This window comes from Mytilus californianus, unplaced genomic scaffold, assembly GCF_021869535.1.
Source record: "Mytilus californianus isolate M0D057914Y unplaced genomic scaffold, xbMytCali1.0.p SCAF_9, whole genome shotgun sequence".
In the NCBI taxonomy this organism is placed as follows: Eukaryota; Metazoa; Mollusca; class Bivalvia; order Mytilida; family Mytilidae; genus Mytilus; species Mytilus californianus.
Genome location: NW_026262745.1, coordinates 63,542,069 through 63,655,652, shown reverse-complemented (window position 1 = coordinate 63,655,652; position 113,584 = coordinate 63,542,069). Strand labels below are relative to the sequence as shown.

Here is a 113,584-nt window from a genome sequence, read left to right as displayed (position 1 = left end):
TATTAACGCATTTTTCACTGAAATCCAAATTTGCCATTTTAGCATATCTTTACTAGCTGGTAGCAAAATAACTGATAATGGTTAAAGTAAAACATATGTGAATTTCAAACAGCTTAAAGGTCAGTTATATTATATTATTCAGAAAAAAAGGATATGTTACACATAAATCAAGTACTAAACAGTGCAAAATGTCGTTTTTTCACTTTTTCAAGAGTTAAAATATGACCTTTTATTGCTAAAATCAACCTATGTGGTTTCCATGGCAACCGGAATATTCCGGAACAATTTGTTGCCTGTTATTGCCTTTAGGTATGGTACTGGCTATTATTTAAAAGTTTCATCAAAATCTGAGACCATGTGTGCCAGACCCTATTAGAATTTCTTTGGTGGTTACAGAGAATTGCTCTTAACTTCTCTAGAATTGAAGACACAGTGTTTTCACAAAGACAGTAAACTTTCCCTCTTCACAAATAACCCGTAAAATATGCACGATTGCAAATCGTTATCATTATAAAAAAAATTTGTTAACGAAAAGAAATATATTTATTCAAGTATTTTCTGATGTAAAAATTACATACTAGTAAGTAGCATAAGAAGAATACAAAGGAACCTTAGTATTTTTTATCAACTTCATTGGTAATTAATTTATATTATAATATGCCGATAAAAAGTTGCTTATGAAATAACACATGCATATAAAAATCACACTTCCTCAATTTAAACATGTACCTATAATTATGTGTGATACATTAGGTAAAAAGTGTAGACCAATTTATTATTCATATATATGTTTGCTCGTTGTGAAGTATTTTACAATGAAAAGTTTTACATCACTGAAAGCACGCAGATATCGAGTTCAACGAGAGATAAGAGGCGGAAGATACCGAAGGGACAATCAGAACTCATAAGTCGCAGAGAGACCGACATCATGGACAAAACCATAGCAAAAAAACAAAAACAACAAAAAGATAAACAACAATCTGCAAAACAGCAACACAAACCCAACAAAAAACGGGGTAATCCCCTGCATCAGTCGTGTTGCTCATGGTAAGCGCTGTACAAATTCGGTGTTAAGTCTAATTATGTGACGTCACAATCGAAAAAAAAGGGAAAGGGGGTGTGACTCAGACGATCGGAATTGAACATCGGTCACCTGTGACAAAGGTATTCCACAACAATCAACCAGCTCAAAATGGCGTCTGTAAAATGTAAATGTAAATGTGTTCATACCATTAGAAGAAGGGAGGAAACGGAACAATTCCTTCAAATAAGAAAACCAACAATAAGTCGACCCGATAATATAAAAATTTGGTTTGAATATTACAGTTATAAATAATAACAATTAGGCTTGAGAATGTAGTTAGGTGAAATTAAACAAAATATAGAATTTAAAATTGATACTATATATCAGAAGAGCATTAGATAAGAAACAAAATAAGCTATAAATATTGATAGGTTATGGAACTCCTTGATTTTTACAATATGGCGGGAAAAGGCTGACTCTGACTTTTACCTTATATTCAGCATTGGCATTATTTGGGTCTCAAATCATAAGAAAAAAAATCTAGAATCTGCTTAAATTTTAGTAATGACATTTTTATGCGCTATTGAAGTCTTCTATGAAGAGAAAGGTGGGTGATATGGGGCAGGAAAAAACCCAAGGAGTCCGAACATCTGACAAAAATTTCTAAACCTGACCTGAGTACATCCTTAAAGATGGACAATGATTACTATGTCTGACGAAGCTACAATTTAGTGTCCTCGCCGTTCGTTCGTGCATTTTTCTGTTCGTCTGTGCCCCCATATCTTTTTGTAGTTTGAACTTTTCGATTCTTAAAGACTACATTCTGGATATATATACCAATTACTTGATTAATTATAAAAAGAAAATGTGGTATAACTATGATTGCCAATGAGACAACTCTCCACAAGAGACCAAATGACACAGAAATTAACAACTATAGGCAACCGTACGGCCTTCAACAATGAGCAAAGCCCATACAGCATAGTCAGCTATAAAAGGCCCCAAATTGACAAATGTAAAACAATTGAAACGAGAAAACTAACGGCCTAATTTATAACAAAATAATTAACGGAAAACAAATGTGTTACACAGCAACAAACAACAACCACTGAATTACAGGCTCATAACTTGGGATAGGCACATACAGAATGTGGCGGGGTTAAACTAGTTTGAAGGCGCCAACCCTCCCCCTTACCTGGGACAGTGGTGTAACAGTACAACATAAGAACAACCTATCAAAAATCAGTTGAAATGGCTTAACTCACCAGATGGATACAAATAGAAATACATCTAACAAAAACACGGAGAGGACGTGGATTGGTACTTATACATTCCCACAACAAAAAGACACTAATTACAGATCTGAGAGTACTCGCAGTTACTGACAGCTAGTTCAAAGCCAATAACAACTTATAAAAAATTCATGCATCTAAGACTAAAATATCAATCAAAACACACCCAACAACCAATGGATTTAATGTAAAGACGTCATAAACAGCCAGAGAAAAACATGATCTTGTGCAATGCCAAAATACAGGTATCGACAGATTGTATAGCCATGAAAGTGCATATGTATATAAAAATAATATTTAGTTTGATTTTAATTTACTGATAGCAAATTAAAATCAGTATTAATACCAATAAAAACAATATTCAAAGATCTAATTACAGTATTGAATTGGTAACCTTTTAAAATAAGTTTATTCAAAGGATCGATAAGTTTACCCGGATCGCTTCTAAATTTCCGGGCTCGGTAAACAACATCTCCGTAAAAATGAGGATGTGCTATCCCGTTTGAAATAAGTTTTCTACAGGTACAACCAAACTTGCTAATAAGCTGTAAATCCTTTTATAGATCAGATATTTTAAAACTTTAAACCAAGTTATAAAGCAGTAAACGGCTTCAAAAAACTATTATTTGGTTGAAATTGGGCTTTGGCCTAGCATCAATAACTTCGATTACTTTAAGATCGCTACTTTTGTGTGCCCTCTCCCCGACTTGTGAAGATAAGCCCTAATTATGAGCGTATTTTTTTTATATGGAAAACCAAAAATATCTGTATGATCGAAGAATAGTGTAAAGAATGCCATAAGATACTTAAAATATCTTAATCTTTCACAAAAATCCAGGCAGTGTCTACCTATTTTTTTTTTTTTTTTGACATATTTCAAAGTCCATTGGTTACTATTAGAATACGATTTGGACAAAAAATGAAGTAATGTCTGAAATCATTAAAGATGAAAAAATGTAATTAATGCTATGATAAACTTTTGAAACTTACATCCGTCATAATCCAAAAGGAGGTCTGGGTACTAAATGAAGACGGACCGAACAAACAAAAAGATACATTATATAAAATAAGGAGATGTGGTATGATTGTCGATGTGACAATTATCCACCAGAGACCAAATGACTTAGATGTTAGCAACATTATGTCTCCGTACGGCCTTCAACAATGAGCAAAACCCAAACCGTAATCTTAGCTATTAAAGGCTCTGACATAACAAAATGTACAACAATTCAAACGAGAAAACCAACAGCTTGGTGTATGTACAAAATAAAAAATAAACAATATATAAATAACATATAGCTGAGAGGGTGATAGAGCAGATTGTTACCCCGAGAAAACATTGTCAACTGAGGCAAAGCCAAGGTTGACAATGTCTTTTCGAGGGGTAACAATCTGCTCTATCACCCTCTCAGATGTGAGTTATTTAATTTATTATACTGAATGTTCTGTTATTACTGTCTATTAAATTTCAACTTCAAGGTAATAAACTATGTCGTCTTGTAGATAACAATCATCCGTATTTATTAAAGCGCACACTTGAGCAAGCGTCTCCGTGAAGGTTAATAGAGTATTTTCCATGGGATATAGTAAATTGTCTCCCTCGAATTAACCAATCAAAATCTGGCATTTTGACATGAAGTATGATAAACAATTATATACAGCAACAAACGACAACCCGACTTTATCGTTGTGCCTTACGTTAAAATCCAATGGGAAATTATTTTTTTACATCATCTACGTTGACAAAACATAATACTTTCCTTTTATTTATCATTTCAATGAATAATGCCAAATCGTTCCTCATCATAACTCAAGTGATCGTCATTGTTTAATTATATAATGCTAAATATACAATTGTCCTGGTGTATTGTTTTTTGAGGAAGGCGATGTTATTTAAATAAAATTTCGATCGAAAATCACAAGATGATCGGCAAAAATAATAGACCATACCAATTATACCAATTTCCACCTCCTCTATAAATCAGACGCACAAACAAGATTACAACAACGAACAGCACAGGGTAAAAAAAAACCGGACTTGGTATATGTACATAACGTTCGGCTGACAAAGCTTTTTTTACTATTTAATCTACACCTATCTAGAGTAAAATTGGTGCGCATAATGTTATCTAAAACCCGTGTATAGTCTAGCTTTTAACAGGATGTCCGGAAACTTGATAAAAAAATAAAAAAAACAAGAAAGCCAAAGTTGTGTAAATAAAGTCAAACAGTGCTCAGTACTATTTGAATCTAGCTAATGTAGCCACTCAAGAAAACAAAACAATCAAGTACGATACGAGAACAGGATCCAAGTCTTTTCAGACAAAACTAACATTAATTTTTATGAATATTTTAATAAAATCGCAAGATATCAAGTCCAGTGACAGATATTTCATTATATTCAAGATATCGTGATAATCAAGATTTCATCATATTCAAGATTTAGTTATATTCATGATTTCAATCTAGAACCAGACACATTGATTGATTGATTGATTGATTGGTTAGTTGATTGATTGATTGATTGATTGATTGATTGATTGATTGATTGATTGATTGATTGATTGATTGATACTTAACGTTAGCTTGAAATACCGGAAAATTATTTTATGTAAATAAAATCTAATCCTAGCAAATGTCTTTAGTTGGTTTGAAATAGGAATAAACAGCAACACTAGTGGACAATTGTCAGTCTGATTAAAATCAAACCTCTCACTTGCTATCGTTTATCTATATAACGGGAGCGCTGAGAGGTTTGATCTTAATCAGACTGGACAATTGTGTATTATGGATGCCTTTGCCGGGGATATTGGTCGAGTTGAAAAGGTTATAAGCGAATTTTCAGACTTTGCTGATAAAGGGTTTTCACTTTGACATTGTTAGTTATGATACCGTATGCATGATGTAAACGACTTGCATGCACTGAATTTAAAACAGTAACTTTGCACTGATCATAAAAAAAACTAATTATTTTTCGTTAAATATTTGAAAGCTGTTTTCACTCTTCATTTTCTTGTGTCTTATAAATTTTTCAATGAATAAAAAAAGTAATGAAACATGCCATAATCATATATATTTTCCAGTACAATAAAATTTGTCAAAGTCCGTGATGCAATTGGGACCATAACTTTTAAATTTGTGCATAGTTTTTTCGTACATTGACTTACATTATACTATTACATATTATTTATTTGCGATATTTCTTTTATCAGTTCCATGAGACAAAAGCAGGCCTTGTCTTGAATTAGACATATTAATTTGCCAATTAATTTTGGTAAAAAAAAAGGATAGGTCACGGAAATTTGTTTCGGATGAAGAACGAATACTATGTGGAAACTACTACCATGAAAAAGGGATACACACATGTTTTCCATGCAAGTCATTGTGATGTCATTTGAGTTCAGTAATATTTTACATCTGGAATAAAACATCGGGGTCATAAGTAGAGCAAGAACAGCACATGTTCTTAATCAGTTCGTTACACATCAGAGTCATTAGTAGAACAAGAACAGCACCTGTTCAGGTCGTGACAAATTGGAGTCATTAGTAGAGGAAGAACAGCACCTGTTCAGATCGTAACACATCGGAGTCATTGGTAGAGCAAGAACAGCACTCGTTCAGATCGTAACACATCGGAATTATTAGTAGATCAAGAACAGCACCTGTTCAGATCGTAACACATCGGAGTCATTAGTAAATCAAGAACAGCACCTGTTCAGATCGTAACACATCGGAGTCATTGGTAGAGCAAGAACAGCACTCGTTCAGATCGTAACACATCGGAATCATTAGTAGAGCAAAAACAGCACCTGTTCATATAGTAACACATCGGAGTCATCAGTAGAGCAAGAACAGCACTCGTTCAGATCGTAACACATCGGAGTCATCAGTAGAGCAAGAACAGCACACGTTCAGATCGTAACACATTGGAATCATTAGTAGAGCAAAAACAGCACCTCTTCAGATCGTAACACATCGGAGTCATCAGTAGAGCAAGAACAGCACTCGTTCAGATCGTATCACATCGGAGTCATTAGTAGAGCAAGAAAAACACCTGATCAGATCGCCACGGATTTTTGTTTTATTCGTGTTGCATAATCCATATTGTGTCTGTGCAGTGTATATCATTTGATGTCATATTTATTTGTAGCTGACCACATGTTTATTTTGTCATGCTTAATGTATATATGTTATCACTTATGATCTCACTCTTGTTATAACAAGTTTTCTCACTTTCAATAAATGTTCAGGAAATACTGAGAATTCTTTAACATATAATTTTAAATCTTACACAGTTACCCCATAACTGTCTGTTTTTTGTTTTTTTTTTTCCCATTGTTCTCTGATATTTTTATTCAAAGTATACAAATCGTAGAAGTTTGTAGAACCCTTTCGATAGTATTGTATGACATAAAACATTTATTAAACTTAATCGATAATCCTAGAAGCTAAATGTTTAAACAAAATATAATTGCATATCTTATCGTAAAGCTTTTTTTTTTCGGTATAAACCTGAAATGTCTGCAAGAAAAACTGACAGGCCCAACGGTTCAAACAGAAAAATCTTAAGCGAAGAATGACACATTTTAGATAAATAAAAAATATAAAACACGAACCACAAAATATTACTCAGAAAAATCAGGAAACCAGACCCACAATTAACCAGAGATAATATCAGTACATGATTAAAAATAATAAAAAAAAAAAAAAAAACAACATTCTGTTTAATAATCAAAAGCGGTTAAAAGTCACGAAAATATATTTTAATTATGCTCTTCTCGGCAAGGTTTTAAATGTTTTCGGAAAACATATTTAACACAGCAGTTTTACTTGAGAATATAATGTACTACATGCGAAGTTACTGTTCTACGTTGAAACCTTTTAACATATCAATACGACATTTGATCTAAATGACCCCTATAGATCATTTGTATTGAACATAGCACGGCAAATGATTTAAACATGCTAAACACCCTAAAGCGTTCAATTTAATATTTTTCTCCTCATTTATGGCGATTTAATCCGCCAGTGTTGCCATTGATCACGGAAGCTGGCAGGTATACGATGTTCCATTAACTCGCAAAAGTATATACGTTACCGATGTCCTCACAAATACATGTAAAAATTCTCACTGAGAGGCGTCAACAATTAAATATATAAATTTTAACAAGTATATAACTTTGCACTTCCTTTTAAAAATATAGAAAATAAAACTGAGTATCTGTCCAACACACTTACGGATATAGTCGCTTTGTTCGTTTTACGTAATGTTATGCAGAAAACAAAATATTATAGATAGATCATTATAGAATATTTAATATTTTGCCTGTAGACGTTGTTTAAAGTGATGCATAAATTTATTTTATTTTCAATAATTGGGATAACAATTTTACACAAAGCAATCGGTAAGTCATTTAAATATCTTTCATTTACGTCTTTTCTTTAAACAGGAAAAAGACACTGAAAAGTACTGAGACGTGTAACCATCCTTAAATACACATTTTCTATAATTATATTTCAAGGTTGTCTCGATAAATAGTACTCAATATGCGTTGAAGTACTCAACGAAAAAGCATTACCCTTAATAGCTTTAGTCTTTTGATTTTAATTCACTTCAAAATAATTTTAAATTATCAAGTTTTCCAATAGGCATATTTTCAGTCATTTTGATCTTAAAGTTTTTATCCACTTTCCATACTTCGGGAATAAAGTCTTTAGTAAATGCTACATGTATATAAATACAAAATGTAGTATGTCGCCTCTGAATGATTGTATAGCAGATTAAATAGTACTTAACATGTGGATAGATAATATAGTATGTAGCCGCTGAACATGTGGATATCATAGATAATGTAGTATATCTCCGCTGAACATCAATATTCTTATACGAGGCACCGAGTTTAACGCCCCCATTCCGATCGGACGTGGCAGTGTATTTATAAATCCCACACAACCAAGCGACGCCCCGTGTAATCAAGGGTTTTACTGCCGGACCGAGGAAGTCTAGGGGTGACCATATTTCTATACCTTAGTCAACCCTTGGGGTCGTAAGACATTCTGTAACTTTGTGATTTCGTGCTGATCTCTATGACAAAATGTATTCTTTATGCTTAAACCGACAACAGGAAGTAAAAGCTTCTATTTTAAGAGTAACGATGTGTGCATGCTTCCTCTGACAAAATATTGAAGACATCTATCTTGAAAAATATTGAACGACGCTTTTTTTGGTTGTTTGTTTGGTTGTTTGTTTGGTTGTTTATTTTATTTATGTGTTACTCATGTTCCTTCTTCCAACCTTAATGATTTTTAGAATAACATAAAATGTAAACAACAAAGCACTACACATACATATATGATAAATGTAGCCATACACCACACATATCAACTACTAGACGTATACCAAACATTATTACATGCAGACAAATATCAATTTGCCATTTAACCATTAAATTTTACTAAAAAGAAACACCTATATAAAATAGAAAATGGAAACGGGGAATGTGTCAACGAGACAACAACCCGACCTAAGAGCAGAAAACAGCACAAGGCCACCAATGGGTCATCAACGCAGCGAGAAAAATCCCGCACCCGGAGGCGGGCTTCAGCTTATTCATAGAAAATTATAGTGTAAATATTATAATAAACATTTGTTTATTGTAACAAATCACACGTTTTTAAAAAGGAAAATTTATGAAAATTAAAAACCAATTGTTCAGAGAACAATTGAAGGTCTTTCCACAGCAATTTTTTAAATTTATTGAAAAGAAGCGCTAGTTCGTGTTTACTCAAAGTTAAAATTGGCATCTTATCATCAGTTTCTTCGTACTGATGCGATAAATAAGTGGTTTCTATATACTTCTGAGTGAAATAAGGGAGATAATTAGCTACTTCCGGTGAAGCAAATGTCACTTCCGGTCTCATATAATAGTTTCTTTCACACTGATTCCAAAAATATATAGTTACTATATACTTTTGCTTGTAAACCAGGGGATAATTGGACACTTCCGGTTTATCGAAAGTCATTTCTAGTCTTCAGTGATAAGTTAATGTATTTAAATTACAAAATATATGGATTCCGAGTACTTTTCCATGAAGAAAGTGCAAAAATGGCTACTTCCGGTTTTCTCAAGGTCACTTTCGTTGTCATTTTTCAAGGTCATATGTCATCCAACCTTTTGTAAATGATCATATGACTTTTTAATGAACCAAGTTGAAGTAATAATCAATTAACCTTATAATTGGACATTTCAGGGGCACTAACTCCTATAAGATGCTATTAGATTGTTTCAGACCAAATGTAACATATCTTCATTACAATAAAGCAAACATTTTGCACTTGTTGTTTCATATATATATCTTTAAAAATGTTTGAGAAAATGCAAAAACAAGGAAAAGTCAAAATTGAGAACTTGACCTTGACCTTTTACCTTGACCTCATTTTCTAAGTTAGGGCCTAGGGACCTCAAATAAAAAGATTCCAGGGTTATACGGTTAACGGTTTATGAGTTAAAAAACCTACCGACAAATTTATTTGGTAAAGGTAGATAACTCCTTTAAAATTTCATCGAATCGCTTCGATCTTAATGAGCCAAAAATTTCTGATGATGTAACGAACAATTTAGAAAAAGAATTTTGTCGATATCTTTTTTTGTTACGAAGAAGATGCACACACATGATGAACAGTGAATAGGGAGATAATTCTTACAAAGAAAATTGTTCGGCTTAGAATAGGTGAAAATAAAAAGCGCATAAACTGTATGCTACTATATAAGAAATATCTTAGCGACATATTGCGAAACAAAAATTTTACGCGATAACAAAATTTGGCGGAAGAAAAAAATAATAATCAGAACAAATACAATAGGTCTTTCCACAGAAAAGTTGAAAGACCTAACTATTGATGGTCTTATTTTTCTATAAGTTCTAATAACTGTTCGATAAAAGACATTGAATATGGCACGCCGTCCTCGTATTTATTCAGCGAAGGTAACTCCTTTATTTTATAAGATATCTTTATTTTATGAATTTTACCAAGCGTTCCAAATCTTCCAAATCATCTTTTCGAAAGTTCTACGTACGCCATCATTATTTGGTTTGCAGTTTTCATAGATATAGGATATTTGTCACAGAAAACTTTGTATATGTTCGACTTGAAGACACAGGCCATGATCAACACGACGGACGCTGGAAGAGTAACTACTAAACATATACCCTACCAGGGCAATTGAGTTCATTCACCTCCGGTTTTGGTAGGGTTTCATTTTGCCATATTGCCCAATTTGTTTCTTTTCTGTCTAGTATTTTGTGGACTGGTGTTAGTCTTGTCGTAGTTCTTCTTTTGGCTATGGTCACTTGTCGGATTTTTTTTCTTCAAATTATCGTCTTTGGTTGCCCATTTTTGTATCCATCTCATTTATTATTATAGATTATATATAAGATATCTCATAAAGCAATAAAGACATCTTATAAAGGACAAAATATATCTTACATAATTTACAAGATATTTCATAAAAAATAAGACATATCTTCTTAAAGACATCGTATACAATTTATAAGACATCTTTAGATTTAATTTATAAGATATGGTTTTAAGTTTATGACATATTCAATAAATTTTATTTATAAGTTATTATTAACGTATATAATTTGGGACTATATCATTCAGTTAATTTTGTCTGTCTTTTATATCATATTTAAATGTCCTAAACTTGTCTTTCATTATGTTTTTCTGAATGTTTCCTTCTTGAAGATGTGAGATTTTTTGTTCGTAAATTAGTCTATTTTGATGTAGTATGTGTATATCTTTTTGAGTGGTTTTAATGTTTGCGTTCTTTAAAACCCCGCTAAAAATACAGCAAGGATGGATGCATTTTAATATAGTTTGTATTGAAATTCAACTCGTAAATATTTTCTATTGTAGTAAAAAGCTATTAATCAAGAATACATTAGTTTGGCCATTGTTATAAGATAGTTTTTATATCATATATCTATATTTAAAAGAGGGACGAAAGATACCAGAGGAACAGTCAAACTCATAGATCGAAAACAAACTATCATGACAACGCCATGACCAAAAATAAAAAGACAAACAGACAAATAGTTTACATTCGTGAAAGGAAAGGGTATTGTAGTTACGACATAAGGAACATATCCGATATCATGTGTCAAACGGTTATTCCATAACGGTCAAACAACTCGTGATTGCGTTCGTAAAATGTACGAAGGGATGATTTCAACTTCACCATTTTGAACTCTTGGTTTAATAGCTTCCTTGTGAGCAGCAATCATCAAACAAGGAAATCATGATAGGAAATACAAGCCCGGAATTCGTATCAATTGGGAGATATGTACTCTGTATGCAGGCACTGCTGGAATGTTGCTACATAGAAATGGAAAGTTCACAATTGGGAAGCTGAAATAATCTCTTTCGTCGTAAAGTTTTGTTTTCAATATATTTAAAGTACACCACAAAATATTAAACAAACGTATGTTCGAACATCGACAATGACATTTTCGTCCAATCATAGAACAGATCAGCAACAACACCCACAATGTACGTTACCACAGTTTAGCACCACGAATAAATATAGATAGCTGCAAATTACAGATCTGTACTTAGTATCTTTTTGTTGTGGGGATGAATAAGTACCCTGCCCCGTCCACTCTGTTTTTTCAGCTGATTTTTATAGTTTGTTCTTATGTTGTACTGTTACGCCACTATCCCAGGTTAGGAGGAGGGTTGGCGCCGTCAAACTAGTTTAACCCAGCCACATTCTGTATGTGCCTGTCCCAAGTCAGGAGCCTTTAATGCAGTGGTTGTCGTTTGTTACTGTGTATCATATTTGTTTTTCGTTTATTATTTTGTACATAAATTAAGCCGTTAGTTTTCTCGTTTGAATTGTTTTACATTTGTCATTTCGAGGCCTTTTATAGCTGACTATGCGGTATGGGTTTTGCTCATTGTTGAAGGCCTTACGGTGGCCTATAGCTGTTAATTTCTGTGTTATTTGGTCTCTTGTGGAGAGTTTTCTCATTGGCAATCATACCACATTCTTATGTTTATATTTACCCTTCACATTTTGTATCTGTCTGTCATTCAGTAGTTGTCGTTGGTTGCTGGTTTTTTCGCTTGTTGTTTTGTACATAAATAAATCAGTTGGCCGTACGATGACCTATAGTTGCTTACACCTACGTCATTTTGTTCTCTTATTGATACATGTAGTTGTCTTATTTACAATCATACCAAATCTGCTTTATTTATAACTTGTTACTTCGGTATTAAAAAATGAAAACAACACGTTGTATATTTCATGCGTCCGAAGCGCTTTTCTGGATTAAATTTCACCAGGAACGCTCGAAGCAAATTATATGAAAGCCAAGGATGTATAAGGACCGAAGCAGTTGAAGGGCTATATTACCAAAAAGGACCTAAAAAAATAGCCAAATCCATTTAAGGTCAACTTTGCCTGAGGCAGTTGAAACCTTAGTTTCTATAATTTCAAAAATTATTAACGGATGCCTTTTCAGAACGGTTTGTTATAAATCATGTCAGTACCGAAGAACCGACTACTGGGATGATGATACTCTCGGGGACTGATAGTCCACCAACAGAGGTATCAACCCAGTGCTGTAAAAAAAAAAAAAAAAAAAAAAAACACGTTATAAATTTTATGCGTCCGAAGCGCTTTGGGAATTTCGGCACCTACGTCTATATATGTCTATTTTTTTCACACAGATATGTTCCAATTATCGTTGGCAAAATTCTGTCACTTTTTCCTCGTTTATGGCGTATAACTGATCTTTCCTAGTCTTGGGCATTACAATGGTTCCACTATTGTAGTACTCAGTTAACATTTTACCCTTCCCGAACATAGGAGTCGTTTGTGCTAAATATTTATTTTTGTTTTTGTTATTTTGTGTACCAATAATTGACGTTTTGCATTTTTCTATTTGTCAGTGACATATACTGGTATAACAGATGATGTAACTTTGAAAGGGCAATTAACCGTACAATTTTCGGACTTTGAATAAACAAAAGTAAAAAAATCTTATTTTCAGGTACAGGATGTTTGCAGTGTGTAAATGGTAGTATAAGCCCGCCAGGAGTAATCTTTGTTATACCTGATATTGTGGAAAAATTGAAAAACCCACAATGTGCCAACGCAACGTCGGAAACTAATGCAACAAATGTAATATTTGGCCCATGTCCAAACGATCCAACTGACAACCGGATAAACAGATGTGGTACTCTCCGTGGAAGTGTTAAGTTGTCAGTGTCTCCTATGGGTAAATAAATGTCTGGCAGGTTCATTATCTAAGCAACTGAAAATTTAGTTTAAGTATTTCATAAGGTTGCTTATTGTATCATAAGTATCTGAAACTACTGCATAGGATTTACCAGTCCTAAATACATCAGACATTTGTCAAATCTATTTTAACTCTCCATGAAATAAAATAATACTGCTATAGGTCTATTTTGTGATAACCAAAAAAATAAAGTGTGTATTTTTAATGATCCCAAATATAGCAAAAGGTGGGTACTAGATGTCTCAGCTGCTCATCTCTACCTTAAAACTGGACATTCTGGCTTGATCAGAACACTAAGCTTTTATCAGAGTAGGACTACTTTAAAGGCTGAATGGGTGGCGTGAAACCAGTATCTTGATAAGGAAAGAAATTGTTTTCAAGTAATAATGGAAAATGTAAATAAATATAGAGTATAAACCTATTTTCAGCTACTTCCTACCAAGTTATATAGAATAATGGCATTTTTGTTTTTGATAGCGGGCTCGCTTGATATTCTTGCTGATAAAGTCAGTATCAAAAAATAAAATGCCATTATTTTTTTTTATCGGCAATTTGTCTAAAATGTATGTTTTTTTGAGAATTATGTTGAGAATATGAAGTAAAATGAAATAGTTGGTCAAAATACTTTCGCGTGCATGTCATTGATAAATTGACGCGGATGGACTTTAACACGTGGCGTTGTTGCACTGATAGATGATGTAATTGACTAATATTTACGAGTATCAAATGCAAGTCCTGTCCATGATCTTAAAAAAATATTAGGCAGTAAGATCAAAGGGAAAATGTACAAATTGCCGATAAATACCAATATTAGTATCAGTAGTAGCGTGCAGTAGTTGTTAGAATGTATTAATGACTACAAATTTCGTCATTTGTTCCCCGAACGTTACTCTACTTATAAATAGAGTAAAATGCATTGTTAAACGAATTCAAAATTGAATAATGTATATTGTAACTCGATTCAACTCGAATTTAGATTATCTTATGATTGAATTTGAACTTGAGGTGGAACTCAAAGTGCAACTCAAACTCTAACTAAGAACAAAAACAAGAAGTTTAACTCAATCTTTGACTTGATCTCTAATTATATCTCAACGGTTAGCAACACAAAAGATCCTATATTAATTTTTTACCGCATGAAGATCTTATTTTAAGCTTATGATCAGAGACATATAATAAGTCTCTGTTATGATATACACATTATTAAATGACTATAAAAATTCTCTTTATTCATTGGCTAAAAACATATTGAATCTTCTTTGATAAAACACTGTTTATACATATTGATAGTTTAATCAATATTTGATTGGTTGAGATTATCCCACGTGTCATTGAACAAATCTTCATATTCCCTTCTGAGGATCATATTCCCCTCTGAAATGTCGGGATTACATCGTTACGCGCGGTTAATGAACATAACGTTTTGAACTTCTTATTCTTCTTAAAATGGTGATAGCAAAAATCATTATCATGTTCAAATTTATTCCAGACGATAAAACAAAAAGACTAATAATGAACTTTTGATCCGTACTGTTTATCAATGTGTATGTCATGTTTAGTTTAACTTATAAAAACAAGCGGACAAGAAAAAAAAATGTATGCAAAATAATAATTAATGTACGTATTGATAGTAAACAAAGCATAGGCAGTGGAATAAAACATTCATTTCCCTTTGCCTCGGGAGATATGAAGATTTGCTCACCCTCGAAAAATCATATTTCCCTCGGGCAGAGCCCTCGTGAAATTTGAATATTCTTGGGTGAACAAATCTTCATATCTCCCTCAGGCATGGGAAATAAATGTATAATATTCACCGCGAGAAAAATCATGAGATTTGGAACAGCTAACGTGTACCTATAAATAGTTTGGCCTCGGTGAATATCATATCTCTTGGGTTGATAAATCATCAATAGTCAATAATTGTATATTATTTTCTTTTACAGTCATCTCATAATGAAAAAAAAGATCTTTTATTAACCTTTCTTTATATGATAACACATACAGTATACGAGATATCATAAAAATGAAATAAAATATAAGAAAAGTTTATAAGATACATGTATCTCATCAGTATATTTTATGAAATATCGTATACAGGAAAGTTTATAAGATACTCCGTTTTTTATGAGATATCTTATAAAATATCTTAGATACCTAATAAAGTCTACGAAAATTACAAAAAATATGAGATATCATGAACGCTTTATGAGTATAAATACTGTGTGAGATATTAAACTTCTCCAATGTAACATATCTGAGTAAATCAGTAAAAACGAGTTTGTCTTAACATTACAAGTGTGGGCACAGATCAGTGTGGATATCAATTGTTAAATTTGTGTTAGTATGTTTGACAGCGTTATCATCATTGATTTTATGTATTCGTTGTGACCCCACCAGATCTTTTTGAGCTATTTCTTTGTCTTCCGCATAGGGTTCTATGTTAAACTGTTCCACCGTGACGGTCATCTTGCATTTTTAGATAAGAAGCAAAAGCTCAAAATTGGCATTGTGCAGGATAGAAATTAGTTTTTTTTTAAACAACTTGACCTATGAGGAAGTGACCATCATTTTTTACTTTTCTGAAAGAGACAACAACTTGCCGACATTTTGAACTTGTTTAAGAAATTTCTATACTGCCATTTACAGATATAAAATGATGTAAAATTAACTCCTTGTTTTTCTGCCGAAACACTTCCCTATAGTCAGCAGCCATCCCATCTTATAACAGAGCAGCTAAGGATTGTTATTTAGGAACATTAAATGCTCTCTATCCAATGAAAACGCTGGGAATAATACTATATCCAAAGGCCCATGTGCTTTATCCGGGATTTATACTGATGTGGCTCTTTTATATTTTCTCCCACAGAAACCCTTTCCTTCCAAAAAGTAATGTTGAACTTTGAGAAAGCTCATAAAAATTATCAGGTTACATATATATTTTCTTATTTTCATTCATTTCACTTTTGTTCTAGGTTGATGAAAATCAACAATATTAAGGTTATATCCAATTTATTCTACTGTGTATCTGATAGTTTTCCTTAATTGATCAGTTCCAATCTGAATGGTTCGTCATAGAATGCAACCACAACTGATTCTTACTCTAATGAGCCGTTATTATTTTTAAATACTAAAAATATGCAAGTTTGTCAATATTGTCAGGGATTATTAATATAATGATTTATTTGTTAAAAAGAGAATTAATGAAGAACAGATTTTGTTTTTTTATTTGCTTGTCCAGTGCAGAGCAGCTGTTAATGGCATACCATGATAGTGTCATTTATTCAATATTTGTTTATAATGTTCGAGATTTGGAGAAGCTACATTTTCTGTTTGTATTTGTATCGATTTCCAAAATGATTGCATTGTAAAAAAAAATCACCAAAGGCACCAAGCTTATACGACTCTATCAGTGACACTCATACCAAAAAGGTCAAATGGTCAAATAAAGTACAAAGCTGTAGAGCATTGAGGACCAAAAATTAGGAAAGGTTTTGCCAAATACAGCTTAGGTAAATTCCACTCTAGCGGATTGGCAACAAAAACTCAAAATGGGTTTAAGGCTATCTATGGATAATTTTTACAATATTTAAAATGAATATGAAAGAAATTCCTAATACGTTTGCAATTTCGGGTAATCCGAGTACATTTTTGACCCTTGCAACCATTATAAATTTTAGATCCAAATGGTTCAGCACAAACTTTATTTTATATATAGAAGGTAAGGATTGTATAAAGATTAAAATTGCCATGAGCAAACACAACTGAAAACCGAGCTATTTTCAGTGCAAGCTTTTGAGCATGCATTGAGTTATTTATTCTACCAAATAAAAGGTAAAATTTCAGCGTATCAACATGGTAAAGTGGAAGTCTAAACCTGTGATTGAAACCCAAATTTTTTATTTTTTTTTTTACTTTCAGAAGCTACAGTGACGTTTTATTTAAGAGATTGTTTTGCGGTGAATAAAAACTCAGAGTCTGGATGTTACACAGACCAGAATATCTTAAATGACCAGAAAGCTATCTTTGAAAAGAAATTTGAAGATGTTCTTAAAAAATATGGTGTACGAGTTGGAGATATACAAAATGGACAGTTCTGTATCACTCACAGTGGTACCAATAAGTCGTGCACATTAATGTATTCATCAGTATGGTTGCTAATCATTTTAATGCTGTCACACCTTATCAGCCAATTTCATAACACATGCAGCTTATGAGTAATAATTTTTTTTCTCCAGTTCTCTTTTTTTTGTGCAATTTAGTTAATACACACATTGTACTCAATAGTTCAAGTGCAATGAGTTGCCTAATTTGAATTTGAATTGGAAGGTATTAAATACATAAAGCATTGTATATCTATCTGCATTTGTGTTCTAGTCATTGATTTTTGCCCATTTTGGTCATATAGCTCCAAATATATATATATATATATATATATATATTATATATATATATATATATATATATATATATATATATATATTATATATATATATATATATATATATATATATATATAAGTACGTCTAAACAAGAGACAACTCAACGACATATCCATTGATTGGATCATAAGTGAAGGTGATACACGGCTGAATCACCTTCACTGGTGATCCAATGGATGGATCTGTCGTAGAGTTGTCACTTGTTTAGACGTACTTATAAAATATTTATTTCAGTGACTACATCTTACGATCCTTTACGACGGATAATTTAGCTAATCTACAGTCTATTACATCTTCATGTCTAACATATCATGTACTGTGTTACAATTCTAGATTCTACTGACGAGGAAAGGTAACACTAGGCCACCGAAAGCTGAATTTTTAGTTCAGTCTAGGTGGCCGTGTGGTCTAGAGCGCTGGACACAGTGCAGGCGGTGTGGTCACGATATCCAAATAGCATGAGTTCGAATCCCGGCGAGGGAGGAACAAAAAATTGCTTCCGCAAATTTGCAGATTTAACATTGTTATGCTGATATTTAGAGTATACTCTAATATACTTGTTGTCCAAGCTTTTGTCTCAATCTGATGACAGTAAACTTTATTTTCAGATATTCAGAACTTGTGGTTCGTAATTTCCTCAATAGAGCCTTTCTGCTCAATAGGAAGCCACAAATATTTTAGAACTTGTGGTTCCAAGTATCACGATTTCCTTGATAGAGCCTTGCTGCTTCATAGGAAGCTTATGATATTTCAAAACTTGTGGTTCATGATTTCCTTGATAGAGTCTTGCTGCTTTAAGGACGGTACTGATATTTTAAAGCTTGTGGTTCATGATAACTGTAATAGAGCTGTGCTGTCCAATAAAAAAAAATTTCGTTTAATTAGAATATTTATTGAATCCAAATAAAGGGTCCGTTTCAGAGCATATACATATATATTTGGTATTAATTGTACACTATTTTTAAGATATATTACATTAAAAATAAATTATTAAATAACTGAACTCCATACCAGATTGTGTTTGAAAATAAATAAAATAGAATATTAACCCTCTCTAATACATAAAAAATAAACTACATCATTACTACATGTATATTTAGTTTCTGGAATGCAAATTTTCTCTTATTTCAAAACAATTACTAATAAATCTTGAAATTGACATATTAACATTTTCAGACTCACAGGACATCAACCAAATAAACTGTTCATACTTTGAAATGTAAGGGAAGTTTTTACATTGAATTCATGCTTCATTAAAAATAAGATTCCTTTCCTTTTCGTATGCAGTGCATTCCATTAAAAAATAAAACTCGTCTTCAACCTGCACATTTTACACTGCCCACAAAATCTTTTATCTGTATCGATTTTTTGTTTATATCGACCTTTCTTAATAGCTGACTGATGAGCACTGATTCTAAATTGTGTTAAGCTTTTTCGATACTGAAATTTATGTATCCCGTCATACTTTGAACGACAAAATTATTTTATTTATTAATATTGCTTTTACTGTTAAGTCTGTTTTTTGTGTTATCCATTTTACGTGACTCTGTACTTATGTATCCCGTCATATTTTGAACGACAAAATTATTCTATGTCTACCTGTGCGAATTTCAAACGCGCGTTTTTACGCCAGTACTTAAACCCTTCCATTCTTTATGGGTGGATTTTACATAGATAAACAAAATCGTATAATAAAAAAGCAAAATGAGGTTGTTAAATTTGATGTATGCCTTTTTGTGCTTCTTCGTTACATTTGTTTGTTTTTATAGTGATTAAGATGATAACACAATGTTGACTGCTGTACCCCTATTTTTGACATTTTTACCTATTGTGTCTGTTTGTTTTGTTCACGCATCGTTGTCAATATAATGGAATTTGATGCGACTGTCATACAAGTAAGAGGTTTAGCTAGCTATAAAACCAGGTTCAATCCACCGTTATCTACATAAGAAAATGCCTGTACCAAGTCAGGAATATGACAGTTGTTATCCATTCGTTTGATGTGTTTGAGCTTTTGATTTTGCCATTTGATTATGACTTATATCTAGAAATTGACTATGATGGTCGGTTGAAAACAAAACTTTACGACAAAGGAGATGATTTCAGTTTCCCAATTGTGAATTTTCATTTTTAAACTAAGAGTTCCAAATGGTGAAGTTGGAATCATCACTTCGTAAATTTTACGGACGCCATCACTAATTGGTTGACCGTTATGGAATATCCGTTTAACAGATGATATCGGATATGTTCCTTATGTCGTAACTACAATCGCGTTCTCTTTTCACGAATGTGACCTACCGAATTAGACTATTTACCCCTATTTGTGACATTTTCAACCTATTGTTTTAGTTTGTTTTGTTCACACATCGTTGTCAATATAATGGAATTTGATGCGACTGTCATACAAGTGAGAGGTTTAGCTAGCTTTAAAACCAGGTTCAATCCACCATTTTCTACATAAGAAAATGCCTGTACCAAGTCAAGATATGACAGTTGTTATCCAATCGTTTGATGTGTTTGAGCTTTTGATTTTGCCATTCGATTAGAGACTTTCCTTTTTGAATTTTCCTCGGAGTTCAGTATTTTTGTGATTTTACTTTTTATTAACTTGACATAAATATGCTTCCCTTTTGAAGATGAAGATATGTAGCCACTGAACTAAGATTCTTTAAAGGAAAAGTAAAATCATCTCAAAGTGTTAACAAGACTTGGTTGATTGTTTCAGAATATAAGTGATGTGATCCATTTAATTGACAAAGCTAAAATCTTGTATATTCCTTTGAGTCTTTTAGCTAGCTAGCTATAAAACCAGGTTTAATCCACCATTTTCTACACAAGGAAATGCCTGTACCAAGTCAGGAATATGACAGTTGTTTTCCATTCGTCTGATGTGTTTGAGTTTTTAATTTTGCCATTTGATAAGGACCTTCCGTTTTGAATTTTCCTTGGATTTTTTTTGTTATTTTACTTTTTCTTTGTTTTTGACATATCAGTCTAGGACTAGTCATGGCCAACACAAGGGTGCCACTTTATAAAGCAAGAACCACTTGCACTTCTGAAACACATCGAAAGTTCAAAGTTGATGGTTGAGTTACATATTGTTCATTCTATTGCTGACTATGTATGTTTTTAAATCGTTTTTTTTTGTCTCATTTCCATTTCGTTATTGACCATGTTGCTGCCTCACTTTCTTCAATTAAAGATTTTAATATACCCCAAATGGTTTTTTTTTTAATTCATTCTAATCTAGAGATGCCAATAAAAAACAGCAATCGGTCTGAATATGCATTAAATATTTGCCACTGGACATTAAGAGAACAACAAACAATCAACAAAACAGAACAAAATTAGTTTTATTTTCTTCATTGTACTACCGCTGGGTTGATACCAATCCTGTGTGTCCCTGATTGATTGACAGTTTTTATTAGTGGAGGAAGCTGGAGTGTCCGCAGAGAATCATTAACCTTCGGCAGGAAAACTGGCAATCCTAGTCAATTAAGATGGAAGTCGAACATACCTGCAATGATCAGGGCTTGAACTCACAACCGCTGCATGTGTTGACAGGCTAATGGTACAGCAGTAGAACTGCTTTGACCACAGTTGGACACCAAAGCACACTTGTCCATATTACCTGATTATTAGTCAATAGTGCATCATAGGTCTTGGTTCATTACTTTTTAAATTCTAAGCTTTTATTTTCTGTAAAATGTTCAAAACTTTCATGCATCACCAACTTTAACTTAGATGACCTTGATTATCTTTCAGATCCATTGTAAAGCAATGTAAAGCATTTATCAATTAAAAAATCGATTGATCCAATGTGACTGATTATTGAGGTAAATTATATGGCCTTCCAAATACCGTTTCGATTCCTAACATCACTGAAGAGACATTAGTTGTCGAAATCCGGATATGGTGTACAAATTTTTGCACCTCATGTTTGCAGTATACCATCTTTTCCGAAAGTTTAATGTTTTCTGTTTGGTAATAAATTAATAAAAAGATATATTTTGTTACATCTTGTGATCCGTTTATTTGGCAATCGCCAATGGCAGTCAGCAGGGTTTAAGAACATCAGTTGTTCGACCTGCTAGTCAAATACGTTTTGTTAAAATATACTTTTACTCTCATTTGGTCTTTTGGAAAATGTTGTTTGTGCTGTATTTAGAACCCTCTACCAAGAAATTTGTTTTGCATGCACACGTATACAAATTGCGGTTTTTATCCAACGCAATCGTAGGTTTGAACGTTGTTTTCAATGTATACTTGTTTATATTTTTTCGTTTGGGCTTGTATTATATTTGCCTTCGGGTTTATATGATCCGTTCATCCTATTTTGACTCTTTCAAAATTCAAGTGTCTATCCTAAATTGAGGTAAATTATATGGCCTTCCAAATACCGTTTCGATTCCTAACATCACTGAAGAGACATTAATTGTCGAAATCCGGATATGGTGTACAAATTTTTGCACCTCATGTTTGCGGTATACCATCTTTTCCGAAAGTTTATTGTTTCTGTTTGGTAATAAATTAATAATAAGATCTATTTTGTTACATCTTGTGATCCGTTTATTTGGCAATCGCCAATGGCAGTCAGCAGGGTTTAAGAACATCAGTTGTTCGACCTGCTAGTCAAATGCGTTTTGTTAAGATATACTTTTTCAATCATTTGGTCTTTTGGAAAATGTTGTTTGTGCTGTATTTAGACACCTCTACCAAGAAATTTGTTTTGCATGCACACGTATAAAAATGACCCTTATCATACATTAATTGTCCTTTGTCCATGTTTCGCGATCTTACGTATATATGATGCTGCCATTTTCATGACTTCTCCTTCTTCTGCTCCGTCGTTCGAAATCCTTCGTGGGTTGTTTAAAAGGTATAATGATTAGTTCCTATGACTTTCTAATAATGTGATAATTACTGGCCCTTGCATTGATTCTTGGGTATGGCTTTTTTCAACAAAGCGTTTAGCATTGCAGTGTACGTATGTAGTGTTTAGTAGGTACATGTATATATGTATGATATAAAGGTTTCATTTTGGTTGACTAATATTTTCAACTTATTACAGGTTAATTTGGATAAATAGAGCCCCTGTCCCTTTTTAAGAAAAGGGATTTATACTGAACACTGTATTTTTTTTTTCATCATTTTAAGGGACACCCCTCCCTTAATACATTTTTGTTCTGAATAGAGACATACCATATCATATATAATATGTGTGACAAGAGGTTTAAATGATCGGAGAAAACACATTTTAACACAGCAGTTTACTTGGGAACAGAATGGACATCATGTGAAGTAACTATTTTACGTTGAAAATTTTTAACGTATTAAAACTAAATTTGACCTAAATGACCCCTATAGATCACACACCCTAAAGCATTCAATTTAATATTTTTCTCCTCAAGAATGGCGATTTAATCCCTCAGTGTCACCACGATCACGGAAGCTGGCAGATATACGATGTGCCATAAACTCACACAAAGTATACGAATGATCACGAATATAACTGAACTTAAAATTGCAAATATAAAGATAAATTATTCATTATATTAAATGAAGTTAAAAGCGTTTTTTATATTTCTATAATTGCGTTGTGATTGTTACCGATGTTCTCTTAAATACATGTAAAAACTATTAATAGCGTCAACAAGAAATTATAAACGGAAAACTTGAATTCCTGTCCAAAACACTTGCGGATATAGACATTTTGTTCGTTTTACGTAATGTGACGCTGAAAAATATAAATGTATCATTATTGAATATTTTTCCTGTAGACATTGTTTGAAATGATGTATCAGTTTATGTTCTCTTCAATAATTTGGATAACGATTTTACACAAAGCAATCGGTTAGTCATTTATCTTTCATTCAAGTGTTTTCATTAAACAGGGAAAAGACGCGGAACAGTACTGAGACGTGAAACCATCCTTAAATAAACATTTTCTTTAATCATATATCAAGGTTGTCTTAATTTTGATAAGTAGTTCTCAATATGCATTGAAGTACTTAAATCTACATTGCCCTCAATATCTTTCGTCTTTTGGCTTTAATTCAATTTGAAATAATTAATCAAGTTTCCAAAACTTGAAGGCATTTTTTCGGTCAGTTTGATATTAAATTTTGTATCCACTTTCCATATGTTTAATTTCTGTTGATTCACTGTTCGGGGATAATTTGTAAACACATATTGCAAATTCTTACGTCTTTATATTAATTAGTTAAATGCTACATGTATGTAACTACAAAATGTAGTATGGCGCCTTTCATTGTTTGTAGCAGACTACATGCCTAACATGTGGATACCATGTCCCCGCTGAAAATGTGGATACCATAGATAATGTTGTATGTCGCCGCTGAACATCAATATCCCTACACGAGGCATCGAGTTAAACCCCCCTTTTTCTACCTGATGTGGCAGTGTATTCAAACACTGTCCCACACAACCAAGCAACAACCCACGTAAGCCAGGGTTTTACTGTCCAGGGCTGATCATATTTCTATACCTTATTTAACCCTCAGGGTTGCAAGACATTCTGTAACTTTATAATATTGTATTGACCCCCATGACAAAATGTATTCCTTATTTTAACAAAAAGTCAGTAAAATCCCACAACTCACCGCGTGCACGTAAAACACCGATAATAAGAAGAAAAAGCTTATAATTCAAGAGTAATGATGTGTGCATGCTTCCTGTTACAAAATATCTAAGACTTTATCTTGAACGCCATAGCTATGTCTTCGCTTTGTTTAGTTGTTGTTTTTATTATGTGTTATCGTGTATTTTTCCAAATCGTAATGATTATAAGAATAACATAAAATGTCAATAACAGAGCACTACACATACATCTATACTACTAAACTCCTCTGAAACCATACAAAGTCGGAAATATTTGTGATATGACGTATAAATGTAGTGTTTTGTACTTCCTAAATTTGTCTTTGGAACAATCTTTTTTTCCACAGAAAACGCCAATTTTTGAGAAAATATCTAAATTCGGAGACCGTTATCGATCCGTGTCTTATACGCTTTCGCTAATGCTCACTCGACGTACTACCCGACAACTCGGCCAACGGCAACTCGCACCACTCAAACACTCTCACTAATTATTACAACTTGCATCACTTTATCAAACTCGCACCACTAAAAAAAAAAGAAATATAACATACTCGAATAAATGTGTTTAATCATTAGATTGTTTTCTTCTTCTCTTAGTAAATTCCTCCTTTCTCGGAGCACCAGTGTCACACAGAGACAGAACTCGCATCACTCGAAAAAAAAAATACTACAAACTCGCACTGCGGAAGAAATGTTTTAAATCATCAGAGAGTTCTAGATTGTCTTCTTCTACTCTGAGTTATTTCCTCCGTTCTTGGAGCACTCGTATTACACAGAGACAGAACTTGACTCGCACCTTTCGAAAAAAAAAAAGAAATACTACAAACCAGGGACTTTCTATACTAGTATATTAGTAAAGAAAGTCCCTGTTAGTATAGAAAGTCCCTGTACAAACTAGCACCACTTACAAATGTTTTAATCATCAGTTATCTAGGCTGTCTTCTTCTTCTCTGAGTTATTTCCTCCGTTCTAGGAGCACCTGTGTAATACCGAGACAGAAGCTACTAATTGGACATTCAAACTCTTATGGAAGAGGAACTGACAAACTTATAAAAACTATTATCATAATGCATCAGTGCATAAAAACAGTTTGAGAAACACGAACCCAAGCTTTGTATCACCATAAACATTTCAAGTAGTCTTCTTCTTCTATGAGTTATTTCCTACGTTCTAGGAGCACATGTGTAATACCGAGACAGAAGCTACTAATTGGACATTCAAACTCCTATGGAAGAGGAACTGACAAACTAATAAAAACTATCATCATAATGCATCAGTGGCCACATTCTGTATGTATGTGCCTGTCCCAAGTCAGGAGCCTGTAATTCAGTGGTTGTCGTTTGTTTATGTGTTACATATTTGTTTTTCGTTCATTTTTTGTACATAAATTAGGCCTTTAGTTTTCTCGTTTGAATCGTTTTACATTGTCATTTCGGGGCCTTTTATAGCTGACTGTGCGGTATGAGCTTTGCTCATTGTTGAAGGCCGTACGGTGACCTATAGTTGTTAATTTATGTGTCATTTGGTCTCTTGCTGAGAGTTGTCTCATTGGCAATCATATATACCACATCTTCTTTTTTATATTCAAGCCGCGGGGAATGTGACAAAGAGACAACAATACGACCAAAGAACAGAAAACAGCCTAAGGCCACCAATGGTCATCAACTTCGCGAGATAAATCCCACAACCGGAGTCGGACTTCAGCTTATTTATAGAAAATTACAGTATAAATATAATAAAAAACAATAACAAATCACACATTTAAAAAAAAGAAAATTTATGAACTATATCAATGGTTTCCTTGTTAGGCTCCTTTTTCTCAGTCAGTCTAATAAGGGACGACATCAAAAGTTCAACGTAGGATAAAAAAACTTAATTCACATAGTTTTTACGCCATAATTATTATTTGGTTTGCCGTTATCGTGGATATTGGATATCTGTGTCACAGATAACCATATGAATAATGATAATAATAGATTCTTCATCTAAGGAGGGTAACTCAATTAAAACTAATCTAATTTTATATGAGGCCTTTAAACAAAATACATGTATACAGTTTACATCCATACATCAAAATACAACATATATTTATAAAAATCATTCATTCATACATCTAAATGGCAACAATTGAATAAAGTTTTCATATTCTAACCATAAAAGAAAAAATATTGAACTTGCATAGAATTTTCAAGGAAATGATTTCTTGAATAATTCCACATTACGACAATTTTTCATTGTGAAAAATCGTTCCATGCCTTGGTGTACTATGGATATGTTCCACTTGAAGCCAAAGGCCATTGTCAACACGACGGTCGACAGTAGCGGAACAATAACTGACCATAACTACTAAACATATAATCTTCCGGAGCACTTGGGTTCATTCATCCCCTGTTTTTGATAGGGTTGTACTATCTTGACTGTATTATTTTATCTTTTGTGGACTGAAGTTTGTCTTGTCGTAGTTTTTCGTTTTGTCTATGATATTGTCTGATTTTCTTCGAATTATCGCCTCTGGTTGCCCATTTTGTATTTCTCCATATTTATCACAAATCATATAAGATATTTCATAAAGCATTAAAAAAAAATAAAGCAAAGAAACTGCAGAGACATCGTTTTGTCTGTTCTTCTTGTAATGGTATAACAGAGGATATCACACAGAAAAATGGCCCAAGGAGCTGCACCCCTCTATTTTGAACTAGCTAAGAAACTGCGATGTCATTGTTTTATAAAAATAAGAAGATGTGGTATGATTGCCAATAAGACAACTCTCCATCTGAGACCAAATGACGTAGAAGTTAACAAATATAGGTCATCGTACGGCCTTGAACAATGAGCAAAACCCATACCGCATAGCAAGCTATACCAAGCCCCAAAATGGCAAATGTAAAACAGTTCAAACGAGAAAACTTACGGCTTGATTTGTGTACAAAACAATAAACAAAAAACAAATATGATATACAGCAACAAACGACAACCACTGAATAATAAGCTCCCTACAGAATGTGATGGGGGTAAAAATGTAAAATGCCCCCCCCCCCCCCTCACAACCTGAGAAAGTGGTGTAACTATACAATAATATTACAAAGCATAAGAGACATCTTATAAAGAATGAAAGATATCTCATATAATTTAGAAATATCTTGCAAAGCATAAGAGACACCAAGGAAAGAATGAAAGATACCTCATATAATTTAATAAAAGATATCTTACAAAACATATGAGACATCAAGGAAAGAATGAAAGATATCTCTTATAATTTAAAGATATCTTATAAAGCATAAGAGACATCTTATAAAGAATGAAAGATACCTTATATGATTTAATAACAGAATTCTTACAAACAATAATAGACATCAAGGAAAGAATGAAAGATACCTCATATAATTTAATAAAAGATATTTTTACAAGGCATATGAGACTTCTTACAAAGAATGAAAGATATCTCTAATAATTTAAAGATGCCTTACAAAGCATTAGAGACATCTTATTAAGAATGAAAGATATCTCATATAATTTAAAAAGAGATCTTACAAAGCATAAGAGACATCTTAGAAAGAATGAAAGATATTCCATATTATTTAAGTATATCTTACAAATCATAAGGACATCTTATAAAGAATGAAAGATATCTCATATAATCTAAAGATATCTTACAAAGCATAAGAGAAATCTTAGAAAGCATGAAAGATACCTCATATAATTTAATAAAGGATATCTTACAAAGCATAATAGACATCAAGGAAAAAATGAAAGATACCTCATATAATTTAATAAAAGATATCTTAAAAAGCATGAGAGACGTCAAGGAAAGAATGAAAGATGCTTCATATAATTTAATAAACGATATCTTACAAAGCATAAGAGACATCTTAGAAAGTATGAAAGATATCTCATATAATTAAAAAAGATATCTTACAAAGCATAAAAGAAATCTTATAAAGAATGAAAGATATTTCATATAATTTAAAGAGATATCTTACAAATCATGCATAAGAGACATCTTATAAAGAATGAAAGATACATCATATAATTTAAAGATATCTTACAAAGCATAAGGGACATCTTATAAATAATGAAAGATATCTCATATAATTTAAAGAAATCTTACTAAGCATAAGAGACATCTTGTAAAGAATGAAAGAAATCTCATAATTAAAGGATATAAGCGCCCTTCAATTTAGGGCTAGCTAAGAAACTGCAGTGTCATTGTTTTGCCTTTTCTCCTTTTCTATTAATTTTTTATCGCTCCGTTTTTTCTTTTTATTATACATATATAAATACTCTGTAAAAATTAGTTTACTGTTATTAAAAAAGACCACTTCCTAATTTACCGTACTGTAACAATTGTTTGACTTTGATCATACAAAAGTAAAAAAATCTTATTTTCAGGTACAGAATGTGTGAAGTGTGCAGAATGTAGTATACCACCACAAATCCAATTTTATCTACCAGATTATGAGAAAAAGTGTATCAACTCAGAGTGTAACAACGCAACGTCGGCAACAAATGCAACAAATGTAATGTTTGGTCCATGTCCAAACGATCCAACTGACCATCGAATAAACAGATGTGGCACTCTCCGTGGAAGTGTTAAACTTTCCGTGTTATCTTTCGGAGGTCATGGTATGTTATGTACGCAACTTAAAATTTAGGATACATATGTCATAAGGGTACTGATTGTACCATAAGTATTCGAAACTACTGAATCAGATGTACCAGAGACATATGTCTCTGAATGAACTTAGCCGTCAATATATCAGACATTTGTCAAATTTATTTTAACTCATGAAATTGCTATAGGTCTATTTTAGGTAAATTAACCTTCTTATAGATAGAGTAAGATCTATCATTATACCTCACAGTATAATTGAATAAAACTATTGGCTAATAAAAGATCACGTGGTGACTGGTGTTAATTAATTCGGATATTTTTGTCCAAATCGGCAAGGCCGGTAAATAAATTCGACAAATTGTACCGTCTGGTAAATAACCCTATATACACTGCCGGTGAGGCCAAATTGTTCCGTCGGGAGAATAACCCCATTATTCACCGCAGTTGAGGCAAATATAATTGTGTTTGGTATAATATACAATTACGGCTTTCTGAGTCGGGAGATATCCAAAATTGTCAACCCTGCTTAGGGTGATTCCCCTCGGGCTAAAGCCCTCGTGGAAATAACCCTTAGCAATTTTGAATATCCCCCTCCGCAGAGAGCCGTAACTTTATATTGTTAGCCGTAACTTTTTATTGTTAAACATATTATAAATTGAATAATTTAAATTCTAACTCGATTCAACTCGAATTGTGATTCTATATTGCATACCTGCCAAATTTTCATAACCTTCATGGTGGATTTTAAGAACAATATGACCTACTGCATGTTCTATACATGTCTTAGGTAAAATTAATAAGCTATTCTACGATTTTGAAGGAGTATATGTGTGCTTAAATGCCATTAGACTCATTTGAATGACAATTTTGAGATATTAAAAGTTCTTATAATATAGAGAATTCAAATAGTCAGTCCAACCCCTCTCATGGGGGAAATCCCCCATAAATCGGGATAGTGGCAAGTCTGAATTATTGAAGTTGAACTTGTGATGTAACTCAAAGTGCAACTCAAACTCTAACTACGAACAATAACTTGAAGTTTAGCTCAATCTTGGACTTGATCTCCAATTCTGTCTCGACGGTTAGCAACGCAAGGGATCCTATATTAATTTGTTACCGCATGCAGATCTAGAGCTGATAAGATACATTATTTTCTTTTAAAGATATCTTAAAATGAAAAAAAAAAGATCTCTTATTACATTTCTTTATAAGATAACGCATAGAATATATGAGATATCATCAAAATGAAATAAGATAAATGAAAAGTTATTGGATATCTTATACAGAAAAGTTCATACGATATCATTTAAAAATGAGTGTGAAATATCTTATTAAATATTTATTAAGATATCTTATGAACTTAATGAAAATTAGAAAATATATTATGTAATGTATGAGATATCTTGAAGGCTGTATGATTTTGAATACCGTGTGCCATGTTTAACTAAACTAACGAACTTTAAAAACGCAACACTAGATTATTCTTTTAATTCCTATTTTCCAATATGCAATTTTTATAAAATAAATGTAAAAACAAAAATTTCATTCATAATTTCATTGTCTAAAAAAGTCCGAAAGTTGAATTGATTACGTCATTTTTAATGTTGAAATCATGTGGTATGCACTGAAACCCTGGTTTTTCCCTTATCAATGGGTGTGTCACCGTCGAAAGCAATGACTGCCCGTAACCAACGCCAAAATGATTGTCAGAAAGGTCAACCAATTCTGTTGGGCATGTTTTGAGTTCTGTTTTGAACCTTCTGATTTTGCCTCTGTCCCACCCATTATGCGGTTTAAACTTTAGGGCTTAAATGTGTTTCTGCAGTCGATTCGTTGGCATTTCAGTATATGGGGAAACATTTATGGCTCGAATCTGTCTGCCATGACATCATTGGCGACTTGATTATCAGTTGACGTTGCGGCGCCGTAAACATGACTCGCAAATAACGTCCCGTAATCAAATTTTATTGACGTGGCGTTGTCACTACATATTGATCTGGTCATGGATGGTCATTAACAAATCCCGTCTACCTACACCTTTGTTGAAAGGACAGTAAGATGAGTTTCTGACGTGAAATTGTCTGGCAACAGCACGATCACGTATTCCTGCCTGCAATATTCTTATGGCCTGATTCAAATTTTCATTGCTCAGTCTCGGCAATATGGAGATGCAATATTATTTTAATGATTCCAGTGTGGGTATGGATTGAAAGAATTGTTTTAGGAAGAAAAAAACCTTAAAAAAATCACTTATGGGTTTCACATTTCGCTTTAAGAAATTCGTGCGAATTCAGTAATCCGGTATGTTCAATTACCTCTTGTAAGTCAGGTGTTGAATTTTTCTAAACAGAAGGAAGTATGGTATGCATGAATAGTAGCTATATGAGGATCAATCATGATTTGGTAAAAAAAAAATAACCAAAAGGTGTGTTGCGTTTTAAAGTCCGTCAGTATACTACAATGTACATGTAACAACTGATTCTATGTCAGTAAAACAAGTTTTTCTTAATGTATGGATTGTAACAAGATTAAAATTGCCATGAGCAAATACAACTGACAACAGAACTATTTTCAGTGCAAGCTTTTGTGTGTAAATTGAGATATTCTACACAATAAAAGGTATAGTTTTAGCGTATCGACATGATAAAGTGGTAGTCTAAACCTGTGATTCAAACCTAATTTTTTTTTTCAGTAGACACAGTGACGTTTTATTTAAGAGATTGTTTTGCGGTGAAGAAAAACACAAAGTCTGGATGTTACACAGATCGGAATATGTTAAATGACCAGAAAGCTGTCATTGAAAAGAAATTTGCATATGATCTTAAAAGACGTAAAACACAAGTTGGAGATATACAAAATGGACAGTTCTGTATCAATCACAGTGGTACCAATAAGTCTTGCACATTAATGTATTCATCATTATTGTTTCTAATCATCTTAATGCTGGCACTACTTATTACATAAACAATCTATATACTAAATTTTACATATGAAGCTTAGGAGTAATAAAAATATCGTCTCCACTGTTCTGTCTTTGTTTGCAAGTTTTGTAAATACACACATGGTATCATTGAACTTGATAATTCTCCTTTAATGAGTGGCCTACTTTCAATTGACCTGCAAGGATAGTAAATACAAAAGCTTGTACACTGTGACATATCTGTATTTGTGTTCTGGCTATTCGTCTATTTTGGCCATATAGCTCGAAAACACGTGTTTTAATTGGCTACCCAACTTAAGGCTCTGTCTGATAAAAAGTTAAAAGTGAATTTTCAGATATTTCAGAACTTTTGGTTCCTATTAAGATTTCCTTGATCGAGTCTTGCTGCTTGAGGAAGGTACTAATATTTTTAGAACTTGTGGTTCCTATGTCATGATTTCCTTGATAGGATCTGCAAGGGTCTTGCTGCTTGGTAGGAAGCTACTGAACTAAGGGTTCTTAAAAGGAAAAGGTGAAACTATCTCAAAGTTTAAAGAATGCTAACAAGAATGAGTTGACGGTTTAATAATACAAGTCATTGATGACCACATATGTGTTCCATTTGTCAAAGCCACAATCATGTATACTCCTTGTTTTTGTCGTCATTGACAGCACAAGGGTGCCACTCAGTCTAGTGAAGCAAGAAGCACTTGCTTTTCTGAAACACTTTTAAAGTTCATCAAGTTGGGTAATTTTCATTCTTTTGTTGTTTTATCTGGTCTATGTAGGTTTTTTAATGGGTTTTCTTGTCTCATTTCTTTTGACCATGTTGTTGGCCGTCTTATTCAAGTTAAGATTTTAATATGTCAAATGGTATACATATATATATATTTATCTTTATTTCATTCTAATGTTGCAATGTAAATCAAGATCAGACATCGGCCTGAATATGCATGAAATATTTGCCACTGGACATTAAGTGAACAACAATCAATCAACCAAACAGAACAAAAATATTTTATTTTCATCTGTGTACTAACACTGGGTTGATGCCAATCCTGTTTGTCCATGATTGATTGACAGTTTTTATTCGTAGAGGAAGATGGAGTGTCCGAAGAGAATCATTAACCTTCAGCAGGAAAACTTGCAATCCTAGTCAATTAAGATGGGAGTCGAACATACCTGCAATGATCAGGGCTTGAACTAACAACCGCTGCATGTGTGGACAGGCTAATGGTACAGCAGTAGAACTGCTTTGACCACTTGGCCACCGAAGCACACTTGTCCATATTACCTGATTATTAGTCAATAGTGTATCATAGGTCTTGGTTCATTACTTTTTAAATTCTTAGCTTTTATTTTCAGTAAATTGTTCAAAACTATAAGAGGTTTATTTACATCTCCTTCATGCATAGTCAACTTTAACTTAGATGACCTTGATCATTCTTTCAGATCCATTGTAAAGCAATATTAGGCAATTATCAATTAACAAATCGATAGATCCAATGTGACTGAAAACAGATCCCTGTGTATAAAAACACTTTATTCCTTTCTAATATAAAGATAAGACCAATACCGGTCTGGACCTGCCTTGCTACATGAAATTGATTGACGTATACTGAAGCATAACTGATCATTCCCTTTCACTGAAGCCAAGAAAATTTTGACAAACATTTTCCTTGTACAATGAGTGTTGAAAAATTCCTAACTAACGGCAAACAGGAAGTGGCTGCACAGCAGATGTAAAAATTGCTGTCCTGCTACAACTCAACATTATGTAGCTGCCTACAAATTTAAAATCATTCCCTTTCATAGAAGACTAGAAAAGTTTGATGAAAGTTTTCTACCCAAAGTCTTTCAGACAGACAGATGGATGGACAGAGTCGAGGGGTTATTAGATCTGCTTTCGCCTTTGGTGACACAGGTAATAAAAAGATGGGGTATGATTGCCAATGAGACAACTCTCTTCCAGATACCAAATGATGTAGATGTTTTAAAACATCTGTAGGTCACAGTACTGCATTCAAAAATAATCAAAACCCATACAGCAAGGCTAAATCTCCATCTTACAATAAAGAATCCCTCAAAATGTACCCAAAAGCTATGTAGATCCACTTGTGTTAGTTTTGTACAAATGACTATTCATCAAAAATTCTATTTTGATCCGCTTTATTAATTCATTATAAGAAGAATTGTACCCTAAGCTGACATTATGTTCAGTAACAATTTAAAAACTATATTAGATAACAACTAACAATATAAAAATGTAAAAATACATAAAAATACAGTGAAATCTATCTTAAATAAAAATAACTGTGGTTGTATTTTAATGTTTTTCTTTTAATAGTAATGGATTTATATACATTGAGTATGTTTAAATCAATTACTCCATTTTCCTATTAGATTTATTTTTGTATATGTAGTTGGTACCATGTGATGATGTTAAATTAAACACATTTTATTATTTCAATTTATACTTAAGTTAAATTAACAAACAGGTTCATATGGGAAAGATTTCACTGTATGTACTATAGAAAGTCATGGTTTTGTTACATCATATTCAACATTAAATTAAAAACATGAAAATACCACAAAAATAAATAATTACAACATTCAAAATATGAATTCCAAATGCAAATATCATTTCTTTTATATCTTAAGAATGGCTTTTAAAATTGAATAGAAAGTTCTATTTCTATAAATTTACAATTAAATTTTTTAAACAAGTCTAAAAATAAACTTAATTGTCTACTTGTCAGGGAGTTGATTTTGTCAACACATAATTTTCCAAATAACCTGATATGCTTGGATGAATTCAGACCTTAGATATGTTTATTTGGTAAGCACTAACTGGTACACGTGTACACATGCACCATTATTAAAATACACCATATTAAATGGCCAATACTTAACTCTCTAACAGTAAGTCCTATAGTAATTTTCCTAAATAATTCTATTTGCTCTCTCTCTCTCTATATATATAAATATACTATTTGATTTTCTACAAATACAAATGCTTAATAAAGAAAAGGGAATTCCTTAATTATTAAAAAGGAGTAAAATATCATAAAATGGGAAATGAGAAACAATAAAAATTTGCCATTATATTTTCACTATTGATATATTATGCATGTAAATGTGTTAACAAATTCCCTAATATCACATTATTATCACATAACTAAAAACTTTGTATTAAATTTTATTTTAGTTAAAGAGTTCATGCCTATGTAAATGTAAAAATATGGACGGAACATTATACTGTGGATTCATTTTTATTCGTGGTATACCAATTTTCGTGGGTTTCGTGGGTCACAGCGAACCACGAATTTAAGAATTCAACGAAGAATAATCCCGAAAAATGTGTTTGGAGTCAGATGTTTATTTCCGGTTGTGTTATGCAGTTCTCGTATAGTGTTGACTAGCGATAAACTTTGCAACATAACACGTGTTTCTATTGAAAGAAGATAAAAGTATTTTGATTAAATCAATAATAAAAAAAAATCGAATATTAGTGATAAACTCCTTTTTAAAATTGATTAAAACTGTTCATGGAAAATAACTGTAAGTTGTTAATTACCGTGTCATAGTTTGGATTACTGGTGATTAAACATCAATAGTATTAAGTATGGGGATATTGCCCGTAGGTAATATTGTTTATGACAGGAACATTTATTTTCACACCTTTTACTTATATGACTATTTATTATACCGTGATTAGGGAAATAAGCTTTCAATCATATATCAATCATAGAGATTTGAATGCCTCATAAAATTACCGAAAAAAATTTATAAATTGTAAAACAAACATATAATTAGTTGTCTCTGTCCACGATTTTAATCGAAGTTTTCAATGAACACTTTAACCTAGAATGACCAAGCGAGGATTTTGACAATTTAAACTTTTTCAATGAATTCCTTCTTTTTTTGTTTTATTATTGATCAAACCAAGGAGGTTATATGACATCCTAATTCAACCAGAAATTCACGAATTACGTATCTGAATTTATCTTTTTTTTCAATCAGCGATCCACGAATTTACGTTTACCACGAAACGTCTTTTATTCTCTATCGACGAAAATTGATACCCACGAAAATAAATGAATCCACAGTAATAAGTTTTGATTGTTAGTTATCATAAAGTAGTGAACTGTAAATTATAGTTCACATATGTAAGATCACAAAATAAACTGCTTCGCTGAGCGCAGCTGGATACGCCCGCAGAGGTCTAACCCTGAACAGTTTGGGCAAAAATGGACACAAAATTCAAGCTTGATACAGGTCTGAATTTGGATTGTAATTAAATATTTGACATATTATAGGTTTCTGAATAATTGTAGTCAAAGAACTTGAAATTGGTTATATGAATTGAATTTATATTCAATTAAAAATTTCTTGCTGTTGTGCAATACACTGTGCTGTTGAGGCAATACTTAGTAAATCTGTTGTCAGACTATAAACAAATAAAGTCCAATTTCTTCTCGATGTCATATTTGAAATTTATGAAAATCAATAGGGAGATTACATCAATAGCTATAAATAATTCACCAAAGTTTCATGAGAACTGCTGAAAGCATTTTTGATTTATAGTCCAAAAACTGGAAAATCCCCCCTTTTTTAATGAATAAAACCCCATAATTCAGAAATGTTAAATCTAAAATTTATAAAATTCTAAAGGGAGCTTATGTCAACAGATATAAACAATTCACCAAAGTTTCATGAGAACTGCTGAAAGCATTTTTTAGTTATTGTCCGAAAACTGGAAAATCCTCCTTTTTTTATGAATAAAACCCTGTGACTCGGAAACGTTAAATCTAAAATTTATAAAAATCCAAAAGGGAGCTCATGTCAACAGATATAAACAATTCACCAAAATTTCTTGCAAGTTGGTGAAAGAATTCTTGAGTTATTGTCGGAAAACTGGAAAATCCCCCCTTTTTTAATGAATAAAACCCCAAAACTTGGAAACGGTAAATCTGAAATTTATAAAAAAACAAAAGGGAGCTCACGTCAAAAGATATAAACAATTCACCAAAGTTTCATGCATATTGGTTAAAGCTTTTTTGAGTTAATGTCCGACATGTTGACGACGCACGGACGGACACACGGACGGACAGACGGTCAACGGTATACCATAATACGTCCCGTAAACGGGCGTATAAAAATAACTCGCACCACATTCTCCTTTACAATGTAACTCCAAAATGTTTGACAGAAATCAATTTTATACACATTTTCCTAAACACTTGTTACAAACTAAGAAATTTCACATCTATCTCTGTATTAAATTCCATTGAACCCTGCAAAAAATGTAAGAAAAATCTAACTTCCATATTTTATGGACAGACAGACAGATTAATTCCTAGTGAAAAATGTATCTTGAAAATTGTCACAAGGATAATAATAACAATTTCATGATATGATAGGCTATTTTCTTTAATAATTATTGTTGATTAATATTTTATAACAAGTGTAAATTACTTTTTTTAGGCCTTTTCTCATATTGCCTTTTCAATATTATATCCACGGTTGTTCTTGTGTTTAATTATGTAATGGGACATGTAGTATTTATATTTTTAGGTATTGCATAATTCTACTGTATAAACTCTTTGTGCTTCCACCTCAACCCCCCTCCCATTTCCCCCTTTACACCTTTTTCTTTGGACCACCCATTAAAACCTCTATCAAATATGCATAAAAAAGAATTGTATAATAGTCATTGAGACAGAAATCCAATTCTGGGTTAAAAAAGAAAATCTTATACGGTCACATCATTACAGTAACTGATTGAAATCATGCATGTACTCCAGGTACATGAAAACATAAATTATAAATATAAAACAATTCTAAAATAACCCTCATAATAACTGTAAATGACAATTTACTTTAGTAACTTGCAAATAATAAATAACTGGAATATAATTACATAATTATACATGTATTATTACTTGATAAATTTCACCTGACAAGGCATGGTTTAAATAACTGTCTGAATGTTCATACATGTTAAAAAAAATAAATCAATGACACAATAGTAAGCTCCTAAGACTAGAACTACGTAAATACAATTTATTTCACAATACAACATATACAAAATATACATAAATTACTCATACACTTATACATATTATAAAATTTTAAAAATGTAGACGTCTAATCTAAGCAGGGGAAAAAAATCAGGCATCAATTGCTATAAATATAAAATTTCCACAAATGGTATCACAGATTAGAAATAGGGAAGTTAAAAATGTAATTAAAATTTACATATAGCACTAAAACAATAATGTCATTGTTTAAATTTCAAGTATGAATAAAATCATTAACAATTTGAAAAAGATTTAATTCACACTTAAAGTTTAAACGTCAATTATCATGTTTACTCATTATAAATTTGGAAATATCATTGGTAAGGATGTTTCTGCATGAACAAATTTGGAATGTGTATGACATCAATGAAAATTTTTCATAAAATATAATACAATAACCCTTTTCCCAAGAAAAATTTGGACCTCACAATAAACCTGACTGGGTACATTCAAATGCTAATTTTTTGTAAAAAAAAAAGCAATAGCAAGTAGCACCAAATCATTAGACAACTAATCAGAAATATTACTTGTCTTTGTCCAATGACTCCACACAGCCCTGAGATTTCAAGCCATTAAAAGGAATAACAAAAAAAAAAAATCCAATTTAATTTTTCGTAAACTGTATTAGTACATGAAATTTAAAAAAGTCTTTATATATATGTCTTAGGAAGATTTAATAGATCACATTATCTATGTACCAAAAATACCAAAATAGAAGGTGTTGATTTGTGTATGTATAAAAGGTTGATATGTGTTCTTTGCTGACTGTTTGTAAAGTTGATTTGTACTCTTATAAAGAACATCAGTCAACAATGTTTTATTTACTTTCATTTAAGCTTTTCGGTATATTAGATTATTAATAAATCAAAATGAAACAGGAGAAGACAAGCACAATTTTCAAAATTGACCGAAATTTGTTACCTTCACTTTTTTACATGTTAATTACTGGACCATGCAGGTATTGATACAGATAATTTTTTTTTTTACAAAAATGTAGAAAAAAAATTTCATTTCCATTTCAATCTGTAAAAAGATAAGTTAAGACTGTTTGATCGTTCATTAGCAAGTTAGTCAATTTGTTTCTTCTGTATAAAATTCAGGGAACATACAAATTAAAACCCTGTTGTGCCACGATACTGAAAAACTTAAATATAAATATAATTTAAAGAAGATATAAATACTAAATAATATAAAAAAAATAAAACCTTTACAAGCAACTTCATCCATGAAACATATCATTGTTTAAGTTTCTCTTTAAATCTGATTAAAATTGCATCCGCTGGCTACAAATGTATCACTAAAAGTAATTGATTCATCTAAAGTACTCTACATATAATCAAGACAAGTAATATAATATATCAAAATTAACAAATTTAGGTATATTAAAGAGAAATTAAAACAATTCTATGTTGACCCTGATAAAAAAAAAACTGGCCATCATCTTCATTAAAATTAAAATAAAACTGCCTTAACTCTAGAAAGACAGAAACAAAATAATTCCTCTTTTTTTGCTGTCTTCCATAAGGTCTTTTTTTATTGTTTTAAAATTCCATAAAAAGTCAATCAAAATATAAATTAGACTTTATGTACAAAGCATGAAGGGACGGTCCTACAGTAAAATAACCACCTGTTTATATCAGCGGGGTATTTAAAATGTAAGAGATGATTGAAGTAAAATACATACTATTGAAGATATTATGAATACAGAGATATGGTATATAATTTAAGAATTCAAGTCATGAGAGATTTTTCAAAGACTATTAAATTGGATATCAGGTATCGGAAAAAAACCCTTATTTTCTTTCTGAAAAAAAAGAGGTTTATAAAAAATTTATCAAAAATTTAATTTCAAAATTAAAGATACCTCCATGTTTAAAAAATTTGTGTTTCTGTAATGCGGCTGATATTTAAGGCATTCAGTAAATTTTAAATATTTTTTTTAAATTAACTCAACATAAAATAATGTAATGTATTATAATATCGTATAAAAATGCATTTAAATTAGCACCCATAGAAAACAACTGTTGACATTGGTACAACTTAAGCCATGGAATCATCTGAATGTTTTAATCTATATCTTCTATCAGCAGACATAGGAAGCTCTTTTATGAATTCTCCTCTCGGTCCTTTGACAGTGATATGAGAAGAAGAAACAGTGGAACGTTTGGAAGAAGGTCCGGTTCTCTCTGATATAGGAAGCTCTGTTAAGACTTGGCCCTGAGGTCCTTTCACTTTAAAAAATATTGGTCTGTAAAAAATAAAGCAGTAAATTAACAAGAGTGGACACACAGAAATGTCTCGCCTGTCGTGTATTTCTAATTGAAGTTATGTTGAAAGTAAATGCTATCAGACATACATTATAAATTTTAAGCTGTAAATAATGAAATAATGTCGCTGCTGCTGATGCCTGTATGAACACTAAAGCTACTGCCAGGCCTGCTGAAGACAACTATCATAGTGTCTTCATACTACTAATTGTATAGGTTATTATCCGCTATATGAAGATATGCTGGATAACTGTGGTTAAGAGTGATATAATTGACTTATCCCTTCTTGTAAAAGAAATTGGATAAACTTTAAATAATAAACATTGACCAATGAACTATGAAAATAAGGTCAAGGTCAGATGTCACCAGCCAGTCAGATGTATAAATCTTAATTCTTATATTAATTACATAAACCAAATATATTTCACCAATTCCATATAGTATCTTAAAAACAAATCAAAAAAGAAGAAAAACTAACATTGACCTATGAACCATGAAAATAAGGTCAAGGTCATATGAACCCTACCAGACAGACAGATACGCCTTACAATCATTCCATACACCAAATATAGTAGACATATTGCTTATATTTTCTAAGAAACAAAGTTCAGCATTAAAACTTAACATTGACCAATGAGCCATGTAAAAGGAGTTAAGGTCATATGATACCTGGCGGACAGACATAAACACCTTATAAACATTCCATACACCAAATATAGTTGACCTATGGCTTATAGTTGAACAAAAAAAGACCAAAACACCAAATTTTAACACTGAGCAATGAACTGTGAAAATCAGGTCAAGGTCAAATAAAACCTGCGAGACAGACATGTAAATCCTAAAATATTTCCATACACCAAATATAGTTCACCTATTGCATATAGTATAAGAAAAAAGGACCAAAACTAAAAAACTTAACTTTGACCACTGAACCATGAAAATGAGGTCAAGGTCAGATGACACCTGCCAGTTGGACATGTACACCTTACAATCATTCCATAATCCAAAATATTTTCATACACCAAACATAGTAGACCTATTGCATACATTACAAGAAAAACAGACCAAAACACAAAAACTTAACTATAACCACTGAACCATTAAAATGAGGTCAAGGTCAGATGACACCTGCCAGTTTGACATGTACACCTTACAATCATTCCATACACCAAATATAGTAGGCCTTTTGCTTATAGTATCTGAGATATGGACTTGACCACCAAAACTACCTTGTTCACTGATCCATGAAATGAGGTCGAGTCAAGTGAAAACTGTCTGACGGGCATGAGGACCTTGCAAGGTACGCACATACCAAATATAGTTATCCTATTACTCATAAGAGAGAAATTAAGAATACTAAAATCTTAACTTTTTTTCAAGTAGTCACTGAACCATGAAAATGAGGTCAAGGTCTATGGACATATGACAGACGGAAACTTCATAACATAAGGCATCTATATACAAAGTATGAAGGATTCAGGTATTCTACCTTCTGAAATATTAAGCTTTTAAGAAGTTAGCTAACGCCGCTGCCGGATCACTATCCCTATGTCGAGATTTGTGCGACAAAAGTCGCTGGCTCGACAAAAATAATGCATATTTTTTTATAGATTTTATTTTCTTCTAGGATTTAATTTAAGAACAATATTTAAGAAAAATACTCAAATGCTTGGAATTATAACAACACAGAAAAATAGTGTGTGTCCATTAATCCCTTGTATTATAAATTTTTAAAAGATTATGATAACTCTTTCTAACAGAAAAATCTGAAATAGATCACCTATATTAAAGTTAAAACACTACATATGCTAACCATTTTCTTGCAATCAGTTAATTCTTTTCTAATTTATTACTACTACTTATAATAAAATGTCTTAAGATTACAAATTGCTGGGTTGTAACTCAGGTTAATCTAAGGTTATGTCACCTAATCTTGCTAGTCTTCACCTGAGCAATACTGCTTTTAGTAAAAATTTGCAAGAAAGTTGGGTTAATTTAACACATTTACGGCTAATGCTGTCATCAATTATTTTCTTAGTTTTGTAATCTTAAGGTATTTTGGTGGTTTTATGTCATAGATCTGTATACTGTAAATTAAGAAATCATTGTGAAATATTAGTAATGTGAATAATGCGACTGGGTGAGTATCATCATAAGGACTCGCATTCTGATATCTGATACATGTATATCTGTATAAGCTTTTCCTGAAATGGCAATAAATAATCACACTTTTTTATAAGCCTTAAAAAAACCGCATTAATAAATCCACGCAATAATATCTGAATTCACAGTATTTGAAATCTTAACATATATAATGAAAACTTTAAACTAGTCAAATAGGACAACAAATGCTCATGTTATGTGAAAACATATAGGATTAGAATTAAACGCTACAAAGGCTATTTTAATTTTTTTTGCTGAGAAAACGTCACAGCAAAAGATCAAAATGACCTTTCAAGGCTTCATAATTATATAAACAGGAAGGTAAGTACAATAGTCCTCATCATCTATATGACCTAGACAGGGAAGTTGAATTATTCTATAAATAGGAAATTTAAAGGAAAAAGCGGACATGTGTAATTGTATTGTCATTAGAATGCCAACATAGCAAATTTGCCATTTTTTCCATTTATAAAGGGACATAACTCAAGAAAGGTGAAAGTGACGCCACCGATATTCAAACTTGATGTGTGTTTGGTGGTAATATGCATTGTGTATAAAAGGTTCATAACAATTGGTTGAGGCAAACTAAAGTTAAAGAATGGAAACCAATTTTTGGAAGCGTACATACAAACGTATATAAAGACGGACAAGGGTAAACCTTAATGCCCCCAAAACCTAGCGACAGGGGCATAAAAAATTAAATCATGTTCTGTGTTTTGTAACGATTTTAAATGGAAATATTTTAAGTAAAACTGTTTCATTTCAATCAATCAATCACTAGATTGGATTGGTCAAAAAGTCTGATTTATTCTTCCCAGGTACTTTATATTTGCTAGATATAATGGGTTTGCTTAATTTGACATGACTTTACCTGAAATGTCACTGTAGCTTAATGGAATTTTTATAAATTTAGATGTATTCATATAGTGTTATTAACTGTCTGTTTCTGTATTAATCCTGTTAAAGATTTGAGATTAGCTGTACTGGCCCATAAGCTTGAAGAGTCTGGCAATGTGATTTAAAATCTTATAATAAAAACATTGACAAGTGGATTAATATATCACTGGAGAAACTACTACTAGTGCAGTCCAGTAGAGTATAGACTAGATGACTATGCAATACACTGAAGAAATCTACTTGAAAGCCAAAAAGATATATCACATTCTATTTTTAAAATGCAAATGCACTACCACATTAACTACAAATAATATTGTCTAGATTGATAAATATAGCAAATAAACTGCTGACACAGAGATATGTCTCGCCTGTCGGCCAAAAAATCAGAAAAGACAATCTGATGAACACTGCAACATTGCTAAATAATTCAAAGTGTTGCTGGACAATGACACAGAGGGCAGTGCATCAAAATGGTCAACAAACTGATATGTACTGATAGTAATGCAACTTTATAGGAAATATCATTGGTTCCTATCAAACTGATTTAAGCAGAAAACTTAACAGTTGCTGAAGCTGCCAAAAAGAACGACACCATTGCAGGAAAACCAACACCTATGTCTTGTCCAGAGTATGGTTAGTTAAAGCACTGAATTTTACATTCTGTTACAATTACAATTATGGACAAAGGACAATAGGCATAAAGGACTACAATTTATTGAAAATAGCTGTAAAAATTTGGTTTCTTTACCTAGAAATTATAATTGCCTTTAGAATAATGAATAAACCAGTTTGTTTTACAATGTACTATAGTAAGAATCCAAAAAGTTCAAGTTTGAATGATGATCGACAGAATGTCAGAAATTCAAATACACAGAAACATATAAAAACATTTTTATGTCTGAATGATAATTTTTCTTATTCTTTTATTCTATTCGGGGGTGGGGGCTTTGGAGAAAGTGATCAGCTGAAAGGCAGTTCTATTAATAATTAAATGGGTGATGACTATCTTAGAAAGAATGATTGCACAGTTATAGGAAACAATCAACTAATTTTTATGCATGGCAAGGTAAAACTAAATAAACAGCTGCGCCATGAGCACATGATACGCCCGTTGTCTTGTGTGTGAATTTTTATGCAATAAGCATAAATAGTTTCTGACATACGGCGTGACATGCGAAAACCCCCTTTTTTTTTTTACAAAAAACTCAATATCTCTAAAATTAAATTTTGAATCAAAACCAAAAAGTATACAGATCTTTAGATCAATATAACTAAAAAGTGTGTAAAAGTTTAAGCAATAATCATAAATCGTTTTTGAGATACGGCGCGACATGTGAAAAACCCCTCCCCCTTTTTTTACAAAATACTCAATAACTCAAAAATAAAATTTTGAATCATCACCAAAAAGTATACAGATCTTAAGGTTAATATGACTAAGAAGTGTGTAAAGTTTTAAGCAATAGTCATAAACTGTTTTTGAGATACGGCGCGACATGTGAAAAACCCCTCCCCCTTTTTTAACAAAATACTCAATATCTCTAAAATAAAATTTTGAATCATCACCAAAAAGTATACAGATCTTAAGATTAATATAACTAAGAAGTGTGTAAAGTTTTAAGCAATAATCATAAATTGTTTTTGAGATACGGCGCGACATGTGAAAAAAAACACACACCTGTTTTAGTTACTAAGTCCCGTAACTCAAAAAGTTTTAATCTTATTATCACCAAAAAGTATACAGATTGTTTGACCATCATAAGAAACAACTATGTTAAGTTTCATGAAATTTGGATAAGTCATTCTCAAGTTACGGTGCGACATGTTTACGCCGGACAGACAGACGGACAGACAGACAGACGGACGGACAGACAGACGGACAGACAGACAGACGGACGGACGACGGACATTTGTATACCATAATACGTCCTGTCAAAAATTTGACGGGCGTATAAAAAGCGTCAAAAACATGATTAAAAGTAATGATTTTTAAAAGGCTGACATAAATTAAAATTGTTTAGAGAACAGCCTTTTCTAAAGTCTGGCGGTAAATAAATAAAAATAAACTATATTTGTCATTCAACAAGTAAAAATATTAATTGAATATAAAGTATGGTAGGATAAAACTAACTAATCAATATATTTCTTTTAATTTGTTTACAAGTTTATATAATTTATATATATTCCAAGAACAGAAAAAAATATGTAACGTTTCACCCTATCTAAATAAACATATACAAAGTTAAAAGGGTGAGAACAACAACCAAAATGTTACATAAAACAGTGTTCATTACCTTTCTATACATCAAATTCTTTCCTGAAAACACAAAATCGCCATTGGAAATAATCTAACATTTTGAATATTCAAACTAATTATTTTGAGGTAGTAAGAAGCATTTTGATTCAATTTTTTTTCATCTGAAAAGAATTTTTACTTAGACCTTATGTCCTAACATGTTTAATTGCAGTCTTGTTTTTTTTTACTATCTTTCTAATATCAATCAAGGTAGAACCAGTACCAATTATACCAAAACAGAGATTTATATCCCCATCAGTACTGTTATAAAGAGAACTGATCTTCCATTCCAGAGAAACATAAATGCAACAAGTAATTGTTTTATAAGATTATAAATAAACAAAATATACATAAGGCCCAACAAATTATGTATTTTGTGCAAGACAAATATTGTGGAAGTACATCTATTTTGTGTGCTCACAATTTTTGTGGATTTCAATGCTTTTTTAAGCACATTTAGTAGTAATCTTTCATGTTTAAAATGTATAATCAGGGTTTCAAAGAAATCCATTTTTTCAAGTTATTTCCCCCCCCCCCCCCACCCTATTTTTAATCCACAAAAGAATCTTTCCTGTTACAAATAGGAGCAAATATATAACTAGATTCTCTGCTACAGCCTCATAATCAAAAACATGTAACTGACTTTGATTAATATGAAAAGAATTTGAGTAAAATCCAGAATTTGATCATTCCTAGTGTGTTACAAATTGACATCTTTGTCACTGAAATTGTCGGGGATGAAATGATTTTTTTTCAATGAAAATTAGACAGGTTCAGAAAATCAGTCAAGATGTTATATATATGGACTCATTATTATTTTTGAGGTACCTATTTTCAAGTATTTCGTGGGTATAGGTGAAGCTAAATTTAAGTTTTGTATAGATTTGTAAGCAGAATTTGTTAAACCACAAAATCATGTATGCATGAAATCAAAGTACAACTTTTCCATAATCCAGGAAAATTGCTATAAAAAAGATAAATGAATTCAGTTTGTAAGTATTGTACTGTGATGCCAGGTAGGCCTTCTTATTCATTAAACATTTTCAAAATTGGCCTGAGAAACTAATATTTATTTTTTTCCATGACCTAAATGTACCACACAAAAAATTCCGGACATATATTTCTTTTATATATGTTTCATGCAAAAATACAGATAGGGAATGGAATTAGATTGATTGATCAATATTTAACACAATTATGACTATGTCATTGTCTATACCACTGTGAGAATTCCCCATTTAAATTTTTTTTGAAAAATTGAAAATGTTTATATTAAAGCAAGATATATGTCAAATGCATACAAGTAGATGCAGGTAGTTTGAAATGTTTTACACTATTTAATGAGGGGCCTCGGTGGCCGAGTGGTCTAAGTAGTTACTACTGTAATCACTAGCCAGTCAACATTGAGGTTGTGAGTTCGAACCCCGCTCGTGCGGGTGCACTCGACTCCAATCTTAATTGACTGGGATTGTCAGTTTTCCTATCGAAGGTCGGTGGTTTTCTCCTGGCACTCCGGCTTCCTCCACCAATAAAAAATGGCTGCCACGAAATAGCCCAAAAGCGGTGCTTAAAAGTGACGTTAAAACACCAAAAATAAAAAAAAAACAAATCACTATTTAATGTTAACAATAACATTTTCTCTCAATTTGAAGCTAATATTAATTAAAGAAATTGGCCTGAAAAATAAATTTACAAAATGAAAATCAGGTCATCATGACCTTTACTGAAGAGAAAAAAGGATGTTGGACACTTGATGATCAATGAAACCCACTCTTCTGTAAAGAGATAGTTTTAGTATATAAAGTTTCCTGTAGAGAGATTAAGTATACAAAATTTAAGTGGTATCAGAAGTGCTACAATGATCATACTCATTGACAGTTTAATTATAACCAATACTTGGATTTTATCCTCAGTGTTCCTTTCAAAGGAAGCTCATACTGAGAGAAGAAGACAGTTTTACAAAAACAAGTTGCAATGAAACGTACATATATAAGTAGAATATATAACAAGATTTCAATTACTTATTATCTGACAAATAATCCTATGATTTAAGTTTTAATGAGTCCTATTTAAGTACTAATATTAAGTATTCTTAATCATTAAATTTCCATATTGAATAATCATACAAAATAATTTTAAAATGTGCCCTATTCCTAATAAAAGCAAAAAGAACAAATGAAACTGTGAGCTACTGCTCACTGAAGAAACCCCTGCCCAAATACTTGACGGTAAACAGGAAGTTGTTGAGTGATGAATCTGAAAACGCATCACACGGTATAGCTGACTTATATAAACCCTGAAACCAAATTTGAGAAATCCTTGTAGTGTAGTTCCTGAGAAAGATGTGACAAAAAATATTCCTGGGACGGACGGACAGACAGACGGATGAATGGATGAACGGACAGACAGAGGTAAAACATTATACCCCACTCTTTTAAAGCGGTGGTATAAATATCCTATATCCCATATTCTATATCAAAAAAGGGAATATATATAATATCCCCACTATCCCTACAAGCAAAAGTAAAAAATGGCCTGTGTCTTTCACATTCTCTGAGTAATACATAAATATTTATTCACTTGAATAGTATAAAACTGCTTTTATTAATTCTTAAACAAGTTTTTTGGATTCTGGGCATTTGAATGTTGCTGTTGTCGAAGTTGAAAATTATGATGTCAGAACAAAAGCTTGTTATGTTGTCACAAATTGAATTATTTACACACTGTCTGAATGTACATATGTATCTACACAGATAATATTTACGAGCCTCCTCATGGGGTTTTTGATTATGTGATTACATGGCCTATTTTATAGTGATTATTTGATTACCAGACCAAATATTTCATGATTTTTTTATTATTTGTTAATCTAGGACTGTATTTTTGATTATTTGATTACCTTGTTTAAAAAAAATAGTTAATGAATATGTGATTATATCAGCAAAAAAGTTGTGATTACGTGATTACTTGGACACCCCCATGAGAGGCCTCATTTACTTTTGATCAAATATCACTTCTGAGGTAATTGAAACACAGATAGAATAGAGTCCATGAAATGTACTGTATATTTCAAATAATATTAACCATTTTATAAATGCATAGTACATCACATAGAATATGCTACTTGAGTTTAAAATGAATTTATCTATTAATTAATAAAACTTGTAACATGCATCTATATTAAAATAATCAATGTGATTTTTTAGCATTTTACTCATGCACAGAATTAAATATTCTATAAAATATTCCAAGTGTCACCTCTACAATGAACTAGGTATTATATTTTGATTTTGCTCTCCGCTACACCTTAACTAGTTGATTACTAAATTAATAGTCCTACCAAATATTAGTAAACATGCATAGAATATAATTAAAAGCATTATAAAATATTCATTGAAACAAAGTTTATATCATGAAATATATGAATTACCTATCTTGATCTCTAGTTGTGTAGTACTGAGGGTCTGAACGGTAGGATGGCTCTTCACTGTAGGGTGGAGGTTCAATGTCATCTATAAATACAATGAGTATACATTTATTGTATTAAAACAATGTTGGAAAATGGCAGTGAGACAAAACAACCTCATAAAACATCTAGGAGTTATTTGGACATCAGTAATAAACACATACCCAAACTATATGATAACCTCTAAAGCTCCAAAAACTGAAAAGGACAGGGTGTGATAATAGACTTAATTGGACTAACTTTTTGCTGAAATTTGAACTTTTAGTGTAAGATTTCAATTTATGTATGTTTTAAAGTTGAGGTGTGTCAAATTTAAAAACCAAGAGTTTTTTACTAATGTCTTGACAATAAATGCAGTTTTGATGGCATAAAACTTTAAACCACATATTAACAAACAGAAAGACTTACAGACCAGAAAACACAATTCCACTCTTCTTTTGTAGGCATAAAAATTACTATTATGGTCAACCCAATAGGCAATGTGGGATAATATACATTTACGAATGAAAAATTAGGGATTTTGCAATGAAAAGAAAAGGATTTAAAATGCGTTATTGAAAGCAATAACATTACCATCCTCTCTATCTTCCTGTTGATGATGATGCTTCTTTTTCTTTTTCTTCTTCTTTAACTTCCGTGTGGGACTATGATCTACTTCCTCATAGGTATTTTCTTCATCCACTCTATGTCTTCTCTTCTGTTTGGGTGATGATCTTCAATGAAATCATAAGATTAGGTTAAAAATGTACGGTAAGAAATTAATGATTGCGTAGATGATATTCAAGACATTAGCAATTGTCAAATAACAAACATTAAAATGCTGCACAGCAAAAAAAAGTTTTAGACGGCCCCTAGCACCGGCTTGAGCTGAATTCTGTGCAAAAATTTTTTTTCTAATCCTAAGCATTGTTGAAAGATATTGATCAACGGAGAAAAAAATTATCAAAACCAAAAGATGAGCCAAAAAACCTTAACCGTAAGTGGATATGTTCATGTAAAATCGCATGACAAAAAATTGAAAGTATCATAAAAGTCTAAGCAATCAATGTAATTTTAAAAATGTCAATACCCATGAACTTGTTCTTCATCAACAGGCTGCCATTCATCATCATTCTCTGGCTCCCTGTAAACTGTTGGTAGTTCCTTAAATGGACTGTCTGGTGGTTGATGTGGTGGATTTCTTATCAACTCAGATAATTCTTGCTCTAATTTATCTCTGTCTTTTCTCATTACAATCGACATGCAATGCATATTCTGTTGTTCCAAAAAAGAAATGAATTTTAAGTCTTGGTTTGATAATTGCAGATGTGTTTCATTACAACCTCAGGATTCATTTTTTTATAGAATTCTTAACCTTAAAGCGTGAAATTGCAATTTTTGGATTTGCTTTGTAGTACTTAAATGATATTCAAAATATAAACTGACATAAGATATGACTACATAGCAGGTCTGAAAATAATTGTGATGTCTCAACTAAACACTATCAACCGAAGATTACATTGTAAAATGTCATCAAAATCATTAATTTGATTACATAAATCCAATTTCAAATTCTTACAAAAAGCACAAAAAAAGCAAACTTTCCCTGAATATATCACGCTGTCATATGTCCGGACCCACTCTTGCAAGCTAATACCAGAGAGCCAAACTTTGAAATCCTGGGTATCATTATTTATGCCCTTCCAACAGTTTTACGCCTGTAGGAAAATTTACACCTTGCTTATTTCAATTAACGCCAGGTTTACTTCTTTTTTCTATACCTGTAATTGCTACAAATTTATGTTTCCTGCTCCATTACGCCTGGATTTGGACACGTAACTACCAGTTATGCCTGGTTAAAGCCAGATTTCCAGGCGTAATACGCCTTATAATTTTGTACCAGAATATGATGTTATAAAGGGACATAACTCAAGAATGGTAAAATTGATGCTACCCAAATTCCAACTTGATCTGAGTTTTGTGGTAATAAGCATTGTGTATAAGTTTCATAACATTTGGTTGAGGGCAAACTTAAGTTAGAGAACAGAAATGAAAAAACTCAGCAATTTTTCATTTGTAAAGAGGCATACCATAACTATAGAATGGTAAAAGTGACACCACTCAAATTCAAACTTGACCTGTGTAACTATAGAAAGGTAAAAGTGACACCACTCAAATTTAAACTTGACCTGTATTTTGTGGTAATAAGCATTGTGTATAAGTTTCATAACATTTGGTAAAGGTAAATTAAAGTAAGGGAATGGAAACCAATATTAAGGGACATACTTGCAGTTGGACAAGGATAACACTTAATGCCCCCTCTGATATGGCGGGGCATAAAAAGTGATGGTTTCTAAATTCTTGAGGGGATTATTGTTCCAGAATGTTATGATAATGCATGGAAAAATATAATCAAAATTTGAGATCATAAATAAAGTTAATTAAAAATACCTTTCTTGATGCTAACTGAACAACACCAGGCACATCTGGTATGAGGTAGGCAAGTATGAATTTCAGGGCAAACACTATATGCTGAAATAAATAAAAATATAATCTGTTGAACATAAAAAATTTGCAACTTCATATTATTTTTTATGTCTTTCATCTTGAATACTGCAGTTTTGTCTGTATAAGGCCACCCTTATGAAATTCTTTGTTTAATGTTGCCTACCCATGCCTTGTAGGGTTGGGTAGCTATAGATAGGTAGGGGTTTTTTATTTTTGTTTTGGCCACCAACTTAAGTCCAGCCTTCACGCTTAACAACAGGCCCGGCAGCCCAGGCTTGTAAAATTGCTTTCGGGCTTGTAAAAATCATCTTTACAGGCCAAGTTAGAATCTAACAAAAAATTTCCAAAAATTGAGCTCCGGGGCCTGTAGATTTAAAAGTTTATCGTGAATACTGTAAGTCACATGTTTTAGACAAAAAAACGACGTAAGAGCATGATATAACTTTAAAAAAAAAATCTAAAACAATTTGTGTCATGAAATTTCTTGGGTAGGCTGCTTTTTAAGTGGGTGTTTAATCCCGTTGCAAATGTTTGCACCTGTCCTTAAGTCAGGAATCTGATGTACAGTAGTTGTCGTCTGTTTATGTAGTTCATTTCTCGTTTTTATATAGATTAGACCGTTGGTTTTCCCGTTTGAATGATTTTACACTAGTAATTTTTGGGGCCCTTTATAGCTTGCTGTTCGGTGTGAGCCAATGCTTAGTGTTGAAGGCCGTACCTTGACCTATAATGGTTTACTTTTATAAATTGTTACTTTGATGGAGAGTTGTCTCATTGGCACTCATACATATCTTCCTATATCTATGTAGGCAACTTCAAACAAATCTAATTTTATTTTTTGCCTAATTTTCCGAAACTACTAAAGTTTACATATTATTGCTATTGAAATATAGCAGTTATCAATATTAAGAAATACAAAACAATTATCAATACAATTTGAAGCTTCTATCAACTGTGAAGATGCAAGGCAGCAATAAAAGCACTGTTCCTCTCCCAAAAGAATTTTTTTCTAACAAATATTGTCTCATGTATATCATCTCCTGAAGATTTGTTCTTTAAAAGAGAGGAATTTTTAAAAACTTAGCATTTGACATTTGACTTTTAGGTACATTACTGAAGATCAGTAGTTCACCCAAAATCAGTCAGGTCAAATCTATTCCATTTTCAAATTTTCACAGTAATTTGATAAGTTATTTAAGCTAATCTGAAGACCCTCTTTGTTCTAAGAAAATATGTTAAAGTCATCAGAAAAACAAAAGACTTCCTTCATCAGAATTTAATATTCAATGGGGTTTGAATCCTCATTGTCAAAATTTCAAACTATATCATTTTAAGTACTGTTTAGATTTTAATGCAACATATTTTATTTGAAAAAAAAGTGATTAAGTGTTGCTTTTCTTCAATGTGTGATTAATACGTGATATTCGAAAGATTCTATTTTTGTATAACAATAAATTAACCATGACCTTCTTTACTGTTATTACGATGACCTTGGTCACAAACACTTTTTTTATAATCAAAACAACTGCATTATTGATCTGACACCATTCTCATTACAATAAGTGTACGTGACATTTTAAACATTGCATTGTTTTTATTTGATTATTTTGAAAATTAAAACATTAATAACTCTTCATGCATTTCCTGAAAATTTTTATCAAAATCAAAAGTACTTCAAATATTCATTTAGTGCAAAAAACTTATAAAAATAATCCTTGAAATTATTTTTATTCTCTATCCTGCATTTTATGCAAAATATTCATTCAAAATTATAATTAACTTTTAATTTCCTTAGTAACTGTCTTAATTTCCCACAGCTTAAATAACTGAAATTTTAATGATGAAAGTTTTTTAAGTTAGCTATTCTCTGGTTTATTTATATTATTGTTGACTACTCATAAAACTAGTTTAACATCTCAACATGTTCAAGATTAAAGGGACAAAATCAGAAAAAAATTTCAGCGGAAGATCCTGTCTTTTCATGTAATTTGTCTATAAATTCTATAGAAAAAGATGATATGTCAACCCAATAATCAAAAACATCAAAACTATTAAGTAGTCTTACGGTCATATTGAATTAATTGAGTGATCATGTGTGGGGATTATTTCTTATTATCTGCCTCTGTTACATAACAAACAAGTTATTCACTTTGATGTTTTACTTGTTACTAATCAAAGATAAGGTGATGTCGCCGAAGTGACATCAACCTTGGATATAAAGGTAATTTGAGATGTAGCCGGTCCCGCAGTCTTCTCAACAACATGTGAATATATCTATTGAACCTGAAAACAAACATGTAGTGTTGTTTGTGTTTAACAGTGAGGAAACAAAATACCCTGAATAATTCAGTCATTACATTCCTATAAAATTGTGTATGTCATCTGGTATTGCCATCATTTTCATGCCTTAATATGGAAAAGAAGTAGGCAGGCAAAATATGTGACGCTATTTTTGAACTTTTATCAATAGCCCTTATTGTTATTTCAGAATCTTCTACACTTGACCCAAGATTTTGCGACACTTGAACTATTGATGTCATACAACAATCACTTTTGCATAATGGAATTAGACATTTCTCTAATGACGTCAAGTTTATATGGGAACTTCTGCGATGGCCAGTAATGGCAGACAAATAACGATAAGGTGTATTGAAAGCTCAGAACAAGCAAATCACAGAGGGAAATGTATTAATCTGCAATAAATGAAAAAAAATACTCATTGTTATTTTGGTATTCTTTTTACAGTGTCAGTGTGATAAATGCTAAAACAGTCAGTCAAAAGGATAAAATGCTAAAATAGTCAGTCAAAATGATAAAATGCTTAAACAGTCAGTCAAAAGGGTAAAAAAAAAATAAAGTGTGAATGACTCCATATTACATTTTTGTACATGCATACATACAGTGATACTCTTTTATAGTGGAAAATTTTCAAATATTTCTGTCAATTCTACATGCTTCAAATGATGCTTTTGCATAAATTATCATAAGTAACAATACATAAATCTTGTATATAATAACAAAATGTTTACCTTTCATTTTCAAAGCTATTGTTACAAATAAAACAAATAAATATATAAAATGTCTATTGTTCTCAAATCTGTAGTTTTCAAACTTTACTAATTTTTCAGTATGGAAGATACCTATATATAGATTGAAATAGATGATTTAATTTGTCATGTAACATGTAACACTCAAATATTATGAATTTAACAAAAACATGTTTTTTTTTACAAAAATACAAAACATTAACTAGATTGTTTAATTTCTAACCACATCCTGAATTTAATCCGATTCATTATGCTTTTACAATGAAAATCATACATGTGTTTACAATTTTTTTTACAAGTGGTAAAATTCTATTTGAATTTTATCATAAACTGCTTTACCTTTATCAGTTATTGAAACTAAAAATTGGTCAGGCAGAATTAATGTAAAATCCCCCAAAAAGACTTGTTTTGCCAAAGGTATATTGATTTCAGCGACCTAATAGTTGTAAGATAAAATTCATATTGAACTGAAAAGTAGGATTAGAATTGGATTAAAAGGCTTGTATGGTTTATGATATAAAGTAACTTATAATTCAAATTTGAAAATATGACTGTTATAAATTGCACAATAAAAAAAGGAACCAACCTCAAATCCTACAACTATCCACAGTCTTGTATAAACATCATATTGTCTTCCCCATGAGGAGGTAAACCCAATCAGGAAACCATTGGATATCACTCCACAAATGTTTACAAACTGTAGAATTATATACCATGTACCTACAAACAAAATATATTGTCGTTGGAAGCCTTATCATTGTCATTTTGCTTTGTTTCTTCTGTTACCTATTCTAACATCGGACTCAGACTTCTTTTAAACTGAGTTTTACTGTGCATATTGCTGTGTGTTTGTTTACTCCACATTGGCTAGAGGTATAAGGGGAGGGTTGAGATCTCACAAAACATGTTTAACTCCGCTGCATTTTTGCGTCCCTCCCCAGACAGGAACCTCTGGCCTTTGTTAGTCTTGTATGTTTTTTAATTTTGGTTCATTTATATGTTTCGAAGTTTAGTATGACATCCATTTTCGCTGAACTAGTATATATTATTGTTTAGGGGCCAGCTGAATTCCCTCCAGGTGTGGTATTTTCTCGCTATCTTGAAGACCCAATGATGTCCTTGGGATGTTTTCTGCTCTTTAGTCGGGTTGTTGTCTCTTGAACACATTCAATGTTTCCATTCTCAATTTTTATTTGTCATATTTCTGATAACTACAAATTACCATGCTTTCTGCATATATGTATTGTAAAATATCAGCTTTTGGTCACTATATGAAGTATTTTCATTTGTTGATGTGTGTGTAGTAGATAATTGTGCGAGAGTCTGGATGGGGTTTACAGAACAGGGAATATAATGGGCAAAAAATAGAGAATAATGTGCAAAAAAATTAAGTGTAATGAAAAATATGCTAAACGGAATAGAGAATAATGGAATGCTAAATATAAAGTATAGAGAATGATATGTTAAAACAAAATAATTAAGAATAGAGAAAAATGGCTTACAAACATTAAGAATACAAAAGGGAAGACTTCCATCCAGATCCTCATGGTTATAGCAAAGTATAGATTCAGCTCAACTTTCATTTCAAATTACATACTTTCCACGTAATTTCAACCCTGGACTTTTTTGGCAGTATGCAGGAGCACTACTTTATCTAGATACATCTAATCCAAATAATTTTTTTGGTGAAATAAAGTTGTTGTATGATGTCCTACAGTTACTTAGATCCAAATCATTTGGAGTCTGGTGGATAGTTGTCTCATTGGCAATCACACCTCATCTTATTTTTACACCGATATTCTAATGAGATATCTAATGTGGAGTAAGGTTGAGGATTGATAGGGGTAATACATATATTTTACCAATGTCTTGTGCTATCTTGGCTAATGGTCTTCTGTACCACCAAAGCATTCTCTTGGCATCCACCCTTATGTCAATAAGATTTGTGAAAAGGGCAATCAGTGGTGCTATTGGCAGTGAGGCTGCAAACAACTGCAAGAAAAAATTATTATAGATGAAATCTGCAGATAAGATGTTATATTACATATGGTGTAGCATTCTCCTGTTTTCATTGGATATTACGATCATGTGTTTCAAATAATATTTCATGTATCTGAAGCCTTGTTTCTATTTTTAAGTATAGTGACGCTGTGTTTCTATTTATACGTATATTCACAATCAATATTAAAAATATGTGACGTCACACATAACAATCACGATGGAAGCGCCGCAGAGTACGAAAAGAAAATTTGCAAGTAAACTGAAATGAGTTCCATTTGAATTCTTATTTGTTCTAAACAGAAAAAAAATGCTGTGTTTTTGTTAACAATAAAACAAGTTAATCTTATTTATTAATATTTTCAATAGCATGTTAAAAATCTTGCAAAATAAAATTTTTAAAAAAATCATAAAGAACATTGAAGTTTATTTTTCTAATACATTATTTACATATGTAATATATAAATTAAGGACTTTCACTCAGTCAATACATTATATATGGACCTGTTAGATTATATTGACACTCAGACTTCATCCTCAGTCAATATAATCCAAACAGGTCCATATATAACGTATTGACCTAGACAAAAGTCCATAATTGATAAATATTGGCAGAAAATAATAAGATCATCACAAGAAAAGGCAGCTTGTAAAAGAAAATAATCAGGAAACATATATAAATTTCAAGTAGATCAAGTATAATAAAAGAACAGCAGTCCAATGTCTCCTAACTTGAACAAATTTTATCTGTCTAATAGTCCAAGGGCAATAACTCCCAACATTTTTTTTTGGTTCTTTTAAACTCTTTGATAAAAGCTGAAGAAATGTAGGCATGAAATCACTAATGTTATTTTCTATATAATTTCTATTTACAAGGTAAAAAAAATTTGAAAAAAATTGGTCTGTAATGTTCGAGGGCCTTGCTGGTATAAATTTCATAAAAATCTGACAAGAAATGAAGGTGTGAGAGTACTTACAATGCAATGTTAGATATACATTACATTTTAAAGGGACATATTCCACCTGTAAAAATAATTGATTAGTGCTGATTTTTGAACTTATCCCAGACATTGCTGATATAAACCAGTGCTATAAATTTCATAACAATTCTACAAAATATGTAGCCTTGAGAGTGCTTACAATCCAATTGTCCATACAATTTATATTACCTTAACTTATTTAAAAATAATTGTTTGGCACTGATCTTCGAACTTAACAGAGCAATGCTGATATAAACCCTTGAGACATACATACAGACAGACAGACTGATGGTTGCCCAGTATTTCTATGTCCCCAACACAGAGGAACATAAAATAAACTGTTAACACATTTATGTCTTGCCTTTTTGTTATTTTGATAATGCAAATGTTGAAATTAAAATAGCAATACTTTAACATGTAAGTTAAGCAAATATTCAAAGTCAATGAACCATGACTGAAGGTACAGGGCTAAACAATCTCCATGAAAATGAGATGTGCCAATGCTAATACAACTGCAAACCAAATACCATTGACTTTTCATAAGTCTTTCTCTTAGCTTTAAACAAACCTAAACACAAACATAAATTTGTAAACTATGCAAAAGTTTCAAAGTCAATGAACCATAATTAGGGGTGGGGTTATATAATCTCCATGGAAATGAAACTTGCAAATGCCAATACATTTGCATACAGAATATCATTGACTTAACATTAGTGGTTCATCTTAAAGTGACCTAATCACAAACTTATACATGTAAACTAAGCAAAAGTTTCAAAGTCAATAGACCATGAATGAGGGGTAAGGACCAAATATTCTCCATGGAAATGAGATGTGCTAATGCTTATACAACTGCATACCAATTATCATTGACCTACCACTAACGTTTCCCCTTAAACTGACCTAATCACAAACTAATACATTTGTACATGAAAACTAAGCAAAAGTTTCAAAGTCAATACACCATGAATGAGGGGGCAGGGCCAAATAATCTCCATGGAAATGAGATATGCCAATGCTTATACAACTGCATACCAAATATCATTGACCTACCACTAGTGGTTCCCCGTAAACTGACCTAATCACAAACTAATACATGTAAACTAAGCAAAGTTTCAAGGTCAATAGACCTTGACTGAGGGGGCAAGGCCAAATAATCTCCATGGTAATGAGATGTGCCAATGCTAATACAACTGCATACCAAATATCATTGACCTACCACTAGTGGTTCACCATGAACTAGACCTAATCACAAACTAATACATTGTTGAAGATGCCGCCGCCGTTGCTGACACCAGAAACAGCATACCTATGTCTCGCTTTTTGACTCCGTCAAGGCAAGACAAAAACAATTTCCTTTTTAGTAGTTTTTTCAAGTAATCAAATATGAAATGTGCTTTCTTAGATGTGTATATATTTACCATAATATTATTCTTAAAATTGATGTAAATTCAGGTATTTTTGCAATGTTTTTATTTTTGACAGAAAAGTGACAGAATTATTATTTGGCAAAGAGTTAGCTCCTATAAACAAGGTTTGGCCCCTCCCTCCTTAACTAAGTATTGTTTGTTAACAAACCATAAGGAATCCATATTGAATGATTTTCTCTGTGTATTCTCCCATAGTAAAATCACCAAGTGAAGGTTTGAGAGCCTCTTTCTGGACAAAAGTCAATTTGTCTTGAACTCCTTCCACTTTTCTTTTACAGCACCACTGAGGACGCTTTCTCCATAAACGCTGAAGCCACCTGAGATTTTAAATGAAAACACAAACTCTCAGTTATAAATGATAAGACAAAAGTATAAGATTGAACAATTGGTATGTCAGTTTTTGTTATTGCCTGAGAAATGTAAACAGATGTAAATGTTCGATATTTCAAAAAACTTAGATGACAATACCATTTTTCCCCAATTTTAAACATCCAACACTATTCTTTCAGGGTACCTGATGAATATATCATTCAAAAAGCAGGTGCCATGTGTACTATAAAGTTGGAGTCATACATTTATATTTTAAGTACCAGTATTAAATTTAAAATTTGCCAACATGTCACTACTAAAATCACAGAGCTAGATTGATTCAAATGAACGTAAACTATTTTGAAAATATCAGTGATAATCTCATTGAGTTTAAAATATTCAATTCCTATTTTGTTCATATTTATTTATCCATCAGTTAATCACCACTTGTTGTGTAAAACCTTTTTACTCACTCATTATATATTGTGTTGACTGGTTGCTGTCTCACTGATTTTATCCCACATTTCATTTTATTCATGAAATAAAATTTGGCATATTGCATCAACCTTCCAGAGCACCTGAGATCACCCCTGGTTTTTGGTGGGGTTCGTGTTGCTCAGTCTTTAGTTTTCTATGTTGTGTTTTGTATACTGTTGTTTGTCTTTTGGTTTTTTCTTTTTTTGCCATGACGTTGTTAGTTTATTTTCAATATAAAATTGAGAATGGAAATGGGGAATGTGTCAAAGAGACAACAACCCAACCATAGACCAGACAACAGCCGAAGGCCACTAATGGGTCTTCAATGCAGCGATAAACTCCCGCACTCGGAGGCGTCCTTCAGCTGGCCCCTAAACAAATATGTATACTAGTTCAGTGATAATGGACGTCATACTAAACTCCAAATTATACACAAGAAACTAAAATTAAAAATGATACAAGACTAACAAAGGCCAGAGGCTCCTGACTTGGGACAGGCGCAAAAATGCAGCGGGGTTAAACATGTTTTTTGAGATCTCAACCCTCCCCCTATACCTCTAGCCAATGTAGAAAAAACAAACGTACAACAGTACGCACAGTAAAACTCAGTTTAAGAAAAGTCCGAGTCCGATGTCAGAATAGGAAACAAAAGAAAATAAACAAAATGACAATAATACATAAATAACAACAGACTACTAGCAGTTACTGACATGCCAGCTCCAGACCTCAATTAAACTGATTGAAAGATAGTTTGAATATCCCTTTGGTATCTTTCACCTCTCTTTTGCACCAAAACAAATGTCATAAAACCTTGTAAGCTTATAAACTTAGTATGTTACACTACTGGATAGTCAACCATTAAGATTATGAATACTTACGGCAAAACAACATCAGTGAAGAATTTAGGCAATGGTTTGCAAATGATTAGAATAAGAATCTGGAAGGAAAGTTCTGACATACAGTTCCCATTGGGTTCACAATTATCTACGTATTTTGGTCCTAAACCAAAGATACCATCCTCACCAAATCTCTGTAAATATATTAGAATGAAACCATGATCAATTCAATTATCATTGTACTTCTATTTAACAATTAAACACAAAAAAGTCTAATACCAAGGCTGACAAAAACAATTCATTGAGCCTCTTTCCTAATCTTCTCATTTAAGCAAACAAAAAAGTACATGTTACTCACAGTGCTTTATTTTTACAGATATCATCCTTAGTACAAACATACAATATCAAGATAAGTACTTTAAAACTTTCTGTTTTCCAAATCAATTTTGTCAGTAATGAGTCTATGGACTGTTCATCTGACAATCACCTTCAATGTTTAAACAATGGAGGTGTGGTCAAAATTCTGATTGGGTAAGGACACATGTACAAACCCTGATGTAGTTGAAAGCTGTTCATTAAAAGCTTACTGAGTAAGTGCTTGATCAACAACAAGCAGTATTTTCTTTTACCCTTAAACTTTCTGAGATATTCAAAGTCTATAACGATAAAATGATAAATTTTTACAAAGAACAGTGCAACAGCATTCTTTACCATCAAAAAGGTTTGTAAAATAAAAGAACAATGTGTCAGAGGACATGAATGCCCCCGCTCAAGCTTTGCAGTTTTCCAGGTTAAAAAGGGGCATAACTCTAGAATGGTACTGTAAACCGGGATATTTTTGCGCCGTCTTTATTTCGCGATTTATTAACACAATCTAAATTCGCGCCGTTTTGAATTCGCGATTTCCCTGTGGCCTATATAAATATTTTCATAAGTGATTTAGTAAGTGAACAGCTTTACATGTATTGAAAATCAAGTGATAAAATCAATCAGAAATCATTTGTGTTCGGTTCATTAATATTAAAGGAGATTAAAAGTTGTGTCATGTTTGCTTGTAAAAACACAAACACAATAACAGAAAAGAAGACCTAATTAAGAGTGAATTAAAATAAAATGCTGTCGAGATTAATGCTAATTTATCGATCTTTTGATCTGATTAATCTGTGTAGCAGATTCAACGAGGTAATACTTTTAAAACTGATTGACAGGTGTCATTTACATATTTGTAATGAGTGTTGTATACATAGCAATATCCGTAATTTCCGCTTGCTTGAGATGTCTTCGATGTTAATAAGATAAACTTGAGTTAAAGTCATGATTTCTAACATTGCTTTTCATTTAGAAATACAGTTATGATTTGAGGTATCGATCTGTCGTCTGTAAAATCCGTGTTATACGGTGGTCCTCTACATATCCCTTGTATGGTCTTCATCTCATGAATAGAGTTTTCTTGAAATTTTCGCGGTCGTTTTATTTTCGCGTTTCAATTCTTACCGAAAAAAATAGCGAAAATAAAAATGCCGCGAAAATTTCCCTGTTTACAGTAAATGACTCACAACCCAAATTAAAACTCTGTCTGCCTGTTGCCTTTTCTTAGCATTGTGTATGAGTTTCATGAAGTTTGGATGAGACAAACTGCATTTAGAGTGTTGAAACTGAAAATTTGCAATTTTCCAAGTTATAAAGGGGCATTACTCTTGAACAGTTAATGACATACTGCCAAAATTTAAACTCTGTCTGCGTGTTGTGGTTCTTAGCATTGCGTATGAGTTTCGTAAAATTTGGATGATAAGGCTGGAGTTAGAGTACAGAAACAAAAAAATTTGCTATTTTCCAAGTTATAAAGGGGCATAACTCTAGAACAGTATGTGAATCACTGCCCAAATTTAACTTTGTGAGTTGTGTTTCTTCGCATTGTGTATGAGTTTCATAAAATTTGGATGAGGAAAAATTAAGAAGGAGTGTGGAAACAAATATGGGACAGAAGGATGGACAGTCAAGGGTAACAATAAATGCCTCAATTGCCAATGGCAGGGGCATATAAATCTATTTTGCTAAACCTAAGATTTTGCAACGTAATTTTCAAGGACAAAAGTTAAATTTCAGAAATACGAACCCCTCTGACAAAGGCTATGTAAAAACATGAAGCGTAGTTGTTAGCAAACTGGAAGGCAAACAGCTTCACAATCAAGGCGTCATCATAAGATGTCTGTGTTCTGTGATTTTCTACAAAGACATATAATAAAATTGTTTTTAAGGTCAAATTTAAGCAATTGATGGATTGATCCAATAGAGAATATTATATGGCTGTTTTTTCAATTTCACACACCTGTAACAACTGGAGAAAGTTTTTGGCAAAAATCATGCAGTTTAAACAATTATCACTTGCATAATTGGTCAAGTATGAGCAAATATTGAGGAAATCTGTGAGTTTTGCTTTTGACCCCTATAAAACTTTTTTTTTTGTTGAATGAGTTAGATTTTGTTTACATTTTTATTCAAAGAGGGATCAAACAATGCCTGGAATCTGAGGTGCTGTGTTTTTCGATTTCAATATATATTTATTTTCTAATAATATTAAACCCAATAAATCTTACCCCAGTCTGTTAGCTTTCTCGCCAGCCAGTCATACAGCTACAAAGTAAAATACAAAGTTTAAAGCTCATAGACCTATTAACGCACTGTGTAAACATTACCCTCTATGAAAATTTGAAATCTTGTTTGTATATAAAATAAGATTTCGTATGATTGCCAATAAACCTTATCGCTATTTGGAAATCTGCGCCGCTTGACCCGAGAATCTGCACCTCTTGAACTATTGACGTCATACAATAATCACTTTTCAATTGTGGCGTCAGATATTTTCTATTATTGATGTTAAAATTTTATGGGAACCTTTGTGATGTCCAGTAATGGCGGACAAACACTGATAAGGTGTATGAGACAACTATCCACCAGAGGCTAAATGGTGTAGATGTAATCGGCTACAGGTCAATGTCTAGCCTTCAACAATGAGGAAAACCAATACAGTATAGTATGTTATAAAAGACATGACATACCTTCAGCAGGGGTTTTCTGTGTTTTTTTGTATTTAATCTTAAAAATAATTTTTTTTTGGACTATTGCCTCTCATCTCCTTGTATTCATAGGTAAAGCATGTAAAACTGAAAGATATTCTTCAAAAACAACTATAATTTTAGTTTTTAAGTCAAAATTAAGAGCAGAGTCTGCTTATATTGCAGGAGAACCTGATATCACCCCTATTTTTTCAATTGATTAATGGACTTGTTTGTCTTTTCATCGTTTTGGGGTTTGTGTCATGACGTTGTCAGTTTATTTTTGACTTATGAGTTTTATCTTCCTTCACTTTTTGTCAAGCCTTCGACTTTTGTCGAAAAAGCGAGACATAGCAATCCTACATTCCGTCGGCGTCGTCATCCACAAATATTCACTCTGTGGTTAAAGTTTTTGAAATTCTAATAACTTTCTTAAACTATCCTGGATTTCTACCAAACTTGGACAGAGGCTTGTTTATGATCATAAGATAGTATCCAGAAGTAAATTTTGTAAAAAAAAAATTCCAGTTTTTCCGTGTTTTACTTATAAATGGACTTAGTTTTTCTACCAGTTAACATTACATTCACTCTGTGGTTAAAGTTTTTGAAATTTTAATAACTTTCTTAAACTATCCTGGATTTGAACCAAACTTGGACAGAAGCTTGTTTATGATCATAAGATAGTATCCAGAAGTAAATTTTGTAAAAAAAAAATCCTGTTTTTCAGTATTTTACTTATAAATGGACTTAGTTTTTCTGCCAGATAACATTACATTCACTCTGTGGTTAAAGTTTTTAAAATTTTAATAACTTCCTTAAACTATCCAGGAATTTTACCAAACTTGGACAGAAGCTTGTTTATGATCAAAAGCTATAGTATCTAGAAGGAAATTTTGTAAAAATTTATTTCCTGTTTTTTCCATATATTACTTATAAATGGACTTAGTTTTGCTTCCAGTTAACATTACATACAGTCTGCAGTTAAAGTTTTTAAAACATTAATTAGATTCATAAACCATCCTGGATTTTTACCAAACTTGGACAGAAGCTTCTTACAATCAAAAGATAGTATCTAGAGGAAAAGTTTTAATAATTTTTTCCCCATTTTTGTTGACATAGCGATCCTACATTCCGTCGTCATCTGAATTAAGGGATAAATCATCAAACAATGTAAAAATTATCTTCTTTATCATTTGTTCAATCAATCAATTTATGTTTCAACTCTTTTATAAATCTATAGATTTGATTCCATACTGTATTCATTTTTACAAGCATAACTTTTTTCATACATTTCAAACGTTTTATTTCATTAACTGTAAATCTATTATGTGCATTCCCCTATCTCACTGAAAACATAGATAACAGCAAAAGTAGGCGAGACACTGGGTTCCGCGGAACCAAGGCTTCCAAAACGGTCATATATGCCAGACATTTGTATAATGTCCGGTAAAAGTCCGGCTGGGCAAAGCATGAAACGGTCATCTACTTTTTAGTTTTCAAGGCTTTAAGAGACGGTCATTTTAACATAATTCGCGATCTTTTTGACCCAACGTTTTGCCTTTAACAGCCACACATTTCAGGTCATAAAAGTGACATGATCATTAAGTACTACCAAAACAACCCCTACTTCAATACCTTCTCATTTTAATCAAGGCTAATTAGTTGTCAAACAGCTGAAATTTACCTGTTCAGGTGACAGGTAAACTATTTTGAACCGGACATTGATCGGTCTATTTAAAGTTATTTTCTTACATTTCAGCGGTTTGCATCTAATTAATTTAGTCAAAAAGGTTTAAATTATCAGAAATATGTTTACAAATATGATTTGATGAAAAAATTAAAAAAGTGAAAATGAAAAATCGTCATAACCACGTTGTTTGAACCTAGAGACATGTCTCTGTTTGAACTAGTACATGTGTGCGTATGTGTGCAGGTGTGAAATTTAATTATGCATCCTAATTTCTTCAAAAAATGCTTAAATTGTCATTGAAACTTTACAAATTTTTTAAATGTACATGTGATGCATTGGAATTTCAAAAAGAAAATCATGCTCCACTGTCATATATTGTAATTACCTTGCTCAGTATCAAAATTGATATTGTATTCAGCAAAGATGAAACAACGGTTGTTACCATCACACAGGCTTGGGCAGACATGTTGGGACAGTAGTCAACACTAGCGAACACTCTGTAAACAATGACTCCAAGCACACTAGCCAAAACAACACATAACATGAAGATTAATGTCAACCCTGACAGCAGGAACTTTTTTAGCTGTTCTTTCATTGGATAATACCAGTCTTCCTCCCCGGTCACTGGATCCTAAAAAAAAATTCAATATTTAATCAATATATATAGACAAAAGAGATATATTTTTTTGAAAGAATGAATGAATTAATTAATGAACAAACAAGCAGAGGAAGAAATCAATAAATCAATTGATCAATCTATTACTCATTTAATCAATCAATCAATCAATCAATTCCTTTAAAAATCAATTCATTAATGCATCAATCAATCAATTCATCAAAGAATCAATCATTTGGTCTGTCTGGTACACAGGATTGTACATGTATATATTGATGTGTTATCATCTTTAATATGCAATTGAAGCATCAAACCATCACAATACGAAATAGATAGCTCAATAGCTAATTGTTACGATTGTGGGAGATTGTGTTTATAATTGTGTTTCCAGAGGACAAAGGTCACTGCCATAAGAAGGAGGAGAGGGTGCAAATTTAGAGATATAGAGGTGAAAATGAATGGATTAAATATGTTATATGTACATAAATTCATAATTGTTTTTCACAATCTGCCACTTAGAAATATAAATCTGAGATTGTTATGTTTCTGTTAACAAATAATCTACCTTGCTTTTTTTAACAGAGTTCCAACGCCCCCAGCATTGCACATATATTATCTATCTAAGGGCGATAACTCAAAAAAACTGACAATGTAATTTTCAATATAATTAATATTTCCGTAATTCTTTTAAAATCATTTAATAGGCACTGATTTTCGAAGTTGTCCAAGACATTGTTGATATAAACCTTTGATATAAATTTGATATAAATCTGGCAAGAATAGTTCACATAAGAGCATTAACAATTTTCCATATAATTATTATTTCCAAGGGCTCTTTTAAGAATAGTTGATCGGCACTGATTTTAGAATCTGTCAGAGACATTGCTGATATAAACCTAGCTATGATATAAGTTTTATAAAAATCTGGCAAGAATTGTACACATGAGACAGGCAGACAGAGGGACAGATGGATGGCTGCCCAGTATTTCTATGTCCCCCACAACGCGTTGTGTGGGGACAAAAATGAACCATAAACAATATGTGAAAAAGTTGTAACATAAGAGTAGTCACACTTCAAAGGATTGCATGTATAGAAAGGTAAAGATTGACATAATTTCAGTTTTTTCTCTTAGCCGCAACTTTTGAAGGATAAACAGTAGATTTTCTGATTTGACTAACCAAATCAAAACATGCCATACACACAATCCGATAACAGATCCTTACTAAATCATAGTGATGAATCAATCAAGGCTAAAAAAATTAAATTGTTCAGAAAACAACTTTTTTTAAAGTCTAGCAGTCAGTATAACAAGCCATGAACTTGATTGATTTATGAAAGAATTTGTGCATTTAGACCTCCCAACATGGTGACAAAAGGGAACTAACTCTTGCTCAAATTGTGTTGATTGACATGTTTGAAGGTTCTTAACCATGTTAACACTGTCATTAGAATAAATACAATGAGAAATTTTCTTCCTCAAGTACTAATTCAAGTGCTTTAAGTATGATGTCACACAATTGATAATTGATAAAAAACAGTATGTTTAAGAGCAATGGAATAGCATGTAATTTTTCAAAATAATAAAAACACACAAACATAATTCTGTTATAAAAATGCTATATAATTTGTTAATTTTTGTGGACTATACTGAAAGCTATAATTTTTTTAAAACATTATAAAAAAACATATATTTTTGATTAGATTTTAAAAATATTGAAATCCTAGACTTTTATTTTTTATAAAACTGAAGCTGCCTAATTCTTGTTTGTGCAAATGTAATACAAAGCTTTATAGTATAGTTTCATCTCAGCTAAAATTTATTAATGCAGCTTTTAAATATTTAGCTGTTGAAATTGAAATAACTGCAGTCAATGTATGATTCATTTTGAAAAACAGGAGACATTTAGTCATATATCAATCAGACAGCAAAACCAAAGACAAAAATTAAAAAAAAAAAACAATTTGAGGTAAAAAAAAATTTAATCTTGTAACACTTTACATAGATGTGACCATTGATGGGAAAATTGGACGAGAGATGAAAAGTTTATTCTTAAATATATATTCTTGGTATTACATGTGTCACATAATGTTCCAATTGTTGTGACAATCTGTCCTCTATACATTGATTGTGACAAAGTGTTTAGAATTGTGGTTTATAATCCTTCCCTTCGCCTATATCGCCCTCCTCAGTATCTCCCTAATTCTCAGATTTGATCAGGCATTATCAGTGACTTCACAATGTCTGAGGAGAAGTTATCAGTGATATTACAATATGTGAGGAGACATTATCAAGCTTGTTTTTGTCAAGCATAAGTGACTAAGGGCGAGGAAAAAGACCAGTTATAGAACTATAAACAGATTATTATGTTTTCTACGTATAGATATCGTAAATATCAGCCTCTTGACACGATGTGAATTTTTTAGCTCGTTCCTTAGCACTCACTTGCCATAAAGGTTCACATTGTGGCTCGCAGCTGATATTTTAAGATATCAATGTGAAGAGAACCCCATAATCTATACCTATACAAAAAAATTCCACACATTTTAGATTATCATTTCTCCATATCAACATGATGTGTAACTTTTATTTATGATAATCTTACAATAATTGTCCATGTTATTTGATGGTCAGTTTAGGGCCAAATTGGGTGAATTAGCTGCATACTCATGCAGCATTTTAATTTCAGATGTGGATACTGGATTTTGAAAAAAAAGGGGAAGGGGGGACAACAAGACAACATTGGGAGTGGGACTTGTAAAACACCTATGCATTAATCATATATGTAGCTCACTCCCCTCCTAAATCCATCTCTAGATTTGTCTATAAAAATTATCTATTTTGGTAAACTTGTTTTGGGTTGCTGTTTGATTGATGTTATCTCTAAATCTCTTTTTATTCTTACCATATTACTGACAGGACTCACTCTCATATGGTATACAGTCTGATAATAAAGATCAATGTGAAAATGGAAAAACTCTAACTATACTATACAGAGAACATTCTATATAAGCTTTGTTGATTTCTGTTCAGTAGTTGATGACTTTTTGAAAACTCACTTCCAAAAGAGTGAATCAGACTTTTAAATTTCAATTAATAATGAGTTATTTCCCTTGTTTGGAAGTACACTGGTATAGAGTCTAATTGGCTGCAATACAGCAATCATATGAAGTCAGCAGAAAACATTGAGTTTCTTTAATTCTTAAACATTTCCAGCTTTGTAATAGAGTTTTATTAAAAGTATGTTGAAAGGCTACTGACCGTGCGAGACCCTAATGGGTAGTCAAGGTGGTTAAACACCCCTAGTAGTGTACATGTTGAAAGGCAAAAGACAATAAATGACTTTAAATATGAGCATGGCATGCACATGACCCTTTAAGCTTGTCTTTATATGCTTTAAATGAATTTATATGATCAACTAGAAATGCTGTGACACTGCTCAAATAGAGTCCCCCACCCCCCAAAAAAAAAGAAAAAAGTCATGCAGACACAGTAATACCCATCAAAAACAAAACGAGTTTTCACAAATAAAGTTCCAAAACTCCGCAATGTCATTTCAGAAATTCATAAAAAAAAAAAAAAAAAAAAAAAAAAGAGAGCTGAAGGTGAGAGTGAAAAATGTTAAAAGCGTATTTGAGTAATTGTCCAAAAACTGGAAAATCCCCTCTTTTTTATGAATAAAGTCACAATACTCTATAATGTAAAACCAGAAATTTTTTAAAATTGAAAGACAACTTATGTCAATAAACATAAACAATTCACACAAGTTTCATAAAAATTGCTCAAAGCATTTTTGAGTTATAGTCAGAAAACTTGAAAATCCCCCATTTTTTATGAATAAAACCCCATAACTTGGAAATACAAAATTCAAATTTTATAAAAATTGAATTGGAGCTTAGGTCAATAGATATTTATATAAACAATTCACCAAAGTTTCATGAAAATTGGTGAAAGTGTTGAGTTATTGTGAGCAGTGTTGATGACGGACGGACGGTATACCATATAATATGTCCCGTCTTTAAAGATAGGGCATATAAAACATGCAAATCATTAACTCATCATTGAGTTTCACTGTCATGAAGCAGTTACTGCACAACAAAGGAAATAATCTCCATCCAGTTATAATTTTAAAGAAAAATTCATGATTCCGCAAATGAGTTTCTAGAAAGAGCTAAAAACAAGAGAAATTGAAGATAATTATAGAAAGACAATAGAACAGATTGATACAAGGAAAATCTGAAACTATACACCTACATCCTAAAGACTGTATTGCTATTTGGCATTGTCAGACTTTAAAGGTACTTGGCATACTGTAAAATTTAAACAAACATTATGAGACCATCCTCCTGCTATGTTCGAGGGTCTGGATGGGGTCTTTCAATTCTGTATTCTTTAATTGTTTAGGTAATTTTTCTCTTTTCTTTATATTTTTTGCCCATTATTCTCTATTCTTTATATTTTAACACTCCACTTTTCTCTATTCTTATTTTTTTTGGTTGATGTTTGTTTATTCTTCATATTTTTTGGCCTTTATTCTGCACTTTTTACCCATTTATACTCTATTCTATAAACCCCATCCCGACTCTTATGTTGGATTTGGAAAACATGAACAAACAAAATTCAGAGTAGTTACAAAAAGTAGTTATGTTAGTAAGTACATTCCCCATTTCTATTCTCAATTTTATGCTAAATGTTCCTTCTCCTAAGGATATTACAATGAAATTCAGAAACAAGCCTTTTCTTCTTCAGTTTTAAAAAAGTAAATAACTGTTAGGGAAAGCAAATATACATGCAAGTTAAAATGCCAAGTACATGTTTTGTTATAAATTAGCTAGGCTTTTAGTTTTCTCAATTGAATTGTTCCATATTTTTTCATGTTGGGGGCTTTTATTGCTGACTTAATATGCCATATACAGTATGGGTTTTTCCCATTGTTGAAGGCTGTACTGTTGCCTATAATTGCTTTTATCCACTTCAATTAAACTTCAGAGGATAGTTGTCTCATTGGCAGTAATATGTACAACATCTCCTTATTTTTATACATGTATCCACCAGTTAAATTATGCTTTGCATGACGAGGGCCTCATTAGTAGTATAACTGTGTGACCCACTTTAAATAAAGTATTGTTGTCATTGCAATGCCATATACAATTTGTCACATGACTGTAAAATAGAAAACTATTAGTTAAATGCTTTATCAAAGAAAATGCATAAATAACCACACTGTAGATATATGTGTTCTCCCTTTCTTTAGGACTAATCTATAAATAACACATAGATGAGAGCGTGATAGAGCAGATTGTTACCCCAAGAAAGCATTATCGTATTAACCAATCAAAATCTATCATTTTGACATGAAGTATAATAATCTTATTTATATCAACTCTGTGTTTCCCTGTCCATAAGATATTGTTGTTTCTGTTACCAATTGTATCCTTCTCTTCTCAAGCAGACCTATGTTACCTGGGAACCAGTTGTAACATATGGTATACTGTCAAAGCAATGTACAGTACACTTAACTGTTCCTGTCCTGTGATTCTTCTGTTGTACTTTACCATGCAATGGGTACCAGCTGACAGCAAAATTAGGTATACAGTATACAGGATGTTGTCAAGGCAACATCAGTACACAGGTTAATCAAGTTTATATATCATATACTGTGATGAATTAATGTCAACAGAAAACTACATTTTATAGTGAATCTAATTGTCATTAGGCTCAGGAAGCACAGAATCTAATTGTCAAGGCTCAGTAAACACGTGATGCAAGTGACAATCATCTTCAATCATTTTAACTTACCAGCTTTCAGATTACCGGTAGACCTACCTTCTAAAATTCATACATTAATGGTAAGATGAATGAAAGGTTTTTATCAAAGACTGATTTACCACTTACCAAACATTCTTGTAAAAATCTGGTGTATAGTTGTCTCATTTACAATCATACCACATCTCCTTTTTTTTATGACTACAGACATATGAGCATATAATCTTCAGTGTTCCAGCTAGGCCGTTTTCAGAGGGCGCGGCACCCGCCCTTTTTTCAATTGCGCCCTATGCCCTTTTTAACGATTTCGAAGCGCCCTGTGCCTTTTTCGTTGCGCTCTGCCCTTTTGGAGATCGATGATGTTTGATTTTGCTCGTTTTGTTATGATCCGCCATTACATAATGCGTCCTTGTCAACATGGAAAAGTTAAAAATAGATTTACCTGTGTGTCGATAACAGCTGATCAGTGTATACATAATCTGTATGTACTACTAGGATCTATTAATTAGCGGTGATTTTAACTCATTAAATAAAAACTATATAACATTCTGAGTTTGTTTTTCTTGTCTTATTTACAATCACAATGCCTAAGCGTGAACGACGATTGAAAGAGGAAATTAAAAAAAATAAAGTGACGAACAGAAGTTTAGCTGACTTTTTTTAGCACTACGTGACTGAGTTTGTTATATTTTTAATTTTGACAGTTACTATTTCCTTTTGATTGAAAATGAATCCTCTGAAATATAATAATTTTTACAACTCTTGTGTAACGACGATAGCTTGAAAAAAATAACTGTATAGAATTTTTTTTATTTTTTCTAAAGAATTACTTCTAGGAAAAGACGATAACGGAAAAAAATACTTTATAAAAGATATTTTTTTCAGAAATCGTAATGGAAGTACTGAAAATGAAAGTCCCAAAAAACTGGATGAGAACTTAAAAAGAAAAAATGAAGAGAGTAGAATTTTTAAATCTACCAAAAGCCCCAATAAAAGAAGAAAGCATAATAGTGGACATAAAACGGTTTTTGATTCCAAATGGCAATACGGTAGACCCTGGTTGCAAAATATAGATGATGTAATGATTTGTCAGCTGTGTCAAAAGCACAGTTCAGTGGGTGTATGGAGTGATATTGGTTGCAAAACTATACGGTTAGATAAGATAAAAGAACATGAACACTGCTCTGAGCACTTGGCCTCTGTTAATCTAGTTCTATCTGGGCTAATGTCATTGTGATTGTGATTGTATATATATGTTACCTATGATCAAAGGAATAAAACAATGTTTGATTTACATCTTTATTAAAACATGCCTTTTTCAAATTATCTTTCACGCGTTAAATGTGCCCTTTTCAGAATTGGCACCCTGCCCTTTTGAAATCCTAGCTGGAACACTGATCTTTATGTCATTGATGAAGGGTTAATTCAAAGAAACTTTTTTGTGAACAGCTGAAAGGGCTTATAAGTAAATTTAGAAACGTCTTTATGTTCTATGATGTCTTATAGGAAAAGAAACAACTAAACATCCAAAACAAATATAAAGCTATTGAATACTGTAAATTCAGAAATTATTGAGATGTTTTTATTATTGCGAAAAATGCAAGATGGTTATAATCGCAAAAACTTAAACTCGCATTTTGAAATTTTTTATAAGAATTAAACAGGATTTTTCTCAATTTCGCAAAAATTAAAATCGCATTTTAGTCTAAAATTGACAAAATCTCAATAATAAATGCACGCAATAATTTCTGAATTCTCAGTATATTGTTTAAAAAAAAGAAAAATAGAAACCTGACTGACCTATCAAAAATTCTTATGTTCCGCTGAGTAGCTAAAAAATATTTTTTTGTACGGCCAATCAATATTTTATAAAAGGCCAAAAATAAAATTTGAATTGATTGATGTTGCCTACCTTCCCACTTAAAAAACAGCCTACCAAAAAAAATTTATAACACAAATCGTTTCAAATTTTTTTTTCAAAGATTTTTTCCAGTTGTAAAATGTGTAACGTTGTTTATCTAATATATTGTTGGTAAAAAAAAATCCCTATCCTAGAAGGCATGGGTAGGCAACATTAAACAAAGAATTTCTTAAGGGTGGCCCAAAGTATAATAAAAAGGTAGATTTATGTCTCTCTTACTTCTCTTGCTTTTGTTCCATAAAATTCTGGTCTGTCTGGTTCTGTGGCTTCAAATTCATCAACATCCCATTCATAAGCTAATGTAGCAGTTTTCCTTTTCCACAATTCCAAAAATAATGTACCTAAAAATATACCGTAATCCCAAATTTGACCCAAAAGCTAAAGTGTCATGCACAAACATTTATCATTTTTCTTTTGTGTTTTCATAATTTGAATCACAAACATTACAGAATATCTCATTCTTCAATGAATATGCTAAATTTTGTGAAACATATCTTAACTGAAATTGGGGAAAACTGAAAACCTTGATAATTCATCAATTAAATTTAAGACAAATTATGTCACATACAATTTGATATATCTCCAGTATCTTAACCTGTACAAAACCATTACCAGTCTAATTAAACAAATCTATGGCTTATAAGTGGTTCAAATTCAGGTTTCACTGTTTAGTAAACTTATTTCTGAACTTTGTTATTTTGATCAAAATTTTCTTATGCCTAGTTCACACATACATTTAATTCGAATCAAATGTGAATCGAATTCACTAATCACGTTCACACACTCTTCTTTTTCTAATTCGAATCAAATTTGAAATTGGCTAAAAATGCATTTTCTTTGATGCTAATTAGTTAATTCGCTTTAATTCGATTTAAACTGTGGTGTGGACACTTTCTTAATTGTAATTCGAATCAAATTATAAATAATTAACTGATAATTTAAATTAAGAAGTTAACGAAGTTCGGACAGTAAAGAGAATTTGACGCGCATTGCAATTCGTGTTAAAGTTTACGTTCGGACGTAAAATGTTTCGAATGCGAATTAAACTAATTTGAATTAGTTAATGCGAATAGAATTCGAATTATGTGTGAACGCAGCATTATTTGAGGAATGTACTGTTGATTCATTATTATTTGTAGAATACCAATTTTTCATGGGTATAGTTGAACCACAAATATAATTCAACAAAGTATAATTTTTGCACAAGGTTGCATACATATAGAATAACCATTTATTGTCTCGAAATATAAATTTTATTTGTACAAGGCTTAGAAACAGGTAAAAAGCAAGGCTTTGCCGAGCATTTTTATCCTGTTTTGAGCCGAATGTATGGTTATTCTTTATATACTGCAACTCCTACAACTGTTCCAAATGAAATATTTAGGGTAAAAACCATCATTTTTTTAATTTGGAGAGGTCGACGTAAAAATTCCACGAACCTGTATGTTTATTGGACGTCATAAATAAAACTCTACGTAAACACATTGTCAATGTCATAAACAAGGCGATATACTGTCAGTGACTGTATATCACATATGAATATACGGTCAATTCAATCTAACTGCGCAAGATAGCACGAGTACAGCTGCAGTATATAGGCTTTTGCAAACCAACAAAATCAAATATCCACGAATATAAAATTTTTCCTCAATCAAATCTCAACGAGATATTGTACCTACGAAAATAAATGAATTCACAGTAATAAAAACTTGCTAGTTTATAAAAAAAAAAAGCCCCAAAGCAAATTTTGTTAACATACTTCATTATTAATTTTTTTCTGGTACACAGTACAAGGTGCCTAATTGCAGAGTTATTGGTAAAATGGTTTTTGAATATTGTAAGCGGGAGATTATTATATTGATAGAAAGACACACACTTTGAAATAATGAACTCACAGACAGGCCACTTGACCTATAAAATAGGACACAAAATTAGTAACCAATTGTAAGAGAAAGCTATATTTAGAGAACTTACCCCCAGACAAATTTGTAGAACTTACCTCAGACACATTTGTAGAACTTACCCCAGACACATTTGTAGAACTTACCCCTGACACATTTGAAGAACTTACCCCAGACACATCATTTGTAGAACTTACCCCAGATACATTTGTAGGACTTACCCCAGACACAGATTATTAAAGCATAGTATGGTGTGGCCGCATTGTCACATGCTTCTTTGATAACTGTCAAGATCTCTGTCACCCTAGAAGATACATGGAATTTACTAATTCATTTTAACAATCTTTAAATAATAACAAGTAATAAAAGCTTCTTAAAGCAGCTGCATTTCTGAAGGGAATATGTCCATATATATGACACCAAGTCAAATAAATGGGACTTTTAAATCGGTAAATCCCCAGTAATAAAAATTACATGTAATGCACACTTAGCGTGCAGGATGGTGAAAGATAACTCAAGTTTAATTTAAATGTGGTCAATTTTTATCGAGTGTTACAAAAAAATTAATGTTTTTCTCTATCTTCACATTTTAGAAAAATGTGTACATGTTTTACTAAATAATACCCACACGTGAGGACCTTAATTTTTTGGGATTTTAGAACAAAAGACGGATAACATTATACACCTTTAAAATATAAGTTTAATTAAATAAACTTGAATGGTAGTTATAATGTTAATTGTTAATTGTTAATTTTATATTCATTATGTAATTATTGCAGCAAATATCTAATGTGGTAAAACAATGTACTGCAACTAATTTTAGGTAAATATCAAAATCATATGACAAGTTTAAAGCAACTTTAAACTATGAATGGTTTGACGTTACCTTAAAATTTAAATAGTTAAAATATATCTGAATTAATTCAAAGAATGGTCATGATCATTGGTTTACTGCACTGTAATATTTTGGGGTTCTTTTGATTGTATCATGTTCACCAGAAGGGTAGATCCATAGTTTGAGGAAAGGGGTGACGTAATAGCCTGAAATGGAAGAAAAAGCGCCTATAGCGAAGCAAGACGAAAAAAGTTTTGGACGATTCTTTTCTTCTTGCTTTGCTACGCACTATTTTATTATGCCAAAATATGATATTTTTTCCAAACCATGCCCACTAGTACCCCCTCCTTGAATCTGTTGTGGGAACCAAATTTTGAATCAAAATCTTTGGGTATAATTCATGAAATATTTTTGCACTTGACATTCGGTAAACCTTTAATTAAAATATCTGTCAAAGTTAGCAGTAAACTTCAAAAATAATTGCAGAAAAAAACTTTCTAGTTTATGTTTTATAAGAAATTTATGATTTTCAAGCCTAGCATGTATGTATGCATATTTAGCCAGTGGCCCTCTCATGCATAATAAACAGCTGCGCCATGAGCGCATAATACGCCTGTAGTCTTGTGTGTGAATTTTTATGCAATAAGCATAAATAGTTTCTGATATATGGCGTGACATGCGAAAACCCCCTTTTTTTTTACAAAAAACTCAATATCTCTAAAATGAAATTTTGAATCAAAACCAAAAAGTATACAGATCTTTAGATTAATATAACTAAGAAGTGTATAAAATTTTAAGCAATAATCATAAATCGTTTTTGAGATACGGCGCGACATGTGAAAAACCCCTCCCCCTTTTTTTACAAAATACTCAATAACTCAAAAATAAAATTTTGAATCATCACCAAAAAGTATACAGATCTTAAGGTTAATATAACTAAGAAGTGTGTAAAGTTTAAAGCAATAATCATAAACTGTTTTTGAGATACGGCGCGACATGTAAAAAACCCCTCCCCCTTTTTTAACAAAATACTCAATATCTCTAAAATAAAATTTTGAATCATCACCAAAAAGTATACAGATCTTAAGATTAATATAACTAAGAAGTGTGTAAAGTTTTAAGCAATAATCATAAATTGTTTTTGAGATACGGCGCGACATGTGAAAAAAAACACACACCTGTTGTAGATACTAAGTCCCGTAACTCAAAAAGTTTTAATCTTATTTTCACCAAAAAATATACAGATCGTTTGACCATCATAAGAAACAATTATGTTAAGTTTCATGAAATTTGGATAAGTCATTCTCAAGTTACGGTGCGACATGTTTACGCCGGACAGACAGACGGACAGACAGACAGACAGACGGACGGACACCAGACATTTGTATACCATAATACGTCCCGTCAAAAAATTGACGGGCCTATAAAAATCTTACGATTAAAATTGATTGTAACTAAAACTGAAATATTCATGACTTCTGACTATTTTAACTCTTCAGTTTTTTAGTGAAAACACACAGTTGCAGGGTTTTCGTTTCTTTCTTTTTATCTTTCATTTATTTTTAAAGCAGCAAAACCTGTAGAAATTCACATATTTGTCAATATCGTGAAATATCATTTCCTTGACAATAAAGTACGCACATCCAGTTACTTCGGTATATTCCCCCGTAATTACGATCAATGAAGAGGTTCCAAAAAATTTGATTGAACCCATGCATCCATCTGCCATGTGGAGTTAATTAACAGATACGAAACGATTTTGCAGCATTACCCCATAAACGTTTGAAGTCGGTTTGTGTGAGTTCTTGTCAAAATAATACTTCCATGATCTAATTAAGTTTCATCTTGATTTGGTCAATTACTTTAAAACAAAACTTTAACCTGATACTGGACCAACAGACTGACAGATATAGCAACTCACAGACCACAACACTAAAAAAATGCCCCCTATTATTGTAATAGAAAAACAAAGGTATAGGGAATTCATCCATGACATAAAATCAGTACATGCACAGCAAAAACCACACAAAAAGCAAAGGAACAGTGCTTTTATTGCTGTTATTCATCTCAAAGTCACGGTGAGGCCTTCAACAAGGAGCAAAAAAAACTCACCTCACTGCAAGTTTAAAATGGCCCCTAGCACCAGCTAGAGCAGATTTCTTTGCAAAAATAATTTGGATAGACCTTGTAAGATGTAACACCACCAAATCGGGCCAGGTCAAGAAAGAGCATACTGGAAAGTAGTACAGATTTAAAACCAAATAGTTCCTATGTATAGGTGTAAATATAACACTATTCAGAATATATTTTAATAATTAAGGTATCAGATGAAAGGTGAAGGGCTATTGATCCTTGTAGACTGGCATAAAACAAGGTTTCCGCTGGCAGTCGCCATTTTCCCATTTTGCGAAAAAATGAAAATTGTGGCGATCAAAGTTCTTTATTGGCGAAAGAATTTGACCAAAGAAATATAACTGTTTGACTTTGTCAATCTTGTTTATCTTTTTGGGGTTTCTCGGACTTTTCCCCTGATCTGAAAATACTGGATATTCACATTGAACTCGTTACGATTCTGATAGAAAATCAATAATCAGCTGATTGCATTTTATAGGGAACGGCAACAATGGATTAAAAATTTATAAATGAGTTGATTGTATCATGTTTAATGAAATGATGTGGTTAAATGGCATCATATGTCGCTTTAAGGATTTTTTTACAACTTTGACATGTTTAATGGAAATAATTGTTTTGAAGTGGGTACTTCACAATTGTTTTAGTGGGGCACCTGTTTGAAGCATAGTTTTACATCAGCTTCAGTGAAGAAATCAAAACTTCAGAATAATGTACAATGAATTCTTGGTAATTTAAGAAATGTGAAAGTTGCTTGACTTATCAATTTTTAGAAAAAACATAAATTTTAGAATTCTTGAAGCAAACAGTCAGTTTATTTATTTTAGAATTAAATCTATTGCAAAAATTTTACCTTAGAAGTTTTAGGATGCCAGTTAATAATTAAAGTATCACTTGACCAGATATTTTGAAATTTGAACATAATGTTATAGATCATAAAATACAGATTTGACTTGGATGGTTTTGACATGGTACTTTAACTATCATCCGGAAAACAAACTTATGACAGACAGATGAATGGACAGATGGAGGGAAGTTCAGACTAACAAACAAACGGACTGATGGAAAGACATTTGCTTCACTATATAACACACACCCCTTTTTGATGCAGGGGTATAAATACAAACTTGATACAAAGTCAATAATGAAAATGGAATATTGAAATATAGTTAGTAATCATTCAGAAATCAAAAATGAATGTTGCCTAGCATTAAAAAGTTATAAAACACTATATAGCTACTAGCATCATAACATGCAGTTATTAAAAAGTAGCATTTCTTTTTTATTTGATAAAATCAATTTGCTTTTCTATATTATTATCTAAACAAAATGATTTTCACTTACTCAGCTCGTAAATTTCTGAAGAACAAAAATATAGTGTTTCTACAAAAAACTATCCATCATAAGTGTTCAATAACCACATCAATACATAGAAAGGGGCATACACTTAAAACGGATGTTAATATACTAACAATCAATTAAAACATATAACTTTTTAAATTTTAAGAAAAAAAATCTGAGGTTAGAAGTTTTCAAAGTGTACTCCTACCTTGTTTTAAAAGTTGTTGAGGATAAAAATTCAACAAGACATACTGTGGGTTCATTATTATTGTTGAACACTAATTTTCATGGAGTACAGATGAACCAACAATTTAAATGTTCAACAAATGTCATATTTTCTATAAGGTTGTATACAGACTTTTACAAAACCAATTATCCACGAAAATGCAAGTTTTCTTCAATCAACAAAAATTGACACCACAAAATAAATGAATCTCACTGCTTTAACATCTTTATGGGCTTTTTACATAAATGTATTTATTTTACCTTATATTTATGTTCCTATATGTTCTTTATAATTATGTAACTGTAGTTTTATGAACAATCAAGTCATTCCTTATTAATGTAAGAATTCAGAAGAAGACTTCAATCGTTACACTCATTTATAAAACCTGTAAGTTTCCAGAAAGAAAATGTAAACAGAAAATTATCATGATTATATAATTCAAAATTTGTCATAATGCCAATACTCACGTTGATCCATTATTGTTGCCTGCCGTGCTGGAAATAGATAGAGTTAAACAATAGATTCAAATATCAACACTAGTTTGATTGCTTTTTGTCGAGCCTGCGACTTTTGTTGAAAAAGCGAGACATAGCGATCCTACATTCCGTCGGCGTCGGCAGCGTCCACAAATATTCACTCTGTGGTTAAAAGTTTTTCAAATCTTAATAACTTTCTTAAACTATCCTAGATTTGTACCAAACTTGGACAGAAGCTTGTTTATAATCATAAGATAGTATCCAGAAGAAAATTTTGTAAAAAAAAAATATCCTGTTTATCCGTATTTTACTCATATATGGACTTAGTTTTTATGCCAGTTAACATAACATTCACTCTGTGGTTAAAGTTTTTCAAATTTTAATAACTTTCTTAAACTATCCTGGATTTGTACCATTAACTTAGACAGAAGCTTATTTATGATCAAAAGCTAGTATCTAGAAGGAAATTTTGTAAAAATTTATTTCCTGTTTTTCCGTATATGACTTATAAATGGACTTAGTTTTATTCCAGTTAACATTACATACAGTCTGCAGTTAAAGTTTTTAAAACATTTATAAGATTCATAAACCTTCTTGGATTTTTACCAAACTTGAACAGAACTTCTTACAACCAAAAGATAGTATCTAGAGGAAAATGTTTTATTAATTTTTTCCCCATTTTTGTTGAGCCTGCGACTAACAGCAAAAGTAGGCGAGACACTGGGTTCCACGGAACCCTTACGAATATTTTAATTTTATTTTTGTTAAATTGATCTGTTTTTCTAATATTTTCTTTTGTGTATTGTTCTATTTTAAAATTTGTGCTCATAAAAAAGTCAATTTACATTTATAAGAAATTCTACATCTCGCCTATACCAATACTATATATACCTGTTAAAGGTAGACATTATAACACAGTTAGGATTTTGGTTTTGCATTATGGCCACAGTGATTTTTTTAAATATGTAAGTTATTGTGCAATAAAATTGATTTTTAGATAGCTGAAGAATAATATAGCCTTCATTTAAAAAGTGGGTTTTTATGAACATCAAGATTGTTTTTGGCATGTTTTATAGGCCGTATTCTGTTTGACTATCTGTATTTTCACATCCGTACCGCCATAGGTCCAGAAATAATTGAAGTGTTTTCCAACAAATATATATATTATGACCCTTGAACTTTTCAATTCAGTTTTATGGAAAAATGAGGTGAGATGCATTTGATTTTTATTTGACTTATAGATATATATAGATAAATGTCAATGGTTTCAGAAAAGGTATCACTCTAATGGATTGAAATTCTACTTTGGACCAAATTTTGGAGACTTTTGTGACATTTTCAACCCCCTGTATGCAATATTTTGTATCAAATAAATGCAGATTGTTGCCATAGTTACACAAAAAAGAGATAATATTTCACCATTTTAACTATTTGAAATCAAATCTATGGAATATGCTGTTTCAATACATATGCACATACATTACACAAACAGTAAGCCTTATTTGTTGGAAAGCAAGGGAAAGAGGGTGGTTAAAAATTATGAGTGTCAATTTTAAGATTTTTCCTAACTGTGTATTGCTACCAAAAACAGGACACCTTAAAAAATAAATACATGTCCTCTTTTACATGTCTTACCTTGAACTATCTGTTGAACTACTGGCACTGTGTAAAATAAAGTAAAATATGTGTAAATAAATAAAATGAAGGTAAAACAAGTAAAATATGAGTAAAATAAAGTAAAATATGTGTAACTTTTAAATACAAACTTGTATCTTTTTGAAAAGAAATAAGTACTTATTATAAATTATGAATTATAAATATAAATTATGTGATATCAATTTTTTTATATTTTATCAAACACTTTTTTATATTGAATTTTACTTGTTTTTGTATTGAATTCTATATATTTATTTGTGTTTTTGTTTTGAATGATAATATTAGACTGATGAAGGACCTTTTTGTCTGAATTTTTAAAGAATAAATTTTGTTTTTTATATAGTCATATTGATTTGTTCATCACACACTCTAGCCTTCTGTACTGATGTGGCTTAAAAAGCAAACATCAATCAAAAAATATACTCCGCAATACAGCAATTCATTTCACTGAATGCAACCAAAGGGAACATTTTTTTTTCATAAAAAAGAGAAAAGGATAATTTTAAAATATATTTACCTGTTAACTATCCCATATATAAAGATGGCCAGACCTAAAAGCATAGGAACCCATAATGATGTCGTCAACAAGCCAGACCAGGCAAAATAAAAGGCTATTTTTTCTCCAAAATAATTACGAATTTTTGTCAATGGCTGAAATTTGAAAAGTTTTGTCCATTCATCATTTAGAACTTTTCTTGGATCTTCGTCAAAATCCATGGCTGGAGGTAATGGTGCTTTTTCTTCCTGAACATCTTCCGTTTCATCATTTGTAGCACCATCACGCTGTTCTTCGTAAATTTTGCTGGCTTCCGAGGCCTCGTGTAAAATCAATTTGTCTGTGTAAACACCTATTTTCTTCATGTAAGGGAAATCTGGAATATTGTAATGAAAATACATGGAAGTTTGAAACAGTCATGCCATAAAATCAATGTGTCTGTGTATACACCAATTTTCTTCATGTAAGGGAAATCTGGAATATTGTAATGAAAAAAACATGGAAGTTGGAAACAGTCATGCCATAAAATCAATTTGTCTGTGTATACACCAATTTTCTTCATGTAAGGGAAGTCTGGAATATTGTAATGAAAAAAACATGGAAGTTGGAAATAGTCATGCCATATCCTCTTTATAGCAAATTCACAAAAAAATTCAAAGTATCATCAAACAGAAAGTGACTTCCCTGCAGATCTAAAAATCTCCTACACAGTAAATTTCAACACTATAAAGTTCCAAATCAAATATAAAATCAAAAGTTGATTAATTAAATGTAACAAAAGTAAACAAAAACAGTATATAATACCATGTAAATCTGTCCAAATGTTTTATTCATTCAAGTGCACCTGACACAATAATTGTTTATAAAATAAACTGGGAATGTATTACAGACACACAAAAAAAAAACATTTGTAAACATAAATGTACATTACCAATGATTACCAGGAGTAAAAAAATACAATATAGTAACTTAAGATGCACACTAACACTGATAAGCTCTAATTATACTTTTCTCAAATTCTTTAAAAGTATTATTTAAGAAGTATACACTAAGAAAAAGGTATGATCAGCCACTTTTTCAGCCCCTTTAATCAGAAAATCAATAACAGTATAAATCTATAAAACATTTACATAATTTTCACAAGACAATCTTCTGTCAGACCTCAGTATTTGATTATTGAATTTTGTATGGACTTCAAACTTCTTGCATTTAATTCAAAACTGCAAAAAATGACAAAATATCTTCATTTTGAGATCTTGTAAATAATATTTGAATATCATCCACAGTCTTATCCAAAAAAATACTCACTTAATTTTTGAAGCTCTTTGTCTATTGCTAATTTTATTGTATCTGTAAATAAAACAATGTTATATTATTAATTAAATTTGATATAACAATTACTACACCATAGCCAGGGTGTTTATTAGGTTCAGACAAAACCCCCACCCCGACAAAAAAATCTATCAGTTATTTAAATCAAGATTCAGATTGAAGTCAGAGGGTCATAATCCCTAATAACCCTCAATAACTGCTAAAGAATCTCCAAAACTAGAGGCTCTCAAGAGCCTGTGTCACTCACCTGTATTTACTGATGCTTTGGAAATCATGTAAAATAAGGTTAAAATCATAATTAATAGTATTAGATATTAGATATTATAATGATATCTAAGATAATAACAAAAAACTGCAAAATTTCTGTAAAATTACTAACTCAGGGACAGCAACCCAATAACGGGTTGTCAAATTCGTCTGAAAATTTCAGGGCAGATAAATCTAAATCTGATGTACATTTTTGCCACATGTCAGATTTGCTCTAAATGCTTTAGTTTCAGAGATATAAACCAAAATCTGCATTTTACCCCTATGTTCAATTTTTAACCATGTCGGCCATGATGGTTGGAAGGCGGGGTCATCGGACAAATTTTTAAACTAGATACCCTAATAATGATTAAGGCCAAGTATGGTTAAATTTGTCTCAGTAGTTTCAGAGAAGAAGATTTTTGTAAAAGATTACAAAAGTTTACGAAAAATTGTTAAAAATTGACTATAAAGGGCAATAACTCCTAAAGGGGTCGACTGACAATTTTGGTCATGTCGACTTATTTGTAGATCCTACTTTGATGATCATTATTGCTGTTTACAGTTTATCTCTATCTATAATAATATTCAAGATAATAACCAAAAACTGCAAAATTTCCTTAAAATTACCAATAACAGGTTGTCAGATTTGTCTAAAAATTTCAGGGCAGATAGATCTTGACCTGATAATCAATTTTACCCTTTGTCAGATTTACTCTAAATGCTTTGGTTTCAGAGATATAAGCCAAAAACTACATTTTATGTTCTATTTTTTAGCCATGGTGGCCATCTTGGTTGGTTGGCGGGGTCATCCTACACATTTTTTAAACTAGATACCCTAATGATGATTGTGGCCAAGTTTGGTTAAATTTGGAATAGTGGTTTCAGAGGAGAAGATTTTTGTAAAAGCTAACGACGACGGACAACGACGACTGACGACAGACGCCAAGTGATGAGAAAAGCTCACTTGGCCCTTCGGCCCAGGTGAGCTAAAAACTTGACAGGGTGTTTTTATGCACCTGTCCTAAGTTAGGAGCCTTTTGTTCAGTGGTTGTCCTTTGTTGGTGTGGTTCATAAGTGTTTCTTGTTTTTTATATAGATTAGACCATTGGTTTTCCATTTGAATTATTTTACACTAGTCATTTTGGGGCCCTTTATAGCTTGCTGTTCTGTGTAAGCCAAGGCTCCGTGTTGAAGGCCGTACTTTGACCTATAATTGTTTACTTTTTACACATTGTGACTTGAATGGAGAATTGTCTCATTGGCACTCATACCACATCTTCTTATTTATATTGGTGGCAGATTGTAATGATAGTCTTTGTAAAATGTTATTCACAACTTTTCTATGAAGACCATCATATGTTGACCTTTAAATGTCTTCTGCTTCTTTGTGAAGACAGGTTGCTGTCGCAAAAACCATGATTGACTTATGCCCAACATCTCCTTTTATTCTTATTTACATAACACTACAGGGAGATTACTCTGTAAAAATCAGTTGAACGTTTTAATCACATTCTATTGTTAAGGAAATATTAAGCTTCTCAATGATCAAAATTAGTGATTGTCAAACTGCTATATATCCAATGAAATTTTTCCGATAAAGTGTGTGGTTCAAGTTTTTGAAATTTTTATATTTTTGTCAAAGGGTCAAAATAATATTTTGTCAAAATTTTATGAACATTATACGAGCCAAATTAATTTTAGTCAAGGTGTTTGGTACCACCTTAAACAAGTTTTTAAGTGATGTGAAATAGATTTGTTCAATCATGTCTAAAACTAACACTTGCAGGAATGCTAAATTCAAAATGGCCCCAATTAAATGATGCAAAAAACAATCAAACCTGTTTTCTTTTTGGTCCTTGTCTTCCAATCATCCTCATCAACATCATCATCCAATAACATAATGTCGTCTTTCTGGACATCTTCTCTAATATTCATATTGATAAGGATATGATCAACCTGTCAATATGGAAAAAAAACATTGATTTTTGTCTGCATCACGTCCACTCGAAAATATTTCATGTTTATTTAGGACCAAGAAATAACAACTGTATATAATGAAATTTCAAAGTCAAATTCAATATTTACTGAAACATCAAGTAGTAAAAGCATCAATCTCATTCCAAGCTTTTTTTTATTTTATCAAAACTTTTAATAAAATTCATTTATTTTATTGTTACCAATTTTCATGTATTGAATTTAAATTGCAATTTCATATTTTATTTCCTGGTATTGACAAGTCTACATACAAGTGTAAAGAACACTTTGTACCTTTTAAACCTTTAAATTTGTTGTTAAATACCTATACCCAAGAAATACACAAAAAATGGTATCCTACTAATAATATTAGTTACATAGTGTGCTAGTGACCTAATACGATATATATGGGGTCAGTAAATTCCATTAGGAGAGAGTGAACGAAGTTCGAACCACATATGGAATTTACTGACCCCATATACATCGTATTAGGTCACTAGCACAGCTGTGTAACGAATTTTTCTTACGGACTATCTTAGCATTTATACTAGTGGCCTATCAAATGAAAGTGATCAAGTCTTCAATATTAAGAACCTACTTCAATTGGTCTATACAAAAACAAATGCCAACAATAACAACTTGCTAGCTTTTAATGTGTTTTCTGCATTTATTTCAATCATTCGTCATCAATTTCTTCATCTGTTGAAACCTTTCAGATTTTCCTCAAAACCATGTTATTTTTACAAAGGGACGTAACACCACTACTAACCGTGTATTGAAATAAACCACGCAAACTAAACCCATATGAAATATACACGGTCTCCACACGGTTGCTTTTAACCAATCACATTCCTAGAAATGTATAGGATGTAAGATAATATTGAATCCACAGATTTACTCAGCTTAACAAAACTGCAGTCAATTTGAATTATTTGCCCTTTTAATTCACATTTACAAGCCAAGTTATCTAACATATTTGGTTGTCTAAATGTTTGTATTATATCTTTTTTTAAGTGAGATTGTCAGGCAATTGATATAAGTCTTTGTCAGATGTCTTAGTGTTTCCTCCAGATTTTGAAAAAGACAGGGTAATTTTTACTCAATCGGCACTCTCACAATGAATAATATCAACAACAATGTAATGATTTCTACAAAAGAGCAACATTTAAGATAACTAAGTCTGCCTGAAAATAAAAGCTAAAATTTTTTTTTTCCCCAAATAATACACAAATGACTTTGAACATTGTTGAAAGTGTTTCCTAACTATTCAGTTCATACCAGTAATGTTCTGACAGCTGGTCTGAAGAACTTAGATGGATCATGGTGGTTGTCAAATAGATGTATTCTCTCTACCATAAATCTGGCCGATATATAGTCCACAGCTATAAGCATAAAGATAGGTAGCTATAGTGTTATCAGATATATATACAAAAATATAATATAACCCTGATTCCCAATCTATATATTAAGGCCATATATAAGGTCATACAATTCCTTCATTCATGATTATCTGGCTAAAATAAGAAGTAAGGAGATTTTGTCAAGAATTCTATTAATGTTGACGGGAATTGCCAAACAAATATAAATATATATATAACAGACCTTGTTGCCAAGAAAATTGAGGTTAAATAAAGGAAAATTGTGCAAAATTAATAGAAAAATGATACATATGCCAAAATGATACTACATGTATTTAATTGGTAAATAATTATACAACTGGGTGACTTCCATATAAATACATCTTGAACAAACAATACTTATATGGATAATACGGAAATGTATATATATAAACAAAATATCATTTTTAAATTTGAAATGAAGATTGATGATTTCAATACAAATTTAAGAACGTTTTTCGCCAATTTTATGTGCTGTCTATACAAATGTTCACCTATTTTCAAAGAATTCAATCAATAATATTTCAGATACTTAAAGAAACAAGAGTGCACACGCTGAAATGTCTCGCCTTCTTTACTAACCATTGATTTTATGTTGAAAGTCCTAAATATAAAGCTTTACTACAAGTAACACATAAACTTAACATGATCCAAGAAAATGAGGTCACGGTCAGATGATACCTGCCAGACAGACATATACACCTTACAATCCTTCTATACAACGAGAAATACATGTACACCTTACAATCATTCAATAAACCAAACATAGTTGACCTATTGCTTATAGTTTCTAAGAAACAGTCTTAACCAAGAAAACTTAACATTGACCAATAAACCATGAAAATGAGGTCAAGGTCAGATGAACCCTGCCAGACAGACATGGACACCTTACAATCAATTTATGCATTAAATATAGTTGACCTATTGCTTATAGTATCTAAGAAACAAACTTAACCATGAAAACTTAACATTGACCAATGAACCATGAAAATGAGGTTAAGGTCAGATGATACCTGCCAGACAGACATATACACCTTACAATCCTTCTATACAACAAATATAGTTGATCTATTGCTTATAGTTGAAGAAAAACAGACCAAAACACAAAAACTTAACACTGAGAAATGAACCGTGAATATGAGGTCAAGGTCAAATAAAACTTGCGAGACTGACATGTACATCATAAAATATTTCCATACACCAAATATAGTTGACCTATTGCATATAGTATTAGAAAAAAAGACCAAAACTCAAAAACTTAACTTTGACCACTGAACCATGAAAATGAGGTCAAGGTCAGATGACACCTACCAGTTGGACATGTACACCTTACAATCATTCCATATACCAAATATAGAAGACCTACTGCTTATAGTATCTGATATATGGACTTGACCACCAAAACTTAACATTGTTCACTGATCCATGAAATGAGGTCGAGGTCAAATGAAAAATGTCTGACAGGCATGAGGATCTTGCGAGGTACGCACATACTAAATATAGTTATCCTACTACTCATAATTAAAAAAGAAATTAACATTACAAAAAATGTTGACTTTTTTTTCAAGTAGTGACTGAACCATGAAAATGAGGTCAAGGACAATGGACATATGATAGACAGAAACTTCGTAACATAAGGCATCTATATACAAAGTATGAAGCATCCAGGTCTTCTAGCTTCTAAAATATAAAGCTTTTAAGAAGTAAGCTAACGCCGCCGCCGCCAACGGATCACTATCCCTATGTCGCAGGCTCGACAATAAATGCATAATTTTTTTGATTTTCAGTTATAGTTCAACGAGCTAAAGTTGTATGCCGAATTTTACCAAAATCTGAGACATAGCCCATTTACTGTTCCTTGACCTTAATATGAGATTACACAAACACTCAGGCAGTGAATCAACCATAAACCAAAAAATGTGTAAAACTCAAAGCTTTGTCATGCAACATTCAGTAATATGGTGATGTTATTATCTAAAATAATTGATAATGTTTAAAATTCAGAAAATAAAAATTAAAATGATATTTAAATAACAAAAAATATCCATATATACCTCAGCCATTAGCCTCAGTAAATATATCATTTATCATTAATAATTATTGAATCCACCTCACCGTCACTGTAAGACATTGACTTAAAATACCATTTATGAATTAGTTATAAAATGTTCTCATATAAAGTAAAGCTCCTGAGTATAATATTATGTATATAGTTATTTCTCCCCTTCTACTGAATTCTTGAGAAGTGGTGTTCGAGTCGTAACTTTTTAATCTTTAGAGATAGGCTTTGGATATTTGGCATATGGGGCATCACATAAAGATGATATGTCACTAACTATTGTGTGTGACCCTTGATTTCAATGTCAACTTATTTAGGGATCACACTAAGATGAGTCCATGAGTCCTGGATAAATGAAAATTAGACTGTCCCAAGCTGTATCAAGATTCCATGAGCTGAGTCTAGAATTCATTATTTCATTACAAGGAAAATTGAATTTGATATATAAATCAGATTTATTTCATTTTGTTTTGACTAAAAATACTTTAAATGCCATTTTGCTGGACCTTTGTCCTCAACATGCTCAAGGTCAACTTAATGATTTTTTAAGTGAAATACTTGTATCCTGGCCATTACTTTTTTTTCCTTTCTTTTTTACAAAGGAGTTTGATATTTGTGATGTGGGTATATCAACTCAAGACAAATTGTGTTACAAACCTTTGGATGCTGACCTTTGACCTCAGAGTCAACTTCTTTAAGTGACATGATCATGTCCTGACCATAACTTTTCTATCTTTTTGACAAAGGTTTTTATTATTTGAGAAATTACCTCAAGATAATGTGTTGCTTACCATTTGACATTTAATTTACCTCAACTTGTCCTCAAGGTCAAACTTATGATATGTCATGCTTTATTCGATACACTTGTAGTCCAATATATATTTTAATGGTAACATGTGTTAAATCAACTAAAACAATTCTAGATATTTGTTTTATCCATCTAAAGGTTAAAAACTGTGTGTTGGTTATCATGGTTACATAACAAATAATTCAACTTAGATGATAAACATTTGTAACATATTAATGTATTAGAGAGAGAGAGTGAGAGAGAGAAATAATACGAGAAGTATATATGCTTGTGTCAATTCAATCTTGTACAATTCAATTTAATAATTAAAGGTAACCAAACCCAACCTAATTTTAAAAGCTAATCATATTAACATGATTAAGGCAGATGTGGCTTATTTATAACCTGTTGTAATAAAAAGGAAATATTTTGCTCATAAATTTTTATAACATATATCAAGTAAGCCCCATCCCCCTCCCGGGCAAGACAATGTTAGGAGTGTTACTTGTAAAATTTCTATGCATTAACCATATATGTAGCTTCATAAAGCCCCTCCTCTAAATCTGCCTCTGGCATGAACAGTTGGATCATTATTCAAATTATCATTGATTATTAAGATTAAAAAAAGTGAAAAAATAAAACAATGGCTGAAATGTCTGTAAAACTGAATCTAGTTAATGTCCCTGAAAACATGATAGCAAATTTCTCATCTGGAAAAAAATTATTTTATGGTAAAAAAATATTGTCATCTTATCATGCTTATACATGAAAGAATAATTTGAGAAGGTTCTTTAAATTAGGACCAATAAAAAGAATTCCTTTCATATTTTACAATTCTGAAAATGACTGAATTAACACAACAAAGAAAATCTGTATAAACAAATATTCATCCAGAATAGACACCTTCTTACCATCTTCTGTTGAAAAAAATAAAATAAGGAAACGTTTAAGAAATTTTTCACATTTGGAATGCATAATGTATACATAGTATTTCATATCTTTTAAGGTGAATATAACACATTCATTTTTTATCAAAACATTTTAATTACAGTACAGCAGTTTCCACCTGATGTTGAGTTAAAGATGTTTGCTCCTCCGTTTTAAAATAAAAAATGATAAGTCCATGTCCTTGTTTTTGAGAAATAATCAATTGAAAATTTGGCGGGAAATGATTCTATCTAGATTTTTCATACATATTACAATGGCCCCTTTTTTTTCAAAAACAATGACAAACAACAAAGAGTTTATAAGATTTTCAAAAATGGCTTTTTAAACTATATGGAATAAATTATGAAAAGAAAAGTAGGGGTTAGTGGGCAAAAAAGTTATTGACACTACATGGATAAAACTAGAGGATTCTGAATATCTGACAAAAAATCAAAAAGAAGAGTATCGAAAATCCTTAAAGAACCTGCACCATGTTTCTGCTGAGTCATGGCTAGGAGTATCTAAATGCTTGATTTCATTTACGTATGTGATAATATGCGGTAACTACATGAATAATTGTGATTCTATCATAGTTTATGACGTGCTTCTTTCGCTTTGTAAACAACAACGTGATAAAATTCTCTATATATCTATACTTAGAGAAGATTCAGAGATAAACATATCAATGGCTGTTACTATTTACCTCCCACGTTAATCCACATGTATCGTAACCTGTGTGCAAACACTATGTCAATTTCGTTGTGTTCAAATTGAAATTGAAAAAGAAACTACAGAACCATTATTCCTATTCTAATGCATAACAAAAAGAATAAACGACAAGAGCTTAAAAAATGTATAAAATAAAATAAAATAAAATTCCGTGAATGATCTTGGCACATTAACGTCATACAAATGAAAACTCTCAAGCTGAAGGTTATTCTCTTCTGTGACAGTGTACGCCCTAAGTTCAGATAATATCGCATTAAAATGGAGTTTTGAGGTAGGTGTTGCTTCATTTTCTATTCTATTGCATTATTCGCACATTTGTGGATTTCAGCAAGTCAACATGGCGGCCCACTCCTTAGTTACGACATGTCAACTGTGGATTTGACAGTAAATAGTAGCCAACAAAACAATTGCTTGGGTTAAGAATTATAAGGATTGAACACATTTTTTCTAGTGGTTATTTAAGAAATAATTCATGCAAGACTTAGATTTACCGGGTATTTGAAATTTGTAGCATTTATCTTACAGGGGGTAAAATAGAACAGCCATACACACGGTAATCTTACCTTCGCTTCAGTTTTAAATTACCGTATTTGTCCTATTAGAATCCAAATAATTCATGCAAGCCATAGATTTGTTATCATTTTCACATGGCCTGGGCCATGGGAAAAATTTCCAACAAATCTATGGCTTGCATGAATTATTTCTTAAGTATACTGTGGATTCATTTAAAACCCTCGGCTACGCCAGAGGCTTTAAATATTCATAAAACATGACCAAGTATTGTCTAACCTATAATTAAATTCTTGGGTTACCTTATGATGTTTGTGGATTGTGGAAAAATTGTAATTTTGTGGATATTTGATTTCATGCTTTTAATAAATATTGTATACAAATCTATCGGAAATAAGAACTTCTTTCTATACTTAAATTCATTGTTTACCATCCAAGAAAATTAAAGTGCCCCATGAGCAATAATGAATCCACAATATGTTGTTTGAAAAACAGTTTAAACCATATTTTTGTCAATAATGATGTCATTGCGGTAGCGCAATATAATAAATTATTGTATGGTATTTTTTGGTAATGTTCTGTTTGAAATAGAGGTGTTGCTGTAAAATGAATTATGTTCCAATATAATATTATATACAAACAAATAAAAACTTTCTGTTTCCTAGTATTTTATTGGTATACATTAAACAGCCCTATAGAAGTAGTAGTTTCCAATGATTACTGATTTGCACCTGGGAACAGTATATCTTACGGGAAATGAATCTGATACGCTTTTCAGTATAAAATTGATAAAATCTCGGACTCCCCGAGACCTCCCGAGATTTACAGATTTTGGTAGCGTCTGACTGAAAAACTATCAGAACTGCTCAACAAATAAACCACATAACTCTAATTGTAAATAAATACAAGTTTTATCATTTAGTAGATATATTTTGTCATATAAAATTACCAAAATAAGTTTGATTTATTTGATGTGAAGTGTTTTATAATAGTTTGGGAATTTGTAAATCATCGCGGCAATGGCCGCCATTTTTTTATTACCTGGTTTGCATTCTGCACAATTCTGTGATGAAATGCTTGCGATTTTAACAAATTTGAAGTGACAGAATACAAGTTTAATACACTAGCATCACTATAAAACTAGTTTGAATGACATTTTATTGATAATATCAGAAATTATTAGGATAATAGCGAGTCCGTTTTTAACACATGTCCGTTTCTGTATCGTATCTTTATTAACTATGGCACGACGATAAAATCGACTACAATCAGGTAGTGTCAAGTCCCGTCAATATATATGTTCCTGTTTGCACAGAGGTTTGAGGTCCAGGGTTCTCAGTTTCATGATGACACTTTTGTATCTGCTTCAGGTCTATTTAGCAAGCACATTGTTTATATATATGATATGATATGTTTAAGATTATTTTACAATATTTTTTTTGTGGGGATCCCCAGTAAATTATCTATGGATCTTTGTTAATGATAAATTTACAAAAACTTACTATCTTTGTCTGTTACAAACTTGTCGTAAATAAATTTTGCACAAGAGTTGGTTGGTTTGTCCTCCGGATTTACAAGCTGCAAAAGAAAATAAAACAAGTGAATCTGTGAGCTACTGCTCACTAATGATACCCCTGCCCGCTAAAAGGATAAGGTAAACAGGAAGTTGTTGAGTGATGAATCTGAAAACGCATCACACGGTATAGCTGACTCGTATAAACCCTGAAACCAAATTTCAGAAATCCTTGTACTGTAGTTCCAGAGAAAGATGTGACGAAAAATATTCATGGGACAGGACAGACAGATGGACTGACGGACTGACGGATGGACGGACAGATAGAGGTAAAACAGTATACACCCACTTTTTTAAAGCAGGGGTATAAATATATAACTGTTAGATGATCAATCTTGTGGGAACCAATTTTCAAGCATAGAAAAAATAGATTTTTTGTGAGAAGACAATATTGAGGTGTTAGCCATTTATTATTAAAATTCACCTTAGAATTATTAAACTGTTATGACACGAAGTATTATGTTAACATATGCACGTGCCTCAATTAAATCAATGATTTAAGTCTTAATTTTATGGGTCTTTATTGGTAATAAAACTATTGATCTTTGTTAATAATACCTAATAGCTTGAGAGTTTTATAACTAACTGTCATAATATGAGGCGACACATTTTGCTTTTCAGAAAGCAGGTAATATAACAACCCAATGTAGGATTTCAAAAGTTGGCAGGTCTGACATAAAACAATATCTTTAAAAGAAAGAATAAGAATCGCTTACCCCTAGTAATGGCATTTCTAAATTTGTTGTTTCAGCTTCAATACATAGTCTTTTAAAAGGACAATGGATTTTCTTGTAAACTTTGTCCTTAAGCACAGATTCTTCCACAACAAATCCTTCATTTCTCAACCTATTTTCAAATATTTCTCTGAGCTTGTCTCTAACTTGTATTTTTCTCTTTTCCTTTGAACTCAAAGAACCATCATCAGCTTTTGAATTTGGATGAACCAATACAATATCAATCCGTTTTGACTCTGGAATTAATAGGTGTCCAAGATTTCTGTAAACTCTGTCAAAACGTGTTATGGCTTTCCCTTCCACATTTTTAACAGGTTGCTTTGCCTTAGGTTTCATAAATCCGTCTTTTGTCCTTTTATGTTTTGGACTTAAATGAATCTTGTCTTTCACATTGGTAACTCTCCTTTTTATTTTATCCATAACTTAAAAGATTTGGAAAATATCTGTAAATAAAAAAAACATTTGATAAGAATCTTAAACTAGAGGCTCTAAAGAGCCTGTGTCGCTCACCTTGGTCTATGTGCATATTAAACAAAGGACACAGATGGATTCATGACAAAATTGTGTTTTGGTGATGGTGATGTGTTTGTAGACCTTACTTTACTGAACATTCTTGCTGCTTACAATTATCTCTATCTATAATGAACTTGGCCCAGTAGTTACAGTGGAAAATATTTTGTAAAAATTTACAAAAATTTACAAAATTTATGAAAATTGTATAAAATTGACTATAAAGGGCAAAAACTCCTTAAGGGGTCAATTGACAATTTTGGTCATGTTGACTTATTTGTAGATCTTACTTTGCTGTACATTATTGCTGTTTACAGTTTATCTCTATCTATAATAATATTCACGATAATAACCAAAAGCTGCAAAATTTTCTTAAAATTACCAATTCAGGGGCAGCAACCCAACAACGGGTTGCCTGATTGGTCTGAAAATTTCATGGCAGATAGATCTTGACCTAATGAACAATTTTATCCCCCGTCAGATTTGCTCTAAATGCTTTGGTTTCAGAGATATGAGCCAAAAACTGCATTTTCCTCTTTGTACTATTTTTTAGACATGTCGGCCATCTTGATTCACAGGCAGGGTCATCGGACACATTTTTTAAACTAAATACCCTAATGATGATTGTGGACAAGTTTGGATAAATTTGTCTTAGTAGTTTCAGAGGAGAAGATTTTTGTAAAAGATTACAAAAATTTACGAAAAATGGTTAAAAATTGACTATAAAGGGCAATAACTCCTTAAGGGTTCAACTGACCATTTTGGTCAAGTTGACTTATTTGTAGATCTTACTCTGCTGAACATTATTGCTGTTTACAGTTTATCTCTATCTATAATAATATTCAAGATAATAACCAAAAATTCATAAGGGTTCCACGGAACCCAGTGTCTCGCCTACTTTTTCTGTTAATCGCAGGCGCAACAAAAATGAGGAAGTAAATCAATAAAAATATTCCTCTTGATACTATCTTTTGATTGTAAGAAGCTTCTGTCCAAGTTTGGTAAAAATCCAGGATAGTTTATGAATCTAATAAATGTTTAAAAACTTTAACTGCAGACTGAATGTAATGTTAACTTGAAGAAAACAAAATTTCCTTCTAGATACTAGCATTTGATCATAAACAAGCTTCTGTCCAAGTTTGGTACAAATCCAAAATAGTATAAGAAAGTTATTAAAATTTTAAAAACTTTAACCACAGAGTGAATGTGTTGTTTCCTGGCAGAAAATCTAAGTCCATTAAAAGTAAAATACGGAAAAAATGGATTTATTTTTTTACAAAATTTCCTTCTAGATACTAGCTTTTGATCATAAACAAGCTTCTGTCCAAGTTTGGTACAAATCTAAAATAGTAAAAGAAAGTTATTAAAATTTTAAAAACTTTAACCACAGAGTGAATGTGTTATTTCCTGGCAGAAAATCTAAGTCCATTTAAAAGTAAAATAAGGAAAAAATAGATTTTTTTTTTTTACAAAATTTACTTCTGGATACTATCTTATGATCATAAACAAGCTTCTGTCTAAGTTTGGTAGAAACCCAGGTTAGTTTAAGAAAGTTATTAAAATTTTAAAAACTTTAACCACAGAGTGAATGTAATATTTCCCGGCAGAAAAACTAAGTCCATTTATAAGTAAAATACGGAAAAAATGGAATTTTATTTTTACAAAGTTTACTTCTGGATACTATCTTATGATCATAAACAAGCTTCTGTCCAAGTTTGGTAGAAATCCAGGATAGTTTAAGAAAGTTATTAAAATTTGAAAAACTTTAACCACAGAGTGAATATTTGTGGACGCCGACGACGACAGAATGTAGGATCGCTATGTCTCGCTTTTATCGACTAAAGTCGAAGGCTCGACAAAAACGGCAAAATTTCCTTAAAATTACCAATTCAGGGGCAGCAACCCAACAACGGGTTGTCAGATTCATCGGAAAATTTCAGGGCAGATAGATCTTGACCTGATAAACAATTTTACCCAATGTCAGATTTGCTCTAAATGCTTTGGTTTCACAGATATAAGCCAAAATCTACATTTTACCCCTATGTTCTATTTTTAGCCATGGCGGCCATCTTGGTTGGTTGGCCAGGTCACCGGACACATTTTTTAAACAAGATACCCCAATGATGATTGTGGCAAAGTTTGGTCAAATTTGGCCCAGTAGTTTCAGAGGAGAAGATTTTTGTAAAAGTTTACGGACTACAGACACAGGACGCAGGACGACGGACGACAAGTGATGAGAAAAGCTCACTTGGTCCTTTGAGCCAGGTGAGCTAAAATGCGTAAGGGTTCTGCGGAACCCAGTGTCTTGCCTACTTTTGCTGTTGTCTATGTTTTCAGTGTGATAGGGGAATAAAATTGAGAATGGAAATGGGGAATGTGTCATCGAGACAACAATACACATAATAGATTTACAGTTAATGAAATAAAAAACTGCAGACTGTATGTAATATTAACTGGAAGAAAAACTAAGTTCATTTATAAGTAATATACAGAAAAACATGATTTCCTTCTAGATACTAGCTTTTGATCATAAACAAGCTTCTGTCCAAGTTTGGTACAAATCCAGGATAGTTTAAGAAAGTTATTAAAATTTTAAAAACTTTAACCACAGAGTGAATGTAATGTTAACTGGCAGAAAAACTAAGTCCATTTATAAGTAAAATACAGATAAACAGGATTTTTTTTTTACAAAATTTACTTCTGGATACTATCTTATGATCATAAACAAGCTTCTGTCCAAGTTTGGTACAAATCCAGGATAGTTTAAGAAAGTTATTAAAATTTCAAAAACTTTAACCACAGAGTGAATATTTGTGGATGCTGCCGCCGACAGAATATAGGATCGCTATGTCTCGCTTTTTGCGACAAAAGTTGCAGGCTCAACAAAAATCATGGAAGACATATAATGCATACCAATTATTCAAAACTGAAAAAAATATTGACAGCCACATGATAACATGAATAATAGTCCATGTTCCATAAAACTTCCATTTACCAGTTTTGTTTCTCATTTTAGAAAAGTTGCTAATCCAGTTTGTCCAACCCAGGAGTTATTGCAAAAAAAATAGAAAACAAAACTAGAGCAATTTGAAAAACAACACCTGCAATGACCTGGTAGAGAGTTAGTTTTATGTAGAATCTGCACATAAATATGAATTTTTGTAAACTCTTCAGGCAGAGTTTGGGTTTGACTAATCGATCGATTGTTTGTGTTTAATGCTACATTCATCATTGGTGTTGACAGACTATTGATCACTGTAGAACTACATGTATTTAGACCTTCTTTTAGGTTTGATTAATATTAAAAAGCAAGTCAAGCAATTATTGCACAAGTCTTATGTGGAAGTCTTTGCAGTAGAATCTATGATTAAATTTCTCAATTCCAAATTCTAGAGTTCGAAAGTGTGTTGATCTGATCATGACTTCTTGCACTTAATACTAGATGTAATCACATGAAAGTTAATTATAAAACTAACTATTTAAATAACATAAACAAATTTTTTTTCACAGATACTTTTTACATAATTGGCACTATGATCAAAAGCCACCTCCACAGCGTTTTTTTTTGCAATTTTTATCAACTATATATTCATAAGAGAGAATATCTAACTTTTACAGATTTCACTAATTCAACATTGGCATTACTTTCTGAGAATCTTAACAAATATTTGGTAAATAAATCATTCATGAAAAGCTAGTTAACTTACACTGTATATCATACATTAAAGTTAGATTCACAAGCCTTTACTATAAACCTTCTTTATAAAATATTATTATTGTTATTTATAACTTTTTTATCATCCAGTTTTCCTTAAAAAAAATTCAGGATATCAAAAACAGAAAATTTCTAAATTTAGAAGTTCAAAAATATATAATAATCTACCTGATTCCGATTTAAATTATATTTCCATTAAACTAGGACCTTACTAGGTTATTCATATAGGCTGAAACATTTCATGCAATTTCTTAAGTTCATTAATCATTTTCTTATAAATAATAAATACTACTAGTATGCAACAATAGAGTTTATTTATTGTTTGTTCAAGTGGAGATAACTCATGCTAATTCTTAAAGGATGCTAAAAGGATAATTTCAGCCCAAAGAAGATTATTTTAATCCAAATATAAGTTTTGAGATCTGAAAATTTAATTTTCCTAAACCTTATAAAATTATGGATGGATTAAAAGTGTTTTTTAAATAATGTCTTTTTCTTCTAGATATTATATGTAGCATATTGTATAAGTAGGGGAAAAAGAATCATTTCAATGGTTATAACAAAGACATTACACATGAATAAAATACATATATGTCACTCACATATATGCACCCCTTGAAACAAACATTATGATTAATAGGCTATGAATTTTAAGATTAATTAGGGCTATTCCATTAAAATGTATGTGGGAGGGTAGGAAGGGACTTTTAAAATATCCCTACAACCAAGAACCATTTTTTAGATAATTTTACATAATGGTAATAGACGCATACTGAAAAAAGACCCATGACCCACATTCAATAATTAAACTTCCCTTCCTACCCTCCCACATACATTTTAATGGAATAGCCCTTATTAAATTCCCTTTTGTACAGAAAACACAATAAGTCAACAAACCTGTGTTGATCTATTTTTAGTAACGTCTTTGATAAATATATTTAAAGTTTTAAAGGATGAAAGAACATCATACAACTTGAAATTTAAAAGCTAAAATCATAATTCAATATTCATAAAAAAATCTTTACAATTAGTTGTGATAAAACATGCTGATTCTTGATTTGAATAATTTATAAATTTTATACAGATCGAGTTGTGAGATTATTTAAACAGTCAGTTTCCTATTATAAGTATTAGGAAATGAATTATTTTTGTATTCGGTTTTGTTCAGGGTTAAATCTTTCATGCTTTCTTTATTCACATATAGCAGCCTGGTATATTGTGTATCTAAATTGGATGTTGAAATGTTTTGGAAGCCTAGGGTAAATTTCGTAATAAACTGCCTACCAAGAATATAGTAAAAATCAAATACAAAGTAAATACCCAAAAATATTTCAGATTCACTGGTTATAAATTCTAGCTATTCTGGATATATTTTTACAACGGCATGAACAATTTTCTTGGTTAGATCTTTTCTTAATTAAAATTTATCAATTACATGTACATGTCCATGAAAAAAACTTTTTAAATATTAAGTGGAATAATACAATGTAAAAATTGCTGAAGTGAGTGAATCTATAGAAACGCCACCTACATGTAAGTAGGCTGTTTAACCTTAAAACAAACAGCTTTTCAATACTCTAGGTGAAGATCAATTACAAAAAAAAAAAGGATAAAGCCTGTATGACATGTATTAGTTTGGTGCAAAGTATAATACCATCAGAATAAAAGTTAAATACATGTTTTTTTGTTTTCTTTTTGTTTTTTTTTTAATAATTTTTTTAATTTTTTATTCAATTTTTGCAGCTTTGCCTCATCATGCTCATGTTTTAATGAATTCTTTTATTGATTTAATCCTACAATCACTGTCAATCAGCCAACTATTGTACAATTAACACGTATATGGTTTATTCGTACCAGTCCTGTTACTCTGCTTGTGCAAATAGTAATATAAACATAAAAAGTATTAACATCACATTTCATTTAATAAGGGACATATCAGGGGTCTGTTTTAAACCATATTGATTTCAATAAAAAGCAAAGAGAAAATTAAAGAATAAAAATAACTGAACATAAAACTTAAAAGTGACATATAAAAATAAGGAGATATAATTGCCATAGAGACAACTATACACCAGAGTTCATATGGTATACGCAATTATAGGTCACGGTGCGGCCTTCAACAATGAAGAAAAACATATACCTTATAGTCAGCTATAAAAGGCCCCAACATGAAAAATGTGAAAAAATTCATACAAGAAAATCAACAGCCTAATTCATCATAATACAATTTATGAAAAACAAGTATGACAGACTTGAACCAACAACAACCACTGAATCACAGGCTCCAGACTTGGTACAGGCATATAAAGAATGTGACCAGATTATACATTTGTGTGAGTGCTCAACCCTCCTCTATTCTCATGATTCTGGAACAGCAGAGTAACAGCACAACATTAGATCAAACTGTATACTGCAAATAGCTTAACTCAATAATTCGGTACAAAGCACACAAAAAACCTACATAAAAATATTAATAGACTCAAAGATCTGATACAAGAGTACTCTGCACAGTTACTGCTGATGATGATGATGAATAGCTGCTTAATGTCCAGGTGCAAATTAATATGGGTATTCAGGATGAGAGCATGTTGAGGTCATATGAATATTAAGTCTGTTTGTACTAGACAGACACGCCGAGTCTGATCTTTAATGCTGCACAGTTACTAAAAGCTAGTTCACAGCAAATTAAAACTAATGAATAAATCATGTTCTTCCAGACTCAAGAATCAATCAGTTTACATCCAACAGATTTAGTGTAAATACGTCATAGACAGTCTGAGAAACACATGACCTTGAACAATGCTAAAATATAAGAAGAAAGTATCTACGCAGGATTTTGGACATGTTGGATTATGATTACTCATAACTGTACATACATGTATAGCCAGATATTTAGTTATGGTTTAATTTTTCGAAATCAAAATCAATCTTAGTACCTATCTTAGATGTGGTATGAGTGCCAATGAGACAACTCTCCATTTAAGTCACAATGTATAAAAAGTTAACAATTATAGGTCAACGTAGGTCTATGTCACTTTGGTGCCTTCAACACAGAGCCTTGGCTCACACAGAACAGCAAGCTATAAAGGGCCCCAAAATGACTAGTGTAAAACAATTCAAACAGGAAAACCAACCGTCTAATCTATATAAAAAACAAGAAACACTTATAAACCACACCAACAAACGGGACAGGTGCATAAAAATGCAACAGGTTTAACCGTTTTAACAGGCGCCAACCTTTACCCTAACCTGAGACAGTAGTGTAACATTACAACATAAAAAGACACAATATAGTTTCATGTGTGAAACTGAAAGTGAAAAAAAAGGACAATTATTTCTGCCTGTGTAAGATTTATTCTAACTAAGTTCAAATAGGTAAATTTTCGCAGAAAATTCTCGGTTATCTAAAACAAAAATATCATCAAGGTGACATTAAGTGTTTTTTAATTCATCAATTAAATATTATTTAAAAGGATCTTTACTGAGTTTGAACATAAGTTATGATAACAATACAGGAATAAATCTGCTTTTAAAGGGGGTGCAATTGGTGCTTATAGGAATGACTTCGTTGTTAATTTGCAGGAGAAAAACAACATCAAATTAACAACGATGTCAGAAAATATAAAATTGATTTGTACTCTCTAAGAAACAGGAGAAAAGATATTTTTATTTAACACCCTAAAAAAAAACCAGTGCAATCTAGGACTAAGAAATATTTATGATTATGATACATGTATATATTCGCTTAGTTTATAATTTCACTGTTAAAGAGTCTGTATAATGTATCAACCATGCCCAATTGACTATATATTTAGTTTTAATATCTGAACAGATTACTGGGTGGTGCAGAAACTTTAGGTATCAGGTCCGTTTGCACCCAGCCCACACGTTTGCCCCTAGGGTTGTTGCACCCTATTTTTATTCAAATACTGGTTGATTTATTAGATATTTTTTATCAAAATAGTTAAATTTTCTTTAAAAATGCATGAATTTTTAAATGAAATATTTTTTTTTGGTGATTTGATGATTAATTATTATGCTAATTATGTATGATTACTGTTAATTGCTATTTACAAAGCCAAATTTGGTATTAGTTATTGTTCTGTGTTTAAAAATCATGATTGTTGTTATAACTAGCTTTGATGTAAATACTGCATGTAGTTATAGCTTGGTATGAGTAAACTCAATGAAGATTTAGTATCTTTCGAAAACCTTTCTTTGAACAAGTCTTAGATGAATGAACTTTGCCTTGATCTTCATGGCAATTTTGTATTCAGGATTCATTTTGTCAAAATAATCAAGGATTAATGTATACAAATCCTTGAAATAATTAATAAAACAATAAAACACTAAAGGGAACCTGTTTACGATTTTTAGAATGTCACTTTGTTTTGAAACAATAAGAAAAAATTATTTATAGCAATACACTAACTTAAACATGATTACAATTTATTCAACACAAAACCAATAAAAAGGCTACGAATGGACTCAGGAATCGAACGTGTGGGTGCATGTGATTGTGAAAGGGGGTGAACATGAATGGGAGCGAATTAATTAACATATGATTTTGGGTGAACACACCTGGATTCGAATCTTTAATAGTCATTCCAAATGACACATTTCTTCAGCAAACTTTTTTATGCATCATTTTCTAAAACATGTTCAGATTTTGTTTCATTTCTCACCATACATACTTTGTTTTTAAAAGTTTTGATTGCCACGTTTCATTTCATCATCATTTTTGCCATGTTTCATTTTTTTTTTTTTACGTATGTGTTTGGTTTTTCACTTTACAGATTATTTTAAATATGGATAGTCGACATTCCCATGGATAGAAATATGTGCTTGTGAGGCACCCTGTGATTAATTGCTCAAATTCAGAGAAAATCATTGGTAAAATGTAGGCAGAGCACTGTGCATTGGAAAAGCCACATTTGTAAAGAAAACATCAGATATAATCTGATTTCTTTACAAATATACCCAGTTAATGAAACATAGCCTTCAAAGACGGTAATATAACTAATGTTGACCACATGTTCACTGTGCTGTGAATAATAGCTCATACATTTGTGGTTCGGCATTTATACTTATAGTAAACAAAAAATATCCTATAAAAAACGTCGAAAGCAAACGATATGAATAGATAATGATTATCTAATGCATTTGTTACAGAATGCCTACTAAACATTTCAATGTGTTCAATAATTACCTGTTTTTTCAACCTGAAGACATATTATAAATATTTACAATGATTCAAAAAATTAATTGTTTTGATGTTGCCATGAATAGATCCAGGGGAAGTAACTCTGTACTTATCCGTTCCCGGCTTACACAAGAGAAATTTCCGAACGCTTCAAGTCATTACCGTTTTTTTTTTCTGCAAAAATTAAAGGCCAGATGAAATTCCAAGGATTTGTATCGTCAATATACAAATCCTTGGAAATTCTTATGAATTAATTTTCCATTTGACCGGCTACCAAAACAAATAAAATTCATAGATATTTGTTATTCCAGTAATTAGTAATTAAGTAAATATAAACTCAACTTTAATAAATTATTTCCATTTACAGTCATCGTGACAAACTGGAATTCAGTAAGATACAGTAGACGGCATTAGATCTAATATCTACTAGTAACAATAGGAATATTTTATCCATGTTTGCACTTAGGGAATTCTGGGTTGTACTAATGATTTCAAGTAGGAGCCAGGATATTTCTATAAATAAAACTAGGTATGATTCTGAACTGTACTTTTATTCTTGTTTGTATTGACTTTTTGACTGATATCCTCGATTAGTATGAACCTGGGAATAGTATATCTAACGTCAATATATATGTTCCATGTATGAACACACTTTAAGGAAAATAAGATACAACTGCAAACAATTCAAATTTGGTAAACTACACTAGTAAATTTTCTTTAAATTCTTTAATAGTTGTTATTGAATTGTAAAAAAATATAAGCTTGAGTATGTTAAAATGGGAGATACCAAAGGGATATTAAAAAAAAACGAAAAAAAAAACGATAAACGACGGAAAGACAAACAACAGACGCATATTTAACACAATATATAATTAAAACTACAGACTTAACAACACAAACCCCACAAAAAACACGGGTGATTAAAAAATTAAAGTTTTTAATCATTTTTAGGTGTTTATAATTTGAAACGTTTAATTTTGGAATACATTAAAGTTTTGTTGAAACCTTTAAGTACATATATCACGCATATGAACCTATGGTACTGTGAATTTTATTCAAGATTGAAAAACTTTCAAAAATTGAAACTATTGTGAAATAAATTCAGCGGAAATTGGCCATTTTTTCTCTTTATCTTTTTGATTAAGACAATACTTTAGTTTTGATTATAAGTTTATTTCGTAACGAAGTAAATTAAAATGATTTTGTTATCATAAAAGAGTCTTTTACAGTAATCATTTAGTACAATCCAGGACCGGTGCTTTGCCTTGCCAAAAAAAAAAACTTTCGTTCGTGCCACAAACCATATTTCATCTCACCAATAATAATACACTGCACGTAAATAGTATATATAATAATATATCAATATTGAAAACCGACTTTTAATATTAATGTTACAACGTAGTTTTGAAAGCATGCCATAATGTAACATATTCATCATAATTCACCAATATACAAAATAAAACATTAAGCACTGATTATTATTTTTTAATGCTAAGATTGTACTTTTTACTGGTCTAAACCGTGGTATCATTCAACTTTTTTTTATAATGGCTTTGCTGTTCACATCCGTTATGCCATGATTCTGGCGTTTTGCAAATTTTTGGGTACATCTATACGATTTGTCTCCGTTTTTCAATACATTAGATATCCTAAATGTGAGGTCTTATAAAAATACAGACGAATTTCCTCCTGTATAAATTTAAAATTTGTCTCCGAGCGTGTGAACACTATATAATTTTTATACTTCTAAGTGACTCTAAGTTTTGTATGTGAAATGAGTATAACGACTCACTTACTTACATAAAAGGGGCGATACTCCACAACATATTTTTTTCGAGCCTCGTATGCAGGATACGTTATATTTTACCTGTAAATTGGCGCAAAAGCAGTTTTTATTTTTGGCGCAAATGAAATACAACCCTGTGGCGCAAATGCATGAAATACTGCCTTTTCAAAAATTGGCAACGAAGCAATGCATCCGGTGCGACACCTGGTTTGATTAAATCCAATCATAATCTCCTTTACAAAAATTTTAAAATGTATAGCAAAAATTGCAATCTTTTCTCCTTTTTTTATGGAAAATAATAAATGATAATGTGTTATCTTAATGAAATACAGTTACACACAAAAGAATAAGAAGAATCACCATAGTACCGTGACTTTACGTATTTTCTACATATGTCCTTCTCTTGGCGAAAATTATTGTTTATTTTATAGTTCTTAAAAAATTTAAATGTCTTTTCTCAGAACTCAACAGGAATTTATTTTCAAAAGTTTTTTTTGTATTTGTATATTTAATTTTTATATCCGTGTATTAGGTTCCAAAATGTACGGCAACTTATATAATTTTAAACCGGAACATTAATTGCCTCTATACAAATGTCCCTATATAGTCTATATATAGTTGCAAGTCAATTTCTAATTCTGTACCTTTCAAACTTGTATTCGAATTTAACAGCTAAGATTTAATTTCAATTGTCATAATTTTATTTTATATTTTACTTTTATATCCGTGTATTCTGTTCAAAATGTACGGTAACTAATACAATTTAAACTGGAACATTGCTACTATACATTTTTTCGCAGAATCTTATCATTTGTATTCATAGTTTAATTTGGTCTCTTCCTGGATACGAATAAAATATTTGTCACTATAGATCATTTGAACTTTAAGCAAACGTACGTATATTTAATTTCTGTTTTTTGTTTTTTGTTTTTGTTATTTATGCCCCCGCCGCAGCGGAGGAGACATTAAGTGTTACCCTTGTCCGTCCGTCAGTACGTCTGTCTGTCCTTATGTACGTCCCAAAATTGGTTTCCGTTCTCTAACTTTAGTTTTCCTCAACCAAATGTTATGAATCTTATACACAATGCTTATTACCACAAAACAAATCAAATTCGAATTTGGGTTGCGTCACTTTTACCGTTCTTGATCCGTGTCCTTTTGTAACGTTATATGTCAGCGGGAGCATCATCTATGTCCCATGGACACATTCTCCATTTATTATTATTTTTTTTTCTAAAATAATGTCTTATATCAAAATACATGTATCTGTATGAGCTCATTTCAGGGGGAAAATTCATGCAGTTTCTTTTCCTTTTTTTTTCTTATATAGATGATAACACGTTACATCTTTGTGCGTCCGAAGCGCTTTTCTGTGTTTTCTAACCTCAACCAGGAACATCCAAACCCAAAATTTTGAAGGCCAATGATGTATTATGTACAAGAATCTATAAACGTGAACAGGTTTATATTTATTTATTTTCTATAACTACAACCTTATTGATATTTATAATTGTTCCTTGGCCTATGGATATAGTTATATCATTGGAAATCATACCAAATCTCCAAATTTTTTTATCAGTCCAAATTTCAAACACCTACCGCTTTTTCTGTACATGTCTTTCTTTTGGTGCAAAACATCATTGTATGTTTTATTGTTCTTAAAGACTTTAGATGTCTTTTATTCGAATTTATGCGAAAAATGAGGAATACGATTATGCCAATTTGTATAAAGAATCTTATTTGTATCAAAATTATGACTCCACACACTTGCAGAATCGACAGTTTATACTAGCTTAACGCTAGGCTCACATTTGCAGCTATGGAGCAGGATCTGCTTACCCTTCCAACGCACCTGAGATCAACCCCAGTTTTTGGTGGGGTTCGTATTGCTCAGTCTTTGGTTTTCTATGTTGTGTTTTGTGTACTGTTGTTTGTCTGTTTGTCTTTTTCTTTTTTAGCGATGACGTTGTCAGTTTATTTTCGACTCACAAGTTTGAATGTTCCTTTGGTGTCCTTTGCCTCTCTTTTAAACAATCGCTCATGCGTATTTTCAATTTCTGATTAATATATTTCCCCTGTTGCAAGTCAATTTCTTCTGTCTCCATGGTATTTAACATAATATCATTTTTTCTAATGTTCTTTTTAAATATTAAACATTTTGTCATACTAAAGCTTTTTGTATTTCAAATTTCTGTACGATATGCCGGGGTTTTTGCTTTTTTTTTATTATTGTTGAAGGTCATACGATGACTTGCAACTGTTCACATCTTTCGACAGTAATTTAAACCATTGGCAATTATACCACATCTCCTTATTTTCATATCAGTCCAAATTTCAAACCTTAAACATCCCTTTTTATCTCACCTGGCCCACAGGGCCAAGTAAGGTTTTCTCATCTCTTGTCGTTCGTCGTCGTTAACTTTTACAAAAATCTTCTCCTCTGAAACTACTGGGCCAAATTTAACCAAACTTGACCACAATCATCATTGGGGTATCTAGTTTAAAAAATGTGTCAGATGACCCGGCCCGCCAACCAAGATGGCCGACATGGCTAAAAATAGAACTTGGGGTAAAATGCAGATTTTGGTTGATTTTCATGAAACTAAAGCATTTAGAGCAAATCTGACATGGATAAAAATGTTTATCGGGTTAAGATCTATCTGCCCTGATATTTTCAGACAAATCAGACAACCATTAGTTGGGTTGCTGCCCCTGAATTGGTAATTTTAAGGAAATTTTGCAGTTGTTGGTTATTATCTTGAATATTATTATAGATAGAGATAAACTGAAAACAGCATTAATGTTCAGCAAAGTAAGATCTATAAATAAGTCAACATAACCAAAATGGTCAATTGACCCCTTAAGGAGTTATTGCCCTTTATAGTCAATGTTTAATCATTTTTTGTAAATTTTTGTAGTTATTTAAGTAATCCTCTGAAACTACTGAGACAAATTTAAGCAAACTTGGCCACAATCATCATTAGGGTATGTAGTTTAAAAAATGTGTCCGATGACCCCGCCTGCCAACCAAGTTTTGTCTATTATTTTTTGAACCGTTATAAATAGAAAAAATCTGAAAGGAGCAAAAAATGTTCAGAATTTTGAGCTCTACCAATTGTCCATATACGTCAAAACTGTTAGACAAATTCATATAGGAGTTATTGCCCATAAATGACAAATTTTACCATTTTTTTTTTTTTCATTTTTTACTATTATCATGTTAACTATGATATTTAGAGAGAAACATGTTTTTTTCTGTTATGCCTTATATGATTTAAATTATAATAGATAAATAAACACTTTAAATCACAAAAATGATCAGCAAGGCAATTTCCATTAAAAAGTCAAATTTTGCCGATATAGTTAGTAGACTGCCACTCTTCATAGTAGTGATTGGCTGATTGCCCTTAAATGAGGATTTTTTTTACCCTCTTTTGTGTTTTGAGCAAAAACTAAATTACATAGAGAGAAAGTAAACAGACTAAAAGATCAGTAATACAAGATCAACAAAATAGAGATTTTCGTCATGAAGTCTACCCTCGTCTACAATGTTGGAGAGTGTCCTTTGTTTGATATATATGCACAAAGACCAAGGTGAACGACACAGGCTCTTAAGAGCCTCTAGTTCTACATAACATCCTTATTTTGGTGCAAAATAGTATTGTTTATTTCATTATTTCTAATTATTTTGATTGTCTTTTAAAATATTTAAAAATTAACCAGGAATTAATATATCAATGGGTACTTTTTAAAAATTTATATTTAACTTTTATATCCGTTTAATCCATTTCAAAATGTACCTTGCAACTTATGAAATTTTAAACCGGAACATTTCAACTAAACAATTTTTCACAGAAGCTTCTTCTTTGATTAATAGTTTAATTTGATCTCTTCACGGATATGCATATACTCTTTGTCACTATATCACGTGGATCTTAAGCAAACGTACGTATATTTTATTATATTTACTGCATGTTGATTTTTGTCTAAAATAGTGTATAAAAAGTAAAATAACAAAAATACCGAACTCCAAGGAAAATTCAAAACGGAAAGTCCCCTATCAAATGGCAAAATCAAAAGCTCAAACGAATGGAAAGCAACTGTCATATTCCTGACTTGGCACAGGCATTTCCTTATGTAGAAAATTGTGGATTAAACCTATAGTATACTATTGTACTAAGTTCCTTGTGGGTCCATTTAATTGAAATAATACAGTATAATTTCCTTCTTCTTATATAGATGAAAACAACTTCTTGCGTCCGAAGCCTTTTTCTGGATTTACTAACCTTCATCATGAACGTCCAAACCCAAAATTATACCGAAAGCCAAGCCGATGTTCAAGAATCTATACACGAACAGGTTTATACTTATCTATTTGTAAATTACAATGTACCACTGCGTTCTTTTGCTCCACAACACTTTGCGCCAATTGTAATTCTATTCTTAGTTGCAAGTCAGTTTGTAATTCTGTCCTTTTCCATGCAACATATCCTCTTTTTATTGTCCTATTTATGAATATTTAACATTTTACTATACTGAGGGCCTTTTACTTAATATACTTAAAAAGTTTGTTGGATGATCTGCAATAATTATTGTTGATATCTTTGTCCCTTGGCCTAATTTTGACAATCATACCACATCTCCGTATTTTCATATAAGTCCAAATTTCAAACATTCACCTCTTTTTCTGAATATGTCCTTCTTTTGGTGCCAAATATTATATTTCAAAAGATTTTAAATGTCTTTTGTTATAATTTTTACATGAATAAATTCCAACGGGTATTTTTGTTTATATTTAACCTTTATATCCGTGTATTCGATTTAAAAATGTACTGCAACTTATATATTTCTATACCGGAACATTGCCACCATACAACTTTTCACAGAAGCTTATCATTTGATTGATAGTTGAATTTAATCACTTCCTGGATATGCACAAAATATTTCGGTCACTATATATCATGTGGATCTCAAGCAAACGTACATATAGTTTATTACTGTTTGTGTCTCTTTGGTCCTATATTTTAATAATGTCTTGTAATATAAAAATAAGGAGATGAGGTATAATTGCGAATGAGACATCTATCCACCAAAGTTCAAATAAATTGGATTTAAGCAATCATAGGTAATCGTACGGCCTTTAACAATGAGAAAAACCCATACCGTATAGTCGGCTTTAAAGGGTCCCGACATGAAAAATATGAAACAATTCAATTGAGAAAACAAACGGCCTTATTTATAACAAAACAATTAAAAGAAAAACAAATATGACAGACATGAACCAACGACAACCACTGAACTACAGGCTCCTGACTTGGAACAGGCACATAAAGAATGTGGCGGGGTCAAGCTTTTTCGTGAGTGCTCAACACTCCCACTAACCTGGGACAGTGGTGTAACAGTACAACATAAGAACAAACTATAAAAATCAGTCGAAAAAGACATAACTAATGTAAACTCATTTAACGTAAAAAATTGAAAACAACACGTTTAATAATTTCATGTGTCCGAAGCGCTTTTCTGGATTTACCTTCATCAGGAACGCTCAAAGCCAAACATTTGAAATCCGAGGGATGTATAAGTACCGAAACAGTTGAAGAGCTATATGACACAAATACCTAAAACAAATAGCCAAATCCATCTAAGGTCAACTTTGCCTGAGGGAGTTGAAACCTTAGTTTCTTTATAATTTCAAAATTTATAAACGGGCAATTTTAGAAAAGTTTGTTATAAATCATGTCAGTACCGAAGTACTGACTACTGAGCTGATGATACCCTCGGGGACTGATAGTCCACCAGCAGAGGTATCGACCAAGTGATGTAAAAAATTGAAAACAACACGTTTAATAATTTCATGCGTCCGAAGCGCTTTTCTGGATTTACCTTCATAAGTAATACATTTCCTCTTCTCCTTTTATTCTTCTGTTAATGAAATACCACTTTATACTTTCGTGTGTCCGAATTAACCAAGCGCTTCGTTTCATCAGGAACGCTCAACCCCCAAATTTTTAAAGTATAATTATCTTAACATACTTAACACGCGAACAGGTTTATATTTTTCCGTTTGTATTAATATCTCATTGATATTTATGCATTATATAATCTACGAATTGTCATTCTACATATAAAGTACAAAACTGTAGCCTACCATGTTGCAAATTTTTGTCACAATTTTGCATTTACGCAGTAATCACACGTAGTTAATTTAGACATCCGTTTGTGCCACTGTGTTCTTTCGCGCCAATGAGACGTTTGTGCCACTACTTTTCTTAATATCTAGCGCGGAAAATGAATAAAATTGAGAATGGAAATGGGGAATGTGTCAGAGACAACAACCCGACCAAACAGCATAAAACAGCAGACAGCCACCAATGGGACCTCAACACAGCGAGAAAATCTCGCACCCGGAGGCGGGCTTCAGCTGGCCTCTAAACAAAATGTGTACTAGTTCAATGAAAATGGACGTCACAATAAACTCCAAAACATAAAAATGAACTAAAATTAAAAAACATACAAGACTAACAAAGACCAGAGGCTCCTGACTTGGGACAGGCGCTAAAATGCGGCGGGGTTAATCATGTTTTGTGAGATCTCAACGCCCCCCTATACCTCTAGCCAATGTAGAATAAAGAAACACACAGTAATACGCACAGTAAAACTCAGTTCAAAAGAAGTCCGGGTCCGATGTCAGAATAGGTGACTTAAGAACTAAGCAAAATAACAATGATACATAAATTAACAAGGGACTACTAGCAGTTACTGACATGCCAGCTCCAGACCTCAATTAAACTGATTGAAAGATTATGTCTTCATCTTAAGAAAAATAAGCACAATCCCTCCCGTAAGGGGTTTAGTATCATACCATCATAAAATATATGAGAAGAACATAACCCGTATCATGCCAACAACTGGTTTTAGCCTGGAATAAATGTGTTTATTTCCGATGCAAAGACCCTATATATATATGAGTGAATCAATATTAAAATTATTACCAAAATATGCCACCTTTAATGATCTGACAACAGTATCATAACTATATCCCCTC

At 31.7% G+C, this 113,584-nt stretch overlaps 1 protein-coding gene and 2 long non-coding RNA genes across 6 annotated transcripts; 2 read left to right on the top strand and 1 right to left on the bottom strand.

Moving 5' to 3' along the window:
• The first annotated feature begins 7,527 nt into the window (after positions 1-7,527).
• LOC127714666 (uncharacterized) lies at positions 7,528-17,985 on the top strand. Its single transcript, XR_007987853.1, has 3 exons — positions 7,528-7,721; positions 13,375-13,602; positions 17,542-17,985. It is a non-coding gene; the product is annotated as an uncharacterized LOC127714666 (long non-coding RNA).
• A 5,788-nt stretch (positions 17,986-23,773) lies between these two features.
• On the top strand, positions 23,774-32,309 carry LOC127714672 (uncharacterized). Its single transcript, XR_007987860.1, has 3 exons — positions 23,774-23,915; positions 29,073-29,306; positions 31,988-32,309. It is a non-coding gene; the product is annotated as an uncharacterized LOC127714672 (long non-coding RNA).
• A 6,899-nt stretch (positions 32,310-39,208) lies between these two features.
• LOC127714658 (anoctamin-7-like) lies at positions 39,209-104,861 on the bottom strand. 4 transcript variants are annotated; one of them, XM_052220727.1, is made up of 26 exons: positions 104,760-104,861; positions 95,308-95,768; positions 94,521-94,596; positions 87,888-87,991; positions 86,474-86,591; positions 84,363-84,404; positions 83,505-83,528; positions 83,076-83,406; positions 82,538-82,564; positions 80,894-80,920; positions 80,204-80,218; positions 76,116-76,198; positions 74,213-74,334; positions 66,077-66,322; positions 63,543-63,579; positions 63,062-63,171; positions 60,988-61,139; positions 59,472-59,640; positions 56,781-56,910; positions 55,505-55,638; positions 51,815-51,895; positions 50,454-50,638; positions 49,958-50,097; positions 49,349-49,430; positions 45,917-45,939; positions 40,412-40,546 (listed from the first exon to the last, which is right to left on the bottom strand). In XM_052220727.1, exons 2-25 carry the CDS (start codon positions 95,743-95,745, stop codon positions 45,921-45,923), a joined length of 2,892 nt encoding a protein of 963 aa, XP_052076687.1. In that variant the 5' UTR covers positions 95,746-95,768; positions 104,760-104,861; the 3' UTR covers positions 40,412-40,546; positions 45,917-45,920. The 4 variants fall into 4 exon arrangements, with proteins under 4 accessions (XP_052076684.1, XP_052076686.1, XP_052076685.1 ...); XM_052220724.1 differs by lacking the exon at positions 45,917-45,939 and having other exon boundaries at positions 39,209-40,546; XM_052220726.1 differs by lacking the exons at positions 45,917-45,939; positions 80,204-80,218 and having other exon boundaries at positions 39,209-40,546.
• Between the last annotated feature and the right edge of the window lie 8,723 nt (positions 104,862-113,584).

Bases quoted from the DNA above. Each gene is read 5' to 3' on its own strand.
- LOC127714658 (XM_052220724.1), bottom strand. From the start codon at position 95,745: ATGGATAAAATAAAAAGGAGAGTTACCAATGTGAAAGACAAGATTCAT. The intron at 63,580-66,076 runs GTAATTACAATA...TTTACTTTGTAG, and splicing joins CAATTTTGATACTGAGCAAG to CTGTATGACTGGCTGGCGAG. The intron at 59,641-60,987 runs GTAAGTATTCAT...TTAAAATCTCAG, and splicing joins TTCACTGATGTTGTTTTGCC to GTGGCTTCAGCGTTTATGGA.